Source organism: Apodemus sylvaticus, unplaced genomic scaffold, assembly GCF_947179515.1.
Source record: "Apodemus sylvaticus unplaced genomic scaffold, mApoSyl1.1 scaffold_66, whole genome shotgun sequence".
NCBI lineage: Eukaryota > Metazoa > Chordata > Mammalia > Rodentia > Muridae > Apodemus > Apodemus sylvaticus.
In genome coordinates this window covers 797,309-941,487 of record NW_026263217.1, presented here as the reverse complement: position 1 = coordinate 941,487, position 144,179 = coordinate 797,309, and positions in this window count along the sequence as shown.

The window sequence follows — 144,179 nt, the reverse complement described above, 5'->3', positions numbered from 1 at the left end:
AAAATGAAAGATACATGTAAAATAGTTCTGATAAAATTGAAGAAATATCATGAGAAAATGTTTTAAAATTGACAAATTGAAAATATTTCTACTTACCACTGCAGTTAATTTAGTTTTTTCTATATATTTCTTTAATTTAATCAGAAATATTTTCCATGGACCTATTCAATTTTACCAGAAAACTTCTACTTACCAATCAATTAATTTAGAAATCGTTAATATGTCTTTAATTTCATGTGTATTATTTTCCAGGACCAGCAGTCTCAAGTAAACTGGAACGCCTAGATCTCTCAGACACTAGAACACCAACCAGGCAGTATACACCAGCTGATATGAGGCCCATATACAGCAGAGGACTAACAGGTCTGACTCAGTCAGAGAAGGCGCACCTATTCCTCAAGAGACTGGAGGCCCCAGGAAGTGGGGAGGTTTGGTAGGGTGAGGGATGTGCGTGGGGTGGCGCCACCTTGTGGAGAAGGGGAGAAGTTATTGGATGTGGAACAGTCAGAAGGTAGGCCGCGAGGGGAAATAAAATCTGGCCTATAAAACAAAGGATTAAAGTAAGAAAATTAAAACAGGAAAAAAGAGAAACATTAATTCAATTGGACTGAATCTTGGGATATGTGCAGAGAGTGAAGATGTGCTTCCATCATGTTGTTTATTTTTCTCTATGAAATGCATTTTTGGAAAGAATTATAGGTTAATGTTTTTATGTGCCTGGGCATTCAGTTCAACTGTGCAGAGAATGTACTGCCCATTCTGAATATCTGAGTTCTGTTCCTCTATCCATGTCAGGTTTTTCAGAGCTGTCTCTGTGTCTAACTCAAGGGTCAATGAATGCCTCTCACTTGCAGCTACACTTGTATGCACTTAAAAGCACCTGTGTACCTATAGCAAACACATACACATAAGTAAAATAATATAAACATTTTGTTAAAATTTTGTTAAATTATTGTTCTAAATAGGGTTGATTATGACTCCTTCTTTAGAAATAATTTTATAATTCATTTCACAATAATTTTGAGCAAGTATTATGTGAAAATGTATGGTTTTTAGCAGACACCGCCTAGGGTTATATAACTCACTTATTATATAATCCTGGTGATGGGTTCACTTTATCATATTTAGTATTAATGAATATAGCTGCTTAGCCATGACTGGCCACAAGTGTCCTTTAAAGACATTGATTTCTTTTTAAATGATTACAAGATAAATCTACCAATCTCCCTTTTTTATCTAGGGAGCAATTTTTGTAAACAAATGATCTTTTGAGTACTACTGGTTCTGTAGTTGACAACATAATTTTAATAATTTTGACTAACTGTGCAATAACATTTACCTCATTACATTGCAGCAACTGTGTGTGTATTAAAATATAAAATATATGAGTCCTCACAATCTATAAATCATGAGTCAAAAATTATCCACAAATTCATAGATATAAAATCATGTGAATTTTTAAAATGTGGTATCTTGCTCATCAATAAAATCTTTGGTCATTTCGTTATCAGTTTATTTTTAATGTTACAAGTAATCATTTTTCCTCTTCATTAATTAGACAGAGACCTTGAATCTTGAATACCACCATCCAACTACTACAGTCCAGTTGACCTGCTGCCAATTTCTTTTCTCTACAATCTCCTGCACTTATATGGTGACTAGAAAATATTTAGGGACACAAAATTAAATATGAAAAAAATAAGTAAATGTTATTAAAATTCAAGGTTGGAATATAATATAAATGAAATTTCAGAGGAGATCAGTTACTATAATAAAGTTGTGTAGACTTCCTTTAAACTCCAGTTTAAATAAATATATTTTTTTCTTTTTGAAGTGACATCTTCCGTGAATTTTCAATGAATACAATGTGGATGTTACTGAAGAATGTGTCTCTTTTTTAAAAATATTTTTATTTTCTATATTCTTTATTTACATTCCAAATAATTTCCCCTTTCCGGGATCCCCCCTCCCCATATGTCCCATAAATCTTCTTCTCTCCATCCATTCTCCAATCACCTCCCTCCATTTTCTCTGTCCTTATATTCCCCTCCAATGCTAGATCAATCCTTTCCAGAATCAGGACCTTCTCCATACTTCTTCATGGGCGTCATTTGTTATGCAATTTGTGCCTTGAGTATTCAGGACTTATGGGCTATTTAATATCCACTTATCAGAGATTGCATTCCATGTGTATTCTTTTGTGACTGGGTTACCTCACTTAGGATGATATTTGCCAGATCAAACCATTTGCCTAAAATTTTTGTGAATTCATTGTTTCTAATTGCTGAGTAGTATTCCATTGTGTAAATATACCACATTTTCTGTATCCATTCCTCCTTTGAGGGGCATCTGGGTTCTTTAAGAATGTGTCTCTTAAAGGAATGTTGTTAATGATCAGATTTGTATAATTGTATGAAGACTTACTTAGGAAAGTGATAGTATTTGTTGATGTTGATGCATTTTAGATCCATTCTGCATCCCATTATGAGAGCAGAGTTGATGAATGTTATGGATTTAATACAACCACAAACACTCAATTGTCTTTTTGGGAATGTCACTGTCTTGGGAGCAGGTGGCTCCCATTCCATCCTTCCAGAATTTTCTGAGTAAAGGACCTCAGTCAGAACTGCACACCAAGGGCATGCTCTGAGAAAAAAAAATAGCTACATGCCTATATCAGTAGTTTTAACAATCCCTTCCATACTTATATTATAATAGCATGTTCACATATCTACAATCTTCTTTGTTTTATTCTGTATATTTTAATTCTTCAGTCTTTATTATTTTAACTTACGTTGTTATCCCCCCTCCTTATTTGACCCCTGACACTTCCTCTTCACATACCTCCTCTCCCATCTCCAAGAGGATATCCATGACTCACAACTCTCAGACCTTCCCAATTCCTGTGTCCTACTAATTCTCAGGGGGTCAATGTGTCTTCTCCCACTGAGGTCAAACCAGGCCATCCTATGCCATGTATGTGAGGGCCTCATATCAGCTGTTTTATGCTGCATGGTTAGTGGCATAGTGTGTGAGAGATCTTGGTTGTCTGGGGTAGTTGAGATTGTTGGTCTTCCTAAGGGTCACCCTATCCGTCAGACTATTCCAGCTATTCCATAATTCAACCACTGAGTTCCACAGCTTCTACACGTTGTTCGATATAATATTTTGTACTTGAGAGCAGAAGAAGAAATTTTCTGCCTCACACTATGGCCAATATATTGAAGAATAGGTGAAAAAAACATGCAGTACTCTGTCATATATGTGCCCCTACTGGAAATAAGAAATTGTGATCTGATTTCAACTTTGTAGATTCTTTAGTTAATTTGTTTATTTGATATGTTAGGTGGTTTGTATTTGTAGCTATGTCTGTTCTGGAACTCACTTTCTCTACAAGGTCATAAGTACAACTGTCTTATCAAATTTTCTTGGAAGATACCAGGTGAAAAATATCCAAAACAGCTAAATGATCAATAAATTCGTAATAAGGATTTGAGAATTTTATTTCTTCCAGAGTAAACAAAGCAAGTGAATGGGTGAAGACTTTATGGAGAATGTTCACAAGATCGACAGATATGATACTTCTAGTCATCACTAGAGGAGCCAGTGAGAGTGATTTCAAAACTAGATACATGAACTGTAATATAATAATTGATATATGCCAATCTTTGACAGAATTCCTAAATTATTTATTCAAAAATATGATTTCTCCCTGACCTTTTGGATAGAATTTCTGTCTGGTCTTATTAAAATGATGTAGATCTTGGGCACAAAGATGCATCCAAGCATCCCTGCACTGGATGCCAAGATGGAGAAGATCTCCACAGCAACCATGACCTTGCCCTTGGTGCTATGGTAGACAGGGAGGAAAGTGACCCAGACACTGCAGAACACTAGCAGGCTGAAGGTCAAGTACTTGGCTTCGTTGAATGTGTCAGGCAGATTTCTTGCAAAGAAAGCAACAGTGAAGCTTCCAAGGGCCAGGCAGGCTAAGTATCCTAGGACACAGTAGAATGCAGTAACTGAGCCCTTGTTGCAAACAATGATGATGTGGCCATACTCAGAATGTTCATCAATATCAACAAAGGGAGGGAGAAACTGCTAGCCATATTGCACACAGAATACATTGGAATCGGGAACATATGGGAATAATGTAGTTGGATGTCCCAGATACAAGGATGTGTCTCAATCTTCTTCAGGGTGTCTGTGACTTTGAAAGCCAGAACTACAGTGATTGTTTTGGCCAGAACTGCGGAAACAGCAACATTAAATACAATTCCAGATATGATTTGTTGCAAGATACAGGTCACTCTGTTAGGATAGCCAATGCAGAAAAAGGAGCACAGAAAACAGAACATGAGCGACAGGAGTAATAGGTAGCTGAGGATTCTGTTATTGGCCCTCACATTAGGAGTGTTATGGTGCTTTACAAAGACCCAACGTACCACAGCTGTGAATGCAGAGAAACAGAAGGCTATTAAGGCAATAGCCATCCCCAATGTGGGGATGTTTTTCCTAAACAACACGTTGTAACTCGAAAAGCTTTGGTGTTGCGTGTATGTCTAAGCATGTAGCCTCAAAAGAGAATGCACAGTAGAGTATTCTCTCGAAAGAATATGTAAGAATACCACGTTATAAGGAAATACAGTGTTGCAGAGTAAAGACAGATACTTACTTATTGGAAACACTTTACGAGAAGGAATAATACATCGTACAAAATTAGCTTGTATTTCCTAAACAACACGTTGTAACTTGAAGGATTTGGTGTGACGTGTAAGTTGAAACGTGTAGCCTCAAAAGAGAACCCACAGGAGAATTTTCTGTCGTCAAAATTTGTCAGAAAACCACGTTTTAAGGAAATCCCGCATTGTGCGAAATTATCTTGTTTTTCCTAAACAACACATTGTAACTCGAAAGCTTTGGTGTTGCATGTATGTCTACACGTGGGGCCTCAAAAGATAACGCACAAGGGAGTTTTCTCTCGAAAGAATATATAAGAATACCACGTTATAAGGAAATACAGTGTTGCAGAGTAAAGACAAATACGTATGTATTGGAAACACTTTACGAGAAGAAATAACGCATCGTACAGAATTAGCTTGTATCTCCTAAACAACACGATGTAACTCGAAAAGATTTGGTGTGGCGTGTACGTCTAAACGTGTAGCCTCAAAAGTGAACTTACAGGAGTATTTTCTTTCGTCAAAATTTGTCAGAAAACCACGTTTTATGGAAATCCCGCATCGTGGAAATTATCTTGTTTTTCCTAAACAACACGTTATAACTCTAAAAGCTTTGGTACTGCGTGTATGTCTAAGCGTGTAGCCTCAAAAGAGAATGCACAGGAGAGTTTTCTCTCGAAAGAATATGTAAGAATACCGCGTTATAAGGAAATACAGTGTTGCAGAGTAAAGACAAATAAGTAAGTATTGGACACAATTTATGAGAAGAAATAACGCATCGTAAAAAATTAGCTTGTATCTCCTAAACAACACGTTGTAACTCGAAAAGATTTGGTGTGACATGTACGTCTAAACATGTACCCTCAAAAGAGAACTCACAGGAGAATTTTCTTTCATCAAAATTTTTCAGAAAACACGTTTTAAGGAAATCTCGCATCGTGCAAAATTATCTTGTTTTTCCTAAACAACACGGTGTAACTCGAAAAGCTTTGGTGTTGAGTGTTTGTCTAAGCGTGTAGCCTCAAAAGAGAACGCACAGGAGAGTTTTCTCTCGAAAGAATATGTAAGAATACCACGTTATAAGGAAATACAGTGTTGCAGAGTAAAGACAAATAAGTACATATTGGAAACACTTTAGGAGAAGAAATAACGCATCGTAAAAAATTTGCTTGTATCTCGTAAACAACACGTTGTAACTCGAAAAGATTTGGTGTGGCTCATACGTCTAAACGTGTAGCCTCAAAAGAGAACCCACAGGAGAACTTTCTTTCGTCAAAATTTGTCAGAAAACCACGTTTTAAGGAAATCCCGCATCGTGCAAAATTATCTTGTTTTTCCTAAACAACACGTTGTAACTCGAAAAGCGTTGGTGCTGCATGTATGTCTATGTGTGTAGCCACTTAAGAGAAGGCACAGGAGATTTTTCTCTCGAAAGAACATGTAAGAATACAACGTTATAAGGAAATACAGTGTTGCAGAGTAAAGACAAATACGTACTTATTGGAAACACTTTACGAGAAGAAATAACGCATCGTAAAAAATTAGCTTGTATCTCCTAAACAACACGTGGTAACTCGAAAAGATTTGGTGTGGCGTGCACGTCTAAACATGTAGCCTCAAAAGAGAACCAACAGGAGAATTTTCTTTCGTCAAAATTTGTCAGAACACCACTTTTTACGGAAATCCCGCATCGTGCGAAATTATCTTGTTTTTCATAAACAACACGTTGTAACTCGAAAAGTTTTGGTGTTGCCTGTATGTCTAAGTGTGTAGCCTCAAAAGGGAACGCACAGGATAGTTTTCTCTCGACAGAATATGTAAGAATACCACGTTATAAGGAAATACAGTGTTGCAGAGTAAAGAAAAATACGTACGTATTGGAAACACTTTATGAGAAGAAATAATGCAGCGTACGAAATTAGCTTGTATCTCCTAAACAACACGTGGTAACTCGAAAGGATTTGGTGTTTCGTGCACGTCTAAACGTGAAGCCTCAAAAGGGAACCCACAGGAGAATTTTCTTTCGTCAAAATTTGTCAGAAAACCATGTTTTAAGGAAATCCCGCATCGTGCGAAATTATCTTGTTTTTCATAAATAACACGTTGTAACTCGAAAAGCTTTGTTGTTGCCTGTCTGTCTAAGTGTGTAGCCTCAAAAGGGAATGCACAGGATAGTTTTCTCTTGAAAGAATATGTAAGAAAACCACGTTTTAAGAAATACAGTGTTGCAGAGTAAAGACAAATATGTACGTATTGGAAACACTTTACGAGAAGAATTAACGCATTGTACAAAATTAGCTTGTATCTCCTAAACAATACGTTGTAATTCGAAAAGATTTGGTGTGGCGTGTACGTCTAAATATGTAGCCTCAAAAGAGAACACACAGGAGAATTTTCTTTCGTCAAAATTTGTCAGAATCCACGTATTAAGGAAATCCCGCATTGTGCGAAATTATCTTGTTTTTCCTGCACAACACTTCGTAACTCGAAAAGCTTTGGTGTTGCGTGTATGTCTAAACGTGTGGCCTCAAAAGAGAATGCACAGGAGAGATTTCTCTCGAAAGAATATATAAGAATACCACGTTATAAGGAAATACAGTGTTGCAGAGTAAAGACAAATACGTAGGTATTGGAAACACTTTACGAGAAGTAATAACGCATCGTACAAAATTAGCTTGTATCTCCTAAACAACACGATGTAACTCGAAAAGATTTGGTGTGGCGTGTACGTCTAAACGTGTAGCCTCAAAAGAGAACTCACAGGATAATTTTCTTTCGTCAAAAATTGTCAGAAAACCACGTTTTATGGAAATCCCGCATCGTGGAAATTATCTTGTTTTTCCTAAACAACCCGTTGTAACTCGGAAAGCTTTGGTGCTGCGTGTATGTCTAAGCGTGTAGCCTCAAAAGAGAACGCACAGGAGAGTTTTCTCTCGAAAGAATATGTAAGAATACCACGTTATAAGGAAATACAGTGTTGCAGAGTAAAGACAAATAAGTACGTATTGGACACATTTTACAAGAAGAAATAACGCATCATGTAAAATTAGCTTGTATCTCCTAAACAACACGTTGTAACTCGAAAAGATTTGGTGTGACGTGTACGTCTAAACGTGTAGCCTCAAAAGGGAACTCACAGGAGAATTTTCTTTCATCAAAATTTGTCAGAAAACACGTTTTAAGGAAATCTCGCATCGTGCAAAATTATCTTGTTTTTCCTAAACAACACGGTGTAACTCGAAAAGCTTTGGTGTTGAGTGTTTGTCTAAGCGTGTAGCCTCAAAAGAGAATGCACAGGAGAGTTTTCTCTCGAATGAATATGTAAGAATACCACGTTATAAGGAAATACAGTGTTGCAGAGTAAAGACAAATGAGTACATATTGGAAACACTTTAGGAGAAGAAATAACGCTTCGTAAAAAATTTGCTTGTATCTCCTAAACAACACGTTATAACTCGAAAAGATTTGGTGTGGCGTGTACGTCTAAACCTGTAGCCTCAAAAGACAACGCACAGGAGAACTTTCTTTCGTTAAAATTTGTCAGAAAACCACGTTTTAAGGATATCCCGCATCGTGAAAATTATCTTGTTTTTCCTAAACAACACGTTGAAACTCGCAAAGCTTTGGTATTGCGTGTATGTCTATGCGTGTAGCCACTTAAGAGAACGCACAGGAGATTTTTCTCTTGAAAGAACATGTAAGAATACAACGTTATAAGGAAATACAGTGTTGCAGAGTAAAGACAAATACATACTTTTTGGAAACACTTTACGAGAAGAAATAACGCTTCGTAAAAAATTAGCTTGTATCTCCTAAACAACACGTGGTAACTCGAAAAGATTTGGTGTGGCGTGCACGTCTAAACGTGTAGCCTCAAAAGAGAACCAACAGTAGAATTTTCTTTCGTCAAAATTTGTCAGAACACCACTTTTTACGGAAATCCCGCATCGTGCGAAATTATCGTGTTTTTCATAAACAACACGTTGTAACTCGAAAAGTTTTGGTGTTGCCTGTATGTCTAAGTGTGTAGCCTCAAAAGGGAACGCACAGGATAGTTTTCTCGCGACAGAATATGTAAGAATACCACGTTATAAGGAAATACAGTGTTGCAGAGTAAATACAAATATGTACGTATTGGAAACACTTGATGAGAAGAAATAACGCATCGTATAAAATTAGCTTGTATCTCCTAAACAACACGTGGTAACTCGAAAGGATTTGGTGTGGTGTGCACGTCTAAACGTGAAGCCTCAAAAGAGAACCCACAGGAGAATTTTCTTTCGTCAAAATTTGTCAGAAAACCACGTTTTAAGGAAATCCCGCATCGTGCGAAATTATCTTGTTTTTCATAAACAACACATTGTAACTCGAAAAGCTTTGGTGTTACCTGTATGTCTAAGTGTGTAGCCTCAAAAGGGAACGCACAGGATAGTTTTCTCTCGAAAGAATATGTAAGAAAACCACGTTTTAAGGAAATACAGTGTTGCAGAGTAAAGACAAATACGTACATATCGGAAACACTTTACAAGAAGAATTAACGCATTGTACAAAATTAGCTTGTATCTCCTAAACAACACGTTGTAATTCGAAAAGATTTGGTGTGGCATGTACGTCTAAATATGTAGCCTCAAAAGAGAACACACAGGAGAATTTTCTTTCGTCAAAATTTTTCAGAAAACCACGTTTTAAGCTAATCCCGCATCGTGCAAAATCATCTCCTTTTTCCTAAACAACATGTTGTAACTCGAAAAGCTTTGGTGTTGCGTGTATGTGTAAGGATGGAGCCTCAAAAGAGAAGGCACAGGAGAGTTTTCTCTGCGTGTAGCCTCAAAAGAGAACGCACAGTAGAGTTTTCTCTCGAAAGAATATGTAAGGATACCACATTACAAGGAAATACAGTGTTGCAGAGTAAAGACTAATACATATGTATTGGAAACACTTTATGAGAGAAATAACGCATCTTGCAAAATTAGCTTGTATGTCCTAAACAACACGTTGGAACTCGAAAAGATTTGGTGTGGCATGTACGTCTAAACGTGTAGCCTCAAAAGAATACCCACAGGAGAGTTTTATTTCTTCAAAATTTGTCAGAAAACCACGTTTTAAGGAAATCCCGCATCGTGCGAAATTATGTTGTTTTTCCTAAATAACACGTTGTAACTCGAAAAGCTTTGGTGTTGTGTGTATATCTAAGCACGTAGCCTCAAAGGAGAATGCACAGGAGAGTTTTCTCTCGAAAGAATATGCAAGAATACCACGTTATAAGGAAATACAGTGTTGCAGAGTAAAGGCAAATATTTACGTAATGGAAACACTTAAACTTTATGAGAAGAAATAACGCTTCGTAAAAAAATTAGCTTGTATCTCCTAAACAACACGATGTAACTCGAAAAGATTTGATGTGGTGTGTATGTCTAAATGTGTAGCCTCAAAAGAGAACCCACAGGAGTATTTTCTTTCGTCAAAATTTGTCAGAAAACCACGTTTTAAGGAAATCCCGCATCGTGCTAAATTATCTTGTTTTTCCTAAACAACACATTGTAACTCGAAAAGCTTTGGTGTTGCGTGTATGTCAAAGCATGTAGCCTCAAAAGAGAATGCACAGGAGAGTTTTCTCTCGAAAGAATATGTAAGAATACCACGTTATAAGGAAATACAGTGTTGCAGAGTAAAGACAAATACGTACTTATTGGAAACACTTAAACTTTACGAGAAGAAATAAGGCATCGTAAAAAATTAGTATGTATCTCCTAAACATCACATTATAACTCGAAAAGATTTGGTGTGGTGTGTACGTCTAAACGTGTAGCCTCAAACGAGAACCCACTGGAGAATTTTCGTTCATCAAAATTTGTCAGAAAACCACGTTTTAAAGAAATCCTGCATCGTGCGAAATTATCTTGTTTTTCCTAAGCAACACGTTGTAACGCGAAAACCTTTGGTGTTGCGTGTATGTCTAAGCGTGTAGCCTCAAAAGAGAATGCAAAGGAGAGTTTTTTTCTCGAAAGAATATATAAGAATACCACGTTGTTAGGAAATACAGTGTTGCAGAGTAAAGACAAATATTTACGTATTGGAAAAACTTTACGAGAAGAAATAACGCATCTTACAAAATTAGCTTGTATCTCCTAAACAACACGTTGTAACTTAAAAAGATTTGGTGTGGCGTGTACGTCTAATCGTGTAGCCTCAAAAGAGAAACCATAGGAGAATTTTCTTTGGTCAAAATTTGTCAGAAAACCACGTATGAAGGAAATACCGCATCATGCGAAATTATCTTGTTTTTCCTAAACAAAACGTTTTAACTCGAAAAGCTTTGGTGTTGCGTGTATGTCTAAGCGTGTAGCCCCAAAAGAGAACGCACAAGAGAGTTTTCTCTCGAAAGAATATGTAAGAATACCACGTTGTAAGGAAATACAGTGTTGCAGAGTAAAGGAAAATACATATGTATTGGAAACGCAACATCAAAGCTTTTCGAGTTACAACGTGTTGTTTAGGAAAAGCAAGATAATTTCGCACGATTAGTGATTTCCTTAAAACATGGTTTTCTGAGAAATATTAACGAAAAAAATTTTTCCTGTGGGTTATCTTTTGAGGCTACACGTTTAGACGTGCACGCCACACCAAATCTTTTCGAGTTACAAACTGTTGTTTAGGAGATACAAGCTAATTTTTTTACGATGCTTTATTTCTTCTTGTAAGGTGTTTCCAATAGGTACGTATTTGCCTTTAGTCTGCAACACTGTATTTCCTTATAACGTGGTATTCTTACATATTCTTTCGAGAGAAAACTTTCCTGTGCGTCCTCTTTTGAGGCTACACTCTTAGACATACACGCAATACCAAAGATTTTCGCGTTACAACGTGTTGTTTAGGAAAAACAAGATAATTTCGCATGAAGAGGGATTTCCTTAATACGTGATTTTCTGACAAATTTTGACCAAAGAAAATTCTCCTATGGGTTCTCATTTGAGACTACACGTTTAGGCGTACAGGCCACACCAAATCTTTTTAAGTTACAACATGTTGTTTAGGAGATACAAGCTAATTTTTTTACGATGCATTATTTCTTCTCGTAAAGTTTAAGTTTTACCAATAAGTATGTATTTGCCTCTACTCTGCAACACTGTATTTCCTTATAACGTGGTATTCTTACATATTATTTCGAGAGAAAACTCTCCTGTGCGTTCTCGGATTTCCTTAAACCGTTGTGTTCTGACAAATTTTGAAGAAAGAAAATTCTCCTGTAGGTTCTCTTATGATGCTATACGTTTAGACATGCACGCCACACCAAATCCTTTCGAGTTACCACGTGTTGTTTAGGAGATACAGGCTAATTTTGTACGATGTGTTATTTCTTCTCGTAAATTGTTTCCAATACGTACGTATTTGTCTTTCTCTGCAACACTGTATTTCCTTATAACGTGGTATTCTTACATATTCTTTCCAGGGAAAACTCTCCTGAGCATTCTCTTTTGAGGCTACATGTTTAGACATACAAGCAACACCAAAGCTTTTCGAGTTACAACGTGTTGTTTAGGAAAAACTAGATAATTTCGCAGGATGCGAGATTTCCATAAACGTGGTTTTCTGAAAAATTTGACAATAGAAAGTTCTCCTGTGGGTTCTCTTTTGAGGCTACATGTTTAGACGTACACGCCACACCAAATCTGTTCGAGTTACAACGGGTTGTTTAGGAGATACAAGCTAATATTTTACAATGTGTTAATTCTTCTCATAAAGTGTTTCCAATACGTACGTATTTGTCTTTACTCTGCAACATTGTATTTCCTTATAACGTGGTATTCTTACATATTCTTTCGATAGAAAACTGTCCTGTGCGTTCCCTTTTGTGGCTACACACTTAGACATACAGGCAACACCAAAGCTATTCAAGTTACAACATGTAGTTTAGGAAAAATTTTGTACGATGCATTATTTCTTCTCGTAAAGTGTTTCCAATACGTACTTATTTGTCTTTACTCTGCAACACTGTATTTCCTTATAACGTGGTATTCTTACATATTCTTTTGAGAGAAAACTCTCCTGTGCATTCTCTTTTGAGGCTACACGCTTAGACAAACACGCAACACCAAAGCTTTTCGAGTTACAACGTGTTGTTTAGGAAAAACAAGATAATTTCACACGATGTGAGATTTCCTTAAAACGTGGTTTCTGACAAATTTTGATGAAAGAAAATTCTCCTGTGGGTTCACTTTGGAGGCTACACGTTTAGACGTACGAGCCACACCAAATCTTTTCGAGTTACAACGTGCTGTTTAGGAAAAACAAGATAATTTCTCAGGATGCGAGATTTCCATAAAACGTGGTTTTCTGAAAAAATTTTGACGTGAGAAAGTTCTCCTGTGGGTTCTCTTATGAGGCTACACGTTTACACGTACACGCCACACCAAATTCTTTCGAGTTACAAGGTGTTGTTTAGGAGATACAAGCTAATTTTGTACCATGCGTTATTTCTTCTCATAAAGTATTTACAATACGTACCTATTTATCTTTAATCTGCAACACTTTATTTCCTTATAACGTGGTATTCTTACATATTCTTTCTTTTTTTTCCTTTTTCTTTTTTTTTTTTAGGCTTGATACAATTTATTTGCTTTTCTTTAGAATTTTTTTTATTGTTATTTTTTTTATTCGTACGATGCGGGATTTCCTTAAGACGTGGTTTTCTGACAAGTTTTAAGGAAAGAAAATTCTCCTGTGGGTTCTCTTATGAGGCTAAGCATTTAGACCTACATGCCACACCAAATCCTTTCGAGTTACAAGGTGTTGTTTAGGAGATACAAGCTAATTTTGTAACATGCATTAATTCTTCTCATAAAGTATTTACAATTTGTACCTATTTATCTTTACTCTGCAACACTGTATTTACTTATAACGTGGTATTCTTACATATTCTTTCGAGAGAAAACTCTCCTCTGCATTCTCTTTTGAGGCTACACGCGTAGACATACACGCCACACCAAAGCTTTTCGTGTTACAACATTTTGTTTGTGAAAAACAAGATAATTTCGCAGGATGCGAGATTTCCTTAAAACGTGGTTTCTGACAAATTTTCATGAAAGAAAATTCTCCTGTGGGTTCTCTTTTGAGGCTACACGAAGAAATAATGCATCGTTCAAAATTAGCTTGTATCTCCTAAACAACACGTTGTAACTCAAAAAGATTTGGTGTGGCGTGTACATCTAAACGTGTAGCCTCAAAAGAGAACCCACAGGAGAGTTTTCTCTCGAGAGAACATGTAAGAATACCACGTTATAAGGAAATACAGTGTTGCAGAATAAAGACAAATATGTACACATTGTAAACACTTTACGAGAAGAAATAACGCATCATACAAAATTAGCTTGTATCTCCTAAACAACACGTTGTAACTCGAAAAGATTTGGTGTGGCATGTACGTCTAAATGTGTAGCCTCAAAAGAGAACCCACAGGAGAATTTTTGTTCGTCAAAATATGTCAGAAAACCACGTTTTAAGGAAATCCCGCATCGTGTGAAATTATCTTGTTTTTCTTAAACAACACGTTGTAACTTGCAAAGATTTGGTGTTGCGTGTATGTCTAAGCATGTAGCCTCAAAAGCGAATGCACAGGAGAGTTTTCTCTCGAAAGAAGATGTAAGAATACCACGTTCTAGGAAATACAGTGTTGTAGACTAAAGACAAATACGTACGTATTGGAAACACTTTTAGAGATGAAATAATGCATCGTTCAAAATTAGCTTGTATCTCCTTAACAACACGTTGTAACTCGAAACGATTTGGTGTGGCGTGTACGACTAAACGTGTAGTCTCAAAAGAGAACCCAGAGGAGAATTTTCTTTCTTCAAAATGTTTCAGAAATCACGTTTTTAGGAAATCCCGCATTGTGCGAAATTATCTTGATTTTCCTAAACAACACGTTGTAACTCGAAAAGCTTTGTTGTTACGTGTATGTCTAAGCGTGTAGTCTCAAAAGAGAACACAGAGGAGAGTTATCTCTCGAAAGAATTTGTAAGAATACCACGTTATAAGGAAATACAGTATTGCGGAATAAAGACAAATACGTATGTATTGGAAACACTTTACGAGAAGAAATAAAACATCGTTCAAAATTAGTTTGTATCTCCTAAACAACACGTTGTAACTCGAAAAGATTTGGTGTGGCGTGTATGTCTAAGGGTGTAGCCTCAAAAGAGAACGCACAGGAGAGTTTTCTCTCGAAAGAATATTTAAGAATACCACGTTATAAGGAAATACAGTGTTGCAGAATAAAGACAAATACGTACATATTGGAAACACTTTATGAGAAGAAATAACGCATCGTACAAAATTAGCTTGTATCTCCTAAACAACACATTGTAACTCGAAAAGAGTTGGTGTGGCATGTACGTCTAAATGTGTAGCCTCAAAAGAGAACCCACAGGAGAATTTTCTTTCATCAAAATATGTCAGAAAACCACGTTTTACGGTAATCCCGAATCGTGTGAAATTATCTTGTTTTTCCTAAACAACACGTTGTAACTTGAAAAGCTTTGGTGTTGCGTGTATGTCTAAGCGTGTATCCTCAAAAGCAAACGTACCGGAGTGTTTTCTCTCGAAATAAGATGTAAGAATACCACGTTCTAAGGAAATACAGCGTTGCAGACTAAAGACAAATAGGTACTTATTGGAAACACTTTTAGAGATGAAATAACGCATCGTTCAAAATTAGCTTGTATCTCCTAAACAACACGTTGTAACTCGAAAAGATTTGGTGTGGCGTGTACGTCTAAATGTGTAGCCTCAAAAGAGAACCCACAGGAGAATTTTCTTTCGTCAAAATTTTTCAGAAATCACGTTTTTAGGAAATCCCGCATTGTGCGAAATTATCTTGTTTTTCCTAAACAACACGTTGTAACTCGAAAAGCTTTGGTGTTACATGTATGTCTAAGCATGTAGCCTCAAAAGAGAACCCACAGGAGAGTTTTCTCTCGAAAGAATATGTAAGAATACCACGTAATAAGGATACGGTGTTGCAGAGAAAAGAGAAATACTTATGTATTGGAAACACTTAACGAGAAGAAATAACGCATGGTACAAAATTAGCTTGTATCTCCTAAACAACACGTTGTAACTCGAAAAGATTTGGTGTGATGTTTACATCTAAACGTGTAGCCTCAAAAGAGAACCCACAAGAGAATTTTCTTTCGTCAAATTTTTTTCAGAAAACCACGTTTTAAGGAAGTCCTGCATCGTGCGAAATCATCTTGTTTTTCCTAAACAACACGTTGTAACTCGAAAAGCTTTGGTGTTGCGTGTATGTCTAAGCGTGTAGCCTCAAAAGAGAAGGCACAGTAGTGTATTCTCTCGAAAGAATATGTAAGAATACCACGTTATAAGGAAATACAGTGTTGCAGACTAAAGACAGATACTTACTTATTGGAAACACTTTACGAGAAGGAATAATACATAGTACAAAATTAGCTTGTATTTCCTAAACAACACGTTGTAACTCGAAGGATTTGGTGTGGCATGTAATTTGAAACTTGTAGCCTCAAAAGAGAACCCACAGGAGAATTTTCTTTTGTCAATATTTGTCAGAAAACCACGTTTTAAGGAAATCCCGCATTGTGCGAAATTATCTTGTTTTTCCTAAACAACACGTTATAACTCGAAAAGCTTTGGTGTTGCGTGTATGTCTAAACGTGTGGCCTCAAAAGAGAACGGACAGGAGAGTTTTCTCTCGAAAGAATATATAAGAATACCACGTTATAAGGAAATACAGTGTTGCAGAGTAAAGACAAATACTTATGTATGGGAAACACTTTACGAGAAGAAATAACACATCGTAAAAAATTAGCTTGTATCTCCTAAACAACACGTGGTAACTCGAAAAGATTCAGTGTGGCGTGTACGTCTAAACCTGTAGCCTCAAAAGAGAAGACACAGTAGAATTTTCTTTCGTCAAAATTTGTCAGAAAACCACGTTTTAAGGAAATCCCGCATCGTGCGAAATTATCTTGTTTTTCCTAAACAACACGTTGTAACTCGAAAAGCTTTGGTGTTGCGTGTATGTCTAAGCGTGTAGCCTCTAAAGAGAACTCCCAGGAGAGTTTTCTCTTGAAAGAACATGTAAGAATACAATGTTATAAGGAAATAGAGTGTTGCAGAGTAAAGACAAATGCGTACTTATTGGAAACACTTTAAGAGAAGAAATAACACATAGTACAAAATTAGCTTGTATCTCAAACACTTGGTAACTGGAAAGGATTTGGTGTGGCGTGCACGTCTAAACGTGTAGCATCAAAAGAGAACCCACAGGAGAATTTTCTTTCCTCAAAATTTGTCAGAACACAATGGTTTAAGGAAATCCCGCATTGTGCGAAATTATCTTTTTTTTCATAAACAACACGTTGTAATTCGAAAAGCATTGGTGTTGCCTGTATGTCTAAATGTGTAGCCTCAAAAGGGAATGCAAAGGATAGTTTTCTCTCGAAAGAATATGTAAGAATACCATGTTATAAGGAAATACAGTGTTGCAGAGTAAAGACAAATACATACGTTTTGGAAACACTTTACGAGAAGAATTAACACATCGTACAAAATTAGCTTGTATCTCCTAAACAACACGTTGTAACTCGAAAAGGTTTGGCGTGGCGTGTACTTCTAAACATGTAGCCTCAAAAGAGAACCCACAGGAGAATTTTCTTTTGTCCAAATTTTTCAGAAAACCACGTTTTAAGGAAATCCCCCATCGTGCGAAATCATCTTCTTTTTCCTAAACAACATGTTGTAACTCGAAAAGCTTTGGTGTTGCGTGTATGTGTAAGCGTGGAGCCTCAAAAGAGAAGGCACAGGAGAGTTTTCTCTCGAAAGAATATGTAAGAATCCCACGTTATAAGGAAATACAATTTTGCAGATTAAAGACAAATAAGTACAGATTGGAAACACTTTACGAGAAGAAAGAATGCATCGTAAAAAATTAGCTTGCATCTCCTAAACAACATGTTGTAACTCGAAGAGATTTGGTGTGACGTGTACGTCTAAACGTGTAGCCTCAAAAGAGAACCCACAGGAGAATTTTCTTTCTTTCTTTTTTTTTTTTTACGTTTTTTAAATTAAATATTTTCTTTATTTACATTTTAAATATTATCTGCATTCCTGGTTTCCCCTCTGAAAACACACTATCCCATAACCCCTTCTCCCTGCTCACCAACCCATCCACTCCCACTCCTTTTTTTTTTTTTGTCTTTTTTTTTTAGTGTTAACTTTTTTTTTATTCGATATAATTTATTTACATTTCAAATGATTTCCCCTTTTCTAGCCCCCCCACTCCCCGAAAGTCCCGAAAGCCCCCTTCTCTTCCCCTGTCCTCCCATCCACCCCTTCCCACTTCCCCGTTCTGGTTTTGCTAAATACTGTTTCACTGAGTCTTTCCAGAACCAGGGGCCACTCCTCCTTTCTTCTTGTTCCTCATTTGATGTGTGGATTATGTTTTGGGTATTCCAGTTTTCTAGGTTAATATCCACTTATTAGTGAGTGCATACCATGATTCACCTTTTGAGTCTGGGTTACCTCACTTAGTATGATATTCTCTAGCTCCATCCATTTGCCTAAGAATTTCATGAATTCATTGTTTCTAATGGCTGAATAGTGCTCCATTGTGTAGATATACCACATTTTTTGCATCCACTCTTCTGTTGAGGGATACCTGGGTTCTTTCCAGCATCTGGCAATTATAAATAGGGCTGCTATGAACATAGTAGAACATGTATCCTTATTACATGGAGGGGAGTCTTCTGGGTATATGCCCAGGAGTGGTATAGCAGTATCTTCTGGAAGTGAGGTGCCCAGTTTTCGGAGGAACCGCCAGACTGATTTCCAGAGTGGTTGTACCAATTTGCAACCCCACCAGCAGTGGAGGAGTGTTCCTCTTTCTCCACACCCTCTCCAACAGCTGCTGTCTCCTGAATTTTTAATCTTAGCCATTCTGACTGGTGTAAGATGAAATCTTAGGGTTGTTTTGATTTGCATTTCCCTGATGACTAATGAAGTTGAGCATTTTTTAAGATGCTTCTCCGCCATCCGAAGTTCTTCAGGTGAGAATTCTTTGTTTAACTCTGTACCCCATTTTTTAATAGGGTTGTTTGGTTTTCTGGAGTCTAACTTCTTGAGTTCTTTATATATATTGGATATTAGCCCTCTATATGATGTAGGATTGGTGAAGATCTTTTCCCAATTTGTTGGTTGCCGATTTTTCCTCTTGATGGTGTCCTTTGCATTACAGAAACTTTGTAATTTCATGAGGTCCCATTTGTCAATTCTTGCTCTTAGAGCATACGCTATTGGTGTTCTGTTCAGAAACTTTCTCCCTGTACCGATGTCCTCAAGGTTCTTCCCCAGTTTCTTTTCTATTAGCTTCAGAGTGTCTGGCTTTATGTGGAGGTCCTTGATCCATTTGGATTTGAGCTTAGTACAAGGAGACAAGGATGGATCAATTCGCATTCTTCTGCATGCTGACCTCCAGTTGAACCAGCACCATTTGTTGAAAAGGCTATCTTTTTTCCATTGGATGTTTTCAGCCTCTTTGTCAAGGATCAAGTGGCCATAGGTGTGTGGGTTCATTTCTAGATCTTCAATCCTGTTCCATTGATCCTCCTGTCTGTCACTGTACCAACACCATGCAGTTTTTAACACTATTGCTCTGTAGTATTGCTTGAGGTCAGGGATACTGATTCCCCCAGATTTTCTTTTGTTGCTGTGAATAGTTTTAGCTATCCTGGGTTTTTTGTTGTTCCAGATGAATTTGATAATTGCTCTTTCTAACTCTGTGAAGAATTGAGTTGGGATTTTGATGGGTATTGCATTGAATCTGTATAGTGCTTTAGGCAGAATGGCCATTTTAACTATATTGGTTCTACCGATCCATGAGCATGGGAGGTTTTCCCATTTTTTGAGGTCTTCTTCCATTTCCTTCTTCAGAGTCTTGAAGTTCTTGTCATACAGATCTTTCACATGTTTGGTAAGGGTCACCCCAAGATACTTTATACTGTTTGAGGCTATTGTGAAGGGGGTCATTTCCCTAATTTCTTTCTCAGCCTGCTTATCCTTTGAGTATAGGAAGGCCACTGATTTGCTTGAGTTGATTTTATAACCTGCCACTTTGCTGAAGTTGTTTATCAGCTGTAGGAGCTCTCTAGTGGAGTTCTTTGGGTCACTTAGGTAGACGATCATGTCGTCTGTAAATAATGATAGTTTGACTTCTTCCTTTCCAATTTGTATCCCTTTGACCTCCTTATGTTGTCGAATTGCCCGAGCTAGTACCTCAAGTACAATATTGAAAAGATAAGGAGAAAGGGGGCAGCCTTGTCTGGTCCCTGATTTCAGTGGGATTGCTTCAAGTTTCTCTCCATTTAGTTTGATGCTGGCTACCGGTTTGCTGTATATTGCTTTTACTATGTTTAGGTATGGGCCTTGAATTCCTGTTCTCTCCAAGACTTTAAGCATGAAGGGATGCTGAATTTTGTCAAATGCTTTTTCAGCATCCAATGAAATGACCATGTGGTTTTGTTATTTGAGTTTGTTTATGTAGTGGATTGTATTGATGGATTTCCGTATATTGAACCAACCCTGCATTCCCGGGATAAAGCCTACTTGATCATGGTGGATGATCGTTTTGATGTGTTCTTGGATTCGGTTAGCAAGAATTTTATTGAGTATTTTTGCATCGATGTTCATAAGGGAAATTGGTCTGAAGTTCTCTTTCTTTGTTGGATCTTTTTGTGGCTTTGGTATCAGCGTAATTGTGGCTTCGTAGAAGGAATTGGGTAGTGTTCCTTCTGTTTCTATTTTGTGGAATAGTTTGAAGAGTATTGGTGTTAACTCTTCTTTGAAGGTCTGGTAGAATTCTGCACTGAAGCCATCTGGTCCTGTGCTTTTTTTGGTTGGAAGACTTTCTATGACTCCTTCTATTTCTTTAGGCATTATGGGACTGTTTAGATGGTCTAGTTGGTCCTGATTTAATTTTGGTATTTGGTATCTGTCAAGGAAATTGTCCATTTCCTCCAGATTCTCCAGTTGTGTTGAGTACAGGCTCTTGTAGTAGGATCTGATGATTTTTTGGATTTCCTCAGTTTCCGTTGTTATATCTCCCTTTTCATTTCTAAGTTTGTTAATTTGGATACTTTCTCTGTGCCCTTTGGTCAGTCTGGCTAAGGGTTTATCTATCTTGTTGATTTTCTCAAAGAACCAGCTCCTGGTTTTGTTGATTTTTTGTATGGTTCTCTTTGTTTCTACTTGATTGATTTCGGCCCTGAGTTTGATGATTTCCTGCCTTCTACTCCTCCTGGGTGAAATAGCTTCTTTTTGTTCTAGGGCTTTCAGGTGTGTCATTAAGCTGGTAATGTATGCTCTCTCCATTATCTTTTTGGAGGCACTCAGGGCTATGAGTTTTCCTCTTAGCACTGCTTTCATTGTGTCCCATAGATTTGGGTATGTTGTGTTTTCATTTTTATTGTGTTCTAAAAAGTCTTTAATTTCTTTCTTTATTTCTTCCTTGACGAAGGTATCATTGAGTAGAGTATTGTTCAGTTTCCACGTGTATGTGGGTTTTCTGTTGTTTCTGTTGCTATTGAAGACCACTTTTACTCCATAGTGATCAGATAGGAGGCATGGTATTAGTTCTATCTTCTTATATTTGTTGAGGTCTGTCTTGTGACCAATTATATGGTCGATTTTGGAGAAGGTACCATGAGGTGCTGAGAAAAAGGTATATTCTTTTATTTTAGGATAGAATGTTCTATATATATCTGTTAAATCTAATTGGTCCAAAGCTTCAATTAGTTTCATTGTGTCCCTGTTTAGTTTCTGTTTTCCTGATCGGTCCATTGAGGAAAGTGCAGTGTTGAAGTCACCCACAATTATTGTGTTAGGTGCAATGTGTGCTTTTAGTTTTAATAAAGTTTCTTTTACGAAAGAGGGTGCCCTTGCATTTGGGGCATAGATGTTCAGGATTGACAGTTCTTCTTTTTGTATTTTTCCTTTGACCAGCAAGAAGTGTCCCTCAGGGTCTCTTTTGATGACTTTGGGTTGAAAGTCAATTTTATCTGATATTAAAATGGCTACTCCAGCTTGTTTCCTGAGACCATTTGCTTGTAAAATTGTCTTCCAGACTTTTACTCTAAGGTAGTGATTGTCTTTGAACCTGAGGTGTGTTTCCTGTAAGCAGCAAAATGTAGGGTCCTGTTTACGTATCCATTCAGTTAGTCTGTGTCTTTTTGTTGGGGCATTAAGTCCATTGATGTTAAGAGATATTAAGGAATAGTGATTGTTACTTCCTATCATTTTTGACGTTATTTTTTAAATTTTAATGCTTAACTTCTTTTGGGTTTGATGAAAGGTTACTATCTTGCTTTTTCCAGGGTGAAGTTTCCCTCCTTGTATTGGTGTTGTCTTCCTATTATCCTTTTTAGGGCCGGGTTTGTGGATAGATATTGGGTAAACTTGGTTTTGTCATGAAATATCTTAGTTTCTCCATCTATGGTGATTGAGAGTTTTGCTGGATATAGTTGTTTTCGTTGGCATTTGTGTTCTCTTAGAGTCTGCATGAGATCTGCCCAGGACCTTCTAGCCTTCATAGTCTCCGGTGAAAAGTCTGCTGTGATTCTGATAGGTCTTCCTTTATATGTTACTTGGCCTTTTTCTCTTACTGCCTTTAGTATTCTTTCTTTGTTTAGAACATTTGGTGTTTTGATTATTATGTGACGGGAAGTATTTCTCTTCTGGTCCAGTCTGTTTGGAGTTCTGTAGGCTTCTTGTATATTCATGGGCATCTCTCTCTTTAGGTTAGGGAAGTTTTCTTCCATAATTTTATTGAAGATATTTGCTGGCCCTTTAAGTTGTAAATCTTCACTCTCATCTATGCCTATAAACCTTAGGTTTGGTCTTCTCATTGTGTCCTGGATTTCCTGGATATTTTGGGTTACAAGCTTTTTGCATTTTGCATTTTCTTTAACTGTTGAGTCCATGGTTTCTATGGAATCTTCAGCATCTGAGATTCTTTCTTCTATCTCGTGTATTCTGTTGTTGATATTTGCATCTCTGTCCCCTGATTTCTTCCCAAGGCTTTCTATCTCCAAAGTTGTCTCCCTTTGAGTTTTCTTAGTTGTTTCTACTTCTGATTTTAGATCCTGGATGGTTTTGCTTAGCTCCTTCACTTGCATGTTTGTGTTTTCCTGTAATTCTTTAAGAGATTTTTGTGTTTCCTCTTTCATGAGCTCAGCCTGTTGACCAAAGTTCTCCTGTATTTCATTAAGAGATTTTTGTGTTTCGTCTTTCATGACCTCAGCCTGTTGACCAAAGTTCTCCTGTATTTCTTTAAGTGTTTTTTGCATTTCCTCCTTGTTGGCTTTTGTATTCTCCTGGATTTCTTTCAATGATTTTTGTGTTTCCCTTGCAAGGGCTTCTAACTTTTGATCCATTTTCTCCTGAATTTCTTTAAGTATGTCCTTCATGTGTTCCTGTACCAGCATCATGACCAGTGATTTTAAATCCAAATCTTGTTTTACTGGTGTGATGGGGTATCCAGGACATGTTGGTAGAGGAGAATTGGGTTCAGATGTTGCCATATTGCCTTGATTTCTGTTAGTGACGTTCCTGCGTTTGCCTTTTGCCATCTAGTTCTCACTGGTGTTAGTTTGTCTTGTCAGTGCTGGACTCACCAGTGCAAGCTGCCCCTTCCCCGTTGGCCTCTGGTGCACAGCTTACCTCCTGCACTGCTTGCAGACAGGGTGCTGCTGCCCAGGCTGTTCAGATCCCAAAGCAGGCACCCGAAGGCTCCTGCTGGGGCCCACTGGATTCACTGGAGCACACTGACTTCTCCCAGCTGGCCGCCCGGAAACCCAGCTAGCCACTTGCAGGACTTGGAGATGTGGTGCTGCCGCCCAGGCTGATCTGGGCAGCAGAACTCCCAACCGGGTTGGTGCACACAAGGCTAGCCTAGCTGCTCAGGCCCTGAGTCTAGGCAAAAGCCTGGCAGGCCAATGTCGGTGCAAAGTTCCCCTCAGCTGTGGGTGTTAATTGGGTGTGTCAGGTGGCTAGGATGGTGGCGTGTGCGAGTTCCCTGAGAGTGCTGGGAGAGTCTGCTGGGCTAACAACCTCCTGGCTGGGTCAGCACACAGATGGCCCAACGAGCAGCCCAGGGCCTGGGGGTCAGTCCAGGGCCTGACCGTCTGAGACCCCTGCTATGTCCGCCTCGGGCTATGCCTGTTAGCTAGTTTGGTTTTGCCTGCTAGGTCTCTCTGGCTTCCCGTAGGCAAAATGGTGGTGGTGCGCAAACTGGCCCGGATAAACAACCTCCTGGCCGGGTCGGCACACAGATGGCCCACCGAGCAGCCCAGGGCCTGGGGGCAGTCCAGGGACTGACCGTCTGAGACCCCTGCTATGTCCGCCTCGGGCTATGCCTGTTAGCCGGTTTGGTTTTGCCTGCTAGGTCTCCCTGGCTTCTCCCAGGCAAAATGGTGGTGGTGCGCGAGCCGGCCCGGGAGGAAAAAAACCTCCTGGCCGGGTTTGCACCCTGGTGGACCCCCGATCAGCTCAGGGCCTGGGTGCCTGCCAACGCCCGTCGGGCTTAGACCCCCGCGATGTTGTTCTCAGGTTATATTTGCGTACCTCAGTCTGATTTCTCTGGCGACCGAGAACCAATATGGAGCCCACGTAACTGACTGGCGGGAGGCAGAGTTCTGATGTGGCTTCCGTGTGGTGAAAGGCACCGTAAATCCGCCGCTGCTTGCAGCCTGGCTGGCCAGCGATGGCCAGTGGTCGTGGGCACCGGGTCTGCCTGGACCCTGTCCGCTTGGTTCTACTGCTGATGGCCCTTCCTCTGGACCAGCCGCTGCTGCTGCTACTGCTGCTGCTGCCGCCGCTCCCAGGCCCAAGAATTTTCTTTCATCAAAATTTGTCAGAAACCACGTTTTAAGGAAATCTCGCATCGTGTGAAATTATCTTGTTTTTCATAAACAACACGTTGTAAATCGAAAAGCTTTGGTGTTGCGTGTATGTCTAAGCGTGTAGCCTAAAAAGAGAACGCACAGGAGAGTTTTCTCTCGAAAGAAAATGTAGGAATACCACGTTATAAGGAAATACAGTGTTGCAGAGTAAAGACAAATACGTACATATTGGAAACACTTTAAGAGAAGAAATAACGCATCGTACAAAATTAGCTTGTATCTCCTAAACAAAACTTTGTAACTCGAAAAGATTTGGTGTGGCTCATACCTCTACAAGTGTAGCCTCAAAAGAGAACCCACAGGAGGAAATTCTTTCGTTAAAATTTTTCAGAAAACCACGATTTATGGAAATCTCGCATCATGCGAAATTATCTTGTTTTTTCCTAAACAACACGTTGTAACTCGAAAAGCTTTGGTGTTGTGTGTTTGTCTAAGCGTGTAGCCTCGAAAGAGAACGCACAGGAGAGTTTTCCCTCGAAAGAATATGTAAGAATACCACGTTATAAGGAAATACAGTGTTGCAGAGTAAAGACAAATTCGTACGTATTGGAAACACTTTATGAGAAGAATTAACGCATCTTACAAAATTAGCTTGTATCTCCTAAACAAAACGTTGTAACTCGAAAGGATTTGTTGTGGCGTGTACATCTAAACATGTAGCCTCAAAAGAGAACCCACAGGAGAATTTTCTTTCGTCAAAATTTTTCAGAAAACCACGTTTTAAGGAAATCCCGCATCGTGCGAAATTATCTTGTTTTTCCTAAACAACACGTTGTAACTCGAAAAGCTTTGGTGTTGCGTGTATCTCTAAGCGTGTAGCCTCAAAAGAGAAGGCACAGGAGAGTATTCTCTCGAAAGAATATGTAAGAATACCACGTTATAAGGAAATACAGTGTTGCAGAGTAAAGACAGATACTAACTTTTTGGAAACACTTTACGAGAAGGAATAATACATCGTAAAAAATTAGCTTGTATTTCCTAAACAACACGTTGTAACTCGAAGGATTTGGTGTGGCGTGTAAGTTGAAACATGTAGCCTCAAAAGAGAACCCACAGGAGAATTTTCTTTCGTCAAAATTTGTCAGAAAACCACGTTTTAAGGAAATCTCGCATTGTGCGAAATTATCTTGTTTTTCCTAAACAACACGTTGTAATTCGAAAAGCTTTGATGTTGCGTGTATGTCTAAACGTGTGGCCTCAAAGGAGAACGCACAGGACAGTTTTCTATTGAAAGAATATGTAAGAATACCACGTTATAAGGAAATACAATGTTGCAGAGTAAAGACAAATATGTATGTATTGGAAACACTTTATGAGAAGAATTAACGCATTGTAAAAAATTAGCTTGTATCTCCTAAACAATACGTTGTAACTCGAACAGATTTGGTGTGGCGTGTACGTTTAAACATGTAGCCTCAAAAGAGAACCCAAAGGAGAATTTTCTTTCGTCAAAATTTTTCAGAAAACCACGTGTTAAGGAAATCCCCATCGTGCGAAATCATCTTCTTTTTCCTAAACAACATGTTGTAACTTGAAAAGCTTTGGTGTTGCGTGTATGTGTAAGCATGGAGCCTCAAAAGAGAAGGCACAGGAGAGTTTTCTCTCGAAAGAATATGTAAGAATACCACGTTATAAGGAAATACAATTTTGCAGAGTAAAGACAAATAAGTACATATTGGAAACACTTTATGAGAAGGAAGAATGGATCGTAAAAAATTAGCTTGTATCTCCTAAACAACACGTTGTAACTCGAAAAGATTTGGTGTGACGTGTATGTCTAAACGTTTAGCCTCAAAAGAGAACCCACAGGAGAATTTTCTTTCATCAAAATTTGTCAGAAACCACGTTTAAAGGAAATCTCGCATCGTGCGAAATTATCTTGTTTTTCCTAAACAACACGTTGTAAATCGAAAAGCTTTGGTGTTGCGTGTATGTCTAAGCTTGTAGCCTCAAAAGAGAACGCACAGGAGAGTTTTCTCTTGAAAGAATATGTAGGAATACCATGTTATAAGGAAATACAGTGTTGCAGAGTAAAGACAACTACGTACATATTGGAAACACTTTAAGAGAAGAAATAACGCATCGTCCAAAATTAGCTTGTATCTCCTAAAGAACACTTTGTAACTCGAAAAGATTTGGTGTGGCTCGTACCTCTAGAAGTGTAGCCTCAAAAGAGAACCCACAGGAGAACTTTCTTTCATCAAAATTTTTCAGAAAACCACGTTTTATGGAAATCTCGCATCTTGCGAAATTATCTTGTTTTTCCTAAACAACACGTTGTAACTCGAAAAGCTTTGGCGTTGCGTGTATGTCTAAACGTGTAGCCTCAAAAGAGAACGCACAGGAGCGTTTTCCCTCGAAAGAATATGTAAGAATACCACGTTATATGGAAATACAATGTTGCAGAGTAAAGGCAAATAAGGACATATTGGAAACACTTAGGAGAAGAAATAACGCATCTTACAAAATTTGCTTGTATCTCCTAAACAACACGTTGTAACTCGAAAAGATTTGGTGTGGCTCGTACGTCTACACGTGTACCCTCAAAAGAGAAACCACAGGATAACTTTCTTTCGTCAAAATTTGTCAGAAAACCACGTTTTAAGGAAATCCCGCATCGTGCAAAATTATCTTGTTTTTCATAAACAACATGTTGTAACTCAAAAAGCTTTGGTGTTTCGTGTATGTCTAAGCCTGTAGCCTCTAAAGAGAATGCACAGGAGAGTTTTCTCTCGAAATAACATGTAAGAATACAACGTAATAAGGAAATACAGTGTTGCAGAGTAAAGACAAATACGTAATTATTGGAAAGACTTTACGAGAAGAAATAACGCATCGTAGAAAATTAGCTTGTATCTCCTAAGAAACACGTGGTAACTCGAAAGGATTTGGTGTGGCGTGTATGTCTAAACGTGGAGCCTCAAAAGAGAACCCACAGGAGAATTTTCATTCGTCAAAATTTGTCAGAAAACCACGTTTTAAGGAAATCCCGCATCGTGCGAAATAATCTTGTTTTTCATAAACAACACGTTGTAACTCTAAAAGCATTGATGTTGCCTGTATGTCTAAGTGTGCAGCCTCAAAAGGGAACGCACAGGATACTTTTCTCTCGAAAGAATATGTAAGAATACCACGTTATAAGGAAATACAGTGTTGCAGAGTAAAGACAAATACGTATGTATTGGAAACACTTTATGAGAAGAATTAACGCATCGTACAAAATTAGCTTGTATCTCCAAAACAACACGTTGTAACTCGAAAAGATTTGGTGTGGCGTGTACATCTAAACATGTAGCCTCAAAAGAGAACGCACAGGAGAATTTTCTTTCGTCAAAATTTTTCACAAAACCACGTTTTAAGGAAATACCGCATCGTGCGAAATCATCTTCTTATTCCTAAACAACATGTTGTAACTCGAAAAGCGTTGGTGTTGCGTGTATGTGTAAGCGTGGAGACTCAAAAGAGAAGGCACAGGAGAGTGTTCTCTTGAAAGAATATGTAAGAATACCACGTTAAAAGGAAATACAATTTTGCAGAGTAAAGACAAATAAGTACATATTGGAAACACTTTACGAGAAGAAATAATGCATCATAAAAAATGAGCTTGTATCTCCTAAACAACACGTTGTAACTCGAAAAGATTTGGTGTGACATGTACGTCTAAAAGTGTAGCCTCAAACGAGAACCCACAGGAGAATTTTCTTTCATCAAAATTTGTCTGAAACCACGTTTTAAGGAAATAGCGCATCGTGCGAAATTATCTTGTTTTTCCTAAACAACACGTTGTAACTCGAAAAGCTTTGGTGTTCGTGTATGTCTAAGCATGTAGCCTCAAAAGAGAATGCACAGGAGAGTTTTCTCTCGAAAGAATATGTAAGAATACCACGTTATAAGGAAATACAGTGTTGCAGAATAAAGACAACTACGTACGTATTGGAAACACTTTAAGAGAAGAAATAACGCATTGTACAAAATTAGCTTGTATCTCCTAAACAACACATTGTAACTCGAAAAGATTTGGTGTGGCTCGTACCTCTACACGTGTAGCCTCAAAAGAGAACCCAGAGGAGAACTTTCTTTCGTCAAAATTTGTCTGAAAACCACGTTTTATGGAAATCTCGCATCGTGCGAAATTATCTTCTTTTTCCTAAACAACACGTTGTAACTCGAAAAGCTTTGGCGTGCGTGTTCGTCTAAGCGTGTAGCCTCAAAAGAGCATGCACAGGAGAGTTTTCCCTCGAAAGAATATGTAAGAATACCACGTTATAAGAAAATAAAGTGTTGCAGAGTAAAGATAAATAACGACATATTGGAAACAATTTAGGGAAGAAATAACGCATCGTACAAAATTTGCTTGTATCTCCTAAACAACACGTTATAACTCGAAAATATTTGGTGTGGCTCGTACTTCTACACTTGTAGCCTCAAAAGAGAACCAACAGGAGAACTTTTTTTCGTCAAAATTTGTCAAAGAACCACGTTTTAAGGAAATCCCGCATCGTGCAAAATTATCTTGTTTTTCCTAAACAACACGTTGTAACTCGAAAAGCTTTGGTGTTGCGTGTATGTCTGAGCATGTTGCCTCTAAAGACAATGCACAGGAGAGTTTTCTCTCAAAAGAACATGTAATAATACAACGTTAAAAGGAAATACAGTGTTGCAGAGTAAAGACAAATACGTACGTATTGGAAACACTTTACGAGAAGAAATAACGCATCATACAAAATTAGCTTGTATCTCCTAAACAACACGTGGTAACTCTAAAGGATTTGGTGTGGCGTGTACGTCTAAATGTGTAGCCCCAAAAGTGAACCGACAGGAGAATTTTCTTTCGTCAAAATTTGTCAGAAAACCACGTTTTAAGGAAATCCTGCATCGTGCGAAATTATCTTGTTTTTCCTAAACAACATGTTGTAACTCGAAAAGCTTTGGTGTTGCCTGTATGTCTAAGTGTGTAGCCTCAAAAGAGAACGCACAGGATAGTTTTCTCTCGAAATAATATGTAAGAATACCACGTTATAAGGAAATACAGTGTTGCAGAGCAGACAAATATGTACATATTGGAAACACTTTACGAGAAGAAGCAACGCATCGTAGAAAATTAGCTTCTATCTCCTAAACAAAACGTTGTAACTCGAAAAGATTTGGTGCGGCGTGTACGTCTAAACGTGTAGCCTCAAAAGAGAACCCACAGGAGAATTTTCTTTCGTCAAAATTTTTCAGAAAACCACGTTTTAAGGAAATCCCGCATCGTGCCAAATCATCTTCTTTTTCCTGAACAACATGTTGTAACTCGAAAAGCTTTGGAGTTGGGTGTATGTCTAAGCTTGTAGCCTCAAAAGAGATCGCACAGGAGAGTTTTCTCTCGAAAGAATTTGTAAGAATACCATGTTATGAGAAAATACAGTGTTGCAGAATAAAGACAAATACGTACGTATTGGAAACACTTTAAGAGAGGAAATAACACATCGTACAAAATTATCTTGTATCTCCTAAACAACAATTGGAACTCGAAAAGATTTGTTGTGGCTCGTACTTCTACACGTGTAGCCTCAAAAGAGAACCCACAGGAAAACTTTCTTTCGTCAAGATTTTTCAGAAAACCACGTTTTATGGAAATCTCGCATCGTGCGAAATTATCTTGCTTTTCCTAAACAACACATTGTAACTCGAAAATCTTTGGCGTTGCGAGTATGTTTAAGCGTGTAGCCTCTAAAGAGTACGCACAGGAGAGTTTTCTCTCGAAAGAACATGTAAGAATACAACGTTATAAGGGAATACAGTGTTGCAGAGTAAAGACAAATACATACTTGATGGAAACACTTTACGAGAAGAAATAACGCATTGTAAAAAATTAGCTTGTATCTCCTAAACAACACGTGGTAACTCGAAAGGACTTGGTGTGGCGTGTACGTCTAAACGTGTAGCCTGAAAAGAGAACCCATAGGAGAATTTTCTTTCTTCAAAATTTTTCAGAAAATCACGTTTTAACGAAATCCCGCATCCTGCGAAATTATCTTGTTTTTCCTAAACAACAAGTTGTAACTCGAAAAGCTTTGGTGTTGCGTGTATGACTAAGTGTGTAGCCACAAAAGGGAATGCACAGGAGAGTTTTCTCTCGAAAGAATATGTAAGAATACCACGTTATAAGGAAATACAGTGTTGCAGAGTAAAGACAAATACGTACATATTGGAAACACTTTAAAAGAAGAAATATCGCATCATACAAAATTAGCTTGTGTCTCCTAAACAACTCGTTGTAACTCGAAAAGTTTTGGTGTGACGTGTACGTCTCAACGTGTAGCCTCAAAAGAGAACCCACAGGAGAATTTTCTTTCATCAAAATTTGTCAGAAACCACGTTTTAAGGAAATCTCGCATTGTGCGAAATTATCTAGTTTTTCCTAAACAACACGTTGTAACTCGAAAATCTTTGGTGTTGTGTGTATGTCTAAGCATGTAGCCTCAAAAGAGAACACACAGGAGAGTTTTCCCTCAAAAGAATATGTAAGAATATCACATTATAAGGAAATACAGTGTTGCAGAGTAAAGACAAATACGTATGTATTGGAAACACTTTACGAGAAGAACTAATGCATCATACAAAATTAGCTCGTATCTCCTAAACAACCGGTTGTAACTCGAAAGGATTTGGTGTGGCGTGTACAGCTAAACGTGTAGCCTCAAAAGAGAACCCACAGGAGAATTTTCTTTCGTCAAAATATGTGAGAAAACCACGTTTTAAGGAAATCCCTCATCGTGCAAAATTATCTTGTTTTTCCTAAACAACAAGTTGTAACTCGAAAAGCTTTGGTGTTGCGTGTATGTCTAAGCGTGTAGCCTCAAAAGAGAATGTAAAGGAGAGTTTTTTCTCGAAAGAATATTTAAGAATACCACGTTATAAGGAAATACATTGTTGCAGAGTAAAGACAAATACGTACATATTGGAAACTCTCTACGAGAAGAAACAACGCATCGTAAAAAATTAACTTGTTTCTCCTAAACAACACGTTGTAACTCGAAAAGATTTGGTGTGGCGTGTACGTCTAAACGTGTAGCCTCAAAAGAGAACCCACAGGACAATTTTCTTTCATTAGATTTTTCAGAAAACCACGTTTTAAGGAAATCCAGCATCGTGCGAAATCATCTTCTTTTTCCTAAACAACATGTTGTAACTCAAAAAGCTTTGGTGTTGCGTGTATGTCTAAGCGTGGAGCCTCAAAAGCGAAGGCACAGGAGAGTTTTCTCTCGAAAGAATATGTAAGAATAGACGTTATAAAGAAATACAATTTTGCCGAGTAAAGGCAAATAAGTACATATTGGAAACACTTTAGGAGAAGAAATAACGCATCATACAAAATTAGCTTGTATCTCCTAAACAACACGTGGTAACTCGAAAAGGTTTGGTTTGGCGTGTACGTCTAAACGTGTAGCCGCAAAAGAGAACACAAAGGAGAATTTTCTTTCGTCAAAATTTGTCAGAAAACCACGTTTTAAGGAAATCCCCCATCGTGCGAAATTATCTTGTTTTTCCTAAACAACTTGTAACACGAAAAGCTTTGGTGTTGCATGTATGTCTCAGCGTGTAGCCTCAAAAGAGAATGCACAGGAGAGTTTTCTCTCGAAAGAACATGTAAGAATACAACGTTATAAGGAAATACAGTGTTGGAGAGTAAAGACAAATACGTACATATTGGAAACACTTTACGAGAAGAAATGACACATCATAAAATATAAGCTTGTATCTCCTAAACAACAAGTGGTAACTCGAAAAGATTTGGTTTGGCGTGTACGTCAAAAAGTGTAGCCTCAAAAGAGACCCCACAGGAGAATTTTCTTTCTTCAAAATTTGTCAGAAAACCACGATATAAGGAAATCCCTCATCATGCAAAATTATCTTGTTTTTCCTAAACAACACGTTGTAACTCGAAAAACTTTGGTGTTGTGTGTATGTCTAAGCGTGTAGCCTCAAAAGAGAATGTAAAGGAGAGTTTTTTCTAGAAAGAATATGTAAGAATACCACGTTATAAGGAAATAGAGTGTTGCAGAGTAAAGACAGATACGTACATATTGGAAACACTTTACGAGAAGAAATAACGCATCGTAAAAAATTAACTTGTATCTCCTAAACAACACGTTGTAACTCGAAAAAATTCGGTGTGGCGTGTACGTCTAAACGTGTTGCCTCAAAAGAGAACCCACAGGACAATTTTCTTTCGTTAAAAATTTTCAGAAAACCACGTTTTAAGGAAATCCCGCATCGTGCGAAATCATCTTCTTTTTCCTAAACAACATGTTGTAACTCAAAAAGCTTTGGTGTTGCGTGTATGTCTAAGCGTGGAGCCTCAAAAGCAAAGGTACAGGAGAGTTTTCTCTCGAAAGAATATGTAAGAATACCACGTTATAAAGAAATACAATTTTGCAGAGTAAAGGCAAATAAGTACATATTGGAAACACTTTAGGAGAAGAAATAACACATCATAACGCATCGTACAAAATTAGCTTGTATCTCCTAAACAACACGTGGTAACTCGAAAAGATTTGGTTTGGCGTGTACGTCTAAACGTGTAGCCTCAAAAGAGAACACAAAGGAGAATTTTCTTTTGTCAAAATTTTCAGAAAACCACGTTTATGGAAATCCCGCATCGTGCGAAATTATCTTGTTTTTCCTAAACAACACCTTGTAACTCGAAAAGCTTTGGTGTTGCGTGTATGTCTCAGCGTGTAGCCTCAAAAGAGAATGCACAGGAGAGTTTTCTCTCAAAAGATCATGTAAGAATACAACGTTATAAGGAAATACAGTGTTGCAGAGAAAAGACAAATACGTACTTATTGGAAACACTTTACAAGAAGAAATTACGCATCATACAATATTAGCTTGTATGTCCTAAACAAAAAGTGGAAACTCGAAAACATTTGGTTTGGCGTGTACGTCTAAAAGTGTAGCCTCAAAAGAGAACCCACTGGAGAATTTTCTTTCTTCAAAATTTGTCAGAAAACCACGTTTTAACGAAATCCCGCATCCTGTGAAATTATCTTGTTTTTCCTAAACAACAAGTTGTAACTCGAAAAGCTTTGGTGTTGCGTGTATGTCTAAGTGTGTAGCCTCAAAAGGGAATGCACAGGAGAGTTTTCTCTCGAAAGAATATGTAAGAATACTCCGTTATAAGGAAATACAGTGTTGCAGAGTAAAGACAAATACATACATATTGGAAACACTTTACGAGAAGAATTAACGCATCGTACAAAATTAGCTTGAATCTCCTACACAACACGTTGTTACTCGAAAAGATTTGGTGTGGCCTGTACGTCTAAACGTGTAGCCTCAAGAGAGATCCCACAGGAGAATTTTCTTTCATCAAAATTTGTCAGAAACCACGTTTTAAGGAAATCTCGCATTGTGCGAAATTATCTAGTTTTTCCTAAACAACACGTTGTAACTCGAAAAGCTCTGGTGTTGCGTGTATGTCTAAGCGTGTAGCCTCAAAAGAGAAAGCACAGGAGAGTTTTCTCTCGAAAGAATATGTAAGAATGCCACGTTATAAGGAAATACAATGTTGCAGAGTAAGGACAAACACATACGTATTGGAAACACTTTACGAGAAGAATTAACGCGTAGTACAAAATTAGCTTGTATCTCCTAAACAACAAGTTGTAACTCGAAAAGATTTGGTGTGGCCTGTACGTCTAAACGTGTAGCCTCAAAGGAGAACCCACAGGAGAATTTTCTTTCATCAAAATTTTTCACAGAACCAAGTTTTAAGGAAATCCCGCATCGTGTGAAACCATCTTCTTTTTCCTAAACAACATATTGTAACTCGAAAAGCTTTAGTGTTGCGTGTATGTCTAAGCGTGGAGCCTCAAAAGAGAAGGCACAGGATAGTTTTCTTTCGAGAGAATATGTAAGAATACCACGTTATTAGGAAATACAATTTGCAGAGTAAAGACAAATAAGTGCATATTGGAAACACTTTACGAGAAGAAATAATACATCATACAAACTTACCTTGTATCTCCTAACAACACGTGGTAACTCGAAAAGATTTGGTTTGGCGTGTCCGTCTAAACGTGTAGCCTCAAAAGAGAACCAACAGGAGAATTTTCTTTCATCAAAATTAGATAACCACGTTTTAAAGAAATTCCGCATCGTGCAAAATTATCTTGTTTTTCCTAAATAACACGTTGTAACTCGAAAAGCTTTGGTGTTGCGTGTATATCTAAGCGTGTAGCCTCAAAAGAGAATGCACAGGAGAGTTTTCTCTCAAAGGAACATGTAAGACTACAACGTTATAAGGAAATACAGTGTTGCAGAGTAAAGACAAAAACATAAATATTGGAAACACTTTACGAGAAGAAATGACGCATCATAAAATATAAGCTTGTATCTCCTAAACAACAAGTGGTAACTCGAAAAGATTTGGTTTGGCGTGTACGTCTAAAAGTGTAGCCTCAAAAGAGAACCCACAGGAGAATTTTCTTTCTTCAAAATTTGTCAGAAAACCACGTTATAAGGAAATCCCGCATCCTGCGAAATTATCTTGTTTTTCCTAAACAACAAGTTGTAACTCGAAAAGCTTTGGTGTTTCATGTATGTTTAAGTGTGTAGCCTCTAAAGGGAATGCGCAGGAGAGTTTTCTATCGAACGAATATGTAAGAATACCACGTTATAAGGAAATACAGTGTTGCAGAGTAAAGACAAATACGTACATATTGGAAACACTTTATGAGAAGAAATAACGCATCGTTCAAAATTAGCTTGTATCTCCTAAACAACACGTTGTAACTCGAAAAGATTTGGTGTGGCCCGTATGTCTACACGTGTAGCCTCAAAAGAGAACCCGCAGGAGAATTTTCTTTCGTCAAAATTTGTCAGAAAACCACGTTTTAAGGAAATCCCGCATCGTGCAAAATTATCTTGTTTTTCCTAAACAACACGTTGTAACTCGAAAAGCTTTGGTGTTGCGAGTATGTCTAAGCGTGTAGCCTCTAAAGAGTACACACAGGAGTGTTTTCTCTCGAAAGAACATGTAAGAATACAACGTGATAAGGAATACAGTGTTGCAGAGTAAAGACAAAAACATACTTGTTGGAAACACTTTACGAGAAGAAATAACGCATTGTAAAAAATTAGCTTGTATCTCCTAAACAACACGTGGTAACTCGAAAGGACTTGGTGTGGCGTGTACGTCTAAATGTGTAGCCTCAAAAGAGAACCCATAGGAGAATTTTCTTTCATCAAAATTTGTCAGAAAACACGTTGTATGGAAATTTCGCTTTGTGCGAAATTTTCTAGTTTTTCCTAAACAACACATTGTAACTCGAAAAGCTTTGATGTTGCGTGTATGTCTAAGCGTGTAGCCTCAATAGAAAATGCACAGGAGAGTTTTCTCTTGAACGAATATGTAAGAATACCACGTTATAAGGAAATACAGTGTTGCACAGAAAAGACAATTACATACCATTGGAAACACTTTAAGAGAAGAAATAATGCATCGTACAAAATTAGCTTGTATCTCCTAAACAACACGGTGTAACTCGAAAAGATTTGGTGTGGCTCGTACGTCTACACGTGTAGCCTCAAAAGAGAACCCACAGGATAACTTTCTTTCTTCAAAATTTTTCAGAAAACCACGTTTTAAGTAAATCCCGCATCGTGAAAATTATCTTGTTTTTCCTTAAAAACACGTTGTAACTCGAAAAGCTTTGTTGTTGCGTGTATGTCTAAGCGTGTAGCCTCTAAAGAGTATGCACAGGAGAGTTTTCTCTTGAAAGAACATGTAAGAATACAACGTTATAAGGAAATTCAGTGTTGCAGAGTAGAGACAAATACATACTTGTTGGAAACACTTTACAAGAAGAAATAATGCATCATAAAAAATTAGCTTGTATCTCCTAAACAACACGTGGTAACTCGAAAGGACTTCATGTGGTGTGTACTTCTAAACGTGTAGCCTCAAAAGAGAACCAATAGGAGAATTTTCTTTCTTCAAAATTTGTCAGAAAATCACGTTTTAACGAAATCCCGCATCCTGCGAAATTATCTTGTTTTTCCTAAACAACAAGTTGTAACTCGAAAAGCTTTGGTGTTGCGTGTATGTCTAAGTGTGTAGCCACAAAAGCGAATGCACAGGAGAGTTTTCTCTCGAAAGAATATGTAAGAATACCACGTTGTAGGAAATACAGTGTTGCAGAGTAAAGACAAATACGTACATATTGGAAACACTTTAAGAGAAGAAATAACGCATCGTACAAAATTAGCTTGTATCTCCTAAACAACACGTTGTAACTCTAAATGATTTGGTGTGGCGTGTACGTCTAAACGTGTAGCCTCAAAAGAGAACCCACAGGAGAATTTTCTTTGGTCAAATTTGTCAGAAAACCACGTATTAAGAAAATCCTGCATCGTGCGAAATTATCTTGTTTTTCCTAAACAACACGTTTTAACTCGAAAAGCTATGGTGTTGCGTGTATGTCTCAGCATGTAGCCTCAAAAGAGAACACACAGGAGAGTTTTCTCTCAAAAGAATATGTAAGAATACCACGTTATAAGGAAATACAGTGTTTCAGAGTAAAGACAAATAGGTACGTATTGGAAACCCTTAAACTTTACGAGATGAAATAAAGCATCGTACAAAATTAGCTCATATCTCCTAAACAACACGTTGTAACTCGAAAAGACTTTGTGTGGTGTGTACGTCTAAACGTGTAGCCTCAAGAGAGAACCCATAGGAGAATTTTCTTTCGTCAAATATTCAGAAAACCACGTTTATGAAATCCCGCATCGTGCGAAATTATCTTGTTTTTCCTAAACAAAACCTTGTAACTCGAAAAGCTTTGGTGTTGCATGTATGTTTAAGCATGTAGACTCAAAAGAGAGCACACAGGAGAGTTTTCACTCGAAAGAATGTGTAAGAATACCACGTTATAAGAAAATACAGTGTTGCAGATTAAAGACAAATACGTACTTATTGGAAATACTTTATGAGAAGAAATAACATATCGTAAAAAATTAGCTTGTATCTCCTAAACAACACATTGAAACTCCAAAAGATTTGGTGTGGCGTGTACGTCTAAACGTGTAGCCTCAAAAGAGAACCCACAGGAGAATTTTCTTTGGTCAAAATTTGTCAGAAAACCACGTATTAAGGAAATCCCGCATCGTGTGAAATTATCTTGTTTTTCCTAAACAACGCGTTGTAACTCGAAAAGCTTTGGTGTTGGGTGTATGTCTAAGCGTGTAGCCTCAAAAGAGAACACACAGGAGAGTTTTCTCTCGAAAGAATATGTAAGAATACCACATTATAAGGAAGTACACTGTTGCAGAATAATGACAAATACTTTCGTATTGGAAACCCTTAAACTTTACGAGATGAAATAAAGCATCATACAAAATTAGCTTGTATCTCCTAAACAACACGTTGTAACTCGAAAAGATTTGGTGTGGCATGTACATCTAAACGTGTAGCCTCAAAGAGAACCACAGGACAAATTTCTTTCGTCAAAATTTGTCAGAAAACCACGTTTTAAGGAAATCCCGCATCGTGAGAAATTATCTTGTTCTTCCTAAAAAACACGTTGTAACTCGAAAAGCTTTGGTGTTGCGTGTATGTCTAAGCATGTAGCCTCAAAAGAGAACGCACAGGAGAGTTTTCTCTCGAAAGAATATGTAAGAATACCACGTTATAAGGAAACACAGTGTTGCAGAGTAAAGACAAATACGTACTTATTGGAAACACTTTACGAGAAGAAATAACGCATCGTAAAAAAATTAGCTTGTATCTCCTAAACAACAGGTTGTAACTCGAAAAGATTTGGTGTGGCGTGTACGGCTAAACGTGTAGCCTCAAAAGAGAACGCACAGGAGAATTTTCTTTGGTCAAAATTTGTCAGAAAACCACGTACTAAGGAAACCCCGCATCGTGCGAAATTATCTTGTTTTTCCTAAACAACACATTGTAACTCGAAAAGCTTTGGTGTTGCGTGTATGTCTAAGCACGTAGCCTCAAGAGAGAACGCACAGGAGAGTTTTCTCTCGAAAGAATAGTTAAGAATACCACTTTATAAGGAAGTACAGTGTTGCTGAGTAAAGACGAAAGCGTACATATTGGAAACACTTAAACTTTACGAGATGTATTAAAGCATCGTACAAAATTAGCTTGTATCTCCTAAACAACACGTTTTTACTGGAAAAGATTTGGTGTGGCTTGTACGTCTAAACGTGTAGCCCCAAAAGAGAACCCACAGGACAATTTTCTTTCGTCAAAATTTGTCAGCAAACCTCGTTTTAAGGAAATCCCGCATCGTGAGAAATTATCTTGTTCTTCCTAAACAACACGTTGTAACTCGAAAAGTTTTGGTGTTGCATGTATGTCTAAGCGTGTAGCCTCAAAAGAGAACGCACAGGAGAGTTTTCTCTCGAAGGAATATGTAAGAATACCACGTTATTAGGAAAACAGTGTTGCAGAGTAAAGGCAAATACGTACGTATTGGAAACACTTAAACTTTACGAGAAGAAATAATGCATCTTAAAAAATTAGCTTGTATCTCCTAAACAACACGTTGTAACTCGAAAAGATTTGGTGTGGCGTGTACGGCTAAACGTGTAGCCTCAAAAGAGAAACCTCGGGAGTATTTTCTTTCGTCAAAATTTGTCAGAAAACCACGTTTTAAGGAAATCCCGCATCGTGCTAAATTATCTTGTTTTTCCTAAACAACACATTGTAACTCGAAAAGCTGTGGTGTTGCCTGTATGTCTAAGCGTGTAGCCTCAAAAGAGAATGCACAGGAGAGTTTTCTCTCCAAAGAATATGTAACAATACCACGTAATAAGGAAATACAGAGTTGCAGTGTAAAGACAAAAACGTATGTATTGGAAACACTTAAACTTTATGAGAAGAAATAACGCATCGTAAAAAAAAAATTAGCTTGTATCTCCTAAACAGCACGGTGTAACTCAAAAAGATTTGGTGTGGTGTGTACGTCTAAAGGTGTAGCCTCAAAAGAGAACCCACAGGAGTATTTTCTTTCATCAAAATTTGTCAGAACACCACGTTTTAAGGAAATCCCGCATCGTGGGAAATTATCTTGTTCTTCCTAAGCAACATGTTGTAACTCGAAAGGCTTTGCTGTTGCGTGTATGTCTAAGCGTGTAGCCTCAAAAGAGAACGCACAGGAGAGTTTTCTCTCGAAAGAATATGAAAGGATACCACGTTATAAGGAAATACAGTGTTACAGAGTAAAGACAAACACGTATGTATTGGAAACCCTTAAACTTTACGAGATGAATTAAAGCATCGTACAAAATTAGCTTGTATCTCCTAAACAACACGTTGTAACTCGAAAAGATTTGGTGTGGCATGTACGTCTAAACGTGTAGCCTCAAAAGAGAACCCACAGGACAATTTTCTTTCGTCAAAATTTTTCAGAAAACCACGTTTTAAGGAAATCGCGCATCGTGAGAAATTATCTTGTTCTTCCTAAACAACACGTTTTAACTCGAAAAGCTTTGGTGTTGGGTGTATGTCTAAGTGTGTAGCCTCTAAAAGGAATGCAAGGAGAGTTTTCTCTCGAAAGAATATGAAAGAATACCACGTTATAAGGAAATACAGTGTTGAAGAGTAAAGACAAATACGTACATATTGTAAAACTTTAAGAGAACATTTTATGAGAGAAATAACGCATCTTGCAAAATTAGCTTGTATCTCCTAAACAACACGTTGTAACTCGAAAATATTTGGTGTGATGTGTACGTCTAAACGTGTAGCCTCAAAAGAGAACCGACAGGAGACTTTTTTATCGTCAAAATATGTAAGAAAACCACGTTTTAAGGAAATCCCTTATCGTGCAAAATTATCTTGTTTTTCCTAAACAATGCGTTGTAACTCGAAAAGCTTTGGAGTTGCGTGTATGTCTAAGCGTGTAGACTCAAAAGAGAGCACACAGGAGAGTTTTCTCTAAAAAGAATATGTAAGAATTCCACCTTATAAGGAAATACAGTGTTGCAGAGTAAAGACAAATACGTACTTATTGGAAACACTTTATGAGAAGAAAAAACGCATCGTAAAAAATTAGCTTGTATCTCCTAAACAACACGTTGTAACTCGAAAAGATTTGGTGTGACGTGTACGTCTAAACGTGTAGCCTCAAAAGAGAACCGACAGGAGAATTTTTTATCGTCAAAATTTGTCAGAAAACCACGTATTAAGGAAATCCGGCATCGTGCGAAATTATCTTGTTTTTCCTAAACAATGCGTTGTAACTCGAAAAGCTTTAGTGTTGCGTGTATGTCTAAGCGTGTAGCCTCAAAAGAGAGCACACAGGAGAGTTTTCTCTAAAAAGAATATGTAAGAATACCACCTTATAAGGAAATACAGTGTTGCAGAATAATGACAACTACTTTCGTATTGGAAACCCTTAAACTTTACGAGATGAAATAAAGCATCGTACAAAATTAGCTTGTATCTCCTAAACAACACGTTGTAACTCGAAAAGATTTGGTGTGACCTGTACGTCTAAACGTGTAGCCTCAAAGAGAACACACAGGAGAATTTTCTTTGGTCAAAATTTGTCAGAAAACCACGTTTTAAGGAAATCCCGCATCGTGCGAAATTATCTTGTTCTTCCTAAAAAACACGTTGTAACTCGAAAAGCTTTGGTGTTGCGTGTATGTCTAAGCATGTAGCCTCAAAAGAGAACACACAGGAGAGTTTTCTCTCGAAAGAATATGTAAGAATACCACATTATAAGGAAACACAGTTTTGCAGAGTAAAGACAAATACGTTCGTATTGGAAACACTTTACGAGAAGAAATAACGCATCGTAAAAAATTAGCTTGTATCTCCTAAACAACAGGTTGTAACTCGAAAAGATTTGGTGTGGCATGTACATCTAAACGTGTAGCCTCAAAAGAGAACACACAGGACAAATTTCTTTCGTCAAAATTTGTCAGAAAACCACGTTTTAAGGAAATCCCGCATCGTGAGAAATTATCTTGTTTTTCCTAAACAACACATTCTAACTCGAAAAGCTGTGGTGTTGCCTGTATGTCTAAGCATGTAGCCTCAAAAGAGAACGCACAGGAGAGTTTTCTCTCGAAAGAGTATGTAAGAATACCACGTTATAAGGAAATACAGAGTTGCAGTGTAAAGACAAATACGTACTTATTGGAAACACTTTACGGGAAGAAATAATGCATCGTAAAAAAAATTAGCTTGTATCTCCTAAACAGCACGGTGTAACTCAAAAAGATTTGGTGTGGTGTGTACGGCTAAACGTGTAGCCTCAAAAGAGAACCCACAGGAGAATTTTCTTTCGTCAAAATTTGTCAGAACACCACGTTTTAAGGAAATCCCGCATCGTGGGAAATTATCTTGTTCTTCCTAAACAACATGTTGTAACTCGAAAAGCTGTGGTGTTGCCTGTATGTCTAAGCGGGTAGCCTCAAAAGAGAACGCACAGGAGAGTTTTCTCTCGAAAGAGTATGTAAGAATACCACGTTATAAGGAAAAACAGAGTTGCAGTGTAAAGACAAAAACGTATGTATTGGAAACACTTAAACTTTACGGGAAGAAATAAATCATCGTAAAAAAAATTAGCTTGTATCTCCTAAACAGCACGGTGTAACTCAAAAAGATTTGGTGTGGTGTGTACGTCTAAAGGTGTAGCCTCAAAAGAGAACCCACAGGACAATTTTCTTTCATCAAAATTTTTCAGAAAACCACGTTTTAAGGAAATCGCGCATCGTGAGAAATTATCTTGTTCTTCCTAAACAACACGTTTTAACTCGAAAAGCTTTGCTATTGCGTGTATGTCTAAGCGTGTAGCCTCAAAAGAGAACGCACAGGAGAGTTTTCTCTCGAAAGAATATGAAAGAATACCACGTTATAAGGAAATACAGTGTGGCAGAGTAAAGACAAACACCACGTTTTAAGGAAATCCCTTATCGTGCAAAATTATCTTGTTTTTCCTAAACAATGCGTTGTAACTCGAAAAGCTTTGGTGTTGCGTGTATGTCTAAAACCCTTAAACTTTATGAGATGAAATAAAGCATCGTACAAAATTAGCTTGTATCTCCTAAACAACACGTTGTAACTCGAAAAGATTTGGTGTGGCGTGTTCGTCTAAACGTGTAGCCTCAAAAGAGAACACACAGGACAATTTTCTTTCGTCAAAATTTTTCAGAAAACCACGTTTTAAGGAAATCGCGCATCGTGCGAAATTATCTTGTTTTTCCTAAACAACACGTTGTAACTCGAAAAGCTTTGGTGTTGGGTGTATGTCTAAGCATGTAGCCCCAAAAGAGAACGCATAGGAGAGTTTTCTCTCGAAAGAATATGTAAGAATACCACGTTATAAGGAAATACAGTGTTGCAGATTAAAGACAAATACGTACATATTGTAAAAAGATTTGGTGTGGCGTGTACGTCTAAACGTGTATCCTCAAAAGAGAACCCACAGGAGAATTTTTTATCGTCAAAATATGTAAGAAAACCACGTTTTAAGGAAATCCCTTATCGTGCAAAATTATCTTGTTTTTCCTAAACAATGCGTTGTAACTCGAAAAGCTTTGGTGTTGCGTGTATGTCTAAGCGTGTAGACTCAAAAGAGAGCGCACAGGAGAGTTTTCTCTAAAAAGAATATGTAAGAATACCACGTTATAAGGAAATACAGGGTTGCAGAGTAAAGACAAATACGTACTTATTGGAAACACTTTATGAGAAGAAATAACGCATCGTAAAAAATTAGCTTGTATCTCCTAAACAACACGTTGTAACTCGAAAAGATTTGGTGTGACCTGTAGGTCTAAACGTGTAGCCTCAAAAGAGAACCCACAGGAGAATTTTCTTTGGTCAAAATTTGTCAGAAAACCACATATTAAGGAAATCCCGCATCGTGCGAAATTATCTTGTTTTTCCTAAACAACGCGTTGTAACTCGAAAAGCTTTGGTGTTGCGTGTATGTCTAAGCGTGTAGCCTCAAAAGAGAACACACAGGAGAGTTTTCTCTCGAAAGAATATGTAAGAATACCACGTTATATGGAAGTACACTGTTGCAGAATAATGACAAATACTTTCATATTGGAAACCTTTAAACTTTATGAGATGAAAAAAAGCATCGTAAAAAATTAGCTTGTATCTCCTAAACAACACGTTGTAACTCGAAAGGATTTGGTGTGGCGTGTACATCTAAACGTGTAGCCTCAAAGAGAACCACAGGACAAATTTCTTTCGTCAAAATTTGTCAGAAAACCACGTTTTAAGGAAATCCCGCATCGTGAGAAATTATCTTGTTCTTCCTAAAAAAAACGTTGTAACACGAAAAGCTTTGGTGTTGCGTGTATGTCTAAGCGTTTAGCCTCAAAAGAGAACGCACAGGAGAGTTTTCTCTCGAAAGAATATGCAAGAATACCACGTTATAAGGAAAACAGTGTTGCAGAGTAAAGGCAAATACATACGTATTGGAAACACTTAAACTTTACGAGAAGAAATAACGCATCTTAAAAAAATAGCTTGTATCTCCTAAACAACACGTTGTAACTCGAAAAGATTTGGTGTGGCATGTACGTCTAAACGTGTAGCCTCAAAAGAGAACCCTCAGGAGTATTTTCTTTTGTCAATATTTGTCAGAAACCACGTTTTAAGGAAATACTGCATCGTGCGTTATTATCTTGTTTTTCCTAAAAAACACGTTGTAACTCGAAAAGCTGTGGTGTTGCGTTTTTGTCTAAGCGTGTAGCCTCAAAAGAGAACGCACAGGAGAGTTTTCTCTCGAAAGAATATGTAAGAATACCACGTTATAAGGAAATACAGAGTTGCAGAGTAAAGACAAAAACGTATGTATTGGAAAAACTTAAACTTTACGAGAAGAAATAACGCATCGTAAAAAAAATTTGCTTGTATCTTCTAAACAGCACGGTGTAACTCAAAAAGATTTGGTGTGGTGTGTACGTCTAAAGGTGTAGCCTCAAAAGAGAACCCACAGGTGAATTTTCTTTCATCAAAATTTGTCAGAAACCACGTTTTAAGGAAAACTAGCATCGTGCGAAATTATCTTGTTTTTTTTAAACAACAAGTTGTAACTCGAAAAGCTCTGGAGATGCGTGTATGTCTAAGCATGTAGCCTCAAAAGAGAATGCACAGGAGAGTTTTCTCTCGAAAGAATATTTAAGAATACCACGTTATAAGGAAATACAGTGTTGCAGAGTAAAGACAAACACGTATGTATTCGAAACACTTTACGTAAAGAATTAACGCATAGTACAAAATTAGCTTGTATCTCCTAAACAACATGTTGTAACTCGAAAAGATTTGGTGTGGCATGTACGTCTAAACGTGTAGCCTTAAAAGAGAACCCACAGGAGAATTTTCTTTCGTTAAAATTTTTCAGAAAACCACGTGTTAAGGAAATCCCGCATCGTGCAAAATCATCTTCTTTTTCCTAAACAACATGTTGTAACTCGAAAAGCTTTGGTGTTGCGCGTATGTCTAAGCGTGGAGCCTCAAAAGAGAAGGCACAGGAGAGTTTTCTCTCGAAAGAAAATGTAAGAATACCACGTTATAAAGAAATACAATTTTGCAGAGTAAAGGCAAATAAGTACATATTGGAAACACTTTACAAGAAAAAATAACGCATCGTACAATATAAGCTTGTATCTCCTAAACAACACGTGGTAACTCGAAAAGATTTGATGTGACGTGTACGTCTAAACGTGTAGCCTCAAAAGATAACCCACAGGAGAATTTTCTTTTGTCAAAATTTGTCAGAAAACCACGTTTTAAGGAAATCCCGCATCGTGCGAAATTATCTTTTTATTCATAAACAACATGCTGTAACTTGAAAAGCTTTGGTGTTGCGTGTATGTCTCCGCGTGTAGCCTCAAAAGGGAACGCACAGGATAGTTTTCTCTCGAAAGAATATATAAGAATACCACGTTATAAGGAAATACAGTGTTTCAGAGTAAAGACAAATACTTACGTATTGGAAACACCTTACGAGAAGAATTAACGCATCGTACAAAATTAGCTTGTATCTCCTAAAAAGCACGTTGTAACTCGAAAACATTTGGTGTGGCGTGTACGACTAAATGTGTAGCCTCAAAAGAGAACCCACAGGAGAATTTTCTTTCCTCAAAATTTTTCAGAAAACCACGTCTTAAGGAAATCCCGGATCGTGCGAAATCATCTTCTTTTTCCTAAACAACATGTTGTGACTCGAAAAGCTTTAATGTCGCGTGTATGTGTAAGCGTGGAGCCTCAAAAGAGAAGGCACAGGAGAGTTTTCTCTTGAAAGAATATGTAAGAATACCACGTTATTAGGAAATACAATTTTGCAGAGTAAATACAAATAAGTATATATTGGGATCACTTTACGAGAAGAAATAAAGCATCGAACAAAATTAGCTTATATCTCCTAAATAACACGTGGTAACTCGAAAAGATTTGGTTTGACATGTATATCTAAAGGTGTAGCCTCAAAGAAGAACAAAAAGGAGAATTTTCTTTCGTCAAAAATTTGTCAGAAAACCACGTTTTAAGGAAATACCGAATCTTGAGAAATTATCTTGTTTTTCCTAAACAACACGTGGTAACTCGAAAAGCTTTGGTGTTGTGTGTTTGTCTAAGCGTGTAGCCTCAAAAGAGAATGCACAGGAGAGTTTTCTCTCGATAGAACATGTAAGAATTCAACGTTATAAGGAAATACAGTGTTGCAGAGTAAAGACAAATACGTACATATTGGAAACACTTTACGAGAAGAAATTAAGCATCATACAATATTAGCTTGTATCTCTTAAACAACAAGTGGAAACTCGAAAATAGAAAAAAGGAAAAAGAAGATGATTTCGCACGATGCAGGATTTCCTTAAAACGTGGTTTTCTGAAAAATTTTGACGAAAGAAAATTCTCCTGTGGGTTCTCTTTTGAGGCTACACGTTTAGACGTACACGGCACACCAAATCTTTTCGAGTTACCACGTGTTGTTTCGGAGATACAAGCTAATTTTGTAAGATGCGTTACTTCTGCTCGTAAAGTTTTCCAATACGTACTTATTTGTCTTTTCTCTACAACACTGTATTTCCTTATAACGTTGTATTCTTACATATTCTTTCGAGAGAAAACTCTCCTGTGCGTTCTCTTTAGAGGCTACATGCTTAGACATACACGCAACGCCAAAGCTTTTCGAGTTACAATGTGTCGTTTAGGAAAAACAAGATAATTTCGCGCAATGCGAGATTTCCATAAAACGTGGTTGTCTGAAAAATTTTGACGAAAGAAAGTTATCCTGTGGGTTCTCTTTTGAGGCTACACGTGTAGAGGTACGAGCCACACCAAATCTTTTCGAGTTAAAACGTGTTGTTTAGGAGATACAAGCTAATTTTGTACGATGTGTTATTTCTTCTCTTAAAGTGTTTCCAATATGTATGTAGTTGTCTTTACTCTGCAACACTTTATTTCCTTATAACGTGGTATTCTTACATATTCTTTCGAGAGAAACCTCTCCTGTGCGTTCTCTTTTGAGGCTACACGCTTAGAAATACATGCAACACCAAAGCTTTTCGAGTTACAACGTGTTGTTTAGGAAAAACAAGATAATTTCCCACGAGGCGAGATTTCCTTAAAACGTGGTTTCTGACAAATTTTTATGAAAGAAAATTCTCCTGTGGGTTCTCGTTTGAGGCTACACTTTTAGACGTACACGTCACACCAAATCCTTTCGAGTTACAACCTGTTGTTTAGGAGATACAAGCTAATTTTATAAGATGTGTTATTTCTTCTCGTAAATTTTTTTCCAATATGTACTTATTTGTCTTTACTCTGCAAAATTGTATTTCCTTATAACGTGGTATTCTTACATATTCTTTGGAGAGAAAACTCTCCAGTGCCTTCTCTTTTGAGGCTCCACGCTTACACATACAGGCAACACCATAGCTTTTCGAGTTACAACATGTTGTTTAGGAAAAAGAAGATGATTTCGCACGATCCGGGATTTCCTTAAGACGTGGTTTTCTGAAAAATTTTGAATAAAGAAAATTCTCCTGTGGGTTCTCTTTTGAGGCTACACGTTTAGACGTACACGCCACACCAAATCCTTTCAAGTTACCACGTGTTGTTTAGGAGATACAAGCTAATTTTGTACGATGCATTATTTCTTCTCGTAAAGTGTTTCCAATACGTACTTATTTGTCTTTAATCTGCAACACTGTATTTCCTTATAACGTGGTATTCTTACATACTCTTTCGAGAGGCACCCCGATGGCCCCCCGACCCGCCCAGGGCCTGGGTGCAGGCCAACGCCCGTCGGGCTCAGACCACCGCGGTGTTGGCCTCGGATTATGTTTGTGTACCTCAGTCTGTCCGATTCCTGGAGTACGGAACCAAGATGGATCCTCCCCTCCTGACTGGTGGGAGGCCGAGTTCTTTCTGACAAATTTTGACAAAAGAAAATACTCCCGAGGTTTCTCTTTTGAGGCTACACGTTTAGACGTACACGCCACACCAAATCTTTTCGAGTTACAACGTGTTGTTTAGGAGATACAAGCTAATTTTTTAAGATGCGTTATTTCTTCTCGTAAAGTTTAAGTGTTTCCAATACGTACGTATTTGCCTTTACTCTGCAACACTGTTTTCCTAATAACGTGGTATTCTTACATATTCTTTCGAGAGAAAACTCTCCTTTGCGTTCTCTTTTGAGGCTACACGCTTAGACATACATGCAACACCAAAACTTTTCGAGTTACAACGTGTTGTTTAGGAAGAACAAGATAATTTCTCACGATGCGGGATTTCCTTAAAACGAGGTTTGCTGACAAATTTTGACGAAAGAAAATTGTCCTGTGGGTTCACTTTTGGGGCTACACGTTTAGACGTACAAGCCACACCAAATCTTTTCCAGTAAAAACGTGTTGTTTAGGAGATACAAGCTAATTTTGTACGATGCTTTAATACATCTCGTAAAGTTTAAGTGTTTCCAATATGTACGCTTTTGTCTTTACTCAGCAACACTGTACTTCCTTATAAAGTGGTATTCTTAACTATTCTTTCGAGAGAAAACTCTCCTGTGCGTTCTCTCTTGAGGCTACATGCTTAGACATACACGCAACACCAAAGCTTTTCGAGTTACAATGTGTTGTTTAGGAAAAACAAGATAATTTCGCACGATGCGGGGTTTCCTTAGTACGTGGTTTTCTGACAAATTTTGACCAAAGAAAATTCTCCTGTGCGTTCTCTTTTGAGGCTACACGTTTAGCCGTACACGCCACACCAAATCTTTTCGAGTTACAACCTGTTGTTTCGGAGATACAAGCTAATTTTTTTATGATGCGTTATTTCTTCTCGTAAAGTGTTTCCAATAAGTACATATTTGTCTTTACTCTGCAACACTGTGTTTCCTTATAACGTGGTATTCTTACATATTCTTTCGAGAGAAAACTCTCCTGTGCGTTCTCTTTTGAGGCTACATGCTTAGACATACACGCAACACCAAAGCTTTTCGAGTTACAACGTGTTTTTTAGGAAGAACAAGATAATTTCTCACGATGCGGGATTTCCTTAAGACGTGGTTTTCTGACAAATTTTGACGAAAGAAATTTGTCCTGTGGTTCTCTTTGAGGCTACACGTTTAGATGTACACGCCACACCAAATCTTTTCGAGTTACAACGTGTTGTTTAGGAGATACAAGCTAATTTTGTATGATGCTTTATTTCATCTCGTAAAGTTTAAGGGTTTCCAATACGAAAGTATTTGTCATTATTCTGCAACAGTGTACTTCCTTATAACGTGGTATTCTTACATATTCTTTCGAGAGAAAACTCTCCTGTGTGTTCTCTTTTGAGGCTACACGCTTAGACATACACCCAACACCAAAGCTTTTCGAGTTACAACGCGTTGTTTAGGAAAAACAAGATAATTTCACACGATGCGGGATTTCCTTAATACGTGGTTTTCTGACAAATTTTAACCAAAGAAAATTCTCCTGTGGGTTCTCTTTTGAGGCTACACGTTTAGACGTACACGCCACACCAAATCTTTTGGAGTTTCAACGTGTTGTTTAGGAGATACAAGCTAATTTTTTACGATATGTTATTTCTTCTCATAAAGTATTTCCAATAAGTACGTATTTGTCTTTAATCTGCAACACTGTATTTTCTTATAACGTGGTATTCTTACACATTCTTTCGAGAGAAAACTCTCCTCTGTGCTCTCTTTTGAGTCTACACGCTTAAACATACATGCAACACCTAAGCTTTTCGAGTTACAAGGTTTTGTTTAGGAAAAACAAGATAATTTCGCACGATGCGGGATTTCATAAACGTGGTTTTCTGAATATTTGACGAAAGAAAATTCTCCTATGGGTTCTCTCTTGAGGCTACACGTTTAGACGTACACGCCACACAAAGTCTTTTCGAGTTATATCGTGTTGTTTAGGAGATACGAGCTAATTTTGTACGATGCTTTATTTCATCTCGTAAAGTTTAAGGGTTTCCAATACGTACCTATTTGTCTTTACTCTGAAACACTGTATTTCCTTATAACGTGGTATTCTTACATATTCTTTTGAGAGAAAACTCTCCTGTGTGTTCTCTTTTGAGGCTACATGCTGAGACATACACGCAACACCAAAGCATTTCGAGTTACAACGTGTTGTTTAGGAAAAACAAGATAATTTCGCACGATGCAGGATTTCCTTAATACGTGGTTTTCTGACAAATTTGACCAAAGAAAATTCTCCTGTGGGTTCTCTTTTGAGGCTACACGTTTAGACGTACATGCCACACCAAATCATTTAGAGTTACAACGTGTTGTTTACGAGATACAAGCTAATTTTGTACGATGCGTTATTTCTTCTCGTAAAGTGTTTCCAATATGTACGTATTTGTCTTTACTCTGCAACACTGTATTTACTTATAACGTGGTATTCTTATATATTCTTTTGAGAAAGAACTATCCTTTGCCTTCTCTTTTGAGGCTACATGCTTAGACATACACGCAACACCAAAGCTTTTCGAGTTACAACGTGTTGTTTAAGAAAAACAAGATAATTTTGCACGATGAGGGATTTCCTTAAAACGTAGTTTTCTCACAAATTTTGACGATAGAAAATTCTCCTGTGGGTTCGCTTTTGAGGCTACACGTTTAGACGTACATGCCCCACCAAATCCTTTCGAGTTACAACCTGTTGTTTAGGAGATACAAGCTAATTTTGTATGGTGCGTTATTGCTTCTCGTAAAGTGTTTCCAATAAGTACGTATTTGTCTTTACTCTGCAACACTGTATTTCCTTATAACCTGGTATTCTTACATATTCTTTCTAATGAAAACTCTCCTGTGTGTTCTCTTTTGAGGCTACACACTGAGACAAACACGCAACACCAAACCTTTTCGAGTTACAACGTGTTGTTTAGGAAAAACAAGATAATTTCCCACAATGCAGGATTTCCTTAATACGTGGTTTTCTGACAAATTTGACCAAAGAAAATTCTCCTGTGTGTTCTCTTTTGAGGCTACACGTTTAGACGTACACACCACATCAAATCTTTTCGAGTTACAACGTGCTGTTTAGGAGATACAAGCTAATTTTGTATGATGCATTATTTCTTCTCGTAAAGTGTTTCCAATATGTACGTATTTGTCTTTACTCTGCAACACTGTATTTCCTTATAACGTGGTATTCTTACATATTCTTTCGAGAAAAAACTCTCCTTTGCATTCTCTTTTGAGGCTACACGCTTAGACATACACGCAACACCAAAACTTTTCGAGTTACAACTTGTTGTTTAGGAAAAACAAGATAATTTTGCACGCTGAGGGATTTCCTTAAAACGTGGTTTTCGTACATATTTTGACGATAAAAAATTCTCCTGTCGGTTCTCTTTTGAGGCTACACGTTTAGACGTACACTTCACACCAAATATTTTCGAGTTACAACGTGTTGTTTATGAGATACAAGCTAATTTTGTACGAATTTTTATTTCTTCTCTTAAAGTGTTTACAATATGTACGTATTTGTCTTTACGCTGCAACACTGTATTTCCTTATAACGTGGTATTCTTACATATTCTTTCGAGAGAAAACTCTCCTTGCATTCACTTTAGAGGCTACACACTTAGACATACACGCAACCCCAAAGCTTTTCGAGTTACAACGTGTTGTTTAGGAAAAACAAGATAATTTCGCACGATGCGGGATTTCCTTAAAACGTGGTTTTCTGACAAATTTTGACGAAAGAAAACTCTCCTGTGGGTTCTCTTTTGAGGATACACGTTTAGACGTACACGCCACACCAAATCTTTTCGAGTTACAACATGTTGTTTAGGACATACAAGCTAATTTTGCAAGATGCGTTATTTCTCTCATAAAGTGTTTCCAGTATGTACGTATTTGTCTTTACTCTGCCACACTGTATTTCCTTATAACGTGGTATTCTTACATATTCTTTCGAGAGAAAACTCTCCTATGCGTTCTCTTTTGGGGCTACACGCTTAGACATACACCCAACACCAAAGCTTTTCGAGTTAAAACGTGTTGTTTAGGAAGAACAAGATAATTTCTCACGATGCGGTATTTCCTTAAAACGTGGTTTTCTGAAAAATTTTGACGAAAGAAAATTGTCCTGTGGGTTCTCTTTTGAGGCTACACGTTTAGACGTACATGCCACACCAAATCTTTTCGAGTTACAACGTGTTGTTTAGGAGATACAATCTAATTTTGTACGATGCTTTATTTCATCTCGTAAAGTTTAAGGGTTTCCAATACATACGTGTTTGTCTTTACTCTGCAACACTGTATTTCCTTATAACGTGGTATTCTTTCATATTCTTTTGAGAGAAAACTCTCCTGTGCGTTCTCTTTTGAGGCTACAAGCTTAGACATACACGCAACAGCAAAGCTTTTCTAGTTACAACGTGTTGTTTAGGAAGAACAAGATAATTTCCCACGATGCAGGATTTCCTTAAAACGTGGTGTTCTGACAAATTTTGACGAAAGAAAATTCTCCTGTGGGTTCTCTTTTGAGGCTACACCTTTAGACGTACACACCACACCAAATCTTTTTGAGTTACACCGTGCTGTTTAGGAGATACAAGCTAATTTTTTTTACGATGCGTTATTTCTTCTCGTAAAGTTTAAGTGTTTCCAATACATACGTTTTTGTCTTTACTCTGCAACTCTCTATTTCCTAATAACGTGGTATTCTTACATATTCTTTCGAGAGAAAACTCCCCTGTACGTTCTCTTTTGAGGCTACACGCTTAGACATACACGCAACAACAAAGCTTTTCGAGTTACAATGTGTTTTTAAGGAAAAACAAGATAATTTTCACGATGCGGGATTTACATAAACCTTGGTTTTCTGAAAAATTTTGAAGAAAGAAAGTTATTCTGTGGGTTCTCTTTTGAGGCTACACGTGTAGACGTACACGCCACACCAAATCTTTTTGAGTTACAACGTGTTGTTTAGGAGATACAAGCTAATTTTTTAAGATGCGTTATTTCTTCTCGTAAAGTTTAAGTGTTTCCAATTCGTACGTATTTGCCTTTACTCTGCAGCACTGTTTTCCTTATAACGTGGTATTCTTGCATATTCTTTCGAGAGAAAACTCTCCTGTGCATTCTCTTTTGAGGCTACACGCTTAGACATACAAGCAACACCAAAGCTTTTCGAGTTACAACTTGTTGTTTTGGAAGAACAAGATAATTTCACACGATGCGGGGTTTCCTTAATACGTGGTTTTCTGACAAATTTTGACCAAAGAAAATTCTCCTTGTGGTTTCTCTTTTGAGGCTACACGTTTAGCCGTACATGCCACATCAAATCTTTTCGAGTTACAACCTGTTGTTTAGGAGATACAAGCTAATTTTGAACGATGCGTTATTTCTTCTCTTAAAGTGTTTCCAATAAGTATGTATTTGTCTTTACTCTGCAACACTGTATTTCCTTATAACGTGGTATTCTTACATATTCTTTCGAGAGAAAACTCTCCTGTGCGTTCTCTTTTGAGGCTACATGCTTAGACATACACGCAACACCAAAGCTTTTCGAGTTACAACGTGTTTTTTAGGAAGAACAAGATAATTTCTCACGATGCGGGATTTCCTTAAAACGTGGTTTTCTGACAAATTTTGACGAAAGAAAATTGTTCTGTGGTTCGCTTTTGAGGCTACACGTTTAGATGTACACGCCACACCAAATCTTTTCGAGTTACAACGTGTTGTTTAGGAGATACAAGCTAATTTTGTACGATGCTTTATTTAATCTCGTAAAGTTTAAGGGTTTCCAATACGTAAGTATTTGTCATTATTCTGCAACAGTGTACTTCCTTATAACGTGGTATTCTTACATATTCTTTCGAGAGAAAACTCTCCTGTGTGTTCTCTTTTGAGGCTACACGCTTAGACATACACGCAACACCAAAGCTTTTCGAGTTACAACGCGTTGTTTAGGAAAAACAAGATAATTTCGCACGATGCGGGATTTCCTTAATACGTGGTTTTCTGACAAATTTGACCAAAGAAAATTCTCCTGTGGGTTCTCTTTTGAGGCTACACATTTAGACGTACACGCCACACCAAATCATTTAGAGTTACAACGTGTGTTTAGGAGATACAAGCTAATTTTGTACGATGTGTTTTTTCTTCTCGTAAAGTGTTTCCAATATGTACGTATTTGTCTTTACTCTGCTACACTGTATTTCCTTATAACGTGGTATTCTTATATATTCTTTCGAGAAAGGACTCTCCTTTGCGTTCTCTTTTGAGGCTACATGCTTAGACATACACGCAACACCAAAGCTTTTCGAGTTACAACGTGTTGTTTAAGAAAAACAAGATAATTTTTCACGATGAGGGATTTCCTTAAAACGTGGTTTTCTCACAAATTTTGACGATAGAAAATTCTCCTGTGGGTTCTCTTTTGAGGCTACACGTTTAGACGTACATGCCACACCAAATCCTTTCGAGTTACAACCTGTTGTTTAGGAGATACAACCTAATTTTGTATGATGCGTTATTTCTTCTTGTAAAGTGTTTCCAATAAGTACGTATTTGTCTTTACTCTGCAACACTGTATTTCCTTATAACCTGGTATTCTTACATATTTTTTCTAGTGAAAACTCTACTGTGTGTTCTCTTTTGAGGCTACACACTGAGACAAACACGCAACACCAAATCTTTTCGAGTTACAACGTGTTGTTTAGGAAAAACAAGATAATTTCCCACGATGCAGGATTTCCTTCATATGTGGTTTTCTGACAAATTTGACCAAAGAAAATTCTCCTGTGTGTTCTCTTTTGAGGCTACACTTTTATACGTACATGCCACATCAAATATTTTCGAGTTACAACGTGTTGTTTAGGAGATACAAGCTAATTTTGTATGATGCGTTATTTCTTCTCTAAAGTGTTTCCAATATGTACGTATTTGTCTTTACTCTGCAACTCTGTATTTCCTTATAACGTGGTATTCTTACATATTCTTTCAAGAAAAAACTCTCCTTTGCATTCTCTTTTGAGGCTACACGCTTAGACATACACACAACACCAAAGATTTCGAGTTACAACTTGTTGTTTAGGAAAAACAAGATAATATTGCACGATGAGGGATTTCCTTAAAACGTGGTTTTCTCACATATTTTGACGATAAAAAATTCTCCTGTCGGTTCTCTTTTGAGGCTACACGTTTAGACGTACACGTCACACCAAATATTTTCGAGTTACAACCTGTTGTTTAGGAGATACAAGCTAATTTTGTACGATTTTTTATTTCTTCTCTTAAAGTGTTTCCAATATGTACGTATTTGTCTTTACTCTGCAACACTGTATTTCCTTATAACGTGGTATTCTTACATATTCTTTCGAGAGAAAACTCTCCTTGCATATCCTTTTGAGGCTACACACTTAGACATACACGCAACACCAAAGCTTTTCGAGTTACAACTTGTTGTTTAGGAAAAACAAGATAATTTTGCAGGATGCGGGATTTCGTTAAAACGTGGTTTTCTGACAAATTTTGAAGAAAGAAAATTCTCCAGTGCGCTCTGTTTTGAGGCTACACGTTTAGACATACACACCAAACGAAATGTTTGTGAGTTTCCACTTTTTATTTAGGAGATACAAGCTAATATTTCATGATGCGTAATTTCTTCTCGTAAAGTGTTTCCAATATGTACGTATTTGTCTTTACTCTGCAACACTGTATTTCCATATAACGTTGTATTCTTACATGTTCTTTTGAGAGAAAACTCTCCTGTGCATTCTCTTTTGAGGCTACACGCTTAGACTTACACGTAACACCAAAGCTTTTCGAGTTACAACGTGTTGTTTAGGAAAAACAAGATAATTTCGCATGATGCGGGATTTCCTTAAAACGTGGTTTTCTGACAAATTTTGACGAAAGAAAATTCTCCTTTGTGTTCTCTTTTGAGGCTACACGTTTAGACATACACGCCAAACCAAAACTTTTCAAGTTACAACGTGTTGTTTAGGAGATACAAGCTAATTTTGTACGATGCGTTATTTCTTTTCCTAAAGTGTTTCCAATATGTACTTATTTGCCTTTACTCTGCAAAATTGTATTTCTTTATAACGTGGTATTCTTACATATTCTTTCGAGAGAAAACTCACCTGTGCCTTCGCTTTTGAGGCTCCACGCTTAAACATACACGCAACACCAAAGCTTTTTGAGTTACAACATGTTGTTTAGGAAAAACAAGATGATTTCGCATGATGCGGGATTTCCTTAAAACGTGGTTTTCTGAAAAAAATTAACGAAAGAAAATTGTCCGGTGGGTTCACTTTTGAGGCTACCCGTTTAGACGTACACGCCACACCAAATCTTTTCCAGTTACAACGTGTTGTTTAGGAGATACAAGTTAATTTTTTACGATGCGTTATTTCTTCTCATAAAGTATTTCCAATATGTACGTATTTGTCTTTACTCTGCAACACTGTTTTTCCTTATAACGTGGTATTCTTACATATTCTTTCTAGAAAAAACTCTCCTTTACATTCTCTTTTGAGGCTACACGCTTAGACATACATGCAACACCAATGCTTTTCGAGTTACAACTTCTTGTTTAGGAAAAACAAGATAATTTTGCACGATGAGGGATTTCCTTAAAACGTGGTTTTCTCACATATTTTGACGAAAGAAAATTCTTCTGTGGGTTCTCTTTTGAGGCTACACGTTTAGCTGTACACGCCACACCAAATCCTTTCGAGTTACAACCTGTTGTTTAGGAGATACAAGCTAATAATGTGTGTTGCGTTATTTCTTCTCGTAAAGTGTTTCCAATACATACGTATTTGTCTTTACTCTGCAACTCTGTATTTCCTTATAATGTGATATTCTTACATATTCTTTCGAGGGAAAACTCTCCTGTGTGTTCTCTTTTGAGGCTACATGCTTAGATATACATGCAACACCAAAGCTTTTCGAGTTACAACGTGTTGTTTAGGGAAAACAAGATAATTTCGCACGATGCGAGATTTCCTTAAAACGTGGTTTCTGACAAATTTTGTTGAAAGAAAATTCTCCTGTGGGTTCTCTTTTAAGGCTACACGTTTAGACGTATACATCACACCAAATCTTTTCGAGTTACAACGTGATGTTTAGGAGATACAATCTAATTTTGTACGATGCGTTATTTCTTCTCTTAAAGTGTTTCCAATATGTACGTATTTGTCTTTACTCTGCAACACTGTATTTCCTACAACGTGGTATTCTTACATATTCTTTCGAGAGAAAACTCTCCTGTGCATTCGCTTTTGTGGCTACACACGTAGACATACACGCAACACCAAAGCTTTTCGAGTTACAACTTGTTGTTTAGGAAAAACAAGATAATTTCGCAGGATGCGGGATTTCGTTAAAACGTGATTTTCTGACAAATTTTGAAGAAAGAAAATTCTCCTATTGGTTCTCTTTTGAGGCTACACGTTTAGACGTACACGCCACATGAAGTCCTTTCGAGTTACCACGTGTTGTTTAGGAGATACAAGCTAATTTTTTACGATGCATTATTTCTTCTTGTAAAGTGTTTCCAACAAGTATGTATTTGTCTTTACTCTGCAACACTGTATTTCCTTATAACGTTGTATTCTTACATGTTCTTTCTAGAGAAAACTCTCCTGTGCATACTCTTTAGAGGCTACACGCTTAGACATACACGCAACAACAAAGCTTTTCGAGTTACAACGTGTTTTTAAGGAAAAACAAGATAATTTTCACGATGCGGGATTTACTTAAAACGTGGTTTTCTGAAAAATTTTGAAGAAAGAAAGTTATCCTGTGGGTTCTCTTTTGAGGCTACACGTGTAGACGTACGAGCCACACCAAATCTTTTCGAGTTACAACGTGTTGTTTAGGAGATACAAGCTAATTTTGTACGATGCATTATTTCTTCTCTTAAAGTGTTTCCAATGGTACGTAATTGTCTTTTCTGTGCAACACTGTATTTCCTTATAACATGGTATTCTTACATATTCGTTCAAGAGAAAACTCTCCTGTGCATTCTCTTTTGAGGCTACACGCTTAGACATACACGCAACACCAAAGCTTTTCGAGTTACAATGTGTTGTTTAGGAAAAACTAGAAAATTTCACACGAAGCATGATTTCCATACAACGTGTTTTCTGACAAATTTTGATGAAAGAAAATTCTCCTATGGGTTCTCTTTTGAGGCTACACATTTAGACGTACACGCCACACCAAGTCCTTTCGAGTTACCACGTGTTGTTTAGGAGATACAAGCTAATTTTTTACAATGCGTTATTTCTTCTCGTAAAGTGTTTCCAACAAGTATGTTTTTGTCTTTACTCTGCAACACTGTATTCCTTATCACGTTGTATTCTTACATGTTCTTTCGAGAGAAAACACTCCTGTGTGTAGTCTTTAGAGGCTACACGCTTAGACATACTCGCAACACCAAAGCTTTTCGAGTTACAACGTGTTGTTTAGGAAAAACAAGATAATTTCTCACGATGCGGGATTCCCTTAAAACGTGGTTTTCTGACAAATTTTGACGAAAGAAAATTCTCCTGTGGGTTCTCTTTTGAGGCTACACGTGTAGACATACGGGCCACACCAAATCTTTTCGAGTTACAACGTGTTGTTTAGGAGATACAAGCTAATTTTGAACGATGCGTTATTTCTTCTCATAAAGTGTTTCCAATATGTACGTATTTGTCTTTACTCTGCAACACTGTATTTCCTTATAACGTGGTATTCTTACATATTCGTTCGATAGAAAACTCTCCTGGGCATTCCCTTTAGAGGCTACACACTTAAACATACATGAAACACCAAAGCTTTTCGAGTTACAACTTGTTGTTTAGGAAAAACAAGATAATTTCGCAGGATGCGGGATTTCCTTATAACGTGGTTTTCTGACAAATTTTGAAGAAAGAAAATTCTCCTGTGGGGTCTCTTTCGAGGCTACACTTTTAGACGTACACGCCAAACCAAATCTTTTCGAGTCACCACTTGTTGTTTAGGAGATACAAGCTTATATTTTATGATGCGTCATTTCTTCTCGTAAAGTGTTTCCAATATTTATGTTTTTGTCTTTACTCTGCAACACTGTATTTCCTTATAACGTTGTAGTCTTACATGTTCCTTTGAGAGAAAACTCTCCTGTGCATTCTCTTTTGAGGCTACACGCTTAGATATACACGCAACACCAAAGCTTTTCGAGTTACAACGTGTTGTTTAGGAAAAACAAGATAATTTTGCAGGATGCGGGATTTCCTTAAAACGTGGTTATCTAATTTTGATGAAAGAAAATTCTCCTGTTGGTTCTCTTTTGAGGCTACACGTTTAGACGTACACGCCAAACCAAATCTTTTCGAGTTACCACGTGTTGTTAGGAGATACAAGGTAAGTTTGTATGATGTATTATTTCTTCCCGTAAAGTGTTTCCAATATGTACTTATTTGTCTTTACTCTACAAAATTGTATTTCCTAATAACGTGGTATTCTTACATATTCTCTCGAGAGAAAACTATCCTGTGCCTTCTCTTTTGAGGCTCCATGCTTAGACATACACGCAACACTAAAGCTTTTCGAGTTACAATATGTTGTTTAGGAAAAAGAAGATGGTTTCACACGATGCGGGATTTCCTTAAAACTTGGTTCTGTGAAAAATTTTGATGAAAGAAAATTCTCCTGTGGGTTCTCCTTTGAGGCTACACGTTTAGACGTACAGGCCACACCAAATCTTTTCGAGTTACAACTTGTTGTTTAGGAGATACAAGCTAATTTTGTACTACGCGTTAATTCTTCTCATAAAGTGTTTCCAATACGTATGTGTTTGTCTTTACTCTGCAACATTGTATTTCCTTATAACGTGGCATTCTTACATATTCTTTCGAGAGAAAACTCTCCTGTGCTTTCTCTTTTGAGGCTACACGCTTAGACATACACGCAACACCAGAGCTTTTCGAGTTACAACGTGTTGTTTAGGAAAAACTAGATAATTTCGCACAATGCGAGATTTCCTTAAAACGTGGTTTCTGACAAATTTTGATGAAAGAAAATTCTCCTGTGGGATCTCTTTTGAGGCTACACGTTTAGACGTACAGGCCACACCAAATCTTTTCGAGTAACAACGTGTTGTTTAGGAGATTCAAGCTAATTTTGTACGATGCGTTAATTCTTCTCGTAAAGTGTTTCCAATATGTACGTATTTGTCTTTACTCTGCAACACTGTATTTCCTTATAACGGGGTATTCTTACATATTCTTTCGAGAGAAAACTCACCTGTGCATTCCCTTTTGAGGCTACACACTTAGACATACACGCAACACCAAAGCTTTCGAGTTACAACTTGTTGTTTAGGAAAAACAAGATAATTTCGCAGGATGCGGGATTTCGTTAAAACGTGGTTTTCTGACAAATTTTGAAGAAAGAAAATTCTCCAGTGGGTTCTCTTTTGAGGCTACACTTTTAGACGTACACGCCAAACCAAATGTTTTCGAGTTTCCACTTTTTGTTTAGGACATACAAGCTAATATTGTATGATGCGTAATTTCTTCTTGTAAAGTGTTTCCAATAAGTACGTATTTGTCTTTACTCTGCAACACTGTATTTCCTTATAAAGTTGTATTCTTACATGATCTTTCGAGAGAAAACTCTCCTGTGCATTCTCTTTTGAGGCTACACGCTGAGACATACACGCAACACCAAAGCTTTTCGAGTTACAAGGTGTTGTTTAGGAAAAACAAGATAATTTCGCACGATGCGGGATTTCCTTAAAACGTGGTTTTCTGAAAATTTTGACGAAAGAAAATTCTCCTTTGTGTTCTCTTTTGAGGCTACACGTTTAGACGTACACGCCAAACCAAATCTTTTCGAGTTACCACGTGTTGTTTAGGAGATACAAGCTAATTTTGTACGATGCGTTATGATGTGTTATTTCTTCTCCTAAAGTGTTTCCAATATGTACTTATTTGCCTTTACTCTGCAAAATTGTATTTCTTTATAACGTGGTATTCTTACATATTCTTTCGAGAGAAAACTCTCCTGTAACTTCGCTTTTGAGGCTCCACGCTTAGACATACACGCAACACCAAAGCTTTTTGAGTTACAACATGTTGTTTAGGAAAAAGAAGATGATTTCGCACGATGCGGGATTTCCTTAAAACGTGGTTTTCTGAAAATTTTTAACGAAAGAAAATTGTCCTGTGGGTTCTCTTTTGAGGCAACACGTTTAGACGTACACGCCACACCGAATTTTTTCGAGTTACAACGTGTTGTTTAGGAGATACAAGTTAATTTTTTACGATGCGTTATTTCTTCTCGTAAAGTGTTTCCAATATGTACGTATCTGTCTTTACTCTGCAACACTCTATTTCCTTATAACGTGGTATTCTTACATATTCTTTCTAGAAAAAACGCTCCTTTACATCCTCTTTTGAGGCTACACGCTTGGACATACACACAACACCAAAGTTTTTCGAGTTACAACATGTTGTTTAGGAAAAACAAGATAATTTTGCATGATGAGGGATTTCTTTATATCGTGGTTTTCTGACAAATTTTGAAGAAAGAAAATTCTCCTGTGGGGTCTCTTTTGAGGCTACACTTTTAGACGTACACGCCAAACCAAATCTTTTCGAGTTATCACTTGTTGTTTAGGAGATACAAGCTTATATTTTATGATATGTCATTTCTTCTCGTAAAGTGTTTCCAATATGTACGTATTTGTCTTTACTCTCCAACACTGTATTTCCTTATAACGTTGTATTCTTACATGTTCTTTCGAGAGAAAACTCTCCTGTGCATTCTCTTTTGAGGCTACACGCTGAGACATACATGCAACACCAAAGCTTTTCGTGTTACAAGTTGTTGTTTAGGAAAAACAAGATAATTTCGCACGATGGGGGATTTCCTTAAAACGTGGTTTTCTGACAAATTTTGACGAAAGAAAATTCTCCTTTGTGTTCTCTTTTGCGGCTACACGTTTAGACGTACACGCCAAACCAAACCTTTTCGAGTTACCACGTGTTGTTTAGGAGATACAAGCTAATTTTGTCCGATGCGTTATTTCTTCTCCTAAAGTGTTTCCAATATGTACTTATTTGCCTTTACTCGGCAAAATTGTATTTCTTTATAACGTCTATTCTTACATATTCTTTCGAGAGAAAACTCTCCTGTGCCTTCGCTTTTGAGGCTCCACGCTTAGACATACACGCACCACCAAAGCTTTTTGAGTTACAACATGTTGTTTAGGAAAAAGAAGATGATTTCGCACGATGCTGGATTTCCTTAAAACGCGGTTTTCTGAAAAAAATTTAACGAAAGAAAATTGTCCTGTGGGTTCTCTTTTGAGGCTACACGTTTAGACGTACACGCCACACCAAATCTTTTCGAGTTACAACGTGTTGTTTAGGAGAAACAAGTTAATTTTTTACGATGCGTTATTTCTTCTCGTAGAGAGTTTCCAATATGTACGTATTTGTCTTTACACTGCAACAATGTATTTCCTTATAACGTGGTATTCTTAAATATTCTTTCGAGAAAAAACTCTCCTTTACATTCTCTTTTGAGGCTACACGCTTAGACATACACGCAACACCAAAGCTTTTCGAGTTACAACTTGTTGTTTAGGAAAAACAAGATAATTTTGCACGATGAGGGATTTCCTTAAAACGTGGTTTTCTCACATATTTTGACGAAAGAAAATTCTCCTGTGGGTTCCCTTTTGAGGCTACACGTTTAGCCGTACACGCCACACCAAATCCTTTCGAGTTACAACCGGTTGTTTAGGAGATACGAGCTAATTTTTTATGATGCATTAGTTCTTCTCGTAAAGTGTTTCCAATACATACGTATTTGTCTTTACTCTGCATCACTGTATTTCCTTATAATGTGATATTCTTACATATTCTTTTGAGGGAAAACTCTCCTGTGTGTTCTCTTCTGAGGCTACATGCTTAGACATACACACAACACCAAAGATTTTCGAGTTACAACGTGTTGTTTAGGAAAAACTAGATAATTTCGCACAATGCGAGATTTCCTTAAAACGTGGTTTCTGACAAATTTTGATGAAAGAAAATTCTCCTGTGGGTTCTCTTTTGAGGCTACACGTTGAGACGTACACGTCACACCAAAACTTTTCGAGTTACAACGAGTTGTTTAGGAGACACAAGCTAATTTTGTATGATGCGATATTTCTTCTTTTAAAGTGTTTCCAATATGTACGTATTTGTCTTTACTCTGCAACACTGTATTTCCTTATAACGTGGTATTCTTACATATTCTTTCGAGAGAAAACTCTCCTGTGCATTCCCTTTTGTGGCTACACACTTAGTCATACACGCAACACCAAAGCTTTTCGAGTTACAACTTGTTGTTTAGGAAAAACAAGATAATTTCGCAGGATGCGGGATTTCGTTAAAACGTGATTTTCTGAAAAATTTTGAAGAAAGAAAATTCTCCTATGGGTTCTCTTTTCAGGCTACACGTTTAGACGTACACGCCACACCAAGTCCTTTCGAGTTACCACGTGTTGTTTAGGAGATACAAGCTAATTTTTTACAATGCGTTATTTCTTCTCGTAAAGTGTTTCCATCAAATATGTATTTGTCTTTACTCTGCAACACTGTATTCCCTTATAACGTTGTATTCTTACATGTTCTTTCGAGAGAAAACTCTCCTGTGCGTACTCTTTAGAGGCTACACGCTTAAACATACACGAAACGCCAAAGATTTTCGAGTTACAATGTGTTGTTTAGGAAAAGCAAGATAATTTCGCACGATGCGAGATTTCCATAAAACGTGGTTTTCTGAAAAATTTTGACGAAAGAAAGTTTTCCTGTGGGTTCTCTTTTGAGGCTACACGTGTAGAAGTACGAGCCACAACAAATCTTTTCGAGTTCCAATTGTTGTTTAGGAGATACAAGATAATTTTGTACGATGTGTTATTTCCTCTCTTAAAGTGTTTCCAATACGTACGTATTTGTCTTTATTCTGCAACACTGTATTTTCTCATAACATGGTATTCTTACAAATTCTTTCGAGAGAAAACTCTCCTGTGCATTCTCTTTTGAGGCTACAAGCTTAGACATACACCCAACTCCAAAGCTTTTCGAGTTACAACATGTTGTTCAGGAAAAAGAAGATGATTTGGCACGATGCGGGATTTCCTTAAAACGTGGTTTTCTGAAAAATTTTGACGAAAGAAAATTCTCCTGTGGGTTCTCTTTTGAGGCTACACGTTTAGACGTACACGCCGCACCAAATCTTTTCGAGTTACAACGTTTTGTTTAGGAGATAGAAGCTAATTTTCTACGATGCGTTACTTCTTCTCGTAAAGTGTTTCCAATATGTACATATTTGTCTGCTCTGCAACACTGTATTTCCTTATAACGTGGTATTCTTACATATTATTTCGAGAGAAAACTATCCCGTGCATTCTCTTTTGAGGCTACACACTTAGACATACAGGCAACACCAAAGCTTTTCGAGTTACAACATGTTGTTTAGGAAAAACAAGATAATTTCGCACGATGCAGGATTTCCTTAAAACGTGGTTTTCTGACAAATTTTGACGAAAGAAAATTCTCCTGTCGGTTCACTTTTGGGGCTACACATTTAGACGTACACGCCACACCAAATCCTTTAGAGTTACCACGTGTTGTTTAGGAGATACAAGCTAATTTTGTATGATGCATTATTTCTTCTCGTAAAGTGTTTCCAATACGTACGTATTTGTCTTTACTCTGCAACACTGTATTTCCTTTTAACGTTGTATTATTACATGTTCTTTTGAGAGAAAACTCTCCTGTGCATTGTCTTTAGAGGCAACATGCTCAGACATACACGCAACACCAAAGCTTTTCGAGTTACAACGTGTTGTTTAGGAAAAACAAGATAATTTTGCACGATGCGGGATTTCCTTAAAACGTGGTTCTTTGACAAATTTTGACGAAAAAAAGTTCTCCTGTTGGTTCTCTTTTGAGGCTACAAGTGTAGAAGTACGAGCCACACCAAATATTTTCGAGTTATAACGTGTTGTTTAGGAGATACAAGCAAATTTTGTACGATGCGTTATTTCTTCCCTAAATTGTTTCCAATATGTCGTTATTTATCTTTACTCTGCAACACTGTATTTTCTTATAACGTGGTATTCTTACATATTCTATCGAGGGAAAACTCTCCTGTGCATGCTCTTTTGAGGCTACACGCTTAGACGAACACGCACGCCAAAGCTTTTCGAGTTACAACGTGTTGTTTAGGAAAAAGAAGATAATTTCGCACGATGCGAGATTTCCATAAAACGTGGTTTTCAGACAAATTTTGACGAAAGAAAGTTCTCCTCTGGGTTCTCTTTTGAGGCTACACGTGTAGAGGTACGGGCCACACCAAATCTTTTCGAGTTACAATGTGTTGTTTAGGAGATACAAGCTAATTTTGTACAATGCGTTATTTCTTCTCTTAAAGTGTTTCCAATACGTACGTAGTTGTCTTTATTCTGCAACACTGTATTTCCTTATAACGTGGTATTCTTACATATTCTTTCGAGAGAAAACTCTCCTGTGCATTCTCTTTTGAGGCTACATGCTTAGACATACACGCAACACCAAAGCTTTTCGAGTTACAACGTGTTGTTTAGGAAAAACAAGATAATTTCACACGATGCGCTATTTCCTTAAAACGTGGTTTCAGACAAATTTTGATGAAAGAAAATTCTCCTGTGGGTTCTCGTTTGAGGCTACACTTTTAGACGTACATGTCACACCAAACCTTTTCGAGTTACAAAGTGTTGTTTAGGAGATACAAGCTCATTTTTTACGATGCATTATTTCTTCTCGTAAAGTGTTTCCAATATGTACTTATTTGTCTTTACTCTGCAAAATTGTATTTCCTTTTAACGTGGTATTCTTACATATTCTTTCAAGAGAACACTCTCCTGTGCCTTCTCTTTTGAGTCTCCACGCTTACACATACACGCAACACCAACGCTTTTCGAGTTACAACATGTTGTTTAAGAAAAAGAAGATGATTTCGCACGATGCGGGATTTCCTTAAAACGTGGTTTTCTGAAAAATTTTGACGAAAGAAAATTCTCCTGTGGGTTCTCTTTTGAGGCTACATGTTTAGATGTACACGCCACACCAAATCTTTTCGAGTTACAACGTGTTGTTTTGGAGATACAAGCTAATTTTGTACGATGCGTTAATTCTTCTCATAAAGTGTTTCCAATACATACGTATTTGTCTTTTCTCTGCAACACTGTATTTCCTTATAACGTGGTATTCTTACATATTCTTTCGAGAGAAAAGTATCCTGTGCGTTCCCTTTTGAGGCTGCACACTTAGACATACAGGCAACATCAATGCTTTTAGAGTTACAACGTGTTGTTTATGAAAAACAAGATTATTTCGCACGATGCGGGATTTCCTTAAAACGTGGTTTTCTGACAAATTTTGACGAATGAAAATTCTCCTGTGGGTTCTCTTTTGAGGCTCCACGTTTAGACATACACGCCACACCAAATCCTTTCGAGTTACCACGTGTTTCTTAGGAGATACAAGCTAATTTTCTACGATGCGTTATTTCTTCTCGTAAAGTCTTTCCAATAATTACGTATTTGTCTTTACTCTGCAACACTGTATTTCCTTATTACGTTGTATTCTTACATGTTATTTCGAGAGAAAACTCTCCTGTGCGTTCTCTTTAGAGGCTACAGGCTTAGACATACACGAAACACCAAAGCTTTTTGAGTTACAACATGTTGTTTATGAAAAACAAGATAATTTTGCACGATGCGGGATTTCCTTAAAACGTGGTTTTCTGACAAATTTTGACGAAAGAAAGTTATCCTGTGGTTTCTCTTTTGAGGGTACACGTGTAGACGTACGAGCCACACCAAATCTTTTCGAGTTACAACGTGTTGTTTAGGAGATACAAGCAAATTTTGTAAGATGCGTTATTTCTTCTCCTAAGTGTTTCCAATATGTCCTTATTTGCCTTTACTCTGCAACACTGTATTTCCTTATAACGTGGTATTCTTACATATTCTTTCGAGGGAAAACGCTCCTGTGCGTTCTCTTTTGAGGCTACACTTTTAGACATACACGCAACGCCAAAGCTTTTCGAGTTACAACGTGTTGTTTAGGAAAAACAAGATAATTTCGCACGATGCGAGATTTCCATAAAACGTGGTTTTCTGAAAAATTTTGATGAAAGAAAGTTCTCCTGTGGGTTCTCTTTTGAGGCTACACTTCTAGAGGTACGAGCCACACCAAATCTTTTCGAGTTACAAAGTGTTCTTTAGGAGATACAAGCTAATTTTGGACGATGCGTTATTTCTTCTCTTAAAGTGTTTCCAATATGTACGTAGTTGTCTTTACTCTGCAACACTGTATTTCCTTATAACATGGTATTCCTACATATTCTTTCAAGAGAAAACTCTCCTGTGCGTTCTCTTTTGAGGCTACAAGCTTAGACATACACGCAACACCAAAGCTTTTCGATTTACAACGTGTTGTTTAGGAAAAACAAGATAATTTCGCACGATGCGAGATTTCCTTTAAACGTGGTTTCTGACAAATTTTGATGAAAGAAAATTCTCCTGTGGGTTCTCTTTTGAGGCTAAACGTTTAGACATACACGTCACACCAAATCTTTTCGAGTTACAACGTGTTGTTTAGGAGATACAAGCTAATTTTTTACGATCCATTCTTCCTTCTCATAAAGTGTTTCCAATATGTACTTATTTGTCTTTACTCTGCAAAATTGTATTTCCTTATAAACGTGGTATTCTTACATATTCTTTCGAGAGAAAACTCTCCTGTGCCTTCTCTTTTGAGGCTCCATGCTTACACATACAAACAACACCAAAGCTTTTCAAGTTACAAAATGTTGTTTAGGAAAAAGAAGATGATTTCGCACGATGGGGATTTCCTTAACACGTGGTTTTCTGAAAAATTTTGACGAAAGAAAATTCTCCTTTGGGTTCTCTTTTGAGGCTACATGTTTAGACGTACACGCCACACCAAATCTGTTCGAGTTACAACGTATTGTTTAGGAGATACAAGCTAATTTTTTACAATGCGTTAATTCTTCTCATAAAGTGTTTCCAATACATACATATTTGTCTTTACTCTGCAACATTGTATTTCCTTATAACGTGGTATTCTTACATATTCTTTCAATAGAAAACTGTCCTGTGCGTTCTCCTTTGAGGCCACACGTTTAGACATACACGCAACATCAAAGCTTTTCGAATTACAACGTGTTGTTTAGGAAAAACAAGATAATTTCGCACAATGCGAGATTTCCTTAAAACGTGGTTTTCTGACAAATTTTGACGAAAGAAAATTCTCCTGTGGGTTCTCTTTTGAGGCTACACGTTTCAACTTACATGCCACACCAAATCCTTCGAGTTACAACGTGTTGTTTAGGAAATACAAGCTAATTTTTTACGATGTATTATTCCTTCTCGTAAAGTGTTTCCAATAAGTTAGTATCTGTCTTTACTCTGCAACACTGTATTTCCTTATAACATGGTATTCTTACATATTCTTTCGAGAGAATACTCTCCTGTGCCTTCTCTTTTGAGGCTACACGCTTAGACATACACGCAACACCAAAGCTTTTCGAGTTACAACGTGTTGTTTAGGAAAAACAAGATAATTTCGCACGATGCGGGATTTCCTTAAAACGTGGTTTTCTGAAAAATTTTGACGAAAGAAAATTCTCCTGTGGGTTCTCTTTTGAGGCTACATGTTTAGATGTACACGCCACAACAAATCCTTTCGAGTTACAACGTTTTGTTTAGGAGATACAAGCTAATTTTGTAAGATGCGTTAATTCTTCTCATAAAGTGTTTCCAAAACGTACGAATTTGTCTTTACTCTGCAACACTGTATTTCCTTATAACGTGGTATTCTTACATATTCTTTCGAGGGAAAACTCTCCTGTGCGTTCTCTTTCGAGGCTACACGCTTAGACAAACACACAACACCAAAGCTTTTCGAGTTGCAACGTGTTGTTTAGGAAAAAACAAGATAATTTCGCATGATGCGAGATTTCCATAAATCGTGGTTTTCTGAAAAATTTTAACGAAAGAATTTCCTCCTGTGGGTTCTCTTTTGAGGCTACACTTGTAGAGGTATGAGCCACACCAAATCTTTTCGAGATACAAAGTTTTGTTTAGGAGATACAAGCTAATTTTGTACGATGCGTTATTTCTTCTCTTAAAGTGTTTCCAATATGTACGTATTTGTCTTTACTCTGCAACACTGTATTTCCTTATAACGTGGTATTCCTACATTTTCTTTCGAGAGAAAACTCTCCTGTGCATTCTCTTTTTAGGCTACACGCTTAGACATACACGCAACACCAAAGCTTTTCGATTTACAACGTGTTGTTTATGAAAAACAAGATAATTTCACACGATGCGAGATTTCCTTAAAACGTGGTTTCTGACAAATTTTGATGAAAGAAAATTCGTGGACCTGGGAGCGGCGGCAGCAGCAGCAGTAGCAGCAGCAGCGGCTGGTCCAGAGGAAGGGCCATCAGCAGTAGAACCAAGCGGACAGGGTCCAGGCAGACCCGGTGCCCACGACCACTGGCCATCGCTGGCCAGCCAGGCTGCAAGCAGCGGCGGATTTACGGTGCCTTTCACCACACGGAAGCCACATCAGAACTCTGCCTCCCGCCAGTCAGTTACGTGGGCTCCATATTGGTTCTCGGTCGCCAGAGAAATCAGACTGAGGTACGCAAATATAACCTGAGAACAACATCGCGGGGGTCTAAGCCCGACGGGCATTGGCAGGCACCCAGGCCCTGAGCTGATCGGGGGTCCACCGGGGTGCAAACCCGGCCAGGAGGTTTTTTTCCTCCCGGGCCGGCGCGCGCACCACCACCATTTTGCCTGGGGGAAGCCAGGGAGACCTAGCAGGCAAAACCAAACCGGCTAACAGGCATAGCCCGAGGCGGACATAGCAGGGGTCTCAGACGGTCAGTCCCTGGACTGCCCCCAGGCCCTGGGCTGCTCGGTGGGCCATCTGTGTGCCGACCCGGCCAGGAGGTTGTTTATCCGGGCCAGTTTGCGCACCACCACCATTTTGCCTACGGGAAGCCAGAGAGACCTAGCAGGCAAAACCAAACTAGCTAACAGGCATAGCCCGAGGCGGACATAGCAGGGGTCTCAGACGGTCAGGCCCTGGACTGACCCCCAGGCCCTGGGCTGCTCGTTGGGCCATCTGTGTGCTGACCCAGCCAGGAGGTTGTTAGCCCAGCAGACTCTCCCAGCACTCTCAGGGAACTCGCACACGCCACCATCCTAGCCACCTGACACACCCAATTAACACCCACAGCTGAGGGGAACTTTGCACCGACATTGGCCTGCCAGGCTTTTGCCTAGACTCAGGGCCTGAGCAGCTAGGCTAGCCTTGTGTGCACCAACCCGGTTGGGAGTTCTGCTGCCCAGATCAGCCTGGGCGGCAGCACCACATCTCCAAGTCCTGCAAGTGGCTAGCTGGGTTTCCGGGCGGCCAGCTGGGAGAAGTCAGTGTGCTCCAGTGAATCCAGCGGGCCCCAGCAGGAGCCTTCGGGTGCCTGCTTTGGGATCTGAACAGCCTGGGCAGCAGCACCCTGTCTACAAGCAGTGCAGGAGGTAAGCTGTGCACCAGAGGCCAACGGGGAAGGGGCAGCTTGCACTGGTGAGTCCAGCACTGACAAGAAAAACTAACACCAGTGAGAACTAGATGGCAAAAGGCAAACGCAGGAACGTCACTAACAGAAATCAAGGCAATATGGCAACATCTGAACCCAATTCTCCTCTACCAACATGTCCTGGATACCCCATCACATCAGTAAAACAAGATTTGGATTTAAAATCACTGGTCATGATGCTGGTACAGGAACACATGAAGGACATACTTAAAGAAATTCAGGAGAAAATGGATCAAAAGTTAGAAGCCCTTGCAAGGGAAACACAAAAATCATTGAAAGAAATCCAGGAGAATACAAAAGCCAACAAGGAGGAAATGCAAAAAACACTTAAAGAAATACAGGAGAACTTTGGTCAACAGGCTGAGGTCATGAAAGACGAAACACAAAAATCTCTTAATGAAATACAGGAGAACTTTGGTCAACAGGCTGAGCTCATGAAAGAGGAAACACAAAAATCTCTTAAAGAATTACAGGAAAACACAAACATGCAAGTGAAGGAGCTAAGCAAAACCATCCAGGATCTAAAATCAGAAGTAGAAACAACTAAGAAAACTCAAAGGGAGACAACTTTGGAGATAGAAAGCCTTGGGAAGAAATCAGGGGACAGAGATGCAAATATCAACAACAGAATACACGAGATAGAAGAAAGAATCTCAGATGCTGAAGATTCCATAGAAACCATGGACTCAACAGTTAAAGAAAATGCAAAATGCAAAAAGCTTGTAACCCAAAATATCCAGGAAATCCAGGACACAATGAGAAGACCAAACCTAAGTTTTATAGGCATAGATGAGAGTGAAGATTTACAACTTAAAGGGCCAGCAAATATCTTCAATAAAATTATGGAAGAAAACTTCCCTAACCTAAAGAGAGAGATGCCCATGAATATACAAGAAGCCTACAGAACTCCAAACAGACTGGACCAGAAGAGAAATACTTCCCGTCACATAATAATCAAAACACCAAATGTTCTAAACAAAGAAAGAATACTAAAGGCAGTAAGAGAAAAAGGCCAAGTAACATATAAAGGAAGACCTATCAGAATCACAGCAGACTTTTCACCGGAGACTATGAAGGCTAGAAGGTCCTGGGCAGATCTCATGCAGACTCTAAGAGAACACAAATGCCAACGAAAACAACTATATCCAGCAAAACTCTCAATCACCATAGATGGAGAAACTAAGATATTTCATGACAAAACCAAGTTTACCCAATATCTATCCACAAACCCAGCCCTAAAAAGGATAATAGGAAGACAACACCAATACAAGGAGGGAAACTTCACCCTGGAAAAAGCAAGATAGTAACCTTTCATCAAACCCAAAAGAAGTTAAGCATTAAAATTTAAAAAATAACGTCAAAAATGATAGGAAGTAACAATCACTATTCCTTAATATCTCTTAACATCAATGGACTTAATGCCCCAACAAAAAGACACAGACTAACTGAATGGATACGTAAACAGGACCCTACATTTTGCTGCTTACAGGAAACACACCTCAGGTTCAAAGACAATCACTACCTTAGAGTAAAAGTCTGGAAGACAATTTTACAAGCAAATGGTCTCAGGAAACAAGCTGGAGTAGCCATTTTAATATCAGATAAAATTGACTTTCAACCCAAAGTCATCAAAAGAGACCCTGAGGGACACTTCTTGCTGGTCAAAGGAAAAATACAAAAAGAAGAACTGTCAATCCTGAACATCTATGCCCCAAATGCAAGGGCACCCTCTTTCGTAAAAGAAACTTTATTAAAACTAAAAGCACACATTGCACCTAACACAATAATTGTGGGTGACTTCAACACTGCACTTTCCTCAATGGACCGATCAGGAAAACAGAAACTAAACAGGGACACAATGAAACTAATTGAAGCTTTGGACCAATTAGATTTAACAGATATATATAGAACATTCTATCCTAAAATAAAAGAATATACCTTTTTCTCAGCACCTCATGGTACCTTCTCCAAAATCGACCATATAATTGGTCACAAGACAGACCTCAACAAATATAAGAAGATAGAACTAATACCATGCCTCCTATCTGATCACTATGGAGTAAAAGTGGTCTTCAATAGCAACAGAAACAACAGAAAACCCACATACACGTGGAAACTGAACAATACTCTACTCAATGATACCTTCGTCAAGGAAGAAATAAAGAAAGAAATTAAAGACTTTTTAGAACACAATAAAAATGAAAACACAACATACCCAAATCTATGGGACACAATGAAAGCAGTGCTAAGAGGAAAACTCATAGCCCTGAGTGCCTCCAAAAAGATAATGGAGAGAGCATACATTACCAGCTTAATGACACACCTGAAAGCCCTAGAACAAAAAGAAGCTATTTCACCCAGGAGGAGTAGAAGGCAGGAAATCATCAAACTCAGGGCCGAAATCAATCAAGTAGAAACAAAGAGAACCATACAAAAAATCAACAAAACCAGGAGCTGGTTCTTTGAGAAAATCAACAAGATAGATAAACCCTTAGCCAGACTGACCAAAGAGCACAGAGAAAGTATCCAAATTAACAAACTTAGAAATGAAAAGGGAGATATAACAACGGAAACTGAGGAAATCCAAAAAATCATCAGATCCTACTACAAGAGCCTGTACTCAACACAACTGGAGAATCTGGAGGAAATGGACAATTTCCTTGACAGATACCAAATACCAAAATTAAATCAGGACCAACTAGACCATCTAAACAGTCCCATAATGCCTAAAGAAATAGAAGGAGTCATAGAAAGTCTTCCAACCAAAAAAAGCACAGGACCAGATGGCTTCAGTGCAGAATTCTACCAGACCTTCAAAGAAGAGTTAACACCAATACTCTTCAAACTATTCCACAAAATAGAAACAGAAGGAACACTACCCAATTCCTTCTACGAAGCCACAATTACGCTGATACCAAAGCCACAAAAAGATCCAACAAAGAAAGAGAACTTCAGACCAATTTCCCTTATGAACATCGATGCAAAAATACTCAATAAAATTCTTGCTAACCGAATCCAAGAACACATCAAAACGATCATCCACCATGATCAAGTAGGCTTTATCCCGGGAATGCAGGGTTGGTTCAATATACGGAAATCCATCAATACAATCCACTACATAAACAAACTCAAATAACAAAACCACATGGTCATTTCATTGGATGCTGAAAAAGCATTTGACAAAATTCAGCATCCCTTCATGCTTAAAGTCTTGGAGAGAACAGGAATTCCAGGCCCATACCTAAACATAGTAAAAGCAATATACAGCAAACCGGTAGCCAGCATCAAACTAAATGGAGAGAAACTTGAAGCAATCCCACTGAAATCAAGGACCAGACAAGGCTGCCCCCTTTCTCCTTATCTTTTCAATATTGTACTTGAGGTACTAGCTCGGGCAATTCGACAACATAAGGAGGTCAAAGGGATACAAATTGGAAAGGAAGAAGTCAAACTATCATTATTTACAGACGACATGATCGTCTACCTAAGTGACCCAAAGAACTCCACTAGAGAGCTCCTACAGCTGATAAACAACTTCAGCAAAGTGGCAGGTTATAAAATCAACTCAAGCAAATCAGTGGCCTTCCTATACTCAAAGGATAAGCAGGCTGAGAAAGAAATTAGGGAAATGACCCCCTTCACAATAGCCTCAAAAAGTATAAAGTATCTTGGGGTGACCCTTACCAAACATGTGAAAGATCTGTATGACAAGAACTTCAAGACTCTGAAGAAGGAAATGGAAGAAGACCTCAAAAAATGGGAAAACCTCCCATGCTCATGGATCGGTAGAACCAATATAGTTAAAATGGCCATTCTGCCTAAAGCACTATACAGATTCAATGCAATACCCATCAAAATCCCAACTCAATTCTTCACAGAGTTAGAAAGAGCAATTATCAAATTCATCTGGAACAACAAAAAACCCAGGATAGCTAAAACTATTCTCAGCAACAAAAGAAAATCTGGGGGAATCAGTATCCCTGACCTCAAGCAATACTACAGAGCAATAGTGTTAAAAACTGCATGGTGTTGGTACAGTGACAGACAGGAGGATCAATGGAACAGGATTGAAGATCTAGAAATGAACCCACACACCTATGGCCACTTGATCCTTGACAAAGAGGCTGAAAACATCCAATGGAAAAAAGATAGCCTTTTCAACAAATGGTGCTGGTTCAACTGGAGGTCAGCATGCAGAAGAATGCGAATTGATCCATCCTTGTCTCCTTGTACTAAGCTCAAATCCAAATGGATCAAGGACCTCCACATAAAGCCAGACACTCTGAAGCTAATAGAAAAGAAACTGGGGAAGAACCTTGAGGACATCGGTACAGGGAGAAAGTTTCTGAACAGAACACCAATAGCGTATGCTCTAAGAGCAAGAATTGACAAATGGGACCTCATGAAATTACAAAGTTTCTGTAAGGCAAAGGACACCATCAAGAGGACAAATCGGCAACCAACAAATTGGGAAAAGATCTTCACCAATCCTACATCATATAGAGGGCTAATATCCAATATATATAAAGAACTCAAGAAGTTAGACTCCAGAAAACCAAACAACCCTATTAAAAAATGGGGTACAGAGTTAAACAAAGAATTCTCACCTGAAGAACTTCGGATGGCGGAGAAGCATCTGAAAAAATGCTCAACTTCATTAGTCATCAGGGAAATGCAAATCAAAACAACCCTAAGATTTCATCTTACACCAGTCAGAATGGCTAAGATTAAAAATTCAGGAGACAGCAGGTGTTGGAGAGGGTGTGGAGAAAGAGGAACACTCCTCCACTGCTGGTGGGGTTGCAAATTGGTACAACCACTCTGGAAATCAGTCTGGCGGTTCCTCCGAAAACTGGGCACCTCACTTCCAGAAGATCCTGCTATACCACTCCTGGGCATATACCCAGAAGACTCCCCTCCATGTAATAAGGATACATGTTCTACTATGTTCATAGCAGCCCTATTTATAATTGCCAGATGCTGGAAAGAACCCAGGTATCCCTCAACAGAAGAGTGGATGCAAAAAATGTGGTATATCTACACAATGGAGCACTATTCAGCCATTAGAAACAATGAATTCATGAAATTCTTAGGCAAATGGATGGAGCTAGAGAATATCATACTAAGTGAGGTAACCCAGACTCAAAAGGTGAATCATGGTATGCACTCACTAATAAGTGGATATTAACCTAGAAAACTGGAATACCCAAAACATAATCCACACATCAAATGAGGTACAAGAAGAAAGGAGGAGTGGCCCCTGGTTATGGAAAGACTCAGTGAAACAGTATTTAGCAAAACCAGAACGGGGAAGTGGGAAGGGGTGGATGGGAGGACAGGGGAAGAGAAGGGGGCTTTCGGGACTTTCGTGGAGTTGGGGCCTAGAAAAGGGGAAATCATTTGAAGTGTAAATAAATTATATCGAATAAAAAAGAAGTTAACACTAAAAAAAATAAGACAAAAAAAAAAGGAGTGGGAGTGGATGGGTTGGTGAGCAGGGAGAAGGGGTTATGGGATAGTGTGTTTTCAGAGGGGAAACCAGGAATGCAGATAATATTTAAAATGTAAATAAAGAAAATATTTAATTTAAAAAACGTAAAAAAAAAAAAGAAAGAAAGAAAATTCTCCTGTGGGTTCTCTTTTGAGGCTACACGTTTAGACGTACACGTCACACCAAATCTTTTCGAGTTACAACATGTTGTTTAGGAGATACAAGCTAATTTTTTACGATGCATTCTTTCTTCTCGTAAAGTGTTTCCAATCTGTACTTATTTGTCTTTAATCTGCAAAATTGTATTTCCTTATAACGTGGTATTCTTACATATTCTTTCGAGAGAAAACTCTCCTGTGCCTTCTCTTTTGAGGCTCCAGGCTTACACATACACGCAACACCAAAGCTTTTCGAGTTACAACATGTTTAGGAAAAAGAAGATGATTTCGCACGATGGGGGATTTCCTTAAAACGTGGTTTTCTGAAAAATTTGGACAAAAGAAAATTCTCCTGTGGGTTCTCTTTTGAGGCTACATGTTTAGAAGTACACGCCACGCCAAACCTTTTCGAGTTACAACGTGTTGTTTAGGAGATACAAGCTAATTTTGTAAGATGCGTTAATTCTTCTCGTAAAGTGTTTCCAAAACGTACGTATTTGTCTTTACTCTGCAACACTGTATTTCCTTATAACATGGTATTCTTACATATTCTTTCGAGAGAAAACTATCCTTTGCATTCCCTTTTGAGGCTACACATTTAGACATACAGGCAACACCAATGCTTTTCGAATTACAACGTGTTGTTTATGAAAAACAAGATAATTTCGCACAATGCGGGATTTCCTTAAACCATTGTGTTCTGACAAATTTTGAGGAAAGAAAATTCTCCTGTGGGTTCTCTTTTGATGCTACACGTTTAGACGTGCACGCCACACCAAATCCTTTCCAGTTACCAAGTGTTTAGGAGATACAAGCTAATTTTGTACTATGTGTTATTTCTTCTCTTAAAGTGTTTCCAATAAGTACGCATTTGTCTTTACTCTGCAACACTCTATTTCCTTATAACATTGTATTCTTACATGTTCTTTCAAGAGAAAACTCTCCTGGGAGTTCTCTTTAGAGGCTACACGCTTAGACATACACGCAACACCAAAGCTTTTCGAGTTACAACGTGTTGTTTAGGAAAAACAAGATAATTTCGCACGATGCGGGATTTCCTTAAAACGTGGTTTTCTGACAAATTTTGACGAAAGAAAATTCTACTGTGTCTTCTCTTTTGAGGCTACAGGTTTAGACGTACACGCCACACTGAATCTTTTCGAGTTACAACGTGTTGTTTAGGAGATACAAGCTAATTTTTTACGATGTGTTATTTCTTCTCGTAAAGTGTTTCCCATACATACGTATTTGTCTTTACTCTGCAACACTGTATTTCCTTATAACGTGGTATTCTTATATATTCTTTCGAGAGAAAACTCTCCTGTCCGTTCTCTTTTGAGGCCACACGTTTAGACATACACGCAACACCAAAGCTTTTCGAGTTATAACGTGTTGTTTAGGAAAAACAAGATAATTTCGCACAATGCGGGATTTCCTTAAAACGTGGTTTTCTGACAAATATTGACAAAAGAAAATTCTCCTGTGGGTTCTCTTTTGAGGCTACAAGTTTCAAATTACATGCCACACCAAATCCTTCGAGTTACAACGTGTTGTTTAGGAAATACAAGCTAATTTTGTACTATGTATTATTCCTTCTCGTAAAGTGTTTCCAATAAGTAAGTATCTGTCTTTACTCTGCAACACTGTATTTCCTTATAACGTGGTATTCTTACATATTCTTTCGAGAGAATACACTACTGTGCCTTCTCTTTTGAGGCTACACGCTTAGACATACACGCAACACCAAAGCTTTTCGAGTTACAACGTGTTGTTTAGGAAAAACAAGATGATTTCACACGATGCAGGACTTCCTTAAAACGTGGTTTTCTGAAAAAAAATTTGAAGAAAGAAAATTCTCTTGTGGGTTCTCTTTTGAGGCTACACGTTTAGATGTAAACATCACACCAAATCTTTTCGAGTTACAACGTGTTGTTTAGGAGATACAAGCTAATTTTGTACCATGCGTTATTTCTTCTCATTAAGTGTTTCCAATACATAAGTATTTCTCTTTTCTCTGCAACACCGTATCCTTATTACGTGGTATTCTTACATATTCTTTCGAGAGAAAACTCTCCTGTGGGTTCTCTTTTGAGGCTACATGCTTAGACATACATGTAACACCAAAGCTTTTCGAGTTACAACGTGTTGTTTAGGAAAAACAAGATAATTTCGCACAATGCGGGATTTCCTAAAAACGTGATTTCTGAAAAATTTTGACGAAAGAAAATTCTCCTGTGGGTTCTCTTTTGAGGCTACACATTTAGACGTACACGCCACACCAAATCTTTTCGAGTTACAACGTGTTGTTTAGGAGATACAAGCTAATTTTGAACGATGCGTTATTTCATCTCTAAAAGTGTTTCCAATAAGTACCTATTTGTCTTTAGTCTGCAACGCTGTATTTCCTTAGAACGTGGTATTCTTACATCTTATTTCGAGAGAAAACACTCCTGTACGTTCGCTTTTGAGGATACACGCTTAGACATACACGCAACACCAAAGCTTTTCAAGTTACAACGTGTTGTTTAGGAAAAACAAGATAATTTCACACGATGCGGGATTACCGTAAAACGTGGTTTTCTGACATATTTTGACGAAAGAAAATTCTCCTGTGGGTTCTCTTTTGAGGCTACACATTTAGACGTACATGCCACACCAACTCTTTTCGAGTTACAATGTGTTGTTTAGGAGATACAAGCTAATTTTGTACGATGCGTTATTTCTTCTCATAAAGTGTTTCCAATATGTACGTATTTGTCTTTATTCTGCAACACTGTATTTCCTTATAACGTGGTATTCTTAAATATTCTTTCGAGAGAAAACTCTCCTGTGCGTTCTCTTTTGAGGCTACACCCTTAGACATACACGCCACACCAAATCTTTTCGAGTTACAACGTGTTGTTTAGGAGATACAAACTAATTTTGAACGATGTTTTATTTCTTCTCGTAAAGTGTTTCCAATACATACGTATTTGTCTTTATTCCGCAATACTGTATTTCCTTATAACGTGGTATTCTTACATATTCTTTCGAGAGATAACTCTCCTCTGCGTTCTCTTTTGAGACTACACGCTTAGACATACACGTAACACCAAAGCTTTTCGAGTTACAACGTGTTGTTTAGGAAAATCAAGATAATTTCGCACAATGCGGGATTTCCTAAAAACGTGATTTCTGAAACATTTTGAAGAAAGAAAATTCTCCTCTGGGTTCTCTTTTGAGACTACACGTTTAGTCGTACACGCCACACCAAATCGTTTCGAGTTACAACGTGTTGTTAAGGACATACAAGCTAATTTTGAACGATGCATTATTTCATCTCTAAAAGTGTTTCCAATACGTACGTATTTGTCTTTAGTCTACAACACTGTATTTCCTAGAACGTGGTATTCTTACATCTTCTTTCGAGAGAAAACTCTCCTGTGCATTCGCTTTTGAGGCTACATGCTTAGACATACACGCAACACCAAATCTTTTCAAGTTACAACGTGTTGTTTAAGAAAAACAAGATAATTTCACACGATGCGGGATTTCCTTAAAACGTGGTTTTCTGACATATTTTGACGAACAAAAATTCTCCTGTGGGTTCTCTTTTGAGGCTACACATTTAGACGTACATGCCACACCAAATCTTTTCGAGTTACAACGTGTTGTTTAGGAGATACAAGCTAATTTTGTATGATGCGTTATTTCTTCTCGTAAAGTGTTTACAATGTGTACATATTTGTCTTTATTCTGCAACACTGTATTTCCTTATAACGTGGTATTCTTACATGTTCTCTCGAGAGAAAACTCTCCTGTGGGTTCTCTTTTGAGGCTACACGTTTAGATGTACACGCCACACCAAATCTTTTTGAGTTACAACGTGTTGTTTAGGAGATACAAGCTAATTTTGAACGATGCATTATTTCTTCGTGTAGCCTCAAAAGAGAACCCACAGGAGAATTTTCTTTCATGAAAATTTGTCAGAAACCACGTTTTAAGGAAATCTCGCATCCTGCGAAATTATCTTGTTTTTCACAAACAAAATGTTGTAACACGAAAAGCTTTGGTGTGGCGTGTATGTCTACACGTGTAGCCTCAAAAGAGAATGCAGAGGAGAGTTTTCTCTCGAAAGAATATGTAAGAATACCACGTTATAAGTAAATACAGTGTTGCAGAGTAAAGATAAATAGGTACAGGTTGTAAATACTTTATGAGAAGAATTAATGCATGTTACAAAATTAGCTTGTATCTCCTAAACAACACCTTGTAACTCGAAAGGATTTGGTGTGGCGTGTAGGTCTAAATGCTTAGCCTCATAAGAGAACCCACAGGAGAATTTTCTTTCCTTAGAACTTGTCAGAAAACCACGTCTTAAGTAAATCCCGCATCGTACGAATAAAAAAAATAACAATAAAAAAAATTCTAAAGAAAAGCAAATAAATTGTATCAAGCCTAAAAAAAAAAGAAAAAGAAAAAAAAAGAAAAAAAAAGAAAGAATATGAAAGAATACCACGTTATAAGGAAATAAAGTGTTGCAGATTAAAGATAAATAGGTACGTATTGTAAATACTTTATGAGAAGAAATAACGCATGGTACAAAATTAGCTTTTATCTCCTAAACAAGACCTTGTAACTCGAAAGAATTTGGTGCGGCGTGTACGTGTAATCGTGTAGCCTCATAAGAGAACCCACAGGAGAACTTTCTTACGTCAAAATTTTTTCAGAAAACCACGTTTTATGGAAATCTCGCATCCTGAGAAATTATCTTGTTTTTCCTAAACAGCACGTTGTAACTCGAAAAGATTTGGTGTGGCTCGTACGTCTAAACGTGTAGCCTCCAAAGTGAACCCACAGGAGAATTTTCTTTCATCAAAATTTGTCAGAAACCACGTTTTAAGGAAATCTCACATCGTGTGAAATTATCTTGTTTTTCCTAAACAACACGTTGTAACTCGAAAAGCTTTGGTGTTGCGAGTTTGTCTAAGCGTATAGCCTCAAAAGAGAATGCACAGGAGAGTTTTCTCTCAAAAGAATATGTAAGAATACCACGTTATAAGGAAATACAGTGTTGCAGAGTAAAGACAAATAAGTACGTATTGGAAACACTTTACGAGAAGAAATAATGCATCGTACAAAATTTTTCCTAAACTACATGTTGTAACTTGAATAGCTTTGGTGTTGCCTGTATGTCTAAGTGTGTAGCCACAAAAGGGAACGCACAGGACAGTTTTCTATCGAAAGAATATGTAAGAATACCACGTTATAAGGAAATACAATGCTGCAGAGTAAAGACAAATACGTACGTATTGGAAACACTTTATGAGAAGAATTAACACATTGTAAAATATTAGCTTGTATCTCCTAAACAACACGTTGTAACTCGAACAGATTTGGTGTGGCGTGTAGTCTAAACATGTAGCCTCAAAAGAGAACCCACAGGAGAACTTTCTATTGTCAAATTTTTCAGAAAACCACGTTTATGGAAATCTTGCATCGTGCGAAATTATCTAGTTTTTCCTAAACAACACGTTGTAACTGGAAAAGCTTTGGTGTTGCTTGTATGTCTAAACATGTAGCCTCAAAAGAGAACGCTCAGGAGAGTTTTCCCTCGAAAGAATATGTAAGAATACCACGTTATAAGGAAATACAGTGTTGCAGAGAAAGACAAATACGTACGTATTGGAAACAATTTACGAGAAGAAATAACACATTGTACAAAATTAGCCTGTATCTCCTAAACAACACGTGGTAACTCGAAAGGATTTGGTGTGGCGTGCATGTCTAAACGTGTAGCATCATAAGAGAACCCACAGGAGAATTTTCTTTCTTCAAAATTTGTCAGAACACAACGGTTTAAGGAAATCCGAGAACGCACAGGAGAGTTTTCTCTCGAAATAATATGTAAGAATACCACGTTATAAGGAAATACAGTGTTGCAGAGTAGAGGCAAATACATACTTATTGGAAAAACTTAAACTTTACGAGAAGAAATAATGCATCGTAAAAAAATTAGCTTGTATCTCCTAAACAACATGTTGTAACTTAAAAAGATTTGGTGTGGCCTGTACATCTAAACGTGTAGTCTCAAATGAGAACCCAAGGAGAACTTTCTTTGGTAAAAATTTGTCAGAAAATCACGTATTAAGGAAATCCCTCTTCGTGCGAAATTATCTTGTTTTTCCTAAACAACACGTTGTAACGCGAAAATCTTTGGCATTGCATGTATGTCTAAGCGTGTAGCCTCAAAAGAGGACGCACAGGAAAGTTTTCTCTCGAAAGAATATGTAAGAATACCACGTTATAAGGAAATACAGTGTTGCAGACTAAAGGCAAATACGTACCTATTGGAAACACCTTACAAGAAGAAATAAAGCATCGTAAAAAATTAGCTTGTATCTCCTAAACAACAGTTTGTAACTCGAAAAGATTTGGTGTGGCGTGCACGTCTAATCGTGTAGCCTCAAAAGATAACCCACAGGAGAATTTTTTTTCGTTAATATTTCTCAGAAAACCATGTTTTAAGAAAATCACTCATCGTGCGAAATTATCTTGCTTTTCCTAAACAACACGTTGTAACTCGAAAAGCTTTGATGTTGCGTTTCCAATACATATGTATTTTCCTTTACTCTGCAACACTGTATTTCCTTACAACGTGGTATTCTTACATATTCTTTCGAGAGAAAACTCTCCTGTGCGTTCTCTTTTGGGGCTACACGCTTAGACATACACGCAACACCAAAGCTTTTCGAGTTAAAACGTTTTGTTTAGGAAAAACAAGATAATTTCGCATGATGCGGTATTTCCTTCATACGTGGTTTTCTGACGAATTTTGACCAAAGAAAATTCTCCTATGGTTTCTCTTTTGAGGCTACACGATTAGACGTACACGCCACACCAAATCTTTTTAAGTTACAACGTGTTGTTTAGGAGATACAAGCTAATTTTGTAAGATGCGTTATTTCTTCTCGTAAAGTTTTTCCAATACGTAAATATTTGTCTTTACTCTGCAACACTGTATTTCCTAATAACGTGGTATTCTTATATATTCTTTCGAGAAAAAAACTCTCCTTTGCATTCTCTTTTGAGGCTACACGCTTAGACATACACGCAACACCAAAGGTTTTCGCGTTACAACGTGTTGCTTAGGAAATCAAGATAATTTCGCACGATGCAGGATTTCCTTAAAACGTGGTTTTCTGACAAATTTTGATGAACGAAAATTCTCCTGTGGGTTCTCGTTTGAGGCTACACGTTTAGACGTACACACCACACCAAATCTTTTCGAGTTATAACGTGATGTTTAGGAGATACATACTAATTTTTTACGATGCCTTATTTCTTCTCGTAAAGTTTAAGTGTTTCCAATAAGTACGTATTTGTCTTTACTCTGCAACACTGTATTTCCTTATAACGTGGTATTCTTACATATTCTTTCGAGAGAAAACTCTCCTGTGCGTTCTCTTTTGAGGCTACATGCTTTGACATACACGCAACACCAAAGCTTTTCGAGTTACAATGTGTTGTTTAGGAAAAACAAGATAATTTAGCACGATGCGGGATTTCCTTAAAACGTGGTTTTCTGACAAATTTTGACAAAAGAAAATACTCCTGTGGGTTCTCTTTTGAGGCTACACATTTAGACGTACACACCACATCAAATCTTTTCGAGTTACATCGTGTTGTTTAGGAGATACAAGCTAATTTTTTTACGAAGCGTTATTTCTTCTCATAAAGTTTAAGTGTTTCCATTACGTAAATATTTGCCTTTACTCTGCAACACTGTATTTCCTTATAACGTGGTATTCTTGCATATTCTTTCGAGAGAAAACTCTCCTGTGCATTCTCCTTTGAGGCTACGTGCTTAGATATACACACAACACCAAAGCTTTTCGAGTTACAACGTGTTTTTTAGGAAAAACAACATAATTTCGCACGAAGCGGGATTTCCTTAAAACGTGGTTTTCTGACAAATTTTGAAGAAATAAAACTCTCCTGTGGGTACTCTTTTGAGGCTACACGTTTAGACGTACATGCCACACCTAATCTTTTCGAGTTCCAACGTGTTGTTTAGGACATACAAGCTAATTTTGCAAGATGCGTTATTTCTCTCATAAAGTGTTTCCAATACATATGTATTAGTCTTTACTCTGCAACACTGTATTTCCTTGTAATGTGGTATCCTTACATATTCTTTCGAGAGAAAACTCTACTGTGAGTTCTCTTTTGAGGCTACACGCAGGGAAAACTCTCCTGTGCCTTCTCTTTTGAGGCTCCATCCTTACACATACACGCAACACCAAAGCTTTTCGAGTTACAACATGTTGTTTAGGAAAAAGGAGATGATTTTGCACGATGCGGGATTAGCTTAAAACGTGGTTTTCTGAAAAATTTTGACGAAAGAAAATTCTCCTGTGTGTTCTCTTTTGAGGCTACATATTTAGACGTACATGCCACACCAAATCTTTTCGAATTACAACGTGTTGTTTAGGAGATACAAGCTAATTTTGTACAATGTGTTAATTCTTCTTGTAAAGTGTTTCCGATATGTACGTATTTGTCTTTACTCTGCAACACTGTATTTCCTTAAACCGTGGTTTTCTTACATATTCTTTCGAGAGAAAACTATCCTGTGCGTTCCCTTTTGAGGCTACACACTTAGACATACAGGTAACACCAAAGCTTTTCGAGTTACAATGTGTTGTTTATGAAAAACAAGATAATTTCGCACGATGCGGGATTTCCTTAAAACGTGGTTTTCTGACAAATTTTGACGAAAGAAAATTCTCCTGTGGGTTCTCTTTTGAGGCTACATATTTAGACGTACATGCCACACCAAATCTTTTCGAATTACAACGTGTTGTTTAGGAGATACAAGCTAATTTTGTACAATGCGTTAATTCTTCTTGTAAAGTGTTTACGATATGTACGTATTTGTCTTTACTCTGCAACACTGTATTTCCTTAAAACGTGGTTTTCTTACATATTCGTTCGAGAGAAAACTATCCTGTGCGTTCCCTTTTGAAGCTACACACTTAGACATACAGGTAACACCAAAGCTTTTCGAGTTACAACCTGTTGTTTATGAAAAACAAGATAATTTCGCACGATGCGGGATTTCCTTAAAACGTGGTTTTCTGACAAATTTTGAAGAAAGAAAATTCTCCTGTGGGTTCTCTTTTGAGGCTTCACGTTTAGACGTGCACACCACACCAAATCCTTTCGAGTTACCACGTGTTGTTTAGGAGATACAAGCTAATTTTATACGATGCGTTATTTCTTCTCATAAAGTGTTTCCAATACGTACATATTTGTCTTTACTCTGCAACACTGTATTTTCTTATAACGTGGTATTCTTACATATTCTGTCGCGAGAAAACTATCCTGTGCGTTCACTTTTGAGGCTACACACTTAGACATACAGGCAACACCAAAACTTTTCGAGTTACAACGTGTTGTTTATGAAAAACAAGATAATTTCGCACGATGCGGGATTTCCGTAAAAAGTGGTGTTCTGACAAATTTTGACGAAAGAAAATTCTCCTGTTGGTTCTCTTTTGAGGCTACACGTTTAGACGTGCACGCCACACCAAATCTTTTCGAGTTACCACGTGTTGTTTAGGAGATACAAGCTAATTTTTTACGAAGCGTTATTTCTTCTCGTAAAGTGTTTCCAAAAAGTATGTATTTGTCTTTACTCTGCAACACTGTATTTCCTTATAACGTTGTATTCTTACATGTTCTTTCGAGAGAAAAATCTCCTGTGCGTTCTCTTAAGTGGCTACACACATAGACATACACGCAATACCAAAGCTTTGCGAGTTACAACGTGTTGTTTAGGAAAAACAAGATAATTTTCACGATGCGGGATATCCTTAAAACGTGGTCTTCTGACAAATTTTAACGAAAGAAAGTTCTCCTGTGCGTTGTCTTTTGAGGCTACAGGTTTAGACGTACACGCCACACCAAATCTTTTCGAGTTATAACGTGTTGTTTAGGAGATACAAGCAAATTTTTTACGATGCGTTATTTCTTCTCCTAAAGTGTTTCCAATATGTACTTATTTGTCTTTACTCTGCAACACTGTATTTCCTTATAACGTGGTATTCTTACATATTCTTTCGAGAGAAAACTCTCCTGTGCATTCTCTTTTGAGGCTACACGCTTAGACAAACACTCAACACCAAAGATTTTCGAGTTACACCGTGTTGTTTAGGAAAAACAAGATAATTTTGCACGATGCGAGATTTCCTTAAAACGTGTTTTCTGACAAATTTTGATGAAAGAAAATTCTCCTGTGAGTTCCCTTTTGAGGCTACACGTTTAGACGTACACGTCACACCAAATCTTTTCGAGTTACAATGTGTTGTTTAGGAGATACAAGCTAATTTTTTACGATGCGTTATTTCTTCTCGTAAAATGTGTCCAATACGTACTTATTTGTCTTTACTCTGCAACACTGTATTCCTTATAACGTGGTATTCTTACATATTCTTTCGAGAGAAAACTCTCCTGTGCGTTCTCTTTTGAGGCTACACGCTTAGACATACACGCAGCACCAAAGCTTTCCGAGTTACAACGTGTTGTTTAGGAAAAACAAGATAATTTCCACGATGCGGGATTTCCATAAAACGTGGTTTTCTGACAAATTTTGACGATAGAAAATTATCCTGTGAGTTCTCTTTTGAGGCTACACGTTTAGACGTACACGCCACACCAAATCTTTTCGAGTTACATCGTGTTGTTTAGGAGATACAAGCTAATTTTGTACAATGCGTTATTACTTCTCGTAAAGTGTTTCCAATACCTACATATTTGTCTTTACTCTGCAACACTGTATTTCCTTATAACGTGGTATTCTTATATATTCTTTCGAGAGAAATCTCTCCTGTGCATTCTTTTTTGAGGCCACACGTTTAGACATACACGCAACACCAAAGCTTTTCGAGTTACGAAGTGTTGTGCAGGAAAAACAAGATAATTTCGCACAATGCGGGATTTCCTTAATACGTGGATTCTGACAAATTTTGACGAAAGAAAATTCTCCTGTGTGTTCTCTTTTGAGGCTACATATTTAGACGTACACGCCACATCAAATCTTTTCGAATTACAACGTATTGTTTAGGAGATACAAGCTAATTTTGTACAATGCGTTAATTCTTCTCGTAAAGTGTTTCCAATACGTACATATTTGTCTTTACTCTGCAACACTGTATTTCTTAAAACGTGGTTTTCTTACATATTATTTCAAGATCCTGTGCATTCCCTTTTGAGGCTACACACTTAGACATACAGGCAACAACAAAGCTTTTCGAGTTACAACCTGTTGTTTATGAAAAACAAGATAATTTCGCACGATGCGGGATTTCCTTAAAACGTGGTTTTCTGACAAATTTTGACGAAAGAAAATTCTCCTGTGGGTTCCCTTTTGAGGCTTCACGTTTAGACGTGCACGCCACACCAAATCCTTTCGAGTTACCACATGTTGTGTAGGAGATACAAGCTAATTTTGTACGCTGCGTTATTTCTTCTCATAAAGTGTTTCCAATACGTACGTATTTGTCTTTACTCTGCAACACTGTATTTCCTTATAACGTGGTATTCTTACATATTCTGTCGAGAGAAAACTATCCTGTGCGTTCCCTTTTGAGGCTACACACTTAGACATACAGGCAACACCAAAACCTTTCAAGTTACAACGTGTTGTTTATGAAAAACAAGATAAGTTCGCACGATGCGGGATTTCCTTAAAACGTGGTGTTCTGACAAATTTTGACGAAAGAAAATTCTCCTGTTGGTTCTCTTTTGAGGCTACACGTTTAGACGTGCACGCCACACCAAATCTTTTCGAGTTACCACGTGTTGTTTAGGAGATACAAGCTAATTTTTTACGATGCGTTATTTCTTCTCGTAAAGTGTTTCCAATAAGTACGTATTTGTCTTTACTCAGCAACACTGTATTTCCTTATAACGTTGTATTCTTACATGTTCTTTCGAGAGAAAAATCTCCTGTGCCTTCTCTTAAGTGGCTACACGCATAGACATACATGCAGCACCAAAGCTTTTCGAGTTACAACGTGTTGTTTAGGAAAAACAAGATAATTTTGCACGATGCGGGATATCCTTAAAACGTGGTTTTCTGACAAATTTTGACGAAAGAAAGTTCTCCTGTGGGTTCTCTTTTGAGACTACAAGTTTAGACGTATGAGCCACACCAAATCTTTTCGAGTGACAACGTGTTGTTTACGAGATACAAGCAAATTTTTTAGGATGCGTTATTTCTTCTCCTAAAGTGTTTCCAATATGTACTTATTTGTCTTTACTCTGCAACACTGTATTTCCTTATAACGTGGTATTCTTACATATTCTTTCGAGAGAAAACTCTCCTGTGCGTTCTCTTTTGAGGCTACACGCTTAGACAAACACTCAACACCAAAGCTTTTCGAGTTACACCGTGTTGTTTAGTAAAAACAAGATAATTTTGCACGATGCGAGATTTCCTTAAAACGTGTTTTCTGCCAAATTTTGATGAAAGAAAATTCTCCTGTGAGTTCTCTTTTGAGGGTACATGTTTAGACGTACATGTCACACCAAATCTTTTCGAGTTACAACGTGTTGTTTAGGAGATATAAGCTAATTTTTTACGATGCGTTATTTCTTCTCATAAATTGTGTCCAATACTTACTTATTTGTCTTTACTCTGCAACACTGTATTTCCTTATAACGCGGTATTCTTACATATTCTTTCGAGAGAAAACTCTCCTGTGCGTTCTCTTTTGAGGCTACACGCTTAGACATACACGCAGCACCAAAGCTTTTCGAGTTACAACGTGTTGTTTAGGAAAAACAAGATAATTTCCACGATGCGGGATTTCCATAAAACGTGGTTTTCTGACAAATTTTGACGAAAGAAAATACTCCTGTAAGTTCACTTTTGAGGCTACACGTTTAGACGTACACGCCACACCAAATCTTTTCGAGTTACATCGTGTTGTTTAGTAGATACAAGCTAATTTTGTACGATGCGTTATTTCTTCTCGTAAAGTGTTGCCAATACGAATGTATTTGTCTTTACTCTGCAACACTGTATTTCCTTATAACGTGGTATTCTTACATATTCTTTCGAGAGAAAACTCTCCTGTGCGTTCTCATTTGAGGCTACACGCTTAGACATACACGCAACACCAAAGCTTTTCGAGTTACAACGTGTTGTTTAGGAAAAACAAGATAATTTCGCAAGATGCGGGATTTCCTTAAAACGTGGTTTTCTGAAAAATTTTGACCAAAGAAAATTCTCCTGTTGGTTCTCTTTTGAGGCTACACGTTTAGACGTACACGCCACACCAAGTCCTTTTCAGTTACAACGTGTTGTTTAGGAGATACAGACTAATTTTGTACGATGCCTTATTTCTTCTCGTAAAGTTTAAGTGTTTCCAATACGTATGTATTTGCCTTTACTCTGCAACACTGTATTTCCTTATTACGTGGTATTCTTACATATTCTTTCGACAGTAAACTCTCCTGTGTGTTCTCTTTGGAGGCTACACGCCTAGACATACACGCCTAGACACACACGCAACACCAAAGCTTTTCGAGTTACAACGTGTTGTTTAGGAAAAACAAGATAATTTCGCATGATGCGGAATTTCCTTAAAACTTGGTTTTCTGACAAATTTTGAAGAAAGAAAATTCTCCTGTGGGTTCTCTTTTGAGGGTACACGTTTAGACATACACGCCACACCAAATCCTTTCGAGTTATAACGTGTTGTTTAGGAGATACAAATTAATTTTTTTACTATGTGTTATTTCTTCTCGTAAAGTTTAAGTGTTTCCAATAAGTATGTATTTGTCTTTACTCTGCAACACTATATTTCCTTATAACGTGGTATTCTTACATATTCTTTCGGGAGAAAACTCTCGAAAGAAATTATTCTCGAAAGAATATGTAGGCATACCACGATATAAGGAAATACAGTGTTGCAGAGTATAGACAAATATGTACTTATTGGAAACACTTTACGAGAAGAAATAACGCATCATAAAAAATTAGCTTGTATCTCCTAAACAACACGTTGTATCTCGAAAAGATTTGGTGTGGCGTGTACGTCTAAACGTGTAGCCTCAAAAGAGAACCCACAGGAGAATTTTCTTTCGTCAAAATTTGTCAGAAAACCACGTTTTAAGGAAATCCCGCATCGTGAGAAATTATCTTGTTCTTCCTAAACAACACGTTGTAACTCGAAAAGCTTTGCTGTTGCGTGTATGTCTAAGCATGTAGCATCAAATGAGAATGCACAGGAGAGTTTTCTCTCAAAAATATGTAAGAATACTACGTTATAAGGAAATACACTTTTGCAGAGTAAAGACAAATACTTATTTATTGGAAAAACTTTACGAGAAGCAATAACGCATCGTACAAAATTAGCTTGTATTTCCTAAACAACACGTTGTAACTTAAAAAGATTTGGTGTGGCCTGTACATCTAAACGTGTAGTCTCAAAAGAGAACCCATAGGAGAATTTTCTTTGGTCAAAATTTGTCAGAAAACCACGTATTAAGGAAATCCTTCATCGTGCGAAATTATCTTGTTTTTTCCTAAACAACATGTTGTAACGCGAAAAGCTTTGGTGTTGCGTGTATATCTAAGCGAGTAGCCTCAAAAAAGAACGCACAGGAGAGTTTTCTCTTGAAAGGATATGTAAGAATACCACGTTATAAGGAAATACAGTGTTGCAGAGTAAAGACAAATATATATGTATTGGAAACCCATAAACTTTAAGAGATGAAAAAAAGCATCGTAAAAAATTAGCTTGTATCTCCTAAACAACACGTTGTAACTTGAAAGGATTTGGTGTGGCGTGTATGTCTAAACGTGTAGCCTCAAAAGAGAACCCACAGGAGAATTTTCTTTCGTCAAAATTTTTCAGAAAACCACATTTTAAGGAAATCCCGCTTCGTGAATAATTATCTAGTTGTTCCGAAACAACACGTTTTAACTTGAAAAGCTTTGGTGTTGGGTGTATCTGTAAGCATGTAGCCCCAAAAGAGAACGCACAGGAGAGTTTTCTCTCGAAAGAATATGTAAGAATACCACGTTATAAGGAAATACAGTGTGGCAGAGTAAAGACAAATACATATGTAATGGAAGCACTTTATGAGAGAAATAACGCATCTTGCAAAATTAGCTTGTATGTCCTAAACAACACGTTGTAACTCGAAAAGATTTGTTGTGACGTGTACGTCTAAAAGTGTAGCCTCAAACGAGAACCCACAGGAGAATTTTCTTTCCTCAAAATTTGTCAGAAAACCACGTTTTAAGGAAGTCTCGCATCGTGCGAAATTATCGTGTTTTTCCTAAACAACACGTTTTAACTTGAAAAGCTTTGGTGTTGGGTGTATCTGTAAGCATGTAGCTCCAAAAGAGAACGCACAGGAGAGGTTTCTCTCGAAAGAATATGTAAGAATACCACGTTATAAGGAAATACAGTGTGGCAGAGTAAAGACAAATACATATGTAATGGAAGCACTTTATGAGAGAAATAACGCATCTTGCAAAATTAGCTTGTATGTCCTAAACAACACGTTGTAACTCGAAAAGATTTGGTGTGGCGTGTACGTCTAAAAGTGTAGCCTCAAAAGAGAACCCACAGGAGAGTTTTCTTTCCTCAAAATTTGTCAGAAAACCACGTTTTAAGGAAATCCCGCATCATGCGAAATTATCTTGTTGTTCCTAAACAACACGTTGAAACTAGAAAATCTTTGGTGTTGCTTGTATGCCTAAGCGTGTAGCCTCAAAAGAGAATGCACAGGAGAGTTTTCTCTTGAAAGAATATGTAAGAATACCACGTTATAAGGAAATATATTGCTGCAGAGTAAAGACAAATACGTACGTATTGGAAACACATTATGAGAAGAAATAACGCATGGTACAAAATTAGCTTGTATCTCCGAAACAACACGTGTAAACTCAAAAAGATTTGGTGTGGCGTGTACATCTAAACGTGTAGCCTCAAAAGAGAACCCACAGGAGAATTTTCTTACATCAAAATTTGTCAGAAAACCACGTTTTAAGGAAATCCCGCATCGTGCGAAATTATCTTGTTTTTCCTAATCAACACACATTGTAGCTCGAAAAGCTTTGGTGTTGCGTGAATGTCTAAGCGTGTAGCCTCCAAAGAGAACGCACAGGAGAGTTTTCTCTCGAAAGAATATGTAAGAATACCACGTTATAAGGAAATACAGTGTTGCAGAGTAGAGGCAAATATATACATATTGGAAACACTTAAACTTTACGAGAAGAAATAATTCATCGTTACAAAATTAGCTCGTATCTTCTAAACAACAAGTTGTAACTCAAAAAGTTTTGGTGTGGCGTGTACGTCTAAACGTGTAGCCTCAAAAGAGAACGCACAGGAGAGTTTTCTCCCGAAAGAATATGTAGGAATACTACGTTATAAGGAAATACAGTGTTGTAGAGTAAAGACAAATACATTCTTATTGGAAACACTTAAACTTTACGAGAAGAAATAACACATAGTACAAAATTAGCTTGTATATCCTAAACAACACGTTAGAACTCGAAAGGATTTGGTGTGGCGTGTACGTCTAAACGTGAAGCCTCAAAACAGAACCCACAGGAGTATTTTCTTTCGTCAAAATTTGTCAGAAAACCACGTTTTAAGGAAATCCCGCATCATGCGAAATTATCTTGTTTTTCCTAAACAACACGTTGTAACTCGAAAAGCTTTGGTGTTGCGTGAATGTCTAAGTGTGTAGCCTCCAAAGAGAATGCACAGGAGAGTTTTCTCTCGAAAGAATATGTAAGAATACCACGTTATAAGGAAATACAGTCTTGCAGAGTAGAGGCAAATATATACGTATTGCAAACACTTAAACTTTACGAGAAGAAATAATTCATCGTTAAAAAATTAGCTTGTATCTCCTAAACAACAAGTTGTAACTCAAAAATATTTGGTGTGGCGTGTACGTCTAAATGTTTAGCCTCAAAAGAGAACCCACAGGAGAATTTTCTTTCGTCAAAATTCGTCAGAAAACCACGTTTTAAGGAGATCCAGCATCGTGAGAAATTATCTTGTTCTTCCTAAACAACACGTTGTAACTCGAAAAGCTTTGGTGTTGCGTGTATGTCTCAGCGTGTAGCCTCAAATGAGAATGCACAGGAGAGTTTTCTCTCGAAAAAATATGTAAGAATACCACCTTATAAGGAAATACAGTGTTGCAGAGTAAAGACAAATACTTACTTATTGGAAAAACTTTATGAGAAGAAATAACGCATCGTACCAAATTAGCCTGTATCTCCTAAACAACACGTTGAAACTTAAAAAGATTTGGTGTGACCTGTACGTCTAAACGTGTAGTCTCAAAAGAGAACCAATAGGAGAAATTTCTTTTGTCAAAATTTGTCAGAAAACCACGTATTAAGGAAATCCCTCATCGTGCGAAATTATCTTGTTTTTCCTAAACAACACGTTGTAATGCGAAAAACTTTGGTGTTGCGTGTATGTCTACGTGTGTAGCCTCAAAAGAGGACGCACAGGAGAGTTTTCTCTCGAAAGAATATGTAAGAATACCACGTTATAAGGAAATACAGTGTTGCAGACTAAAGGCAAATACGTACGTATTGGAAACACTTTACGAGAAGAAATAACGCATCGTACAAAATTAGCTTGATCTCCTAAACAACACATTGTAACTCGAAAAGTTTTGGTGTGGCGTGTACGTCTAAACGTGTAGCCTCAAAAGAGAACCCACAGGAGAATTTTTCTTTGTTAAAATTTGTCAGAAATCCATGTTTTAAGGAAATCACTCATCGTGCGAAATTATCTTGTTTTTCCTAAACAACACGTTGTAACTCGAAAAGCTTTGATGTTGCATGTATGTCTAAGCGTGTAGCCTCAAAAGAGAACGCACAGGAGAGTTTTCTCTCGAAAGAACATGTAAGAATACCACATTATAAGGAAATACAGTTTTGCAGAGTAAAGACAAATACATATGTATTTGAAACACTCTATGAGAAGAAATAACGCATCGTAAAAGATTAGTTTGTATCTCCTAAACAACACGTTGTAACTCGAAAAGATTTGGTGTGGCATGTACGTCTAAACGTGTAGCCTCAAAAGAGAACCCACAGGAGAATTTTCTTTCATCAAAATTTGTCAGAAATCCACGTTTTAAGGAAATCCCGCATTGTGCGCAATTATCTTGTTTTTCATGAACAAAACATTGTAACTCTAAAAGCTTTGGTGTTGGGTATATGTGCAAGTGTGTGGCCTCAAAAGAGAATGCACAGGAGAGTTTTCTCTCGAACGAGTATGTAAGAATACCACGTTATAAGGAAATACATTGTGGCAAATTAAAGATAAATACGTTCCTTTTGGAAACACTTAAACTTTACAAGAAGATATAAAGCATCGTAAAAAATTAGCTTATATCTCCTAAAGAACACGTTGTAACTCGAAAACATTTGGTGTGGCGTGTACGTCTAAACATTTAGCCTCAAATGAAAACCCACAGGAGAATTTTCTTTCCTCAAAATTTGTCAGAAAACCATGTTTTAAGGAATTCCCGCATCATGAGAAATTATCTTGTTTTTCCTAAACAACACGTTCTAACTCGAAATGCTTTGGTGTTGCGTGTATGTCTAAGCGTGTAGCCTCAAAAGAGAATGCACAGGAGAGTTTTCTCTCGAAAGAATAAGTACGAATACCATGTTATAAGGAAATACAGTGTTGTAGAGTAAAGACAAATACGTACATATTGAAAACACTTTAGGAGAAAAAATAACGCATCGTACAAAATTAGCTTGTATCTCCTAAACAACACGTTGTAACCCGAAAAGATTTGGTGTGGCGTGTACGTCTAAACATGTAGCCTCAAAAGAGAACCCACAGGAGAATTTTCTTTCGTCAAAATTTGTCAGAAAACCACGTTTTATGGAAATCCCGCATTGTGCGCAATTATCTTGTTTTTCATAAACAAAACATTGTAACACGAAAAGCTTTGGTGTTGGGTGTATGTGTAAGCGTGTAGCCTCAAAAGAGAATGCACAGGAGAGTTTTCTCTCAAAAGAATATGTAAGAATACCACGTTATAAGGAAATACAGTGTTGCAGAGTATAGACAAATATGTACTTATTGGAAACACTTTACGAAAAGAAATAACGCATCATGCAAACTTAGCTTGTATCTCCTAAACAACACGTTGTAACTCGAAAAGATTTGGTGTGGCGTGAACGACTAAACGTGTAGCCTCAAAGGAGAACCCACAGGAGAGCTTTCTTTCATCAAAATTTGTCAGAAAACCACGTTTTAAGGAAATCCTGCATCCTGCGAAATTATCTTGTTTTTCCTAAACAACATGTTGTAACTCGAAAAGCTTTGGTGTTGCGTATATGTCTAAGCGTGTAGCCTCAAAAGAGAACGCACAGGAGAGTTTTCTCCCGAAAGAATATGTAGGAATACCACGTTATAAGGAAATACAGTGTTGCAGAGTAAAGACAAATAAATACTTATTGGAAACACTTAAACTTTACGAGAAGAAATAAAACATAGTACAAAATTAGCTTGTATATCCTAAACAACACGTTATAACTCGAAAGGATTTGGTGTTGCGTGTATGTCTAAGCATGTAGCCTCAAAAGAGAATGCACAGGAGAGTTTTCTCTCGAAAGAATATGTAAGAATACCATGTTATAAGGAAACATATTGCTGCAGAGTAAAGACAAATACATACGTTTTGGAAACACATTAAGAGAAGAAATAACGCATGGTACAAAATTAGCTTGTATCTCCGAAACAACACGTGGTAACTCAAAAATATTTGGTGTGGCGTGTACATCTAAACGTGTAGCCTCAAAAGAGAACCCACAGGAGAATTTTCTTACGTCAAAATTTGTCAGAAAACCACGTTTTAAGGAAATCCCGCATCGTGCGAAATTATCTTGTTTTTCCTAATCAACATGTTGTAACTCGAAAAGCTTTGGTGGTGCGTGTATGTCTAAGCGTGTAGCCTCCAAAGAGAACGCACAGGATAGTTTTCTCTCGAAAGAATATGTAAGAATACCACGTTATAAGGAAATACAGTGTTGCAGAGTATAGACAAATATGTACTTATTGGAAACACTTTAGGAGAAGAAATAACGCATCATGTAAAATTAGCTTGTATCTCCTAAACAACACGTTGTAACTCGACAAGATTTGGTGTGGCGTGTATGTCTAAACGTGTAGCCTCAAAAGAGAACCCACAGGAGAGTTTTCTTTCGTCAAAATTTGTCAGAAAACCACGTTTTAAGGAAATACCGCATCGTGCGAAATTATCTTGTTTATCCTAAACAACATGTTGTAACTCGAAAAGCTTTGGTGGTGCGTGTATGTCTAAGCGTGTAGCCTCAAAAGAAAAACGCACAGGAGAGTTTTCTTCCGAAAGAATATGTAGGAATACCACGTTATAAGGAAATACAGTGTTGCAGAGTAAAGACAAATACATACTTATTGGAAACACTTAAGCTTTACGAGAAGAAATAACACATAGTACAAAATTAGCTTGTATATCCTAAACAACACGTTATAACTCGAAAGGATTTGGTGTGGCGTGTACGTCTAAACGTGTAGCCTCAAAAGAGAACCCACAGGAGAATTTTCTTTCGTCAAAATTTGTCAGAAATACACGTTTTAAGGAAATCCCGCATCATGCGAAATTATCTTGTTTTTCCTAAACAACACGTTGTAACTCGAAAAGCTTTGGTGTTGGGTGAATGTCTAAGCGTGTAGCCTCCAAAGAGAACGCACAGGAGAGTTTTCTCTCGAAAGAATATGTAAGAATATCACGTTATAAGGAAATACAGTGTGGCAGAGTAGAGGCAAGTACATACGTATTGGAAACACTTAAACTTTACGAGAAGAAATAATTCATCGTAAAAAAATTAGCTTGTATCTCCTAAACAACAAGTTGTAACTCAAAAAGATTTGGTGTGGCGTGTACGTCTAAACGTGTAGCCTCAAAAGAGAACGCACAGGGGAGTTTTCTCCCGAAAGAATATGTAGGAATACCACGTTATAAGGAAATACAGTGTTGCAGAGTAAAGACAAATACATACTTATTGGAAACACTTAAGCTTTACGAGAAGAAATAACACATAGTACAAAAGTAGCTTGTATATCCTAAACAACAGGTTATAACTCGATAGGATTTGGTGTGGTGTGTACATCTAAACGTGTAGCCTCAAAAGAGAACCCACAGGAGAATTTTCTTTCGTCAACACTTTTCAGAAAACCACGTTTTAAGGGAATCCCGCTTCATGCGAAATTATCTAGTTTTTCCTAAACAACACGTTGTAACTCGAAAAGCTTTGGTGTTGCGTGAATGTCTAAGCCTGTAGCCTCCAAAGAGAACGCACAGGAGAGTTTTCTCTCGAAAGAATATGTAAGAATACCACGTTATAAGGAAATACAGTGTGGCAGAGTAAACAAAATACGTATGTAATGGGAGCACTTTATGAGAGAAATAACGCATCTTGCAAAACTAGCTTGTATGTCCTAAACAACACGTTGTAACTCGAAAAGATTTGGTGTGGCGTGTACGTCTAAAAGTGTAGCCTCAAAAGAGAACCCACAGGAGAGTTTTCTTTCGTCAAAATTTGTTAGAAAACCACGTTTTAAGGAAATCCCGCATCGTGCAAAATTATCTTGTTTTTCCTAATCAACACGTTGTAACTCGAAAAGCTTTCGTGGTGCGTGTATGTCTAAGCATGTAGCCTCCAAAGAGAATGCACAGGATAGTTTTCTCTCCAAAGAATATGTAAGAATACCACGTTATAAGGAAATACAGTGTTGCAGAATTTAGACAAATATGTACTTATTGGAAACACTTTAGGAGAAGAAATAACGCATCATGCAAAATTAGCTTGTATCTCCTAAACAACATGTTGTAACTCGACAAGATTTGGTGTGGCGTGTATGTCTAAACGTGTAGCCTCAAAAGAGAACCCACAGGAGACTTTTCTTTCGTCTAAATTTGTCAGAAAACCACGTTTTAAGGAAATACCGCATCGTGCGAAATTATCTTGTTTTTCCTAAACAACATGTAACTCGAAAAGCTTTGGTGGTGCGTGTATGTCTAAGCGTGTAGCCTCAAAAGAGAACGCACAGGAGAGTTTTCTTCCGAAAGAATATGTAGGAATACCACGTTATAAGGAAATACAATGTTGCAGAGTAAAGACAAATGCATACTTATTGGAAACACTTAAGCTTTACGAGAAGAAATAACACATAGTAAAAATTAGTTTGTATACCCTAAACAACACGTTATAACTCGAAAGGATTTGGTGTGGCGTGTACGTCTAAACGTGTAGCCTCAAAAGAGAACCCACAGGAGAATTTTCTTTCATCAAAATTTGTCAGAAAACCACGTTTTAAGGAAATCCCACATCATGCGAAATTATCTTGTTTTTCCTAAAAAACACGTTGTAACTCGAAAAGCTTTGGTGTCTAAGCATGTAGCCTCCAAAGAGAACGCACAGGAGAGTTTTCTCTCGAAAGAATATGTAAGAATACCACGTTATAAGGAAATACAGTGTTGCAGCGTAGAGGCAAATATATACATATTGGAAACACTTAAACTTTACGAGAAGAAATAATTCATCGTTAAAAAATTAGCTTGTATATCCTAAACAACAAGTTGTAACTCAAAAAGATTTGGTGTGGCGTGTACATCTAAACGTGTAGCCTCAAAAGAGAACGCACGGGAGAGTTTTCTCCCGAAAGAAAAGTAGGAATACTACGTTATAAGGAAATACAGTGTTGCAGAGTAAAGACAAATACATACATATTGGAAACACTTAAGCTTTACGAGAAGAAATAACACATAGTACAAAATTAGCTTGTATATCCTAAACAACACGTTAGAACTCAAAAGCATTTGGTGTGGCATGTACGTCTAAACGTGAATCCTCAAAAGAGAACCCACAGGACAATTTTCTTTCGTCAAATTTGTCAGAAACCACGTTTTAAGGAAATCCCGCATCATGCGAAATTATCTTGTTTTTCGTAAACAACACGTTGTACCTCGAAAAGCTTTCGTGTTGCGTGAATGTCTAAGTGTGTAGCCTCCAAAAAGAACGCACAGGAGAGTTTTCTCTCGAAAGGATATGTAAGAATACCACGTTATAAGGAAATACAGTGTTGCAGAGTAGAGGCAAATACATACATATTGGAAACACTTAAACTTTACGAGAAGAAATAATTCATTGTAAAAAAATTAGCTTGTATCTCCTAAACAACAAGTTGCAACTCAAAAAGATTTGGTGTGGCGTGTACGTATAAACGTTTAGCCTCAAAAGAGAACCCACAGGAGAATTTTCTTTCGTCAAAATTTGTCAGAAAACCACGTTTTAAAGAAATCCCGCATCGTGAGAAATTATCTTGATCTTCCTAAACAACACGTTTTAACCCGAAAAGCTTTGCTGTTGCGTGTATGTCTCAGCGTGTAGCCTCAAATGAGAACGCACAGGAGAGTTTTCTCTCGAAAAAATATGTAAGAATACCACGTTATAAGGAAATACAGTTTTGCAGAGTAAAGACAAATACTTATTGGAAAAACTTTATGAGAAGAAATAACGCATCATACAAAATTAGCTTGTATCTCCTAAACAACACATTGTAACTCGAAAAGATTTGGTGTGGCGTGTACGTCTAAACGTGAAGCCTCAAAAGAGAACCCACAGGAGAATTTTTGTTCGTAAAATTTGTCAGAAATCCATGTTTTAAGGAAATCACTCATCGTGCGAAATTATCTTGTTTTTCCTAAACAACACGTTGTAACTCGAAAAGCTTTGATGTTGCGTGTATGTCTAAGCGTGTAGCCTCAAAAGAGAACGCACAGGAGAGTTTTCTCTCGAAAGAACATGTAAGAATACCACATTATAAGGAAATACAGTTTTGCAGAGTAAAGACAAATACATATGTATTTGAAACACTCTATGAGAAGAAATAACGCATCGTAAAATATTAGTTTGTATCTCCTAAACAACACGTTGTAACTCGAAAAGATTTCGTGTGGCATGTACGTCTAAACGTGTAGCCTCAAAAGAGAACCCACAGGAGAATTTTCTTTCGTCAAAATTTGTCAGAAAACCACTTATTAAGGAAATCCTGCATCATGCGAAACTATCTTGTTTTTCCTAAACAACACATTGTAACTCGAAAATCTTTGGTGTTGCGTGTATGTCTAAGCATGTAGCCTCAAAAGAGAACGCACAGCAGAGATTTCTCTCGAACGAGTATGTAAGAATACCACGTTATAAGGAAATACATTGTGGCAAATTAAAGATAAATACATTCCTTTTGGAAACACTTAAACTTTACAAGAAGATATAAAGCATCGTAAAAAATTAGCTTGTATCTCCTAAAGAACACGTTGTAACTCGAAATCATTTGGTGTGGCGTGTACGTCTAAACGTTTAGCCTCAAATGAAAACCCACAGGAGAATTTTATTTCCTCAAAATTTGTCAGAAAACCACGTTTTAAGGAATTCCCGCATCATGAGAAATTATCTTGTTTTTCCTAAACAACACGTTCTGACTCGAAATGCTTTGGTGTTGCGTGTATATCTAAGCGTGTAGCCTCAAAAGAGAATGCACAGGAGAGTTTTCTCTCGAAAGAATATGTATTAATACCATGTTATAAGGAAATACAGTGTTGTAGAGTACAGACAAATACGTACATATTGGAAACACTTTAGGAGAAGAAATAACGCATCGTACAAAATTAGCTTGTATCTCCTAAACAACACGTTGTAACTCGAAAAGATTTGGTGTGGCGTATACGTCTAAACATGTAGCCTCAAAAGAGAACCCACAGGAGAATTTTCTTTCGTCAAAATATGTCAGAAAACCACGTTTTAAGGAAATCCCGCATTGTGCGCAATTATCTTGTTTTTCATAAACAAAACATTGTAACTCGAAAAGCTTTGGTGTTGGCTGTATGTGTAAGCGTGTAGCCTCAAAAGAGAATGCACAGGAGAGTTTTCTCTCGAAAGAATATGTAAGAATACCACGTTAAAAGGAAATATATTGCTAAAGAGTAAAGACAAATACATACGTATTAGAAACATATTATGAGAAGAAATAATGCATGGTACAAAATTTGCTTGTATCTCCTAAACAACACGTGGTAACTCAAAAAGATTTGGTGTGGCGTGCACGTCTAAATGTGTAGCCTCAAAAGAGAACGCACAGGAGAATTTTCTTACGTCAAAATTTGTCAGAAAACCACTTTTTAAGGAAATGCCGCATTGTGGGAAATTATCTTGTTTTTCCTAATCAACACGTTGTAACTCGAAAAGCTTTGGTGGTGCGTGTATGTCTAAGCGTGTAGCCTCCAAAGAGAACGCAAGGGATAGTTTTCTCTCGAAAGAATATGTAAGAATACCACGTTATAAGGAAATACAGTGTTGCAGAGTGTAGACAAATATGTACTTATTGGAAACACTTTACGAAAAGAAATAACACATCATGCAAACTTAGCTTGTATCTCCTAAACAACACGTTGTAACTCGAAAAGATTTGGTGTGGCATGAACGACTAAACGTGTACCCTCAAAGGAGAACCCACAGGAGAGTTTTCTTTCATCAAAATTTGTCAGAAAACCACGTTTTAAGGAAATCCTGCATCATGCGAAATTATCTTGTTTTTCCTAAACAACATGTTGTAACTCGAAAAGCTTTGGTGTTGCGTATATGTCTAAGCGTGTAGCCTCAAAAGAGAACGCACAGGAGAGTTTTCTCCCGAAAGAATATGTAGGAATACCACGTTATAAGGAAATACAGTGTTGCAGAGTAAAGACAAATAAATACTTATTGGAAACACTTAAACTTTACGAGAAGAAATAAAACATAGTACAAAATTAGCTTGTATATCCTAAACAACACGTTATAACTCGAAAGGATTTGGTGTTGCGTGTATGTCTAAGCATGTAGCCTCAAAAGAGAATGCACAGGAGAGTTTTCTCTCGAAAGAATATGTAAGAATACCACGCTATAAGGAAACATATTGCTGCAGAGTAAAGACAAATACATACGTTTTGGAAACACATTATGAGAAGAAATAACGCATGGTACAAAATTAGCTTGTATCTCCCAAACAACACGTGGTTACTCAAAAAGATTTGGTGTGGCTTGTACATCTAAACGTGTAGCCTCAAAAGAGAACCCACAGGAGAATTTTCTTACGTCAAAATTTGTCAGAAAACCACGTTTTAAGGAAATCCCGCATCGTGCGAAATTATCTTGTTTTTCCTAATCAACACGTTGTAACTCGAAAAGCTTTGGTGGTGCGTGTATGTCTAAGCATGTAGCCTCCAAAGAGAACGCACAGGATAATTTTCTCTCGAAAGAATATGTAAGAATACCACGTTATAAGGAAATACAGTGTTGCAGAGTATAGACAAATATGTACTTATTGGAAACACTTTAGGAGAAGAAATAACGCATCATGTAAAATTAGCTTGTATCTCCTAAACAACACGTTGTAACTCGACAAGATTTGGTGTGGCGTGTATGTCTAAACGTGTAGCCTCAAAAGAGAATCCACAGGAGAGTTTTCTTTCATCAAAATTTGTCAGAAAACCACGTTTTAAGGAAATACCGCATCGTGCGAAATTATCTTTTTTATCCTAAACAACATGTTGTAACTCGAAAAGCTTTGGTGGTGCGTGTATGTCTAAGCGTGTAGCCTCAAAAGAGAACGCACAGGAGAGTTTTCTCCCGAAAGAAAATGTAAGAATACCACGTTATAAGGAAATACAGTGTTGCAGAGTAAAGACAAATACTTATTGGAAACACTTAAGCTTTACGAGAAGAAATAACACATAGTACAAAATTAGCTTCTATATCCTAAACAACACGTTATAACTCGAAAGGATTTGGTGTGGCGTGTACGTCTAAACGTGTAGCCTCAAAAGAGAACCCACAGGAGAATTTTCTTTCGTCAAAATTTGTCAGAAAACCACGTTTTAAGGAAATCCCGCATCATGCGAAATTATCTTGTTTTTCCTAAACAACACGTTGTAACTCGAAAAGCTTTGGTGTTGGGTGAATGTCTAAGCGTGTAGCCTCCAAAGAGAACGCACAGGAGAGTTTTCTCTCGAAAGAATATGTAAGAATATCACGTTATAAGGATATACAGTGTGGCAGAGTAGAGGCAAGTACATATGTATTGGAAACACTTAAAATTTACGAGAAGAAATAATTCATCGTAAAAAAATTAGCTTGTATCTCCTAAACAACAAGTTGTAACTCAAAAAGATTTGGTGTGGCGTGTACGTCTAAAAGTGTAGCCTCAAAAGAGAACGCACAGGGGAGTTTTCTCCCGAAAGAATATGTAGGAATACCACGTTATAAGGAAATACAGTGTTGCAGAGTAAAGACAAATACATACTTATTGGAAACAGTTAAGCTTTACGAGAAGAAATAACACATAGTACAAAATTAGCTTGTATATCCTAAACAACAGGTTATAACTCGATAGGATTTGGTGTGGCGTGTACATCTAAACGTGTAGCCTCAAAAGAGAACGCACAGGAGAATTTTCTTTCGTCAACACTTTTCAGAAAACCACGTTTTAAGGGAATCCCACATCATGTGAAATTATCTTGTTTTTCCTAAACAACACGTTGTAACTCGAAAAGCTTTGGTGTTGCATGAATGTCTAAGCGTGTAGCCTCCAAAGAGAACGCACAGGAGAGTTTTCTCTCGAAAGAATATGTAAGAATACCACGTTATAAAGAAATACAGTGTGGCAGAGTAAAGAAAATACGTATGTAATGGGAGCACTTTATGAAAGAAATAACGCATCTTGCAAAACTAGCTTGTATGTCCTAAACAACACGTTGTAACTCGAAAAGATTTGGTGTGGCGTGTACGTCTAAAAGTGTAGCCTCAAAAGAGAACCCACAGGAGAGTTTTCTTTCGTCAAAATTTGTTAGAAAACCACGTTTTAAGGAAATCCATCATCGTGCGAAATTATCTTGTTTTTCCTAATCAACACGTTGTAACTCGAAAATCTTTGGTGGTGCATGTATGTCTAAGCGTGTAGCCTCCAAAGAGAATGCACAGGATGGTTTTCTCTCGAAAGAATATGTAAGAATACCACGTTATAAGGAAATACAGTGTTCCAGATTTTAGACAAATATGTACTTATTGGAAACACTTTAGGAGAAGAAATAACGCATCATGCAAAATTAGCTTGTATCTCCTAAACAACACGTTGTAACTCGACAAGATTTGGTGTGGCATGTATGTCTAAACGTGTAGCCTCAAAAGAGAACCCACAGGAGAGTTTTCTTTCGTCAAAATTTGTCAGAAAACCACGTTTTAAGGAAATACCGCATCGTGCGAAATTATCTTGTTTTTCCTAAACAACATGTAACTCGAAAAGCTTTGGTGGTGCGTGTATGTCTAAGCATGTAGCCTCAAAAGAGAACGCACAGGAGAGTTTTCTTCCGAAAGTATATGTAGGAATACCACATTATAAGGAAATACAGTGTTGCAGAGTAAAGACAAATGCATACTTATTGGAAACACTTAAGCTTTACGAGAAGAAATAACACATAGTAAAAATTAGTTTGTATACCCTAAACAACACGTTATAACTTGAAAGGATTTGGTGTGGCGTGTACGTCTAAACGTGTAGCCTCAAAAGAGAACCCACAGGAGAATTTTCTTTCATCAAAATTTGTCAGAAAACCACGTTTTAAGGAAATCCCGCATCATGCGAAATTATCTTGTTTTTCCTAAAAAACACGTTGTAACTCGAAAAGCTTTAGTGTTGCGTATATGTCTAAGCGTGTAGCCTCCAAAGAGAATGCACAGGAGAGTTTACTCTCGAAAGAATATGTAAGAATACCACGTTATAAGGAAATACAGTGTTGCAGAATAGAGGCAAATATATACATATTGGAACACTTAAACTTTACGAGAAGAAATAATTCATCGTTAAAAAATTAGCTTGTATCTCCTAAACAACAAGTTGTAACTCAAAAAGATTTGGTGTGGCGTGTACGTCTAAACGTGTAGCCTCAAAAGAGAACGCACGGGAGAGTTTTCTCCCGAAAGAAAAGTAGGAATACTAAGTTATAAGGAAATACAGTGTTGCAGAGTAAAGACAAATACATACATATTGGAAACACTTAAGCTTTACGAGAAGAAATAACACATAGTACAAAATTAGCTTGTATATCCTAAACAACACGTTAGAACTCAAAAGGATTTGGTGTGGCGTGTACGTCTAAATGTGAATCCTCAAAAGAGAACCCACAGGAGAATTTTCTTTCGTCAAATTTGTCAGAAAACCACGTTTTAAGGAAATCCCGCATCATGCGAAATTATCTTGTTTTTCCTAAACAACACGTTGTACCTCGAAAAGCTTTCCTGTTGCGTGAATGTCTAAGTGTGTAGCCTCCAAAAAGAACGCACAGGAGAGTTTTCTCTCGAAAGAATATGTAAGAATACCACGTTATAAGGAAATACAGTGTTGCAGAGTAGAGGCAAATACATACGTATTGGAAACACTTAAACTTTACGAGAAGAAATAATTCATTGTAAAAAAATTAGCTTGTATCTCCTAAACAACGAGTTGCAACTCAAAAAGATTTGGTGTGGCGTGTACGTCTAAACGTTTAGCCTCAAAAGAGAACCCACAGGAGAATTTTCTTTCGTCAAAATTTGTCAGAAAACCACGTTTTAAGGAAATCCCGCATCGTGAGAAATTATCTTGTTCTTCCTAAACAACACGTTGTAACTCGAAAAGCTTTGCTGTTGCGTGTATGTCTCAGCGTGTAGCCTCAAATGAGAACGCACAGGAGAGTTTTCTCTCGAAAAAATATGTAAGAATACCACGTTATAAGGAAATACAGTGTTGCAGAGTAAAGACAAATACTTATTGGAAAAACTTTATGAGAAGAAATAACGCATCGTACAAAATTAGCTTGTAACTCCTAAACAACACATTGTAACTCGAAGAGATTTGGTGTGGCGTGTACGTCTAAACGTGAAGCTTCAAAAGAGAACCCACTGGAGAATTTTTGTTCGCAAAATTTGTCAGAAATCCATGTTTTAAGGAAATCACTCATCGTGCGAAATTATCTTGTTTTTCCTAAACAACACATTGTAACTAGAAAAGCTTTGATGTTGCGTGTATGTCTAAGCGTGTAGCCTCAAAAGAGAATGCACAGGAGAGTTTTCTCTCGAAAGAACATGTAAGAATACCACATTATAAGGAAATACACTTTTGCAGAGTAAAGACAAATACATATGTATTTGAAACACTCTATGAGAAGAAATAAAGCATCGTAAAAAATTAGTTTGTATCTCCTAAACAACACGTTGTAACTCGAAAAGATTTGGTGTGGCATGTACGTCTAAACGTGTAGCCTCCAAAGAGAACCCACAGGAGAATTTTCTTTCGTCAAAATTTGTCAGAAAACCACTTATTAAGGAAATCCTGCATCATGCGAAACTATCTTGTTTTTCCTAAACAACACATTGTAACTCGAAAATCTTTGGTGTTGTGTGTATGTCTAAGCATGTAGCCTCAAAAGAGAACGCACAGGAGAGATTTCTCTCGAACGAGTATGTAAGAATACCACGTTATAAGGAAATACATTGTGGCAAATTAAAGATAAATACATTCCTTTTGGAAACACTTAAACTTTACAAGAAGATATAAAGCATCGTAAAAAATTAGCTTGTATCTCCTAAAGAACACGTTGTAACTCGAAAACATTTGGTGTGGCGTGTACGTCTAAACGTTTAGCCTCAAATGACAACGCACAGGAGAATTTTATTTCCTCAAAATTTGTCAGAAAACCACGTTTTAAGGAATTCCCGCATCATGAGAAATTATCTTGTTTTTCCTAAACAACACGTTCTAACTCGAAATGCTTTGATGTTGCGTGTATGTCTAAGCGTGTAGCCTCCAAAGAGAATGCACAGGATAGTTTTCTCTCCAAAGAATATGTAAGAATACCACGTTATAAGGAAATACAGTGTTGCAGAATTTAGACAAATATGTACTTATTGGAAACACTTTAGGAGAAGAAATAAGGCATCATGCAAAATTATCTTGTATCTCCTAAACAACACGTTGTAACTCGACAAGATTTGGTGTGGCGTGTATGTCTAAACGTGTAGCCTCAAAAGAGAACCCACAGGAGAATTTTCTTTCATCAAAATTTGTCAGAAAACCACGTTTTAAGGAAATCCCGCATCATGCGAAATTATCTTGTTTTTCCTAAAAAACACGTTGTAACTAGAAAAGTTTTGGTGTTGCGTATATGTCTAAGCGTGTAGCCTCCAAAGAGAACGCACAGGAGAGTTTTCTCTCGAAAGAATATGTAAGAATACCACGTTATAAGGAAATACAGTGTTGCAGCCTAGAGGCAAATATATACATATTGGAAACACTTAAACTTTACGAGAAGAAATAATTCATCGTTAAAAAATTAGCTTGTATCTCCTAAACAACAAGTTGCAACTCAAAAAGATTTGGTGTGGCGTGTACGTCTAAACGTGTAGCCTCAAAAGAGAACGCACGGGAGAGTTTTCTCCCGAAAGAAAAGTAGGAATACTACGTTATAAGGAAATACAGTGTTGCAGAGTAAAGACAAATACATACATATTGGAAACACTTAAGCTTTACGAGAAGAAATAACACATAGTACAAAATTAGCTTGTATATCCTAAACAACACGTTAGAACTAAAAAGGATTTGGTGTGGTGTGTACGTCTAAACGTGAATCCTCAAAAGAGAACCCACAGGAGAATTTTCTTTCGTCAAATTTGTCAGAAAACCACGTTTTAAGGAAATCCCGCATCATGCGAAGTTATCTTGTTTTTCCTAAACAACACGTTGTACCTCGAAAAGCTTTCGTGTTGCGTGAATGTCTAAGTGTGTAGCCTCCAAAAAGAACGCACAGGAGAGTTTTCTCTCGAAAGAATATGAAAGAATACCACGTTATAAGGAAATACAGTGTTGCAGAGTAGAGGCAAATGCATACGTATTGGAAACACTTAAACTTTACAAGAAGAAATAATTCATTGTAAAAAAATTAGCTTGTATCTCCTAAACAACAAGTTGCAACTCAAAAAGATTTGGTGTGGCGTGTACGTCTAAACGTTTAGCCTCAAAAGAGAACCCACAGGAGAATTTTCTTTCGTCAAAATTTGTCAGAAAACCACGTTTTAAGGAAATCCCGCATCGTGAGAAATTATCTTGTTCTTCCTAAACAACACGTTGTAACTCGAAAAGCTTTGCTGTTGCGTGTATGTCTCAGCGTGTAGCCTCAAATGAGAACGCACAGGAGAGTTTTCTCTCGAAAAAATATGTAAGAATACCACGTTATAAGGAAATACAGTGTTGCAGAGTAAAGACAAATACTTATTGGAAAAACTTTATGAGAAGAAATAACGCATCGTACAAAATTAGCTTGTATCTCCTAAACAACACATTGTAACTCGAAAAGATTTGGTGTGGCGTGTACGTCTAAACGTGTAGCCTCAAAAGAGAACCCACAGGAGAATTTTTGTTCGTAAAATTTGTCAGAAATCCATGTTTTAAGGAAATCACTCATCGTGCGAAATTATCTTGTTTTTCCTAAACAACACGTTGTAACTCGAAAAGCTTTGATGTTGCGTGTATGTCTAAGCGTGTAGCCTCAAAAGAGAACGCACAGGAGAGTTTTCTCTCGAAAGAACATGTAAGAATACCACATTATAAGGAAATACAGTTTTGCAGAGTAAAGACAAATACATATGTATTTGAAACACTCTATGAGAAGAAATAACGCATCGTAAAAAATTAGTTTGTATCTCCTAAACAACACGTTGTAACTCGAAAAGATTTCGTGTGGCATGTACGTCTAAACGTGTAGCCTCAAAAGAGAACCCACAGGAGAATTTTCTTTCGTCAAAATTTGTCAGAAAACCACTTATTAAGGAAATCCCGCATCATGCGAAACTATCTTGTTTTTCCTAAACAACACATTGTAACTCGAAAATCTTTGGTGTTGCGTGTATGTCTAAGCATGTAGCCTCAAAAGAGAACGCACAGGAAAGATTTCTCTCGAACGAGTATGTAAGAATACCACGTTATAAGGAAATTCATTGTGGCAAATTAAAGATAAATACATTCCTTTTGGAAACACTTAAACTTTACAAGAAGATATAAAGCATCGTAAAAAATTAGCTTGTATCTCCTAAAGAACACGTTGTAACTCGAAAACATTTGGTGTGGCGTGTACGTCTAAACGTTTAGCCTCAAATAAAAACCCACAGGAGAATTTTATTTCCCCAAAATTTGTCAGAAAACCACGTTTTAAGGAATTCCCACATCGTGCGAAATTATCTTGTTTTTCCTAAACAACACGTTCTAACTCGAAATGCTTTGGTGTTGCGTGTATGTCTAAGCGTGTAGCCTCAAAAGAGAATGCACAGGAGAGTTTTCTCTCGAAAGAATATGTACGAATACCATGTTATAAGGAAATACAGTGTTGTAGAGTAAAGACAAATACGTACATATTGGAAACACTTTAGGAGAAGAAATAATGCATCGTACAAAATTAGCTTGTATCTCCTAAACAACACGTTGTAACTCGAAAAGATTTGGTGTGGCGTATACGTCTAAACATGTAGCCTCAAAAGAGATCCCACAGGAGAATTTTCTTTCGTCAAAATTTGTCAGAAAACTACGTTTTAAGGAAATCCAGCATTGTGCGCAATTATCTTGTTTTTCATAAACAAAACATTGTAACTCGAAAAGCTTTGGTGTTGGGTGTATGTCTAAGCGTGTAGCCTCAAAAGAGAATGCACAGGAGAGTTTTCTCTCGAAAGAATATGTAAGAATACCACGTTAAAAGGAAATATATTGCTAAAGAGTAAAGACAAATACATACGTATTAGAAACATATTATGAGAAGAAATAATGCATGGTACAAAATTTGCTTGTATCTCCTAAACAACACGTGGTAACTCAAAAAGATTTGGTGTGGCGTGCACGTCTAAATGTGTAGCCTCAAAAGAGAACCCACAGGAGAATTTTCTTACGTCAAAATTTGTCAGAAAACCACTTTTTAAGGAAATCCCGCATCGTGGGAAATTATCTTGTTTTTCCTAATCAACACGTTGTAACTCGAAAAGTTTTGGTGGTGCGTGTATGTCTAAGCATGTAGCCTCCAAAGAGAACGCAAGGGATAGTTTTCTCTCGAAAGAATATGTAAGAATACCACGTTATAAGGAAATACAGTGTTGCAGAGTGTACTTATTGGAAACACTTTACGAAAAGAAATAACACATCATGCAAACTTACCTTGTATCTCCTAAACAACACGTTGTAACTCGAAAAGATTTGGTGTGGTGTGAACGACTAAACGTGTACCCTCAAAGGAGAACCCACAGGAGAGTTTTCTTTCATCAAAATTTGTCAGAAAACCACGTTTTAAGGAAATCCTGCATCCTGCGAAATTATCTTGTATTTCCTAAACAACATGTTGTAACTCGAAAAGCTTTGGTGTTGCGTATATGTCTAAGCATGTAGCCTCAAAAGAGAACGCACAGGAGAGTTTTCTCCCGAAAGAATATGTAGGAATACCACGTTATAAGGAAATACAGTGTTGCAGAATAAAGACAAATAAATACTTATTGGAAACACTTAAACTTTACGAGAAGAAATAAAACATAGATTAAAAATTCAGGAGACAGCAGGTGTTGGAGAGGGTGCGGAGAAAGAGGAACACTCCTCCACTGCTGGTGGGGTTGCAAATTGGTACAACCACTCTGGAAAGCAGTCTGGCGGTTCCTCCGAAAACTGGGCACCTCACTTCCAGAAGATCCTGCTGTACCACTCCTGGGCATATACCCAGAGTATTCCCCACCATGGAATAAGGATTCATGCTCTACTATGTTCATAGCAGCCCTATTTATAATTGCCAGATGCTGGAAAGAACCCAGGTATCCCTCAACAGAAGAGTGGATACAAAAAATGTGGTATATCTACACAATGGAGTACTATTCAGCCATTAGAAACAATGAATTCATGAAATTCTTAGGCAAATGGATCGAGCTAGAGAACATCATACTAAGTGAGGTAACCCAGACTCAAAAGGCGAATCATGGTATGCACTAACTAATAAGTGGTTATTAACCTAGAAAACTGGAATACCCAAAACATAATCCACACATCAAATGAGATACAAGAAGAAAGCAGGAGTGGTCCCTGCTTCTGGAAAGACTCAGTGAAACAGTATTTGGCAAAACCAGAACGGGGAACTGGGAAGGGGTGGGAGGGAGGACAGGGGAAGAGAAGGGGGCTTACGGGACTTTCGGGGAGTGGGGGGGGCTAGAAAAGGGGAAATCATTTGAAATGTAAATAAATTATATCGAATAAAAAAAAAGAATGAAAAAAAAAGAAATAAAACAGTACAAAATTAGCTTGTATATCCTAAACAACACGTTATAACTCGAAAGGATTTGGTGTTGAGTGTATGTCTAAGCATGTAGCCTCAAAAGAGAATGCACAGGAGAGTTTTCTCTCAAAAGAATATGTAAGAATACCACGTTATAAGGAAACATATTGCTGCAGAGTAAAGACAAATACATACGTTTTGGAAACACATTATGAGAAGAAATAACGCATGGTACAAAATTAGCTTGCATCTCCGAAACAACACATGGTTACTCAAAAAGATTTGGTGTGGCTTGTACATCTAAATGTGTAGCCTCAAAAGAGAACCCACAGGAGAATTTTCTTACGTCAAAATTTGTCTGAAAACCACGTTTTAAGGAAATCCCGCATCGTGCGAAATTATCTTGTTTTTCCTAATCAACACGTTGTAACTCGAAAAGCTTTGGTGGTGCGTGTATGTCTAAGCGTGTAGCCTCCAAAGAGAATGCACAGGATAGTTTTCTCTCGAAAGAATATGTAAGAATACCACGTTATAAGGAAATACAGTGTTGCAGAGTATAGACAAATATGTACTTATTGGAAACACTTTAGGAGAAGAAATAACGCATCATGTAAAATTAGCTTGTATCTCCTAAACAACACGTTGTAACTCGACAAGATTTGGTGTGGCGTGTATGTCTAAACGTGTAGCCTCAAAAGAGAACCCACAGGAGAGTTTTCTTTCATCAAAATTTGTCAGAAAACCACGTTTTAAGGAAATACCGCATCGTGCGAAATTATCTTGTTTATCCTAAACAACATGTTGTAACTCGAAAAGCTTTGGTGGTGCGTGTATGTCTAAGCGTGTAGCCTCCAAAGAGAATGCACAGGAGAGTTTTCTCTCGAAAGAATATGTAAGAATACCACGTTATAAGGAAATACAGTGTTGCAGAGTAAAGACAAATACATACTTATTGGAAACACTTAAGCTTTACGAGAAGAAATAACACATAGTACAAAATTAGCTTGTATATCCTAAACAACACGTTATAACTCGAAAGGATTTGGTGTGGCGTGTACGTCTAAACGTGTAGCCTCAAAAGAGAACCCACAGGAGAATTTTCTTTCGTCAAAATTTGTCAGAAAACCATGTTTTAAGGAAATCCCGCATCATGCGAAATAATCTTGTTTTTCCTAAACAACACGTTGTAACTCAAAAAGCTTTGGTGTTGGGTGAATGTCTAAGCGTGTAGCCTCCAAAGAGAACGCACAGGAGAGTTTTCTCTCGAAAGAATATGTAAGAATATCACGTTATAAGGAAATACAGTGTGGCAGAGTATAGACAAATTTGTATTTATTGGAAACACTTTAGGAGAAGAAATAACGCATCATGTAAAATTAGCTTGTATCTCCTAAACAACACGTTGCAACTCGACAAGATTTGGTGTGGCGTGTATGTCTAAAGGTGTAGCCTCAAAAGAGAACCCACAGGAGAGTTTTCTTTCGTCAAAATTTGTCAGAAAACCACGTTTTAAGGAAATACCGCATCGTGCGAAACTATCTTGTTTTTCCTAAACAACATGTTGCAACTCGAAAAGCTTTGGTGGTGCGTGTATGTCTAAGCGTGTAGCCTCAAAAGAGAACGCACAGGAGAGTTTTCTCCCGAAAGAATATGTAGGAATACCACGTTATAAGGAAATACAGTGTTGCAGAGTAAAGACAAATAAATACTTATTGGAAACACTTAAACTTTACGAGAAGAAATAAAACATAGATTAGAAATTCAGGAGACAGCAGGTGTTGGAGAGGGTGCGGAGAAAGAGGAACAGTCCTCCACTGCTGGTGGGGTTGCAAATTGGTACAACCACTCTGGAAAGCAGTCTGGCGGTTCCTCCGAAAACTGGGCACCTCACTTCCAGAAGATCCTGCTGTACCACTCCTGGGCATATACCCAGAGTATTCCTCACCATGGAATAAGGATTCATGCTCTACTATGTTCATAGCAGCCCTATTTATAATTGCCAGATGCTGGAAAGAACCCAGGTATCCCTCAACAGAAGAGTGGATACAAAAAATGTGGTATATCTACACAATGGAGTACTATTCAGCCATTAGAAACAATGAATTCATGAAATTCTTAGGCAAATGGATCGAGCTAGAGAACATCATACTAAGTGAGGTAACCCAGACTCAAAAGGCAAATCATGGTATGCACTAACTAATAAGTGGTTATTAACCTAGAAAACTGGAATACCCAAAACATAATCCACACATCAAATGAGATACAAGAAGAAAGCAGGAGTGGTCCCTGCTTCTGGAAAGACTCAGTGAAACAGTATTTGGCAAAACCAGAACGGGGAACTGGGAAGGGGTGGGAGGGAGGACAGGGGAAGAGAAGGGGGCTTACGGGACTTTCGGGGAGTGGGGGGGGCTAGAAAAGGGGAAATCATTTGAAATGTAAATAAATTATATCGAATAAAAAAAAAGAATGAAAAAAAAAAAGAAATAAAACAGTACAAAATTAGCTTGTATATCCTAAACAACACGTTATAACTCGAAAGGATTTGGTGTTGCGTGTATGTCTAAGCATGTAGCCTCAAAAGAGAATGCACAGGAGAGTTTTCTCTCAAAAGAATATGTAAGAATACCACGTTATAAGGAAACATATTGCTGCAGAGTAAAGACAAATACATACGTTTTGGAAACACATTATGAGAAGAAATAACGCATGGTACAAAATTAGCTTGCATCTCCGAAACAACACTTGGTTACTCAAAAAGATTTGGTGTGGCTTGTACATCTAAACGTGTAGCCTCAAAAGAGAACCCACAGGAGAATTTTCTTACGTCAAAATTTGTCTGAAAACCACGTTTTAAGGAAATCCCGCATCGTGCGAAATTATCTTGTTTTTCCTAATCAACACGTTGTAACTCGAAAAGCTTTGGTGGTGCGTGTATGTCTAAGCGTGTAGCCTCCAAAGAGAATGCACAGGATAGTTTTCTCTCGAAAGAATATGTAAGAATACCACGTTATAAGGAAATACAGTGTTGCAGAGTATAGACAAATATGTACTTATTGGAAACACTTTAGGAGAAGAAATAACGCATCATGTAAAATTAGCTTGTATCTCCTAAACAACACGTTGTAACTCGACAAGATTTGGTGTGGCGTGTATGTCTAAACGTGTAGCCTCAAAAGAGAACCCACAGGAGAGTTTTCTTTCATCAAAATTTGTCAGAAAACCACGTTTTAAGGAAATACCGCATCGTGCGAAATTATCTTGTTTATCCTAAACAACATGTTGTAACTCGAAAAGCTTTGGTGGTGCGTGTATGTCTAAGCGTGTAGCCTCCAAAGAGAACGCACAGGAGAGTTTTCTCTCGAAAGAATATGTAAGAATACCACGTTATAAGGAAATACAGTGTTGCAGAGTAAAGACAAATACATACTTATTGGAAACACTTAAGCTTTACGAGAAGAAATAACACATAGTACAAAATTAGCTTGTATATCCTAAACAACACGTTATAACTCGAAAGGATTTGGTGTGGCGTGTACGTCTAAACGTGTAGCCTCAAAAGAGAACCCACAGGAGAATTTTCTTTCGTCAAAATTTGTCAGAAAACCATGTTTTAAGGAAATCCCGCATCATGCGAAATAATCTTGTTTTTCCTAAACAACACGTTGTAACTCGAAAAGCTTTGGTGTTGGGTGAATGTCTAAGCATGTAGCCTCCAAAGAGAATGCACAGGAGAGTTTTCTCTCGAAAGAATATGTAAGAATATCACGTTATAAGGAAATACAGTGTGGCAGAGTATAGACAAATTTGTATTTATTGGAAACACTTTAGGAGAAGAAATAACGCATCATGTAAAATTAGCTTGTATCTCCTAAACAACACGTTGCAACTCGACAAGATTTGGTGTGGCGTGTATGTCTAAAGGTGTAGCCTCAAAAGAGAACCCACAGGAGAGTTTTCTTTCGTCAAAATTTGTCAGAAAACCACGTTTTAAGGAAATACCGCATCGTGCGAAACTATCTTGTTTTTCCTAAACAACATGTTGCAACTCGAAAAGCTTTGGTGGTGCGTGTATGTCTAAGCGTGTAGCCTCAAAAGAGAACGCACAGGAGAGTTTTCTTCTGAAAGAATATGTAGGAATACCACGTTATAAGGAAATACAGTGTTGCAGAGTAAAGACAAATACATACTTATTGGAAACACTTAAGCTTTACGAGAAGAAATAACACATAGTACAAAATTAGCTTGTATATCCTAAACAACACGTTATATCTCGAAATGATTTGGTGTGGCGTGTACGTCTAAACGTGCAGCCTCAAAAGAGAACCCACAGGAGAATTTTCTTTCATCAAAATTTGTCAGAAAACCACGTTTTAAGGAAATCCCGCATCATGCGAAATTATCTTGTTTTTCCTAAACAACACGTTGTAACTCGAAAAGCTTTGGTGTTGCGTGAATGTCTAAGTGTGTAGCCTCTAAAGAGAACGCACAGGAGAGTTTTCTCTCGAAAGAATATGTAAGAATATCACGTTATAAGGAAATACAGTGTTGCAGAGTAGAGGCAAATACATACGTATTGGAAACACTTAAACTTTACGAGAAGAAATAATTCATCTTAAAAAAATTAGCTTGTATCTCCTAAACAACAAGTTGTAACTCAAAAAGATTTGGTGTGGCGTGTACGTCTAAATGTGTAGCCTCAAAAGAGAACGCACAGGAGAGTTTTCTCTCGAAAGAATATGTAAGAATACAGCGTTATAAGGAAATACAGTGTTGCAGAGTAGAGGCAAATACATACGTATTGTAAACACTTAAACTATACGAGAAGAAATAATTCATTGTAAAAAAATTAGCTTGTATCTCCTAAACAACAAGTTGCAACTCAAAGAGATTTGGTGTGGCGTGTACGTCTAAACGTTTAGCCTCAAAAGAGAACCGACAGGAGAATTTTCTTTCGTCAAAATTTGTCAGAAAACCACGTTTTAAGGAAATCCCGCATCGTGAGAAATTATCTTGTTCTTCCTAAACAACACGTAACTCGAAAAGCTTTGCTGTTGCGTGTATGTCTCAGCGTGTAGCCTCAAATGAGAACGCACAGGAGAGTTTTCTCTCGAAAAAATATGTAAGAATACCATGTTATAAGGAAATACAGTGTTGCAGAGTAAAGACAAATACTTACTTATTGGAAAAACTTTATGAGAAGAAAGAACGCATCGTACAAAATTAGCTTGTATCTCCTAAACAACACATTGTAACTCGAAAAGATTTGGTGTGGCGTGTACGTCTAAACGTGTAGCCTCAAAAGAGAACCCACAGGAGAATTTTTGTTCGTAAAATTTGTCAGAAATCCATGTTTTAAGGAAATCACTCATCGTGCGAAATTATCTTGTTTTTCCTAAACAACACGTTGTAACTCGAAAAGCTTTGATGTTGCGTGTATGTCTAAGCGTGTAGCCTCAAAAGAGAACGCACAGGAGAGTTTTCTCTCGAAAGAACATGTAAGAATACCACATTATAAGGAAATACAGTTTTGCAGAGTAAAGACAAATATGTATGTATTTGAAACACTCTATGAGAAGAAATAACGCATCGTAAAAAATTAGTTTGTATCTCCTAAACAACACGTTGTAACTCGAAAAGATTTGGTATTTCATGTACGTCTAAACGTGTAGCCTCAAAAGAGAACCCACAGGAGAATTTTCTTTCGTCAAAATTTGTCAGAAAACCACTTATTAAGGAAATCCCGCATCATGCGAAACTATCTTGTTTTTCCTAAACAACACATTGTAACTCGAAAATCTTTGGTGTTGCGTGTATGTCTAAGCATGTAGCCTCAAAAGAGAACGCACAGGAGAGATTTCTCTCGAACGAGTATGAAAGAATACCACGTTATAAGGAAATACATTGTGGCAAATTAAAGATAAATACGTTCCTTTTGGAAACACTTAAACTTTACAAGAAGATATAAAGCATCGTAAAAAATTAGCTTGTATCTCCTAAAGAACACGTTGTAACTCGAAAACATTTGGTGTGGCGTGTACGTCTAAACATTTAGCCTCAAATGAAAACCCACAGGAGAATTTTATTTCCTCAAAATTTGTCAGAAAACCACGTTTTAAGGAATTCCCGCATCGTGCGAAATTATCTTGTTTTTCCTAAACAACACGTTCTAACTCGAAATGCTTTGGTGTTGCGTGTATGTCTAAGCGTGTAGCCTCAAATGAGAATGCACAGGAGAGTTTTCTCTCGAAAGAATATGTACGAATACCATGTTATAAGGAAATACAGTGTTGTAGAGTAAAGACAAATACGTACGTATAGGAAACACTTTAGGAGAAGAAATAACGCATCGTACAAAATTAGCTTGTATCTCCTAAACAACACGTTGTAACTCGAAAAGATTTGGTGTGGCGTGTACGTCTAAACATGTAGCCTCAAAAGAGAACACACAGGAGAATTTTCTTTTGTCAAAATTTGTCAGAAAACCACGTTTTAAGGAAATCCCGCATTGTGCGCAATTATCTTGTTTTTCATAAACAAAACATTGTAACTCGAAAAGCTTTGGTGTTGGATGTATGTGTAAGCGTGTAGCCTCAAAAGAGAATGCACAGGAGAGTTTTCTCTCGAAAGAATATGTAAGAATACCACGTTATAAGGAAATATATTGCTGCAGAGTAAAGACAAATACATACGTATTGGAAACATATTATGAGAAGAAATAATGCATGGTACAAAATTTGCTTGTATCTCCTAAACAACACGTGGTAACTCAAAAAGATTTGGTGTGGCGTGCACGTCTAAATGTGTAGCCTCAAAAGAGAACCCACAGGAGAATTTTCTTACGTCAAAATTTGTCAGAAAACCACATTTTAAGGAAATACCGCATCGTGCGAAATTATCCTGTTTTTCCTAATCAACACGTTGTAACTCCAAAAGCTTTGGTGGTGCGTGTATGTCTAAGCGTGTAGCCTCCAAAGAGAACGCACAGGATAGTTTTCTCTCGAAAGAATATGTAAGAATACCACGTTATAAGGAAATACAATGTTGCAGAGTATAGACAAATATGTACTTATTGGAAACACTTTACGAGAAGAAATAACGCATCATGCAAAATTAGCTTGTATCTCCTAAACAACACGTTGCAACTCGAAAAGATTTGTTGTGGCGTGTACGACTAAACGTGTAGCCTCAAAGGAGAACCCACAGGAGGGTTTTCTTTCGTCAAAATTTGTCAGCAAACCACGTTTTAAGGAAATCCTGCATCGTGCGAAATTATCTTGTTTTTCCTAAACAACATGTTGTAACTTGAAAAGCTTTGATGTTGCATATATGTCTAAATGTGTAGCCTCAAAAGAGAAGGCAGAGGAGAGTTTTCTCTCGAAAGAATATGTAAGAATACCATGTTATAACGAAATACAGTTTTGCAGAGTAAAGACAAATACGTACTTATTGGAAACACTTTACTAGAAGAAATAACGCTTCGTACAAAATTAGCTTGTATCTCCAAAACTACACGTTGTAACTCGAAAAGAATTGTTGTGGCGTGTACGTCTTAACGTGTAGCATCAAAAGAGAACCCAAAGGAGAATTTGGGGAATTTTTTTCGAGTTGTCAAAATTTTTCAGAAAATCACGTTTTAAGGAAATCCCGCATCGTGCGAAATTATCTTGTTTTTCCTAAACAACACGTTGTAACTCGAAAAGCTTTCGTGTTGCGTGTATGTCTAAATGTGTAGCCTCAAAAGAGAAGGCACCGGAGAGTTTTCTCTCCAAAGAATATGTAAGAATACCACGTTATAAGGAAATACAGTGTTGCAGAGTAAAGACAGCTAATTTTGTTCGATGCGTTATTTCTTCTCATAAAGTGTTTCCAATATGTACTTATTTGTCTTTACTCTGCAAAATTGTATTTCCTTATAACGTGGTATTCTTATATATTCTTTCGAGAGAAAACTCTCCTGTGCCTTCTCTTTTGAGGATCCACGCTTACCCATACACGCAACACCAAATCTTTTCGAGTTACAACATGTTGTTTAGGAAAAAGAAGATGATTTCGCACGATGCAGGATTTCCTTAAAACGAGGTTTTCTGTAAAATTTTGATGAAAGAAAATTCTCCTGTGGGTTCTCTTTTGAGGCTACACGTTTAGACGTCCATGCCACACTAAATCTTTTCGAGTTACAACATGTTGTTTCGGAGATACAAGCATAATTTTGTAAGATGCGTTACTTCTTCTCGTAAAGTGTTTCCAATATGTAAGTACTTGTCTTTACTCTGCAACACTGTATTTCCTTATAACGTGGTATTCTTATATATTCTTTCAAGAGAAAACTATCCTGTGCGTTCCCTTTTTAGGCTACACACTTAGACATACAGGCAACACCAAAGCTTTTCGAGTTACAACGTGTTGTTTATGAAAAACAAGATAATTTCGCACGATGCGGGATTTCCTTAAAACGTAGTTTTCTGAAACATTTTGACGAAAGAAAATTCTTCAGTGGGTTCTCTTTTGAGGCTACACGTTTAGACGTACATGCCACACCAAATTCTTTCGATTTACCACTTGTTGTTTAGGAGATACAAGCTAATTTTGTATGATTCGTTATTTCTTCTCGTAAAGTGTTTCCAATAAGTACGTATTTGTCTTTACTCTGCAACACTGTATTTCCTTATAACGTTGTATTCTTACATATTCTTTCAAGAGAAAACTCTCCTGTGCGTTCTCTTTAGAGGCCATACGCTTAGACATACACGCAACGCCAAAGCTTTTCGAGTTACAATGTGTTGTTTAGGAAAAACAAGATAATTTCACAGGATGCGAGATTTCCATAAAACGTGGTTTTCTGAAAAATTTTGACGAAACAAAGTTCTCCTGTGGGTTCTCTTTTGAGACTACACGTGTAGAGGTACGAGTCACACCAAATCTTTTCGAGTTACAACTTGTTGTTTAGGAGATACAAGCTAATTTTTTCGTTGCCTTATTTCTTAAAGTGTTTCCAATAGTGTTTGTCTTTACTCTGCAACACAGTATTTCCTTATAACGTGGTATTCTTACATATTCTTTCGAGCGAAAACTCTCCTGTGTGCTCTCTTTTGAGGCTACACGCTTAGACATACACGCAACACCAAACCTTTTCGAGTTACAACGTGTTGTTTAGGAAAAACAAGATAATTTCGTACGATGCGAGATTTCCTTAAAACTTGGTTTCTGACAAATTTTGATGAAAGAAGATTCTCCTGTGGGTTCTCGTTTGAGGCTACACTTTTAGACTTACACGTCACACCAAATCTTTTCCAGTTACAACGTGTTGTTTAGGAGATACAAGCTAATTTTGTATGATGCGTTATTTCTTCTCGTAAAGTGTTTCCAATATGTACTTATTTGTCTTTACTCTGCAAATTTGTATTTCCTTATAACGTGATATTCTTACATCTTCTTTCGAGAGAAAATTCTCCTGTGCCTTCTCTTTTGAGGCTACACGCTTACACATACACGCAACACAAAAGCTTTTCGAGTTACAACGTGTTGTTTAGGAAAAACAAGATAATTTCGTACGATGTGAGATTTCCTTAAAACGTGGTTTCTGACAAATTTTGATGAAAGAAGATTCTCCTGTCGGTTCTCGTTTGAGGCTACACTTTTAGACTTACAGGTCACACCAAATCTTTTCGAGTTACAACGTGTTGTTTAGGAGATACAAGCTAATTTTGTATGATGCGTTATTTCTTCTCGTAAAGTGTTTCCAATATGTACTTATTTGTCTTTACTCTGCAAAATTGTATTTCCTTATAACGTGATATTCTTACATATTCTTTCGAGAGAAAATTCTCCTGTGCCTTCTCTTTTGAGGCTACACGTTTACACATACACGCAACACCAAAATAAATAACGTGGTATTCTTACATATTCTTTCGAGAGAATACTCTCCAGTGCCTTCTCTTTTGAGGCTCCACGCTTACACATACACGCAACACCATAGCTTTTCGAGTTACAACATGTTGTTTAGGAAAAAGAAGATGATTTCGCACGATGCGGGATTTCCTTAAAACGTGGTTTTCTGAAAAATTTTGAATAAAGAAAATTCTCCTGTGGGTTCTCTTTTGAGGCTACACGTTTAGACGTACACGCCACACCAAATCCTTTCGAGTTACCACGTGTTGTTTAGGAGATACAAGCTAATTTTGTACGATGCATTATTTCTTCTCGTAAAGTGTTTCCAATACGTACTTATTTGTCTTTAATCTGCAACACTGTATTTCCTTATAACATAGTATTCTTACATATTATTTCGAGGGAAAACTCTCCTGTGCGTTCTCTTTTGAGGGGACACGCTTAGACAAACACGCAATGCCAAAGCTTTTCGAGTTACAATGTGTTGTTTAGGAAAAACAAGATAATTTAGCACGATGCGAGATTTACATAAAATGTGGTTTTCTGAAAAATTTTGACGAAAGAAAGTTCTCCTGTGGGTTCTCTTTTGTGGCTACTCGTGTAGAGGTACGAGCCACACCAAATCTTTTCGAATTACAACGTGTTGTTTAGGAGATATAAGCTAATTTTTTACGATGCGTTAATTCTTCTCGTAAAGTGTTTCCAATAAGTACATATTTGTCTTTACACTGCAACATTATATTTCCTTATAACGTGGTATTCTTACATATTCCTTCGAGGGAAAACTATCCTGTGCGTTCCCTTTTGAGGCTACACACTTAGACATACAGGCAACAACAAAGCTTTTCGAGTTACAACGTGTTGTTTATGGAAAACAAGATAATTTTGCACGATGCGGGATTTCCTTAAAACGTGGTTTTCTGACAAATTTTGATGAAAGAAAATTCTCCTGTGGCTTCTCTTTTGAGGCTACACGTTTAGACGTGCACGCCACACCAAATCCTTTCGAGTAACCACGTGTTGTTTAAGAGATACAAGCTAATTTTGTATGATGCGTTATTTCTTTTCGTAAAGTGGTTCCAATACGTATGTATTTGTCTTTACTCTGCAACAGTGTATTTCCTTATAACGTTGTATTCTTACATGTTCTTTCGAGAGAAAACTCTCCTGTGCATTCTCTTTAGAGGCTACATGCTCAGACATACACGCAACACCAAAGCTTTTCGAGTTACAACGTGTTGTTTAGGAAAAACAAGATAATTTTGCACGGTGCGGGATTTCCTTAAAACATGGTTTTCTGACAAATTTTGACGAAAGAAAGTTCTCCTGTGGGTTCTCTTTTGAGGCTACACGTGTAGCCGTACGAGCCACACCAAATAATTTTGAGATACAACGTGTTCTTTATGAGATACAAGCAAATATTGTACGATGCGCTATTTCTTCTCATAAAGTGTTTCCAATACATACATATTTGTCTATACTCTGCAACACTGTATTTCCTTATAACATGGTATTCTTACATATTCTTTCAAGGGATAATTCTCCTGTGCATTCTCTTTTGAGGCTACACGATTAGACAAACACGCAACACCAAAGCTTTTCGAGTTACAACATGTTGTTTAGGAAAAAGAAGATGATTTCGCATGATGCGGGATTTCCTAAAAACCTGGTTTTCTTAAAAATTTTGACGAAAGAAAATTCTTCTGTGGGTTCTCTTTTGAGGCTACATATTTAGACGTACACGTCACACCAAATCTTTTCGAGTTACAACGTGTTGTTTAGGGCATACAAGCTAATTTTTTTATAATGCGTTAATTCTCGTAAAGTGTTTCCAATACGTACGTATTTGTCTTTACTCTGCAACACTGTATTTCCTTATAACGTGGTATTCTTACATATTCTTTCTAGAGAAAACTATTCTGTGCATTCCCTTTTGAGGCTAAACACTTAGACATACAGGCAACACCAAAGCTTTTTGAGTTACAACGTGTTGTTTATAAAAAACAAGATAATTTCGCACGATGCCTGATTTCCTTAAAACATGGTCTTCTGACAAATTTTGATGAACGAAAATTATTCTGTTGGTTCTCTTTTGAAGCTTCACGTTTAGACGTGCACGCCACACCTAATCCTTTCGAGTTGCCACGTGTTGTTTAGGAGATACAAGCTAATTTTGTAAGATGCTTTATTTCTTCTCCTAAAGTGTTTCCAATACGTACGTATTTGTCTTTACTCTGCAACACTGTATTTCCTTATAATGTGGTATTCTTACACATTCTTTCGAGAGAAAACTATCCTGTGCCTTCCCTTTTGAGGCTACACACTTAGACATACAGACAACACAAAAGCTTTTCAAGTTACAACGTGTTGTTTATGAAAAACATGATAATTTCGCACGATGCGGGATTTCCTTAAAACTTGGTGTTCTGACAAATTTTGACTAAAGAAAATTCTCCTGTGGGTTCTCTTATGAGGCTACACGTTTAGACGTGCATGCCACACCAAATCCTTTTGAATTACCATGTGTTGTTTAGGAGATAAAAGCTAATTTTCTAAGATGCGTTATTTCTTCTTGTAAAGAGTTTCCAATATGTACATATTTGTCTTTACTCTGCAACACTGTATTTCCTTATAACATTGTATTCTTACATGTTCTTTCGAGAGAAAACTCTCCTGTGCATTCTCTTTAGAAGCTACACGCTTAGATATACACGCAACACCAAAGCTTTTCGAGTTACAACGTGTTGTTTTGGAAAAACAAGATAATTTTGCACGATGCGGGATATCATTAAAACGTGGTTTTCTGACAAATTTTGACTAAAGAAAGTTCTCCTGTGCATTGTCTTTTGAGGCTACAGGTTTAGACGTACACGCCACACCAAATCTTTTCGAGTTACAACTTGTTGTTTAGGAGATACAAGCAATTATTTTCGATGCGTTATTTCTTCTTGTAAAGTGTGTCGAATACGTAATTAATTGTCTTTACTCTGCAACACTGTATTTCCTTATAACGTGGTATTCTTACATATTCTTTCGAGGGAAAACTCTCCTGTGCGTTCTCTTTTGGGCTACACGCTTAGACATACACGCAACGCCAAAGCTTTTCTAGTTACAACATGTTGTTTAGGAAAAACAAGATAATTTCGCACGATGCGAGATTTCCATAAAACGTGGTTTTCTGAAAAATTTTGAGGAAAGAAAGTTCTCCTGTGGATTCTCTTTTGAGGCTACATGTTTAGACGTACACGTCACACCAAATATTTTCGAGTTACAACGTGTTGTTTAGGAGATAGAAGCTAATTTTTTACGATGCGTTATTTTTTCTCATAAAGTGTTTCCAATAAGTACTTATTTGTCTTTACTCTGCAAAATTGTATTTCCTTATAGCGTGGTATTCTTGCATATTCTTTCGAGAGAAAACTCTCCTGTGCCTTCTCTTTTGAGGCTCCACACTTACACATACACGCAACACCAAAGCTTTTCGAGTTACAACATGTTGTTTAGGAAAAAGAAGATGATTTCGCATGATGCGGGATTTCCTTAAAACGTCGTTTTCTGAAAAATTTTGACAAAAGAAAATTCTCCTATGGGTTCTCTTTTGAGGCTACACGTTTAGACGTACATGCCACACCAAATCTTGTTGAGTTACAACGTGTTGTTTAGGAGATACAAGCTAATTTTTTACGATGTGTTTATTCTTCTCGTAAAGTGTTTCCAACACATACGTATTTGTCTTTACTCTGCAACATTGTATATCCTTATAACGTGGTATTCTTACATATTCTTTCGATAGAAAACTATCCTGTGCGTTCCCTTTTGAGGCTACACACTTAGACATACAGGCAACATCAAAGCTTTTCAAGTTACAACGTGTTGTTTATGAAAAACAAGATAATTTCGCACGATGCGGGATTTCCTTAAAACGTGGTGTTCTGACAAATTTTGACGAAAGAAAATTCTCCTGTGGGTACTCTTTTGACGCTACACGTTTAGAGGTACACGCCACACCAAATCCTATCGAGTTACTACGTGTTGTTTAGGAGATACAAGCTAATTTTGTACGATGCTTTATTTCTTCTCGTAAAGTGTTTCCAAACTTACGTATTTGTCTTTACTCTGCAACACTGTATTTCCTTATAATGTTGAATTCTTACATGTTCATGCGAGAGAAAACTTTCCTGTGCATTCTCTTTAGAGGCTACATGCTCACACATACACGCAACACCAAAGCTTTTCGAGTTACAACGTGTTGTTTAGGAAAAACAAGATAATTTTGCACGATGCAGATATCCCTAAAACGTGGTTTTCTGACAAATTTTGACGAAAGAAAATTCTCCTGTGCATTGTCTTTTGAGGCTACAGGTTTAGACATACATGCCACACCAAATCTTTTTGAGTTACAACCTGTTGTTTAGGAGATACAAGCAAATTTTTTACGATGCGTTATTTCTTCTTGTAAAGTGTTTCCAATACATAAGTATTTGTCTTTACTCTACAACACTGTATTTCCTTATAACGTGGTATTCTTACATATTCTTTCGAGGGAAAACTCTCCTGTGCATTCTCTTTTGGGCTACACGCTTAGACATACACGCAACACCAAAGCTTTTCGAGTTACAACGTGTTGTTTAGGAAAAACAAGATAATTTCGCACGATGCGAGATTTCCATAAAACGTGGTTTTCTGAAAAAAATTGACGAAAGAAAGTTCTCCTGTGGGTTCTCTTTTTTTTTCTTTTTTTTTTATTCGATATAATTTATTTACATTTCAAATGATTTCCCCTTTTCTAGCCCCCCACTCCCCGAAAGTCCCTTAAGTCCCCTTCTCTTTCCCTGTCCTCCCACCCACCCCTTCCCATTTCCCTGTTCTGGTTTTGCCGAATACTGTTTCACTGAGTCTCTCCAGAACCAGGGGCCAGTCCTCCTTTCTCCTTGTACCTCATTTGATGTGTGGATTATGTTTCGGGTATTCCAGTTTTCTAGGTTAATAACCACATATTAGTGAGTGCATACCATGATTCACCTTTTGAGTCTGGGTTACCTCACTTAGTATGATGTTCTCTAGCTCCATCCATTTGCCTAAGAATTTCATGAATTCATTGTTTCTAATGGCTGAAGAGTACTCCATTGTGTAGATATACCACATTTTTTGTATCCACTCTTCTGTTGAGGGATACCTGGGTTCTTTCCAGCATCTGGCAATTATAAATAGGGCTGCTATGAACATAGTAGAGCATGTATCCTTATTATATGGTGGGGAATCCTCTGGGTATATGCCCAGGAGTGGTATAGCAGGATCTTCTGGAAGTGAGGTGCCCAGTTTTCGGAGGAACCGCCAGACTGATTTCCAGAGTGGTTGTACCAATTTGCAGCCCCACCAGCAGTGGAGGAGTGTTCCTCTTTCTCCACACCCTCTCCAACACCTGCTGTCTCCTGAATTTTTAATCTTAGCCATTCTGACTGGTGTAAGATGAAATCTCAGGGTTGTTTTGATTTGCATTTCCCTAATGACTAATGAAGTTGAGCATTTTTTAAGATGCTTCTCCGCCATCCGAAGTTCTTCAGGTGTGAATTCTTTGTTTAACTCTGTACCCCATTTTTTAATAGGATTGTTCGGTTTTCTGGAGTCTAACTTCTTGAGTTCTTTATATATATTGGATATTAGCCCTCTATCTGATGTAGGATTGGTGAAGATCTTTTCCCAATTTGTTGGTTGCCGATTTGTCCTCTTGATGGTGTCCTTTGTCTTACAGAAACTTTGTATCTTTATGAGGTCCCATTTGTCAATTCTTGCTCTTAGAGCATACGCTATTGGTGTTCTGTTCAGAAACTTTCTCCCTGTACCGATGTCCTCAAGGTTCTTCCCCAGTTTCTTTTCTATTAGCTTCAGAGTGTCTGGCTTTATGTGGAGGTCCTTGATCCATTTGGATTTGAGCTTAGTACAAGGAGACAAGGATGGATCAAGTCGCATTCTTCTGCATGCTGACCTCCAGTTGAACCAGCACCATTTGTTGAAAAGGCTATCTTTTTTCCATTGGATGTTTTCAGCCTCTTTGTCGAGGATCAAGTGGCCATAGGTGTGTGGTTTCATTTCTGGATCTTCATGGGTTCTCTTTTGAGGCTACACGTTGAGACATACACGTCACACCAAATCCTTTCAAGTTACAACGTGTTGTTTAGGAGATACAAGCTAATTTTGTACGATGCGTTATTTCTTCTCCTAAAGTGTTTCCAATAAGTACTTATTTGTCTTTACTCTGCAAAATTGTATTTCCTTATAACGTGGTATTCTTGCATATTCTTTCGAGAGAAAACTTTCCTGTACCTTCTCTTTTGAGGCTCCTCACTTACACATACACGCAACACCAAAGCTTTTCGAGTTACAACCTGTTATTTAGGAAAAAGAAGATGATTTCGCATGATGAGGGATTTCCTTAAAACGTGGTTTTCTGAAAAATTTTGAAGAAAGAAAATTCTCCTGTGGGTTCTCTTTCGAGGCTACACGTTTAGACGTACATGCCATACCAAATCTTTTCGAGTTACAATGTGTTGTTTAGGAGATACAAGCTAATTTTTTCGATGCGTTAATTCGTCTCGTAAAGTGTTTCCAGTACGTATTTGTCTTTACTCTGCAACATTGTATTTCCTTATAACGTGGTATTCTTACATATTCTTTCGAAATAAAACTATCCTGTGCGTTCTCTTTTGAGGTTATACGCTTAGACACACACGCAACACCAAAGCTTTTCGAGTTACAATGTGTTGTTTAGGAAAAACAAGATAATTTCGCACGATGCGAGATTTCCTTAAAACCTGGTTTCTGACAAATTTTGATGAAAGAAAATTCTCTTGTGGGTTCTCTGTTGAGGCTACACCTTTAGACGTACATGTCACACCAAATCTTTTCGAGTTACAACGTGTTGTTTAGGAGATACAAGCTAATTTTGTCCGATGTGTTATTTCTTCTCGTAAAGGGTTTCCAATATGTACTTATTTGTCTTTACTCTGCAAAATTGTATTTCCTTATAACGTGGTATTCTTACATAATCTTTCAAGAGAAAACTCTCCTGTGCCTTCTCTTTTGAGGCTACACGCTTACGCATACACGCAACACCAAAGCTTTTCGAGTTACAACATGTTGTTTAGGAAAAAGAAGATGATTTCGCACGATGCGGGATTTCCTTGAAGTGTGGTTTTCTGAAAAATTTTGACGAAAGAAAATTCTCCTGTGGGTTCTCTTTTGAGGCTACACGTTTAGACGAACATGCCACACCAAATCTTTTCGAGTTACAACGTGTTGTTTCGGAGATACAAGCTAATTTTGTAGGATGTGTTAATTATTCTCATAAAGTGTTTCCAAGACTTACATATTTGTCTTTACTCTGCAACACTGTATTTCCTTATAACGTGGTATTCTTACATATTCTTTCGAGAGAAAACTATCCCGTGCTTTCACTTTTGCGGCTACACACTTAGACAAAGAGGCAACACCAAACCTTTTCGAGTTACAACGTGTTGTTTATGAAAAACCAGATAATTTCACACGATGCAGGATTTCCTTAAAACGTAGTTTTCTGAAAAATTTGATGAAAGAAAATTCTTCAGTGGGTTTTCTTTTGAGGCTACATGTTTAGACGTACACGCCACACCAATTCCTTTCGAGTTACCACGTGTTGTTTAGGAGATACAAGCTAATTTTGTATGATGCGTTATTTCTTCTCGTAAAGTGTTTCCAATATGTACCTATTTGTCTTTACTCTGCAACACTTTATTTCCTTATAACGTGGTATTCTTACATATTCTTTGGAGAGAAAACTCTACTGTGCGTTCTCTTTAGAGGCTACACACTTAGACATACACGCAACACCAAAGCTTTTCGAGTTACAATGTGCTGTTTAGGAAAAACAAGATAATTTCGCATGATGTGAGATTTCCATAAAACGTGGTTGTCTGAAAAATGTTGACGAAAGAAAGTTCTCCTGTGGATTTTCTTTTGAGGCTACACATGTAGAGGTACGAGCCACACCAAATCTTTTCGAGTAACAACGTGTTGTTTAGGAGATACAAGCTAATTTTGTACGATGCATTATTTCTTCTCTTAAAGTGTTTCCAATACTATTTGTCTTTACTCTGCAACACTGTATTTCCTTATAACGTGGTATTTTTACATATTCTTTCGAGAGAAAACTCTCCTGTGAGTTCTCTTTTGAGGCTACACGCTTAGACATACACGCAACACCAAAGGTTTTCGAGTTACAATGTGTTGTTTAGGAAAAACAAGATAATTTCGCACGATGTGAGATTTCCTTAAAACGTGGTTTCTGACAAATTTTGATGAAAGAAAATTCTCCTGTGGGTTCACTTTTGAGGCTACACTTTTAGACGTACACGTGACACCAAATCTTTTCAAGTTACAACGTGTTGTTTAGGAGATACAAGGTAATTTTGAACGATGCGTTATTTCTTCTCGTAAAGTGTTTCCAATATGAATTTATTTGTCTTTACTCTGCAAAATTGTATTTCCTTATAACGTGGTATTCTTACATACTCTTTCGAGAGAAAACTCTCCTTTGCCTTCTCTTTTGAGGCTCCACGCTTACACATACACGCAACACCAAAGCTTTTCGAGTTACAACATGTTGTTTAGGAAAAAGAAGATGATTTCGCACGATGCAGGATTTCCTTAAAACGTGATTTTCTGAAAATTTTTGAAGAAATGAAATTCTCCTGTAGGTTCTCTTTTGAGGCTACACGTTTAGACGTACATGCCACACCAAATCTTTTCGAGTTACAACGTGTTGTTTAGGAGATTCAAGCTAATTTTTTACGATGCGTTAATTCTTCTCGTGAAGTGTTTCCAATACGTACGTATTTGTCTTTACTCTGCAACATTGTATTTCCTTATAACGTGGTATTCTTACATATTCTTTCTAGAGAAAACTATCCTGTGCGTTCTCTTTTGAGGTTACACACTTAGACATACACGCAACACCAAAGATTTTTGAGTTATAACGTGTTATTTAGGAAAAACAAGATAATTTCGCACGATGCGATATATCCTTAAAACGTGGTTACTGACAAATTTTGATGAAAGAAAATTCTCTTGTGGGTTCCCTTTTGAGGCTACATGCTTAGACGTACACGTCACACCAAATCTTTTCGAGTTACAACGTGTTGTTTTGGAGATACAAGCTAATTTTTTACGATGCGTTATTTCTTCTTGTAAAGTGTTTCCAATATGTACTTATTTGTCTTTACTCTGCAAAATTGTATTTCCTTATAACGTGGTATTCTTACATATTCTTTCAAGAGAGAACTCTCCTGTGCCTTCTCTATTGAGGCTCCACGCTTACACATACACGCAACACCAAAGCTTTTCGAGTTACAACATGTTGCTTAGGAAAAAGAAGATGATTTCGCACGATGCGGGATTTCCTTAAAACGTGGTTTTCTGAAAATTTTTGAAGAAAGAAAATTCTCCTGTGGGTTCTCTTTTGAGGCTACACATTTAGACGTACACGGAACACCAAATCTTTTCGAGTTAAAACATGTTGTTTTGGAGATACAAGCTAATTTTGTAAGATGTGTTACTTCTGCTCGTAAAGTTTCCCAATACGTACTTATTTGTCTTTACTCTGCAACACTGTATTTCCTTATAACATCGTATTCTTATATATTCTTTTGAGGGAAACGTCTCCTGTGCGTTCTCTTTTGGGCTACACTCTTAGACATACACACAACACCAAAGCTTTTCGAGTTACTACGTGTTGTTTATGAAAAAGAAGATAATTTCACACGATGCGGGATTTCCTTAAAACGTGTTTTTCTGACAAATTTTGACGAAAGAAAATTCTCCTGTGGGTTCTCTTTTGAGGCTTCACGTTTAGAAGTGCATGCCACACCAAATCCTTTCGAGTTACCACGTGTTGTTTAGGAGATACAAGCTAATTTTTTACGATGCGTTATTTCTTCTCGTAAAATGTTTCCAATAAGTAAGTATTTGCCTTTACTCTGAAACACTGTATTTCCTTATAACGTGATATTCTTACATGTTCTTTGGAGAGAAAAATCTCCTGTGCGTTCTCTTAAGTGGCTACACGCATAGACATACACGCAACACCAAAGCTTTTCGAGTTACAACGTGTTGTTTAGGAAAAACAAGATAATTTCGCACGATGCGGGATATCCTTAAAACATGGTTTTCTGACAAATTTTGACGAAAGAAAATTCTCTTGTGGGTTCTCTTTTGAGGGTACACGTTTAGACGTACAAGCCACACCAAATCCTTTCGAGTTATAACGTGTTGTTTAGGAGATACAAGCTAATTTTGTACTATGTGTTATTTCTACTCGTTAAGTTTAAGTGTTTCCAATAAGTATGTATTTGTCTTTACTCTGCAACACTCTATTTCCTTATAACGTGGTATTCCTACATATTCTTTCGGGAGAAAACTCTCCTGTGCGTTCTCTTTTGAGGCTACACGCTTAGACATACACGCAACACCAATGCTTTTCGAGTTACAACATGTTGTTTAGGAAAAACAAGATAATTTCGCAAGATGCGGGATTTCCTTAAAACGTGGTTTTTGACAAATTTTGACAAAAGAAAACTCTCCTGTGGGTTGTCTTTTGAGGCTACACGTTTAGACGTACACGCCACACCGAATCTTTTCGAGTTACAGCGTGTTGTTTAGGAGATACAAGCTAATTTTGCATGATGCGTTATTTCTTCTTGTAAAGTGTTTCCAATAAGTACGTATTTGTCTTTACTCTGCAACACTGTATTTCCTTATCACGTGGTATTCTTACATATTCTTTCGAGAGAAAACTATCCTGTGCGTTCTCTTTGGAAGCTACACGCTTAGACATAGACGCAACACCAAAGCTTTTCGAGTTACAACGTGTTGATTAGGAAAAACAAGATAATTTCGCCCGATGCGGGATTTCCTTAAAACATGGTTTTTTGACAAATTTTGACGTAAGAAAATTCTCCTGTGGGTTCTCTTTTGAGGCTACATGTTCAGACGTACACGCCACACCAAATCTTTTTGAGTTACCACGTGTTGTTTTGGAGATACAAGCTAATTTTGTACCATGTGCTATTTCTTCTCATAATGTGTTTCCAATAAGTACGTATACGTCTTTACTCTGCAGCAATATGTTTCCTTATAACGTGGTATTCTTACATATTCTTTCGAGAGAAAACTCTCCTGTGCATTCTCTTTTGAGGCTGCACGCTTAGACATACATCCTACACCAAAGCGTTTCGAGTTAAAACGTGTTGTTTAGGAAGAACAAGATAATTTTTCACGATGCGGGATTTCCTTAAAACGTGGTTTTCTGAAAAATTTTGATGAAAGAAAATTCTCCTGTGGGTTCTCTTTTGAGGCTACACGTTTAGACGTACACGCCACACCAAATCTTTTCGAGTTACAACGTGTTGTTTAGGAGATACAAGCTAATTTTGTACGATGCTTTATTTCATCTCGTAAAGTTTATGGGTTTCCAATACATACGTATTTGTCTTTATTCTGCAACATTGTATTTCCTTATAACGTGGTATCCTTACAAATTCTATCGAGAAAAAACTCTCCTGTGCGTTCTCTTTTGAGGCTACACGCTTAGACATACACGCAACACCAAAGCTTTTCGAGTTACAACGTGTTGTTTAGGAAAAACAAGATAATTTCGCACGATGCGGGATTTCCTTAAAACGTGGTTTTCTGAAATGTTTTGACGAAAGAAAATTCTCCTGTGGGTTCTCTTTTGAGGCTACACGTTTAGACGTACATGCCACACCAAATCTTTTCGAGTTACAACTTGTTGTTTAGGAGATACAAGCTAATTTTGTACGTTGCGTTATTTCTTCTGGTAAAGTGTTTCCAATACATACGTATTTGCCTTTACTCTGCAACACTGTATTTCCTTATAAAGTGGTATTCTTACATACTCTTTTGAGAGAAAACTCTCCTATGCGTTCTCTTTTGAGGCTACACGCTTAGACACAGACGCAACACCAAAGCTTTTCGAGTTACAAAGTGTTGTTTAGGAAAAAGAAGATAATTGCGCACGATGCGGGATTTCCTTAAAACGTGGTTTTCTGAAAAATTTTGACGAAAGAAAATTCTCCTGTGGGTTCTCTTTTGAAGCTACACGTTTAGACGTACAGGCCACACCAAATCTTTGTAAGTTACAACGTGTTGTTTAGGAGATACAAGCTAATTTTGTACTATGCTTTATTTCTTCTCGTAAAGTTTTTCCAATACGTATTTGTCTTTACTCTACAACACTGTGTTTCCTAATAACGTGGTATTCTTACATATTCTTTCGAGACAAAACTCTCCTTTGCATTCTCTTTTGAGGCTACACGCTTAGATATACATGCAACAACAAAGCTTTTCGAGTTACAACGTGTTGTTTCCGAAAAAAAAAGATAATTTCGCACGATGCGGGATTTCCATAAAACGTGGTTTTCTGACAAATTTTGACGAAAGAAAATTCTCCTGTGGGTTCTCTTTTGAGGCTACACGTTTAGATGTACACGCCACACCAAATCTTTTTGAGATACAACGTGTTGTTTAGGAGATACAAGCTAATTTTTTTAGATGCGTTATTTCTTCTCGTAAAGTTTAAGTGTTTCCAATACGTATGTATTTGCCTTTACTCTGCAACACTGTCTTTCTTTATAATGTGGTATTCTTACATATTCTTTCGAGAGAAAACTCTCCTGTGCGTTCTCTTTGGAGGCTACACGCTTAGACATACATGCAACACCAAAGCTTTTCGAGTTACAACGTGTTTTTTAGGAAAAACAAGATAATTTCGCATGATGCGCGAATTCCTTAAAACTTGGTTTTCTGACAAATTTTGAACGAAAGAAAATTCTCCCGTGGGTTCTCTTTTGAGGGTACACATTTAGACGTACAAGCCACATCAAATCCTTTCGAGTTATAACGTGTTGTTTAGGAGATACAAGCTAATTTTGTACTATGTGTTATTTCTACTCGTTAAGTTTAAGTGTTTCCAATAAGTATGTATTTGTCTTTACTCTGCAACACTGTATTTCCTTATAATGTGGTATTCCTACATATTCTTTCGGGAGAAAACTCTCCTGTGCCTTCTCTTTTGAGGCTACACGCTTAGACATACACGCAACACCAATGCTTTTCGAGTTACAACATGTTGTTTAGGAAAAACAAGATAATTACGCACGATGCGGGATTTCCTTAAAACGTGGTTTTTGACAAATTTTGACAAAAGAAAACTCTCCTGTGGGTTCTCTTTTGAGGCTACACGTTTAGACCTACACGCCACACCAAATCTTTTCGAGTTACAGCGTGTTGTTTAGGAGATACAAGCTAATTTTACATGATGCGTTATTTCTTCTCGTAAAGTGTTTCCCATAAGTACGTATTTGTTTTTACTCTGCAACACTTTATTTCCTTATAACATGGTTTTCTTACATATTCTTTTGAGAGAAAACTATCCTGTGCGTTCTCTTTGGAGGCTACACGCTTAGACATACACGCAACACCAAAGCTTTTCGAGTTGCAACGTGTTGATTAGGAAAAAGAAGATAATTACGCACGATGCGGGATTTCCTTAAAACGTGGTTTTCTGAAAAATTTTGACGTTAGAAAATTCTCCTGTGGGTTCTCTTCTGAGGCTACACTCTCAGACGTACATGCCACACCAAATCTTTTTGAGTTACCACGTGTTGTTTTGGAGATACAAGCTAATTTTGTACCATGCGTTATTTCTTCTCATAATGTGTTTCCATTAAGTACGTGTATGTCTTTACTCTGCAGCAATATATTTCCTTATAACGTGGCATTCTTACATATTCTTTCGAGAGAAAACTCTCCTGTGCATTCTCTTTTGAGGCTGCATGCTTAGACATACACGCAACACCAAAGCTTTTCTAGTTACAACGTGTTGTTTAGGAAAAACAAGATAATTTCGCACGATGCGGGATTTCCTTAAAATGTGGTTTTCTGACAAATTTTGACGAAAGAAAACTCTCCTGTGGGTTCTCTTTTGAGGCTACACTTTTAGACGAACACGCCACACCAAATCTTTTTGAGTTACAACGTGTTGTTTAGGACATACAAGCTAATTTTGCAAGATGCGTTATTTCTCTCATAAAGTGCTTCCAATACGTACATATTTGTCTTTACTCTGCCACACTGTATTTCCTTATAACGTGGTATTCTTACATATTCTTTCGAGAGAAAACTCTCCTGTGTGTTCTCTTTTGGGGCTACACGCTTAGACATACACCAAACACCAAAGCTTTTCGAGTTACAACGTGTTGTTTAGGAAAAACAAGATAATTGCGCACGATGCGGGATTTCCTTAAAACGTGGTTTTCTGGAAAATTTGACGAAAGAAAATTCTCCTGTGGGTTCTCTTTTGAGGCTACACGTTTAGATGTACAGGCCACACCAAATCTTTTTAAGTTACAACGTGTTGTTTAGGAGATACAAGCTAATTTTTTACGATGCGTTATTTCTTCTCCTAAAGTTTTTCCAATACGTATTTGTCTTTACTCTACAACACTGTGTTTCATAATAACGTGGTATTCTTACATATTCTTTCGAGAAAAAACTCTCCTTTGCATTCTCTTTTGAGGCTACACGCTTAGACATACACGCAACAACAAAGCTTTTTGAGTTACAACGTGTTGTTTCGAAAAAACAAGATAATTTCGCACGATGCGGGATTTCCATAAAACGTGGTTTTCTGACAAATTTTGAAGAAAGAAAATTCTCCTGTGGGTTCTCTTTTGAGGCTACACATTTAGACTTACACGCCACACCAAATCCTTTCGAGTTACAACGTGTTGGTTAGGAGATACAAGCTAATTTTTTAAGATGCGTTATTTCTTCTCGTAAAGGTTAAATGTTTCCAATACGTATGTATTTGCCTTTACTCTGCAACGCTGTATTTCCTTATAACGTGGTAATCTTGCATATTCTTTCGAGAGAAAAACTCTCCTCTGCGTTCTCTTTAGAGGCTACATGCTTAGACATACACGCAACACCAAAGCTTTTCGAATTACAACCTGTTTTAAGTAAATCCCGCATTGTGCGAAATTATCTTGTTTTTCCTACACAACACATTGTAACTCGAAAAGCTTTGGTGTTGCGTGTATGTCTAAACGTGTGGCCTCAAAAGAGAATGCACAGGAGAGTTTTCTCTCGAAAGAATATATAAGAATACCACGTTATAAGGAAATACAGTGTTGCAGAGTAAAGACAATTACGTATGTATTGGAAACACTTTACGAGAAGAAATAACGCATCGTACAAAATTAGCTTGTATCTCCTAAACAACACGATGTAACTCGAAAAGATTTGGTGTGGCGTGTACGTCTAAACGTACAGCCTCAAAAGAGAACTCACAGGAGAATTTTCTTTCGTCAAAATTTGTCAGAAAACCACGTTTTATGGAAATCCCGCATCGTGGAAATTATCTTGTTTTTCCTAAACAACACGTTGTAACTCGAAAAGCTTTGGTGCTGCGTGTATGTCTAAGCGTGTAGCCTCAAAAGAGAACACACAAGAGAGTTTTCTCTCGAAAGAATATGTAAGAATACCACGTTATAAGGAAATACAGTGTTGCAGAGTAAAGACAAATAAGTACGTATTGGACACACTTTACGAGAAGAAATAACGCATCTTAAAAAATTAGCTTGTATCTCCTAAATAACACGTTGAAACTCAAAAAGATTTGGTGTGGCGTGTACATCTAAATGTGTAGCCTCAAAAGAGTACCCACAGGAGAATTTTCTTTCGTCAAAATTTGTCAGAAAACCAAGATTTTAGGAAATCCCGCATCTTGCAAAATTATCTTGTTCTTCCTAAACAACACGGTGTAACTCGAAAAGCTTTGGTGTTGCGTATATGTCTAAGCGTGTAGCCTCAAATGTGAACGCACAGGAGAGTTTTCTCTTGAAAGAATATGTAAGAATACCACATTATAAGGAAATACAGTGTTGCAGAATAAAGACATATACTTACTTATTGGAAACACTTTAGGAGAAGAAATAACGCATCGTACAAAATTAGCTTGTATCTCCTAAACAACACGGTGTAACTTAAAACGATTTGGTGTGGCCTGTACGTCTAAACGTGTAGCCTCAAAAGAGAACCAATAGAGGAATTTTCCTTGGTCAAAATTTGTCAGAAAACCACTTATTAAGGAAATCCCGCATCGTGCGTAATTATCTTGTTTTTCCTAAACAACACGTTGTAACTTGAAAAGCTTTGGTGTTGCGTGTATGTCTAAGTGCGTAGCCTCAAAGGGGAACGCACAGGAGAGTTTTCTCTCGAAAGAATATGTAACAATACCGCGTTATAAGGAAATACAGTGAAGCAGAATATAGACAAATACGTACTTATTGGAAACACTTTACAAGAAGAAATAAAGCATCATGCAAAATTAGCTTGTATCTCCTAAAGAACACGTTGTAACTGGAAAAGATTTGGTGTGGTGTGTACGTCTAAACGTGTAGCCTCAAAAGAGAACCCACAGGAGACTTTTCTTTGGTCAAAATTTGTCAAAAAACACTTTTTACGGAAATCCCGCACCGTGCGAAAATATCTTGTTTTTCCTAAACAACACTTTGTAACTCGAAAGGATTTGGTGTTGCGTGTATTTCTAATCGTGTAGCCTCAAAAGAGAATGCACAGGAGAGTTTTCTCCCGAAAGAATATGTAGGAATACCACGTTTTAAGGAAATACAGTGTTGCAGAGTAAAGACAAATACATACTTATTGGAAACACTTAAACTTTACGAGATGAAATAACACATAGTACAAAATTAGCTTGTATCTCCTAAACAACACGTTATAACTCGAAAGGATTTGTTGTTGCGTGTACGTCTAAACGTGTACCCTCAAAAGAGAACCCACAGGAGAATTTTATCCTGTGTGTTCTCTTTTGAGGCTACACGCTTAGACATACACGCAACACCAAAGCTTTTCGAGTTACAACGTGTTGTTTAGGAAAAACAAGATAATTTCGCACGATGCGAGATTTCCTTAAAACCTGGCTTCTGACAAATTTTGATGAAATAAAATTCTCCTGTGGGTTCTCTTTTGAGGCTACACTTTTAGACGTACACGCCACACCAAATCTTTTCGAGTTACAACGTGTTGTTTAGGAGATACAAGCTAATTTTGTACGATGCGTTATTTCTTCTTGTAAGTGTTTCCAATATGTACTTATTTGTCTATACTCTGCAAAATTGTATTTCCGTATAACGTGGTATTCTTACATATTCTTTCGAGAGAAAATTCTCCTGTGCCTTTTCTTTTGAGGCTCCACGCTTACACATACACGCAACACCAATGCTTTTCAAGTTACAACATGTTGTTTAGGAAAAAGAAGATGATTTCACACGATGCGGGATTTCCTTAAAACGTGGTTTTTTGAAAAATTTTGAAGAAAGAAAATTCTCCTGTAGGTTCTCTTTTGAGGCTACACGTTTAGACGTACATTCCACACCAAATCTTTTCGAGTTACAACGTGTTGTTTAGGAGATACAAGCTAATTTTTTAAGATGCGTTAATTCTTCTCGTAAAGTGTTTCCAATACGTACGTATTTGTCTTTACTCTGCAACATTGTATTTCCTTATAACGTGGTATTCTTACATATTCTTTCAAGAGAAAACTATCCTGTGCATTCTCTTTTGAGGTTACACACTTAGACATACAGGCAACATCAAAGCTTTTTGAGTTATAACGTGTTATTTAGGAAAAACAAGATAATTTCGCACGATGCGAGATTTCCTTAAAACGTGGTTTCTGACAAATTTTGATGAAAGAAAAGTCTCTTGTGGGTTCCCTTTTGAGGCTACACGCTTAGACGTACACGTCACACCAAATCTTTTCGAGTTACAACGTGTTGTTTAGGAGATACAAGCTACTTTTTTACGATGCGTTATTTCTTCTTGTAAAGTAATTCCAATATGTACTTATTAGTCTTTACTCTGCAAAATTGTATTTCCTTATAACGTGGTATTCTTATATAATCTTTCGAGAGAAAACTCTCCTGTGCCTTCTCTTTTGAGGCTTCATGCTTACACATACACGCAACACCAAAGCTTTTCGAGTTACAACATGTTGTTTAGGAAAAAGAAGATGATTTCGCACGATGCAGGATTTCCTTAAAACGTGGTTTTCTGAAAAATTTTGACGAAAGAAAATTCTCCTGTGGGTTCTCTTTTGAGGCTACACGTTTAGACGTACACGGCACACCAAATCTTTTCGAGTTACCACGTGTTGTTTCGGAGATACAAGCTAATTTTGTAAGATGTGTTACTTCTGCTCGTAAAGTTTTCCAATAAGTACTTATTTGTCTTTACTCTACAACAGTGTATTTCCTTATAACGTTGTATTCTTACATATTCTTTCGAGAGAAAACTCTCCTGTGCGTTCTCTTTAGAGGCTACACGCTTAGACATACACGCAACGCCAAAGCTTTTCGAGTTACAATGTGTCGTTTAGGAAATACAAGATAATTTTGCACGATGCGAGATTTCCATAAAACGTGGTTGTCTGAAAAATTTTGACGAAAGAAAGTTATCCTGTGGGTTCTCTTTTGAGGCTACACGTGTAGAGGTACGAGCCACACCAAATCTTTTCGAGTTACAACGTGTTGTTTAGGAGATACAAGATAATTTTGTACGATGTGTTATTTCTTCTCTTAAAGTGTTTCCAATACGTACGTAGTTGTCTTTACTCTGCAACACTTTATTTCCTTATAACGTGGTATTCTTACATATTCTTTCGAGAGAAAACTCTCCTGTGCGTTCTCTTTTGAGGCTACACGCTTAGACATACACGCAACACCAAAGCTTTTCGAGTTACAACGTGTTGTTTAGGAAAAACAAGATAATTTCGCACGATGCGAGATTTCCTTAAAACGTGGTTTCTGACAAATTTTGATGAAAGAAAATTCTCCTGTGTGTTCTCGTTTGAGGCTACACTTTTAGACGTACACGTCACACCAAATCCTTTCGAGTTACAACGTGTTGTTTAGGAGATACAAGATAATTTTGTAAGATGTGTTATTTCTTCTCGTAAAGTGTTTCCAATATGTACTTATTTGTCTTTACTCTGCAAAATTGTATTTCCTTATAACGTGGTATTCTTACATATTCTTTGGAGTGAAAACTCTCCAGTGCCTTCTCTTTTGAGGCTCCACGCTTACACATACACGCAACACCATAGCTTTTCGAGTTACAACATGTTGTTTAGGAAAAAGAAGATGATTTCGCACGATGCGGGATTTCCTTAAAATGTGGTTTTCTGAAAAATTTTGAATAAAGAAAATTCTCCTGTGGGTTCTCTTTTGAGGCTACACGTTTAGACGTACACGCCACACCAAATCCTTTCAAGTTACCACGTGTTGTTTAGGAGATACAAGCTAATTTTGTACGAAGCATTATTTCTTCTCGTAAAGTGTTTCCAATACGTACTTATTTGTCTTTAATCTGCTACACAGTATTTCCTTATAACATGGTATTCTTACATATTATTTCGAGGGAAAACTCTCCTGTGCATTCTCTTTTGAGGGGACATGCTTAGACAAACATGCAACGCCAAAGCTTTTCGAGTTACAATGTGTTGTTTAGGAAAAACAAGATAATTTAGCACGATGCGAGATTTCCATAAAACGTGGTTTTCTGAAAAATTTTGACGAAAGAAAGTTCTCCTGTGGGTTCTCTTTTGAGGCTACACGTGTAGAGGTACGAGCCACACCAAATCTTTTCGAATTACAACGTGTTGTTTAGGAGATATAAGCTAATTTTTTACGATGCGTTAATTCTTCTCATAAAGTGTTTCCAATAAGTACATATTTGTCTTTATACTGCAGCATTATATTTCCTTATAACGTGGTATTCTTACATATTCCTTCGAGAGAAAACTATCCTGTGCGTTCCCTTTTGAGGCTACACACTTAGACATACAGGCAACACCAAAGCTTTTCGAGTTACAACGTGTTGTTTATGGAAAACAATATAATTTTGTACGATGCGGGATTTCCTTAAAACGTGGTTTTCTGACAAATTTTGACGAAAGAAAATTCTCCTGTGGCTTCTGTTTTGAGGCTACACGTTTAGACGTGCACGCCACACCAAATCCTTCCGAGTTACAACATGTTGTTTAAGAGATACAAGCTAATTTTGTATGATGCGTTATTTCTTTTCGTAAAGTGGTTCCAATACATATGTATTTGTCTTTACTCTGCAACACTGTATTTCCTTATAACGTTGTATTCTTACATGTTCTTTCGAGAGAAAACTCTCCTGTGCATTCTCTTTAGAGGCTACATGCTCAGATATACACGCAACACCAAAGCTTTTCGAGGTACAACGTGTTGTTTAGGAAAAACAAGATAATTTTGCACGAAGCGGGATTTCCTTAAAACGTGGTTTTCTGACAAATTTTGACGAAAGAAATTTCTCCTGTAGGTTCACTTTTGAGGCTACACGTGTAGACGTACGAGCCACACCAAATATTTTTCAGTTACAACGTGTTGTTTAGGAGACACAAGCAAATATTGTATGATGCGTTATTTCTTCTCGTAAAGTGTTTCCAATACGTACATATTTGTCTTTACTCTGCAACACTGTATTTCCTTATAACATGGTATTCTTACATATTTTTTCGAGGGAAAACTCTCCTGTGCATTCTCTTTTGAGGCTACATGATTAGACAAACACGCAACACCAAAGCTTTTCGAGTTACAACGTGTTGTTTAGGAAAAAGAAGATGATTTCGCATGATGCGGGATTTCCTAAAAACCTGGTTTTCTGAAAAATTTTGACGAAAGAAAATTCTCCTGTGGGTTCACTTTTGAGGCTACATATTTAGACGTACACGTCACACCAAATCTTTTCGAGTTACATTGTGTTGTTTAGGAGATACAAGCTAATTTTTTATAATGCGTTAATTCTCGTAAAGTGTTTCCAATACGTACGTATTTGTCTTTACTCTGCAACACTGTATTTCCTTATAACGTGGTATTCTTACATATTCTTTCGAGAGAAAACTATCCTGTGCATTCCCTTTTGAGGCTAAACACTTAGACATACAGGCAACACCAAAGCTTTTTGAGTTACAACGTGTTATTTATAAAAAACAAGATACTTTCGCACGATGCCGGATTTCCTTAAAACATGGTTTTCTGACAAATTTTGACGAAAGAAAATTATTCTTTTGGTTCTCTTTTGAGGCTTCACGTTTCGACGTGCACGTCACACCTAATCCTTTCGAGTTACCACGTGTTGTTTAGGACATACAAGCTAATTTTGTACGATGCTTTATTTCTTCTCGTAAAGTGTTTCCAATACGTACGTATTTGTCTTTACTCTGCAACACTGTATTTCCTTATAACGTGGTATTCTTACACATTCTTTCGAGAGAAAACTATCCTGTGCGTTCCCTTTTGAGGCTACACACTTAGACATACAGGCAACACCAAAGCTTGTCAAGTTACAACGTGTTGTTTATGAAAAAGAAGATAATTTCGCACGATGCGTGATTTCCTTAAAACTTGGTGTTCTGACAAATTTTGACGAAAGAAAATTCTCCTGTGGGTTCTCTTTTGAGGCTACACGTTTAGACGTGCACACCACACCATATCCTTTTGAATTACCACGTGTTGTTTAGGAGATACAAGCTAATTTTGTACGATGCATTATTTATTCTCGTAAAGTTTTTCCAATATTTACGTATTTGTCTTTACTCTGCAACACTGTATTTCCTTATAACATTGTATTCTTACATGTTCTTTCGAGAGAAAACTCTCCGGTGCGTTCTCTTTAGAGGCTACACGCTTAGACATACACGCAACACCAAAGCTTTTCGAGTTACAACATGTTGTTTAGGAAAAACAGGATAATTTTGCACGATGCGGGATATCCTTAAAACGTGGTTTTCTGACAAATTTTGACGAAAGAAAGTTCTCCTGTGCGTTGTCTTTTGAGGCTACAGGTTTAGACGTACACGCCACACCAAATCTTTTCGAGTTACAACTTGTTGTTTAGGAGATACAAGCAAATTTTGTTCGATGCGTTATTTCTTCTTGTAAAGTGTGTCCAATATGTACTTAATTGTCTTTACTCTGCAACACTGTATTTCCTTATAACGTGATATTCTTACATATTCTTTCGAGGAAAAACTCTCCTGTGCGTTCTCTTTTGGGCTACACGCTTAGACATACACGCAGCACCAAAGCTTTTCGAGTTACAACGTGTTGTTTAGGAAAAACAAGATAATTTCGCACAATGCAGGAATTCCTTAAAACGTGGTTTTCTGAAAAAATTTT